At 61.6% G+C, this 138,468-nt stretch overlaps 4 protein-coding genes across 4 annotated transcripts; 1 reads left to right on the top strand and 3 right to left on the bottom strand.

Moving 5' to 3' along the window:
* Positions 1–20,219: 20,219 nt before the first annotated feature.
* OAT (ornithine aminotransferase) lies at positions 20,220–33,652 on the bottom strand. The gene is made up of 11 exons (XM_081104483.1): positions 33,564–33,652; positions 29,598–29,682; positions 28,577–28,804; positions 27,116–27,340; positions 26,711–26,806; positions 25,536–25,663; positions 24,608–24,730; positions 23,797–23,925; positions 22,866–22,979; positions 22,119–22,263; positions 20,220–20,918 (listed from the first exon to the last, which is right to left on the bottom strand). Exons 3-11 carry the CDS (start codon positions 28,773–28,775, stop codon positions 20,758–20,760), a joined length of 1,320 nt encoding a protein of 439 aa, XP_080960609.1. The 5' UTR covers positions 28,776–28,804; positions 29,598–29,682; positions 33,564–33,652; the 3' UTR covers positions 20,220–20,757.
* A 7,416-nt stretch (positions 33,653–41,068) lies between these two features.
* Positions 41,069–43,674, bottom strand: NKX1-2 (NK1 homeobox 2; the record flags this gene model as incomplete). The annotated part of the gene is made up of 2 exons (XM_081104782.1): positions 41,069–41,781; positions 43,461–43,674. 2 exons carry the CDS (start codon positions 43,672–43,674, stop codon positions 41,069–41,071), a joined length of 927 nt encoding a protein of 308 aa, XP_080960908.1.
* Positions 43,675–49,869: 6,195 nt separating this feature from the next.
* On the top strand, positions 49,870–89,100 carry LHPP (phospholysine phosphohistidine inorganic pyrophosphate phosphatase). The gene is made up of 7 exons (XM_081105063.1): positions 49,870–50,016; positions 61,496–61,683; positions 61,924–62,077; positions 67,305–67,368; positions 68,189–68,281; positions 73,007–73,098; positions 88,261–89,100. Exons 1-7 carry the CDS (start codon positions 49,892–49,894, stop codon positions 88,355–88,357), a joined length of 813 nt encoding a protein of 270 aa, XP_080961189.1. The 5' UTR covers positions 49,870–49,891; the 3' UTR covers positions 88,358–89,100.
* Positions 89,101–93,077: 3,977 nt separating this feature from the next.
* FAM53B (family with sequence similarity 53 member B) lies at positions 93,078–138,193 on the bottom strand (the record flags this gene model as incomplete). Its single annotated transcript, XM_081105426.1, has 4 exons — positions 137,986–138,193; positions 129,756–129,810; positions 117,593–118,368; positions 93,078–93,440 (listed from the first exon to the last, which is right to left on the bottom strand). The coding sequence occupies exons 1-4, from the start codon at positions 138,061–138,063 to the stop codon at positions 93,078–93,080; spliced, it is 1,272 nt and encodes a 423-aa protein (XP_080961552.1). The 5' UTR covers positions 138,064–138,193.
* Between the last annotated feature and the right edge of the window lie 275 nt (positions 138,194–138,468).

The following is a 138,468-nucleotide window of genomic DNA, read 5'->3' as shown; positions in this document are numbered from 1 at the left end:
CCTGCTCCCCTTCGGTCCATCAGAGGAGCAGCCGGGTTCCGAGGGGAAAGCTCCGAGGGGGGCTGGTAGCGAGCGGGCAGAGCAGTGGCCGGAATGTTTAATCTTCCGGGCGGCTGACGGGCTGCTGGTCACCAGTCTCCGCGGGTAATTACGGGGTAATCACGGAAAGCTGCCCCGAAACGGGAGGCCCCCCACCGGCCTCGCCAGGCCCAGGGACGGGTCCCTTCCAGGGAGAAGTGCTCACAGCTTTCTGGGAAGGACGCCGCGCCAGTGTCCACTGCGCTCCCCTCTCTTTTCTGTTCCTTTTTAAAATATGTTTGTATTGATTTCAGAGAGAGGAAGGGAGAGGGAGAGAGAGAGATAGAAGCATCAGTGATGAGAGAGAATCACAGATCGGCTGCCTCCTGCACGCCCCCCACTGGGGACGGAGCCTGCAACCCGGGCCTGTGCCCTGACCGGGAATCGAACCCTGACCTCCTGGTTCATAGGTCGACGCTCAACCTCTGAGCCCCGCCAGCCGGGCACGGACTCATTTTCTAGACAGCTGTGCCCGCCACGCCCTGCGCCCCTCACCTGCGTGCCTGTCCCGGCTTCGGAGCGTGTCCCAGCTTGGGAGCGTGGCTGTCTGTCCACAGGACTCGGACTCCGCCCCGGCCTGGCGGCCTCTCCCCCCTCCCCTCCTCCCCCGGAGGCCAGGCGAGAGCGGGGAGGCCAGGCGAGAGCGGGCCCGGCCGCGGGGCAGCTGCTGGGCCTCGCGCCCCCGTATTCGCTGCAGCTGCCGCGTTTCCCAGCCTCACTCAGCAGGTGCCGCGGCCCTGACCTGGATGAGGATCCCGTGGCTCCAGAAAGGCAATGGGTTGTGGGGGGCCACAGCCCTGGAGGGGAGAGCTGGGGCTGAGCCCCGGCCGTGTGAGCCATGGTGCCTCTTCACGTTTGTTCACAGGGGAAGGGGGGGAGCAACAGGCTGCGTGTTAGAAACTGCACACTTGGCCCAGGGGCTGAGCATCGACCTCGGAACCAGGAGGTCAGGGTTCGATTCCCGGTCAGGGCACAGGCCCGGATTGTGGGCTCGGTCCCCAGTGGGGGGCGTGCAGGAGGCAGCCGATCCGTGATTCTCTCTCATCATGGATGTCTCTCCCTCTCCCTTCCTCTCTGAAATCAGTAAAGATATATGTTTAAATAAATTAATTTTAAAAGCTGATGTCTAATAACAGCTCATATTCATTGCACACGCGCTGCACTGAGCCCTCCCTGTGCGGGTTCCCTTCCTCTTCCCCGAGAGGAGGGACGCTCTCCTGCTCTCCTTTCGCTGCTGCTGCTGTTCATCCTCACCTGCCGGCATTTCCCATTGAGTTATAGAGAGAGCGGGAGGGAGGGGAGAGAGCGGGAGGGAGGGGAGAGGGCGGGAGGGAGGGGAGAGGGCGGGAGGGAGGGGAGAGGGCGGGAGGGAGGGGAGAGGGCGGGAGGGAGGGGAGAGAGCGGGAGGGAGCGGAGAGAGCGGGAGGGAGGGGAGAGGGCGGGAGGGAGGGGAGAGGGCGGGAGGGAGGGAAGAGGGCGGGAGGGAGGGGAGAGAGCGGGAGGGAGCGGAGAGGGCGGGAGGGAGGGGAGAGAGCGGGAGGGAGGGGAGAGAGCGGGAGGGAGGGGGAGAGAGCGGGAGGGAGGGGGAGAGAGCGGGAGGGAGGGGGAGAGAGCGGGAGGGAGGGGAGAGACCAAGAGAAGCCTCCATGAGGAGACACACCACCTGGCTGCCTCCTGCAGGCGTCCCGTCCCGACGGGGCTGGCATGGAGCCCGCCACCCGGGCGCGTGCCCTGGACCAGAGCGGCCTGAGGCCCTCAGTGCTCGAGGCCCGCTCTGTGCGCTGAGCCGAGCGGCCGGGCAGCCCACCGTTTCAGATCTCTCCGACCCAGCGCCCTTGGCTGGGCTCGCCTGGCGGGGAGCTCCCCAGGGCGCAGGGGTCCCGCTCGGCCGTCCCTGCCCGTGGGTGCCCGTCCCTGTGACCACCTCATGGGCAGTTCCCAAAGCGGGCGCCACGGGACCCGCAGCAGAGACCTCGGGGGGGCTAACAGGTGTGCGGGGCGTTCCGGGTGAATCCACAGGAAACCTGGCATCAGAATGTGAAAAACTCCCCTGGTGCCGAACTTAATATAATGCAAACCTCTGCTCTCAGACGTTCAGCACATGGCGAGGATGGCGCGGAGACAGGGCTGCTGGCTGGACGAGTGCCAATGGGCAGCGCCAGCACCGCCACAGCCGCCGTCGCACCCTGCCCTCTGCCCGCGGCCGAGGCCCTGAATTATTCATGTCGCCGTGACACAGCAGCTCAGGGACAGATCCGCGCAAGAGACATAAACAGCCCGACTGGAAAACAAGAGGCTGTGTGCGCACCCTCAGCTCATAGCGGCCTCCATAAACCATCCGGGAGGGAGGGGAGGGGAGGGGAGGGGAGGGGAGGGGAGGGGAGGGACGGAGGGAGACGGCAGCTTAAATCAGAGATCAGTAAACTATAGCTCCCAGCCCAGTGCCGCCCGCCTCTGTCTGTGGATGAAGCGCAATTATAACATTGATTAGGCATCGGCTGCTCTGACAGGACAGATACTCGGGGACATGGCCTCACGCACGCGGGGCGGGGAGGGGAGGGGGTGGGCCTTGTCCCCGCGGAAAAGGACCTGCAGGTTCTGATGGACACAACAGCTTCATTCACTCAAAACCAGGCACGTGCGCCTGTGGGCTATGTTGGCCCGGATATGCTGTCTGGCCTTTTATTGTCTCTTTTTTTTTAATCCTCACCCAAGGAGTGAAGATATTTTTTCCATTGATTTTTAGAGAGAGTGGAAGGGAGGAGGGAAGGAAGAGGGAGAAAGAGGAGAGAGAGACACATTGATTGGCTGCCTCCCGCAGGAGCCCCAACCGGGGCCCGGGATTGAACCTGCAACCGAGGCCTGTGCCCTTGACTGGAATCCAACCCGTGACCCCTTGGCCCACAGGCTGACGCTCTAACCACTGAGCCAGTCCAGCCCGGCGGGACCTGGTCCTTCTGAGGAGCGTTCAGGCAGCCTGGTCACAGAGACAGGCCAGTTTCTCTACCGTGCGACCCTCAGGGCCTTTATTTTCCTTTCTTTCTTTTATTCTTTTCTCTTTTTTTCTCCTCAGGGGCCTGTAAGTGTTCTTATGGGACAGTGGGGATCTTATTGGCCATCAGGGGCTCCCCAAACTCCTTCCATGGCCCGTCCTCCCACCCTGGGGCGCTGGGTCCAACAGGGCGCCCCGGCAGAGGGGACGGTGCGATGAGCCCTAAGTCTGGGGATGGAAAGGGCGGTTCTGAGGGTCCCGAACTGCACATCCCTCCTGCTCCCCCACCTACTCCCCCTCCTGCTCTCCCACCTGCTCCCCCTCCTGCTCCCCCACCTGCTCCCCCTCCTGCTCCCAAGATTTTTTTTTTTAATGTTTTTATTGATGTCAGAGAGGAAGGGAGAGGGAGAGGGAGGGAGAAACATCAATGATGAGAGTCATGGACCAGCTGCCTCCTCCACGCCCCGCACTGGGGATTGAGCCCACAACCCTGGCCTGTGCCCTGACCAGGAATGGAACCGTGACCTCCTGGTTCATAGGTCAATACTCAATCACTGGGCAACCCAGGCCGGGCTGAATCCAGGCTTTTGGTCGCGATTTCTTAACCTCTTCCTGGGGGAGAGAGGAGACCCAGCCTGGGGCTGAGCTCTGAGCCTGAGTTACTTCCTCAGGAGGCCCCCATCTCCAACTGCATCAGAGCACCAGAGAGCAGCCCTGGCGTGGCCCTAGCCGTGGCCCTAGCCGTGGCTGTGGCGTGGCCGTGGGGCTCTTCCCAGCGATGCGCCTTGACTGGACCCGAGGCCTCGGGGAGGCACCTGTCAGCCCGTCTGTCCCAGGGCCTGGCCCAGTCACTGGGCCGAGGGAACACATGGCTGCCGGCTGCTGTCAGCGGCTGAGACACACTCCCTGGCGACCAGCTTCCCTCTTTAATCCCCGATAAAAGGCAAAACAAAGCTCTCCCATCATTAGCACGATCGCAATCCACCTGGACGTTGAAATACGTTCCCCCAGTTACCCACCGTGTCTGGCTGCAAAGAATGGCTGTTCCTGTGGATTTCAGCGTCGGGATGGAGCGTGTCCGATTCTGACAGGAGAGGAGCGGCCGACCCGACAGCTCCGGCCCAGGGAGAGGCGGCCCCGGGACCGAGCCTTTGGTCTGGGCTGGAGGAGCTGGCATTGTGCCACCACCTGCCTGGGCACCCCACCCAGGGCCGGATGCGCTAAACCCCAGGATCACCCAGGCTCCGCTGCGGGTGGCTGACTGGCGGGGATCAAGCAGCTTCCTCCAGGTGCTCTGGCTGCATCGTGGGGAGACAGGCCGGGACGGAGAGCAGGAGGCAGGGCACCCCCCAGAGTTCAGTTCCTGTGCCCACCACCCACCACCAATGGCTCTGGTTGCACCCATCTCCCTCCTAGTCTACAGGCCTCTCCCTCCCCTCCCTCCCTCCCCCTCTCCCTCCCCTTTTCTCCCTCCCCCCTCTCCCCCCTCCCTCCCCTTCTCTCCCCCCCTCTCTCTCCCTTTCCCTTTCCCTCCCCCTCTCCCTCCCTCCTTCTCCATCTCTCTCAGAAAAGCCAGAAAGTCTCTCTTTCTCCTCTCAACTCCTAGCACCCATCCTCTCTGTCTTCATCAGACACACGCCCGGGAAGGCCTCGGGTCACACTCACATCTTCGTCTCCCTCTGAAATAACGATAAAGCGTGAACAGTGTGCCCACAGAGGTGTAAACACAGGATGAGCCAGGGGCCATCGCAGATGGTGGTAGGTCTCCAGGTCTGCTCTTCTTGCCGGCCGCTCACTACACCAGCCCGGGTGCTGGGGCCATGCCACAGCCTTTGCCAGGCACAAAGCCACCAGGCAAGCCCCCCCAACCCCCCCCAACCCCGTCCAGGGGGTCAGGGTTATGCGAGAGATAATAGGTAACATGTATGTGACGTATGTTCACCAAATGATACAGCTCCGAAAACTCTGTCCTCTTTGTTTATTATGTTTTCTCTCTGCTTCTGCCGGGACCTTTTTCTGCTGACTGTGCTTGAGTTTGCGAATCCTTTATTCTGCCCTGTCAAGTCTATTACGGCCAAGCACTTTTTTTTATTTCACACATTGTGTTGTTGTTTTTCCCAGTTCTACAATTTCCATGTGATTGTATTTTAGAGTTTCCACTTCTCTAACAAAATTCTCCATCTGTTCAACCACATTGCCCATTTTTCCCCCTCTATTTTTTAAAACGTTGATAGTAGGTATTCATTTGAAAGGCCTCGTCTGTTAATTCCAACATCTGGATCATTTGTGGGTCTGCTTCTATTTACTATTTTTTCTCTTGATTCTGAGTCTTGTTTTCCTGCTTCGTTCCATGTTCTGTATTTTCAAATTCAATTCTGGACGCTGCGTATTAAAGAAAGGTAGAGATGAGGTCCGATAACTGATGTTCTTTCCTCTGTTAAGGACCTAAGACAGAGCTGATTACTCGGATGCAGTTAGGAATTGAGTTGGGTTTGCGCTGACGTGTAATTCGTTCCTGTTTACTTCTGGTTTCAAAGTGAACAAGATTGAAATCAGGCCTCGCCTGCCAGCACAGCTCTGGGGCCAGGCATCAGGCGGCCATGAATCTGCTCCCCAGCCGCACCCTCAGCTGTCGCCTCCTCAGCTCATTAGGAGGCAGAGGAGATTCATCTGGCGCTCTCAACATTCCACCCTCAAGCCGGCCCACACAGTAGTGAAAGTTTGGCTATTTTAACTTATGGTCAATTTGTAAGTTATAGAAGTGTCTAACCACTATGCCGTACGCCTGAAACTAACGTTGAATGTCAACTGTAATTTACATTTTGTTACATTATTCGGCAAAAAGCCTTTCTCTATGGCAAACTAACTCCTCTGCCCACCCATATGCTATTTGAACATCTCACAGGTATAAAATCAGCCATTGACCTTGCTCATCTACGAAGGCGTGGTCTCTCTCCTTGGAATATAATTTTTTTTTTTTTGCATCCACAGCTCTTCAATGGCTTTTTAAAAATATTTATAAATATTATATTAAAAACCCATTTTTGCCCAGCTGGTTTAACTCAATGGATTGAGCCTCATCCCATAGACCAAGAAGTCCCAGGTTCGATTCCCAGTCAGGCACACACCCAGGTTGCAGGCTCGATCCCCAGTAAGGGGTGTGCAGGAGGCAGCTGATCATTGTGTCTCTCTGTGTTTCTATCTCTCTCTCCCTCTCCCTTCCTCTCGATATAAAAATCAATAACAACATGTTTTTTAAAAAGTCATTTTTATCCAGTGTATTCTTAGTATTTCCTCAGGAAAGACAGTCTTTTATCACTTTCTACATCCTAATTACAAGTGAGACTCGCATTTTATTCATTTTCAATTCCAAACTGTCATGTTCATGCACAAATAATGACGCTATTTCTGCTCACATGTTGGCTCCGCTAGAAAACTATACAATTAATTAAAAATGTGTTTTATTTCGGTGTCATCAGATTCTTCAAAGAGAAAGTCAGTTCATTCCAAAGATTTCCATCATTGCAAGCCAAGCCATTGGCCGGGAATAGAGCTCTGGGGGGCTTTCTCCTTCGCTGTGCGTTGCCTGAGAGCGGCCTGACTTCTCCTGTGAAGTGACATTGAAGCGAAACCGAACGCAAACACAGCGTCCCGGGCGGACAGTGCCCTTCCTGAGCGAAGAAGCCTCTGACGCGTCAGGGTACTTGGGACGGTGATGGTGCGCGTGGAGTTCATGACCACGCCCTGCAAAGCTGCCAGCCTCTACCAGCTAAGGCAGCGGTTCTCAACCTGTGGGCCGCGACCCCTTTGGCGGTCGAACGACCCATTCACAGGAGTCGCCTAAGACCATCCTGCAGATCAGATATTTACATGACGATTCATCACAGTAGCAACATGACAGTTATGAAGTAGCAACGAAAATAATGTTATGGTTGGGTCACAACATGAGGAACTGTATTAAAGGGTCGCAGCCTTAGGAAGGTTGAGAACCACTGAAAGCTGTCGTTGCCAACATTTTGTGGCAGAGCTGACGAAAAACGGAAACAAAAAACAAGAAGCACGCTTAGCTTCCTCCCTGCTGCCCGGCCTCTGCCAGGTTTCAGCAGAGGCTGAGCTTTTGAAGTCAGAGTCCCACCACGACGACACTGAGCTTCTTTGTAGACGAGTCCTCTACATTTCGCATGGATGTTGTTCAAAATATTGGCGATCCTTGAGCAACCTGTCCAACAGCCGGCTTTCCGGTTTGAAGCTTTGAAAGAATCACAGTCATTGAAAAGAAAGCTGCCGATTACAGACTGGAATTTACCCCTAAAGGATAAGGAGGAGCAGAGCACCTTATATAACAAAGCTCGCTACTGAAAGCCTCCAGGGGCTTCCGAATGTCTTGATGGGTGAGAATCTTCCGATGGAGCTCCTATTTTTTTTAATGTATCTTTTCATTGCTTGTGGAGGGCGGAGGGGGGAGCTACTGGCCCAATGCCCGCGGCCAGGCTGGCTCCTCCCCAGGCAGGAGCGTGGGCCCCCCTCCCTCCGGGCATGTGGGTCAGGTGTGCCGCCGCCCCTGTGGTCCCGCCTCCCCGCAGGTGCCCAGCCTTCCTGGGACCTTGGAGCCGCCTCACTTCGGGTTCTCGGTCTCTAGACTCGCGCTCCCTCAGCCCTGATCCAGGCGCCTCTCTCAACTGAGCCTGGCGTCCGCCTGCTTCTCCTCAAGGGAGCCCCACGGGCCCCACCGAACCACTGAGCCTCCATCCCTGCACCACGGGCGTGGGCCACGCGCCAGGCACCCGGGGAAATGCAGCCGCACGGGAGACACGCGCCCAGACCCGGCCCCCGGCCCCGGCTGTGCTCACGGTCACCACACGGTCCTCCAGAAACCACTGTCCCCATCACACTTTCCTCCAGAAACCGCTGTTCCCATCAGACTTTCCTCCAGAAACCGCCGTTCCCATCACACTTTCCTCCAGAAACCGCCGTTCCCATCACACTTTCCTCCAGAAACCGCCGTTCCCATCACACTTTCCTCCAGAAACCGCCGTTCCCATCAGACTTTCCTCCAGAAACCGCTGTTCCCATCAGACTTTCCTCCAGAAACCGCTGTTCCCATCAGACTTTCTTCGCTTCAAAATCCTTCAAGTGTCACCTTCTGCCTGGAGTCGTTCTCTCCTCCCATGAAATCCCACCCAAAGCAGCTCTCAGCACTAAATTAATTATAAAAGCAAATTAACGAACGTCATCTGCATAGCAATCAAATTAATATATTCGCTGCATCCGAGAGAGAGGAAGTCATCAATTACGCCTGGGACCGCAGCGCTCTGTGTGGCGGCACTGACGATGCCAGCGCCTTTTCTCGGCTCCTCCAGCGGGAACTGCCGAACACGGCATCAGCGCGCAGCCTTCGTTTCCGAGTTCAGCGCACGTTCGCAACGCCACGGGGTCCAAGCAGAGAACACCCCGTTCTCCTCAGTTGTGTGTTCTGGGGGATTCCTCCCTCGATGAGAAATAAGGCTCTGTTCTCGTAGGGATGACTCTGCCCTCGGTGTGCCATCGCCAGACAGAGTCTGTGCGGGAACATTTGCAAATTCCTTGAAAGTGCTTCCCACCTTCCGGGGCTAAATTCCCACGGCCCATGATAAACTCCACACAGGGACATCCACCTGCAGCCTCATGGCCAGGTCAGAATTCACCGAAGGCCCCAAGTGGCCCGTCTCAGGACGAGTGAGACATTCAGAAAAGCCCAGTCTGGTCTTCCCCTGGGCCCTCCAAGGCCTTTTGGGAAATCCAGTGCCCTATCCAAGCAGTTCTCACTAACTCCTCCTCCACCCACTCCTACGTCGCCGCAAGACCCACACCAGCCAGAACGCCTCTCAGCTGCTCCCCAAAACTCCCTGGACGACAGCTGACATGTATCCAACACATCACTTGTGTCCCAACCGTATGAGAAGTGCCTGCTGTGTGATAAGGAAGGGCAGACACCCCAACTTCACAGAGGGCGACAGGCGAGAACAGGCAACTCCAAGGCGGAGACAGGACAGGTGCCGTGCAGGCGAGAAGGTGCCTAGCTTCACGGGTCCTCGGGGATTTGTAACTTAAAACCACAGTGAGACTACCTGGCTGGTGTGCTCAGTGGATAGAGCGTCAGCCTGCCAACTGAAAGGTCCCAGGTTCGATTCCAGTCAAGGGCACAGGCCCGTGTTGTGGGCTCGATCCCCAGTGGGGGACATGCAGGAGGCAGCTGATCCATGACTCCCTCTCATCATGGATGCTTCTATCTCTCTCCCCCTCTCCCATTCTCTCTCTGAAATCAATTAAAATATATTTTAAAAAACAAAACCAAAAACACAGTGAGACTGAAGCACAACACGCCCACTCGGATGCCTGCAGTGGGAAAGGCAGGGCATTCCCGGCACCGGGCGTGCAGCGACTGTTTGGAGGGGAGATGGGCACCTGTTGGAGCGCCGTTTGGCAGACAGACCACCCGGAACACACCACTTCCTCTGACCCAGAAACCCCACTGCCAGGTAAATGCCCAAAAGAAATTAGTCCATATGTCCACCAGAGGATACTCACCCCAATATTCACAGCAGCTTCACTGTCATCACCCCACGAGGAACACTACAAATGCCACTAGCAGGAGAAGGCAATGGGGCTGCCAGATACAATACGGGACATCCCGGGGGGACTGGGATTTCAAGTAAACAACCAATAATTTTTTAGGACAGGCGTGTCCTGAACCGTAGCAAGGTTAGCCATAAAGCACGATTGCTGAGCACAGCCGCGGGGGTGATCTCGCCGAGGTGCGGTGAGCAGAAGTCAGGAGAGAATGCACGCGGGGTGGTCCACGGATATGATATTGGAAAACAGGCCAAGCGCTTCCTGCAATTAGAAGTCGGGAGCGTGAGGGCTCCCACAGGAACGGGGCAGAGGCTGAACGTGGGGAGGAGGGGGATCGTGGCCGCTCCTGTCCTCTGCCCACAGGGCAGGGGGCCAGGCAACAGGCATTGCCCTGCGCTCCCGGGGCCTCAGCGCTGCACCCGGAGCCCAGGTGTGCGAGGAGCGGCTGCCTGAGGCTGCGGGAGAGGCGGGGGCTGGTGTGAAGGGCTTTCACCCCTGATTCCTTGGGGTCACAGGGTTTGCCAGCGGGACGCCCGGGTTTCGCTCCTGCCGGGTCCTGGGAGGCCTCCTGCTCATCTTTCACAGGAGAGCGGACGTCCACCTGTTAGGGCCGCAGGAGGAGGAGACATGGCAGTGCCTGGCTCGCTGCATGCGGCCCCCGGAAGCTGGCGAGGGTTCCCCAGTGCCGGCTGAGTGATGGCGGCTGGAGAGACAGGCCAGCTGGGAAGCTCCCAGCCAGAGCCTTCGCAGCTGCTGGGGCCCCAGACGCCCTGTTATCACCCACACAGGCCGGGCAGCTGCTCCCGGGACGTGATGGGCCCCGGCTTGTCCGAGCGGCAACCTGTGCAAACTGCCATCGCTCACGGTCCCGCACGTGACCGGCCAGCAGCGGTGCCCGCGGGTGTGACTAGAGGTCGTGCTGCCCCCCAGGCAGAGCCAGGCGCGGGGCGGGGCCAGGCGCGGGGCGGGGCTAGGCGTGAGTGGGGTCAGAGCCCTGCTTGCAATGTTGGGAAGGCATTGGGGTGCAGGGGGCGATGAAACGCCTGCATTCTGATCAAGGTGCTGGTTGCACAGATCTGTCCCCGCGTTAAATTCCTACACTGTACACCACACAATCGTTTATCTCGCTGCACATTCATTTTAAAATAAGATTTTAAAAAAACTGTTATAAATATGCTTGGTGTACTTGAGTATGTAAAGGAAAATAAGAACATGACAAAGAGAGAAATGGAAGATGTAAAAAGGAAACAAACAAACTCCCAGACACACACACACACACACACACACACACACACACACGAGTGGAAATAAGTGGGAAAGAGCGGCACCGACTAAACACTGCAGGGAAAACCAATTCATCCCCTTAAAGACACAACCGGAGAAACGATCTAAAATGAAGCACCGAGAGAAAAGGGTGGGAAATCAGACCCAGGAGCCTAACGCGTGTGACCGGAGTCGCAGGGAGAGGAAACAGGACCGTTTAGAGAAGTAATGGCTGAATTTCCCAAGTCGGATGGAAATTACAAACTCACAGGCCCAACATGCCTAGCTGACTCCGAGCAGGATAAATGTGAAGCCACCAAACCCAGACAAAACAATCAAACTGCCAGAACCAAGATGAAGAGAAACATCTTAAAAGCCTCCAGTCCCAACGCCGGGGCCTGGGGACCGAAGGCAGCGCTCTCTGCAGTGTCATTCCTGCCCCCGCCACGAATCCACGTCTCCGCGACCACACGCCGCTGTTCCCGTGGGAGCGCGGGTCGAGGCTGTGCCTACAGCTCGCTCGGCATTTACATGTGGCCCTGACCTTGGACGGCCTCCAGATGCCGACATTCCTGGGCCGGGAAGGCCGCTCTCCCAGGCTTGGCGGGGGTTCCGTCCCCATCGAATTGTTTACTTTCCCAACATGTATGTTTCTCTGGGCACGCTCAGCCAGCACCTCTGGGCGGCAGGTTCCCGAGAGCGGCGTGCTGCAGGCCACAGCTGCTGCAGGCGCCCCCGGCGCCTCAGGCCACACACACGTGCCCACATGCATCCCCGAAGGCCCCCTCGCCCTCGAGGCTCAGGCGGCAGGGGGGTCGCTGGCAGCTGCGTGCAGCCAGGCCACGGTAAAATGGCCCTGGGCCCCGGCGACCCAGGGCAGGGAGGAGGCCCAGGTGATGACCCGGGTCACCGGCAAGGACACCACCACCTCGGCAAGGAAAGAGGGCAGGCCATGCACAGCTGGCCCCGTGTCCCAGCCCGTCGGCCTGTGGCCAGTGCAGCCCACACAGCTGTCAGCAGCTGTGGCCAAGCTGACTGCACCCCACAGCCCCGCCCACCAGCTCCCCCTGCTCTGTCATTACCTGCCACCCCGCCCCAGCTGACCCCGCCACTCTCCCGCCCTCCTCTTGACCCTAAGTGTCCCCCAAAATATCAAGAAAGCCTGCCCGCCCCAGGGTCCCTACAGGCGATGCATGTGGGGGAGACAAATGCATCGTCGTCGCCTGTCCGTTCTGGCTGCTCAGAGCCACGCGGGACGGGAGAGACGGGAGACCTGTGCTCGGGCCTGGGCCTCTGGGGCTGAGCAGAGAGGCGAGGGCTCAGGGCTCAGGGCGGCTGCAGAGCCCAGAGGTGGGGAGCACGCACCTCCTTGAAAGGGGGTCAGAGCCCTGGCGCTCACCCTGAGCTGGGAGCTCGCCCGCAAGGCCCCCAGGGCCTGCACCTCCTGCATCTCCTTCCCCCACCAGCTGCTCCTCCCCATCCTTCTCAGCCTCCCCCGCGCGTGCGCCCTTAAATGTCGGGGCTCCCTCAAGATCTGTCCTTGACCTTCTTCCCCGTCTGCCCCCCACCCCGCTGCCGGTCTGCCCCGTCAGGCCGGCCCTGGCGTCTCATCGCAGCCCCAGCCTCTGAGGTGCTGTCCAGGGTCCCAGGCAGAGAGCCGCTCAGCGACCCGGAGTTCCCCTGGGGGGGGGGGGGGAGCAGTGGAGAGAGCCGGGTCTACGTGCCACACAGGTCCTGAGCCCGGCCGGGTGGCTCAGTGGCCGACCTATGCACCAGGAGGTCAGGGTTCGATTCCTGATCAGGGCACAGGCCCGGTTGCAGGCTCTACCCCCAGCAGGGAGCGTGCAGGAGGCAGCCGGTCCATGATTCTCTCTCATCGTTGATGTTTCTCTCCCCCATCTCCCTGCCTCTCTGAAATCAATAAAAATATAGAGAGAAAATAAAAAGAAAGTTAAAAAAAACAGGCTTCTGAAATCCTAACACTGAGCTCCTCCAGCCGAGGACAGGCTGCTCCCGAGGGGAGGGGAGCCCCGAGGGGAGGGGAGCCCGGAGCGTCAGGCCTCTCCCCGCACAGACGGGAGCTGCCAGGCGGCAGCACCTCCAGGCCACGCGTCACCTGGAGAGGAAGGAACAAGGCGAAGGGGAAGGCAAGCACGTGCCCTGGATTTTCACTTCCTTTCACAACAAAAGCAATGCAGGCTCTCAGTCCAGGTTGTGAAGACAGCAAGCAGAAACAGGGAAAGCCGGGGCTGGCTGGCGTGGCTCCGTGGGGGGGCATCACCCCTCGCACCCGAAGGTTGCTGGTTTGATTCTGGTCAAGCACAGGCCTGGGTTTCCGGCTCAGTCCCCGGTAGGGGAGCCAATCTATGTTACACTCTTTAAATGCAACTATCAATGGTATTTGAAAAGTCTTCATATTGTCCATAAAGATAACACGAAAATGAAAAATAATGTATATGCTATCACATGATATATACTATATATACTATATATGATATATAAAATACAATATAATGTGATATAATCCTATATAATAAAGAGCTAATATGCAAATGGTCGTCACAGCCTCACGCCCTCACACCCTCACACCCTCGCACCCTCGCACCGGGGCCGGGGGACCTGAGGCTGGGCCGGGGGACCTGAGGCTGGGCTGGGGGACCTGAGGCCGGGTCGGGGGACCTGAGGCTGTGTCCCCCACCCGGCGGGGCTTGATGGGGGTGGGGCCGGCTGGGTCTGGGTCTCGTACGATTTTGAGGCGCATGCGGGTGGGCGGGGACTTGACTCTGGGTCCCACGGCATGCCCCAGATTCTGACAGGAGGAAGATTTTCATATACATTTTTACTAATTTTCTTTCATTTCTGACACTTCTATTATAGAGAAAGGGCAAATAACAATATTAAAATATTTCCTCTAATTAATTCCCTTTTAATGTGCATGAATTTCGTGGACTGGGCCACTAGTATAATATAATATCTATAATAATAAAAGGGTAATATGCTAATTAGACCAGACGTCCTTCCGGACGAAGCCAGGGCCGAGGGAAGCCCGGGTCCCGGGTGCCAGAGGAAAGTTGGTGCCGGCAGCCGGGGGAAGGAAGGCCTACTCTTGCACGAATTCCGTGCACTGGGCCTCTAGTAATCTAATGACACAATATACAAACCCAGACATATCCCAAGCAGTTCACGGAACGGAGAGAAAAGCAGGCCCCGTGGGAGAAGGTCACTCCAAACACCAGCACGAAGAGGCACAGGGGAACGTGGGAAAGGGCAGCAGGTAGTAAACAGCGCACAGCGGAGAGCCCAGCCCAGCCTCGGGAGCTCAGTCCTGCCGGACCTCAGGGCGCAGCCCGCAGGGCTGGCCGAGGGGACCCTAAGTGGGGACTTGCACAAAGCCTGTGAGCTCAGCCACCCGGCCCCACCTCTGTCGGGACAGACTTAATGGCCTGGGCTGGAGTCGCCACCAACATAAAGTCCTCTTGTTCCCCAGCGAGTTTACAAGTGTTCATGGGCCGGGCCAACCCCCGGACAGCACTCAGCTTCGGGGGACGGCTGCCCAGACAATGGGGCAAAGAGGCGGGCAGTTAGGACAAGGGCCCCGTGATGACGGGCACAGGGCGGGCAGAACTGAGGGCCGCACTCCCCCCTCCCCCCGGTGCCGAGCTGGGCCCTCCCCCACCTCCTTACCATGCAGCTCAGCCCAGGAAGGACCTCCCCGCCACCCCCATGGACCCGGTGGGCCACACAGCATCGCGACAAGCATCCTGGGCCCGCAGGCTCCTCAGCATCAGCGTCTGCATGGAGCCCAGTGGGCACAGAACCATGGGCCAGGCCTCTGAGGACTGCCCCAGCAGCAAAGGACCCTGGGAATATCTCTGGCTCCCACAGGCCACCCAGTTGTCTCCAACGGCCTGTGTGCTTCCTGGCGATGGGCTGGAGGTGCGGCTCCTGCCCACGAGGATGGCCACGCGGGTCCACGGGGCATGAGCCAAGCACACGCGGGAGCGATCCTGGCCGGGCAGACACGTGGTGCTTTGTTCCGTCTCACGAAGCTGAGAGGTTCCTGTTTCATTTGTACGCAGCCACCGTCCACTAGGAGCATAACCTGTCCCAGGGCTTTGTGGGGTCTCATGAGGCCGCCCCACACCCTGGGCTGCTTCTCACCCTCAACCTCCCCCCGGGTCACAGGAACTGGGCCAGGTCCCCCACAGCCCAGGCCCCATGCTGGCGAGTGCGGGGCGCGGGGTGCTACACACTCTGCGGGAATTGGCCGTGCTGGTCAGTTTCTGAAATGGACCCTCACCTTTCCTTGCAGGGGCCTGTGGATGGTCCAAGATGTGGCGGGAGGGGCCGGGGTGCTGAGGAAATGAGGGAGCCGCAGCTGATCCATGATTCTCTCTCATCATTGATGTGTCTATCCCTCTCTCCCTCTCCTTTCTTCTCTCTGAAATCAGTAAAACATATTTGTTCACTATTTTTATTATTATCTTTTTTTGTTAACCCCCACCTGAGGATATATTTTATTGCTTTTTAGAGAAAGTGGAAGTGAGGGGGGGAGAGAGAGAGACATCGATGTGAGAGGGACATGGACAGGTTGCCTCCCACACGAGCCCCAACCATGGCCGGAATCGAGCCTGCAACCCGGTGCCCGCAGCTCACCCCCAGCCAGCCCAGGGGTCTCTGAGACCCCGCAAGCCTGATGAGGGGCGACACAGCTCAAGGTCGCGGCCCTGCTGCTCTTCAGTCTCCCAGCTCTGAAATGCAGCCTGGTTTCCAGGGTAAGGGCTCCGAGGGTGAGGCCGTCACCTTCCTCTCCACGGCCTCTCACCTGACTCCACCGCCCCGGCCCCTCGGACACCCGGCCACCCGGGGCCCTCCTGGCTCAGCCGCCTCACCCCAGCCAGCTTCTCTGTCCACAGCCGGAGCGGAGAAGCCTGCCGGCCTCCAGGGACACACAGCCCGCTTTCCCTCCAAACGGACTTGCTCGGGGACCCTCCCCTCGCTAAGCAGGCCTCTCGCTCTCCGCTGTCCCCGCACATGCTTCCCGGTCCCTGGGAGAGACAATGGGCTCCCTTCCTCCGCGGTGATTCCCCAGGAGTCCCTGTGCGGGGGAGGGGAGCCTCCCTGAGGGACCCGCAATGGGCAGTGCAGCAGGGGGCAGGGGGGCTGGGCTGCACCGGGGCCGTGGTCGGCCCATCACTGCCAGGGACAGTCCCCCAGAGGTGCTGATGGACAGGCCCTGGGAGGGCCCGGCACTTCCGGGAACAGGGCCCCCTCTGTGCGGGGACACTGGCCTGGGGCTGGAACAGGGACACGCCATCGAACCCCTGGGAGGTTCCCACAGCATCGCGTGCCCAGGGCCGACCACCCCGCGGGCAGAATCGTGGGGTGAGTGTGGCCTCCGCTGAGCCAGGTACCCTCAAGGAGCCTCGTTTCTCTCACCTGCGAATGGGGACAATGAGAGCGGTGAGGGGAAATGACAGATCCGCCTTTTCACGCCCTTTCTCACCACGGGGCCCAGCGCCCTGAGGAAAGGCACAGCCTGCTTGTGGGGTGTGCCCCGCCCCTGGGCCCCCAGCCACCCCAGAGCCGAGGGGTCCCCTTCTCAGTGCCGGCACCCCAATCCCGGGCAGCAGGACGCGGAGGGGCAGCCAGCTGGAGGCACAGGCAGGGTCTGGCAGAGGCAAAGCCCCGCCCAGTGCCGGGCTCTGTCCACTCAGGGGGCGCCCAGGAGGGACAGGCCGTCCTCACCGGCTCCCTCACGGTCTGGAGCAGCTAGCGGGTCGGCGGGGCTGGCCTTGGGCCCTGGGTCTAGCTGGTCAGACCAGCGGCTCCTCCCCACGGGGCACAGCGCCCCTGGCCAACCCGCCCCCCTGCAGCCCACCCATAGGGCCCTCCCCACCTAATTAGCAGGCGGGTCCGCCCGGGAGAGCTGAATGGTCCCTCTGCTGGGACCTCACAGTGTGCCTTTGTAGCGCCAGCCTCCCGCCCGCCCGCCCGGCAGAGCTGGGTCCTCAGCTGTTTACTCGCGGGCAGTTCTGACTCGGCCCCAGCGCCCACCTTCAAAGCCGCCATCAGAGCCCAGGGGGGTGTGGGCCTGCGTTTTCCTGGGAAAAGTGGCTGGAAAAGGGCGGGGCCGCAGACGGGGCCGGGCTGGCTGCCCGCAGGGGGTGTGCCCACCAAACCGCCTGCTCTGGAGGTGGGAGGGCAGCCAGCCAGCCGGGCCGGAGGGAGCCTGCTGGCCAATGGGCCTGGCTCCTGCAGCCCAGCGCTGCCCACACCCCAGTGCTCCCCAAGGACCCAGTGCTCCCCAGCCTGAGACAGAGCAGCTAAAGAAGGCTCCAGGGCTGCTCCGCCAGACCCGGCCGGCCAAGGCCCTTCCCACCGCCAGCGCCCAGGCTGTGCCAAAGGGCAAGCCAGCTGGTGCTCTCCGGAGAGGGCGACCCCCGGGTGGGCTGGGGCTGGGGCACAGGCAGGGCACGGGCCAGGGGGACACCACCTCCCCCGCCCCGGAACGGGCTGGGGGTCTGCTTACCACCCCAGCGACCACTCGGGCTGGAGGCCTCCGGTCACTGCTGTTGCCTCCACCCCACAGACTGGGCTGTCTGGGCAGCGGGCTCCGCGGGCCAACCTCAGCTCCCACCTGGAGACAGAGCGCTCTGTCTGCCCTGCGGGGCCTGGGTCTGCCAGCACCGGCTCTGTGGGCTGCAGGCGGGTGCTGGGCTGCAGGGCCTGGGTCTGCCAGCACCGGCTCTGTGGGCTGCAGGCGGGTGCTGGGCTGCAGGGTCTGGGTCTGCCAGCACCGGCTCTGTGGGCTGCAGGCGGGTGCTGGGCTGCAGGGTCTGGGTCTGCCAGCACCGGCTCTGTGGGCTGCAGGCGGGTGCGGGGCTGCAGGAGAGGCCATGGGCGTTTGCTTTGACATTTTCCAATTTCCTACAAGGAGCACATTTAAGAGTTGTTTATTATCATCAGCAGCAGCACCTTGTACAAAACACAGTCCCGGGGCAGTGCCAGGCTGGGCGGGCCGCCGGGACCCTGCACCTCCTGCACCGACAGCCCTGGCGCAGGCGCTGCCGCTGCCGCTCTGGGTCCCGGAGCAAAGCTTTGCGGACAGCGCCCCCTGCTGTCCCAAAGTGCTGGGCTCTGCGCCTGCCCGGGGTTCTGGCCCAGGGTTGGCTGGGTTACCCCGGGTGCTGGATCTTAGGGGTGAGGGACAACTGGCCACAGCCCTGCCATTCACCCAGAGCCCCTCCACAGAAATGGGGCCTCCCAGTTGTGAGGAACTGATTTTAGGGGAAATTGAGTCACAAGAGGATCTGAAAGCCCGAGTGGGGAAGGGGAACCTCCGGCACCGATGGCGGCTTTCCCGCTGTCTCTCTGGGAAGCCTCCTCGGGGCCCTGGGCCGCTCCTCTAAGGGCTCCCAGGATGCTGAGCCCCCGCAGCTCCGTGCTCCCTGCCTGGGGCCAGGCTCACCGAAGTCAGACAGAGACCCCCCCTCCCACCCCTCCAGAGACCAAATCAGTCGCTGGGGCCACTCTTTAAGAGATAGTGGCCAGCGTGGCTCAGGGGTTGAGCATCAACCTATGAACCAGGAGGTCAGGGTTCCATTCCCAGTCAGGGCACAGGCCCGGGTTGTGGGCTCCGTGCAGGAAGGGGGGGGCAGGCGGTGCAGGAGGCAGCTGATCAGTGATTCTCTCTCATCATTGAGGTTTCTGTCTCCCTCTCCCTTCCTCTCTGAAATTAATAATTTAAATATTGAATCAATAATTCCAATATCTTAAAATAATTTTTTAAGGAGGTAGAAGAGATTGGGGGCTCCCTTTCCATCTCAGGGAGGAAGGTCTTCCCCACCCGCCTTGGGAAAGGCCAAGACCAGGAGCCACCAGGGCCTCCACTGCATTTACGCAGGAGCCGGAGCTGGGGTCCCACCGAGCAGGCGGCTTTGCCCAGCTCGGCCTTGCCCCCACCTCTGCTCTGCGCCCAGTATCGTGATGCAAATCATAAAGCCCAGCTGTTTCGTGGACGATTTGAGGGACTGGACCAGGCACAGGGGGTTGCGGGGGAGAAATCTTATTTGCAAGTTAATCAAAGGAAGGCTGGGAGCTAGTACAACTCCCGAGCCATTGCACCTGCCTCAGACGGCCAAGCACTGAAATACATTGTAAAGTTCCCCTGAACCGACTAAGCGGCTCCTACGCGTGTCACATCCTTCATGTGAATGGCTCCTGGTGGTGTCGTCAAGAATCCAGGCCCAAGTTAGAACAGAACTGGAAAGCTTTACACACCCGAGCTTCTCAGCCAAGTTCAAGACCAAGGAGCAGCTCCCCAGCCCCACCCCTGGGCTGCCTCCGGCCTCCCTCTCCACCCCCCCCCCCCCCGCCAAGCCTTGTCCAGCCCACTGCGGCCCAGGCCCCCACCACTTTCTAGTTCACCAGACCAGCTGCCTCCTGCATGCCTCTTACTGGGGATCCAGCCCACAATCCGGGCATGTGCCCTGACTGGGAATAAAACCCTAACCTCCTGGTTCATGGGATGATGCTCAACCACTGAGCCACGCCAAACCGGCTCACTACTTACCGTTTCATTGACCTAAGGCAAGTTTCTCTCTGAGCCTCGGTTTCCTCATCTGTGAAATGGTACCTGACATTCCGTGTCATGTTCTTATAAAATGTCTAGCCCCTGCAGACATCCAACCAGAAACCCCCACCCAGACCCTCCTGCCACCACCGGCTCACACATTTAGCCAGGAGCTCCGTGCTGCTGAGGTGACTCAGGACCCAAGGGTGGCAGGGAGCAAGTCCCCCTGACACAGCAGCCCACCGCGAGGACCCTGTCCACAGAAACACCCAACCGCGGCACAGACGCAGAGAACAGCGGCCACAGCTTTATTCAAGAGTGAAAAGCTGGGCCTGGTCCCAATGTGCCCCCATACGCAGTCATAGCACCCCCGTGGGCGCACCCACAGAAAAGGCGATGGCCGCGAGGGGCGGGGGTCACGAGAGACGCTTTTCAGTGTCTGTTCTTGCAGAGACCACAGAAACGGAACTGCTTAGAGACAGGAAGTTACAGCAAGCAGAGCACGTTTCCAAAGGACCCGAGTGCAGGTGGTCACACACCGTACGCTGCACGCTGCCCACAAAACGGACACTTTAAATATCAGCTTTATTTTAAATTTAAAGAAAAACTGAAAGAGCATTTTTTACAAATTATACCAACACTGAAAATGTAATTTGGGAATGTTGAATATTAATTCTCAATTTAAAATAATGACACGTCTTGGTGTTGGCTAATGTGAAGTTTATTTAAACCTAGTACTTTATATAAGCTTAACCATTTCATCCTTCCTAAAATTCAGTGATTATGATTCAACTTTACAAGGTTAAAGCAGTCTTCTATGGAAAACCCCATATAACTTTTTGAACTATAATACATTTACACCAGCGAGGAAATGATAAAAACCTGTAAAAACCACACGGGACTTGCCAAAGAGGCTGCCTACATACAGAGGGAGCATTTCACCTCAGCACACACACATGATCAAACAGACGGCCGCACCTTCTCTTACACAGAACCTGCGTGATTATAAATGCCGCTCTAGCACGTACGAACTGAAAAGAACATATTTAAAAAGGTCCTTGAAGACACAGGGGAGTGGAATGTGCCCGCACTGAGAGCAGCAACACAGGGGCTGTGATGAGGATGTGGCCGAGCTGCCAGCCCAGCTGGCCCCGCCCCCAGGGAAGCAGGCCCCGCCCCCAGGGAAGCAGGCCCCGCCCCCAGGGAAGCAGGCCCCGCCCCCAGGGAAGCAGGCCCCTCAGAAAGACAGGATGGTCTTGTTGATGATCTCCACGGCCTCCTGGACCTCGTCCTCCGTGATGACCAGCGGAGGCGCGAACCTGATGATGTCGCCGTGGGTGGGCTTGGCCAGAAGTCCATTATCTCGAAGGCGCAGGCACACCTTCCAAGCATCGTAATCTAAGGAGAAAGGCCCACAGCGTCCGGTCAGAGGGAAAGGCTTCAGCCCTCCTGCAGGTGCCTGGGCAAGTGCGGCGCAAACGGCTCCCGTCCCCTCCAGCAAGACGGCGCGGCTGCACGCGCGGTCCTGCTCTTAAAAGAGCTACCTGTCGGCCAGCGCAGAACTAGGCTTGAGTGGCCGAACCAGACATACGGTTCTTGTTGGTTTTTCATGAAGAAAAAGAAAAAAAAACCCTGTGCGGGGACGGCTGTACTAATTACACGAGGAGCCAGCACAGAAAGAACGAGGTGAGACACCGACTGTAACGGGCACAGGGTGAGCAAAGCCCCAAACCAGCGACCACCACGCCCTAAAGGCTTGTGGGCGAGGCTCATCATCCGAGAGCCTGGCATCAACCCCCTCGCTCAGGCCTGGGACCCAGACCCATCACCTCAGCCTGCGGGCGGGGGCGCGGCTCGGACTGACGTTTATAAAGCCCCAGGTGGTTCTGAAAGGCAGGCAAGGCTGAGAGCACTGAAAGCGTTATCACGAGGAAACCCAGCCAGGAGCTCCGGGGCCACAGGCTTTATCAGACAAACAGCAGTCAGGGGCAGCCGGCTGCTTCATCCTCCTCCTCGCTCATGTCACCCACAGCCCGTCCCTGCAGCCGCTGCGGGGAGGTCACAGCGGACAGGAAAGGACGGCAAGAGGCAGCTTAGGGAAAGTGCGCCAGGAAGACCTAACAGAAAAGAGCGCCAGTCCCCCAGCACCGCCCCACTGGCCGAGGGCAGGATAACCAGCGTCTTAAAGCACAAAAGCAGGTCAGGTGACAGCAATGTGCCTTCGCGCAGGAAAGACCTGTGCATGAATCAGGTGACCCTCAGCCTAAAAGAGCCGGGCGCCAGGCGGCCAGGCAGCCGTCTCAGAGGAACCCAGACGCCAGATAAAATGCCGTGTTGGCTCTTCCTGTGAAGACAGTGCCTTCCGTCCAGCCGCGTGCTCAGCGGCTAGAGCGTTGGCCCTCGCACCGCAGGGTCCTGGGTCTGACCTGGTCAAGGGCACGTCCCTGGGCTGCAGCCAGGAGACGTCTCTCACAGATGTCTCTCCCTCCCTTTCCCGCCTCCTCCCACCTCCCTCCCACTCTAGTACCCTGGGTGAGGATTCACGAAAACTAAAGGGGAAGAGCGCCCGCCCGGGCCAGTGCCGCCCTGCACGCCCACCTTTGGTTTCCCGGATGACGATGGCGTTGAGCAGCCCCTTCCCGCGCACGGCGGTCACGATGTCCGAGGGCAGCTTCATGAGCTCGTTCCGCAGGAGGGCGCCCATGCGGTCCGCGTTCTCCACGAGGTTCTCTTCTTCCAGAACCTGCGGGGAAATCCCCCCAGTGGCGTCAGCCGCTCCGCGGAGGGCACGGGGCACACGCAGGAGGCGGTAAAGGCTGACATTCCCCAGTCCAGCCCAGCTGCCTCCTAACTGAGCATGTGCGGCAGACAGGACCCGGCCTTCGTCACACACCCATCACCGACCTGATATTATGGCAAAACACGGGTTAAAACGTGTTGAATACAACTAACGTAGTTTCTTATTCGTTGAATAAACCAATGGACTAAACATAGTTTAGTTTTTTAACTGCAATAGAGTTTCATTTTTTTTCTCTAAAAAGCCCACCTTAGGGATTATATAATTTTATGTAATAAATCTGAGTGTTCAAATACACACTTACAAGCGCGAGGCGCACAAAGCCAGAGGCCTGGCGGGCTCCGGGAGGGCCCCCCACTGCCCACAGGACACCGCCCGGGCACTGCGGGCGGCGATGCCCACGGGAGGCCGTCTCTGAGCCTGGCCCCGAAAGCTCCCCGCTCCCGGGCTGTGACACGCGTCAACTTCCTACATTTCTCATGACACCAACAGCTCACAGTCACCGCGACCTGACCCAAGGGCTGGGCGTGCGCTGCGTCAGGCTTTACCTCGAGGGCGGCGATGGCCACGCGGCTGCCCAGGGGGTTGCCCCCGTACGTGGAGCCGTGCTCCCCGGGCTTGATGGTCAGCATGATCTCGTCGTCACACAGCACCGCCGACACCTGGGAGAGAGAACCAGTGCTGCCCAACCGCTCCCCACGCACACTCGGGGGCCTGCACGCCGGGAACAGGCGTTCCCGAGCCCACAAGGAAGCGGACGTGAACTTCAGCAACAGGACTGCCCGTCCGCCACCTTCACTGCGGACAAGCCCGCACGCCCTCGGCGCCACCCAGCACCTGGCACACGTCACCCAGCACCTGGCACACGTCACCCAGCACCTGGCACACGTCACCCAGCACCTGGCACACGTCACCCTGCACCTGGCACACGTCACCCAGCACCTGGCACACGTCACCCTGCACCTGGCACACGTCCACAGCACAAAACAGCAGCATTGGGACCAAGACGCCAGCTGCTTCTGCAGTGACTGAGTGAGAGTCTTTCCACTCTGGGGGGCGGGGGGGGGGGGCGCTCTCTCACTGCTTAGGAAGCAGTGCTCCCACCACCCTGCGCGCCTTCGCGCCCTCCCACCCAGAGACTGCGGGCTGTGAGGGACAGACACCCAGGAGCAGGCCTCTCTCCTCTCTACATGACGCGGTCGTGGCGTTCAACAACCGGTAACGCTGTTTCTGACCATGAGGAGCACGGGGCCAGGGACGCTTCTGCAGCACCATGTCCATCCAAAGCCGACGCCGGAGCCAAGCTCAGGCCGCCGGTTCTGCAGTTAAATTAACCGGGGGCCGCCCATGGAGCTGACCGGATTCTAGGGGACCGACGGCTCCACGTGAACCCAACCACAGGGAGACAGCACCGTCGTCACCATCGGCTGCTGTCATGGCATCCGGGAGCCGAGGGAGCAGAGGGGTTCGCGCACTTACGGGGTACAGGCCACCGGAAAGGGCTTTGCCCAGGAGGACGAGGTCAGGCCTGACGTTTTCATGGTCGACCGCCAGCCATCGACCAGTCCTGGCCAGTCCCGTCTGGATCTCATCCGCAATAAACAGCACCTATCGGAAAACCATACACTGACGTTAATCATCAATTTCATTTCCCTTTTCCCCACACAGATGAGCTTTGTGAAAATGCTGTCATCAGCCATGCAATGTCAACAGTGTGCTATGAGCCCTGGCCAGTGTGGCTCAGTGGGCTGGGCACTGTCGTGTGTGCGGAAAGGTTGCCGGTTCCATTCCCAGTCAGGACACAAGCCCAGAGGCCGGTCTGCTCGGTCCCACAGGCAGGAGAGGAACTAACGCCAGGTAAGGCCTTTGCGGGGGTTTCTGAATAGAACTAATCTCTAGAAACAATTAATTCACTTGTTTATTCCACCAGCATTTATTAAACATCAACTTCCTATTAAATATTTACTAGTTTGGGGGGAGAGGCGGAGAGGACGTGAATGCTGGCACAGAGGACAAAGGTTGGGAGGAAGCGGGGGCAAGTGCTGGAAGGGGGAGGGCGGGGGGGGGGGGGGAGGCTGCAGCTCCGCGGCCCAGGGTCCGCCGGTTCCCACAGCCAGTACCAGTGGCTCATGCAGCCGCTCAGAGCTCTGAGGCTCCAGAAAGGACGTCTCCCACTAGCGGGAAAGTCAGGCAATCCCTGCACGTATCCCCCGTCAGCTGAACCCTTCGATGCAGGCAGGTGAGGTGAGAAAGGGGGAGGTGGGGAAGGGGGTGAGGCAGGGGCGCCCACCTGGTGCCTGGTGCAGAGCTCGCGCACACCCATCAGGTAGCCTGGGTCGGGGACAATGACGCCCGCCTCGCCCTGAATGGGTTCGACCATGAACGCAGCAACGTTTGGATCCTGAAGAGCACGCTGCAAACATGTAAGCACGCGTTAGCCACCTCCTTTCCTCCCATTTCAACATCGGAAATCACACAGCACACACGTACACTTTCCTGTAGAGAGTAAGTAGGCCAGGGGTCCTCAAACTCTTTAAACTGGGGGCCAGGTCACCGTCCCTCAGACCGCTGGAGGGCCGGACTATAGTTTAAAAAAAAACTATGAACAAATTCCCATGCACACTGCACATATCTTATTTTGAAGTAAAAGAACAAAACGGGAACAAATACAATATTTGTATTTGCATGTGGCCCGCGGGCCGTAGTTTGAGGACCCCTGAAGTATACAAATTACGTTTTCGCACTAAATTATATTCTGACTTCAGACTATAATGTTTCTGATATTCAATTACCAAAAACTCGAATACTTCAGCTTTAAACTATTCTATCCTACATTTTCTAATATATAGTAAAATGTAACTAAAATTAGAGAAAATGGCCTTTTTAAAAGCCATTTTCAGTGCATCTTTTCATTTCACAAGTCCTCCACTCGTCATTTTAAAACGCTGGCTGGAAACTGGGTGGTTTTACCTAGTAACTGAGCGGATCCTCTCCAGGCTGCGCTCACACAGGACACACCTAAAGCGGGTGGCTGGCTGTCGGTTAGACCCCGGACCTCGGAGTCCCCACACTGGACACTACGGACCATCACAGAGAGTCCGAGTCCTGGCCTGGCCTAATGAGACGGGTTTCCTTAGTCACGTGTCCATGTGTCACTCACACACTCCCCGAGTCTAAGCCCATTTACTGTGCGCGACAGCACGGACGCCGGCCGGTACCTCGAGAGCAGGCAGGTCATTGTAGGGAATGATCTCGAACCCCGGCATGAAGGGGCCAAAGCCGTCGTAGCTGCTGGGGTCCGTGGAGCTGGAGATGGCACACATAGTCCTGCCCCAAAAGTTTCCAGCTAGAGGAGAAACAGTGATTACGTCAATCACCCAATTTAAAGAGCAGCCCCCCCAAAATGCCTTAGGAAGTTGGAGTTTTGAAAACCAAGGCTTTCCTTTGAGAGCTTCCACCTGTTACCAAACCTGGTATGGAGCCCCATGGCTCACGGGACACCAGGGTCCCTGCCAATGCCCTGTGGGCACTTCTCTGACTCCCAGCGCAATGCAGCCGCGGGCCTCCTCTCCTCAACTACCCCGCCCCACGGAGGCCTTCGGCGACTTCCCAGCCCCCGCGCGTCTGTGGGAACGGTGTGTGAGAACAGCCTCCACGAGGTTCCCAGTGCCACAGGCTGGCTGTTCTGCAGGATGGACGGCACACGCCCCAGGCGGTGCACCGTCACCGTGCCTTCCTGGTAGAACCTGTGCCCGGCAACAGCCACCTGCCCTGCACAGGGACATCCCGCCCTCACGCAGCTCATGGGGAAGGGAGAGGGGCCGCCTGCGTGGCTGCTCTGGGGGTTTAGAGAGACAGACTGGAGACCGTGACTCACGTCGGCCCCGGGGCTCACGCTCTAGCGGCGAGAAACACCGCAACATACAGCGCGTGCGTGAGCTCCCCGACTGGGGAAATGCAAGGAAGGAAGAAAACAACGCAGAGTGAGAGAGAGCCTTGGAGGGTCTCCCACTTTGTTTAAATGGTGATGTGTCACTTTCTATTTTTTATTGATTTCAAAGAGGAAGAGAGAGGGAGAGAGAGAGAACCATCAATGAGGAGAGAGAATCATTGATTGGCTGCCTCCAGCAGCCCCCTACAGGGGATCGAGCCCGCAGATGAGAAATCAATCATAAGTCCCTCACCCAAGGGAGAGAGGAGTAGGAAGTTATTTAGGAAAGAAAAATCGCATATGAACAACTATTTGGAAATAAACCCAAGAAAAGAACATTTTTATGAAACAGTCAACAAACACTGTATCCTGTCCTGTATGAACACATCACAGCCTCTCACCAGTGAGTCCAATGGCAAACAGCAGTGTGTGTGCGAAGCGCAGAACGCGGAAGGAACGCACCTGCGAACACGATCTTGGCCTTGTACTTGGGGATGCCCTTCACGGTGTAGCCCCACCGCCGCGCGAGCTTGCAAGCGGTCTCTCCGGCCTCCACTCCTACGAGAGAAAGCGTCCCGTTAGTAAATGCTTTAGACCAGCGGTTCTCAACCTGTGGGTCGCGACCCCTTTGGAGGTTGAAGGACCCTTTCACAGGGGTCGCCTAAGACCATCCTGCAGATCAGATATTTACATGATGATTCATCACAGTAGCAACATGACAGTTATGAAGTAGCAACGAAAATAATGTTATGGTTGGGTCACAACATGAGGAGCTGTATTTAAAGGGCCAGAAGGTTGAGAACCACTGGTTTAGATGATCAGAACATACGACTGTCTTCTTGGCTAACACAGAACACGAGCCCTCACCTGTGTTCATGGGGAGAACCTTGTGGTAGTTGAAGAGCTTCGTGACGTACTCCTCGTACTCGCCCAGCACGTTGTTGTAGAAGGCACGCGAGGTCAGCGTCAGCTTCTCCGCCTGGCTCTTCAGGGCATCCACGATCTTGGGGTGGCAGTGCCCTTGGTTGACGGCGCTGTACGCGCTCAGGAAATCAAAGTACTTCCTGCCTTCCACATCCCACAGGTAGATGCCTGAGGTGACAGGGACATCACTTTAGAGAAACCACAAAACGCAGAATATAAAACACGAAAGATTTTAGAAAATCACACAGAGGCGGGAAATTAAAACTGCCAGCGCTGTGGCTAAGGCATGTTTAGTTCAAGTGTAACAGACGCTGCTTTATAAAAAATCCTATTTTATCTGTCCAGCTTCAAGTTGGCATTGAACAAGAACAGCGTAACATAAAGACGTTTCATAAACGCAACGCTTTACTCCTACAAAACGGGAGCTTGCAGCTTAAAGTGAGAATTTCAAGGCGGAAGATAACAAACAGTCTTGATTAGCTGACTGTACCAAAAGGATGGGGAAAGTATTTCCAAATCATTTCTCTTACGAGGAGCTAGTACCCAGCACGCTTATAACTCAACAAAAAGACATACAACCCAATGAAAACATGGGCAGGGAACCTGGACATTTCTCCAGAGTCAACGACACACACACACACAAGCGACCAAGAGCTCATGACAGATGCTCAACTTCGAAATCGCTAGAGAGGCGGGACCAAACCACAGCAGCGGCCCGGCCGGCAGGCTCAGGGCTTGAGCATCAGCCCATGAACCAGGAGGTCGCTGGTTCGATTCCCAGTCACGGCACCTGCTGGGGTTGCGGGCTCAATCCCCAGTAGGGGGCGTGCAGGAGGCAGCCAGTCAATGATTCTCTCATCACTGATGTTTCTCTCTCTCTCCCTCTCCCTCTCTCTCTCTAACAATCAATAAAAACATATTTTTTAAGCAAGCACAACAGTAGTATTTCACACCAGTGAGACGGTTATAATTTTTAAAAAGGGGGAACCAGTGTTGGCAAGGACGGAGAGAAACCAGAACTCCCAGGTACTCTGCGGGGAGGGCAGCAGTGACAGAAAGCTTGGCAGGAGAAAATTCTTCCTCCGACTGTGGCAACTTTCCTTCCATTAAGTGTAAACTCATGCCCAGCAACAGGGGAAAGGGACAGCGGCAGCCGTCCTAGTGCTTTACTTAGTACCTTCCCTTCTGCTGGCCAGAGCATCCCACAAAGACGACCGAGTTCATCTTTGTGTCCCACAGCACCTAGCCCAGCGAGCGCCGAGACACCCAATAAACCTTTAACCTCATCTGCAATCGAGAAGTTAAAGGACTCTGGGAAGATGCACACTGAGAAAATGTAAGAACAATTTCTACACAAGATTTCACAGCGAAAAAGGAGCGATTCTGGATGAATTCAAAACGTGCCTTTCCCTCTCTCCAGGGCGACCGGTAAGGGGTGGTAGTTGTGAGCGCCATACTTGGACTCCCGTTCAAAAACGTAATCAGAGGATAGAGGGCCTTGGACCATCTTCTTAGCCGCCACCGATGTAGCAGAAGCCACTGACGTGTGGGCGCCCCGACAAAGCCCCGCCACCGTCTGCAGACGAGCTAGTTTGGAAAGCATCGTGTCCGTGGAGCAGGAATCCCACCGACCTGCCGAAGGAAAGAGAAGGCATGAGGTAAGAGTCTCCCCGAGTCGGGTGTGCTGACTCACCAAGTGTTACTGAGCATCTGCCAGTCTACCAAGAAACCAAGAAGTGAGCGAGCCCTGGCCGTGGCTCAATGGTTAGAGCGCCGGCCTGAGCACCAAAGGGTCGAGGTTGGGATTCCCAGTCAAGGGCACGTACCTGGGTGGCAGGTTCCATGCCCGGCTGGTCAGGGAGTGTGCGGGGGGCAACTGATCGATGTGTCTCTCTCACATCAATGTTTCTCTCTCTCTCCCCCCCTCCCCACTCCCCCCACCCCACCAACTCCCTCCCTTCTACTCTCTCTAAAACTCAGTGGCGGGAAGCCTGAAGGTAAACAAGGGAGCAGGATATAAATATTGAGTCACACCTGACAGGCGCCAGGGGTGGGATGGACACGCTGTGCTACGGGCTGGAGTGCAAGAGAGAGAGAAGCAATGCGGGGCCGGTACTGCTCAATCACGCCCTCTGAGCCGCCTGGCAGTCCTGTGATAAACACGCACCCGCTTTAAGTCGTCGGTGCTGAGAGGACATCAGGGACAAGCACCCACTCTGCAGGGTCAGCCACATGGAAGCACCAGCAGACGAAAGGGTTGGTGCCGGCCTCGCAGGCTGAGCAGCCTTTCAGAGGCGCTTATGTGGGGGCACGACCGTCCAGCCCTCAGTGAGCGGCCAAACTTACCCGTGGACCCTGACTCGCTCCCCTCTCACTGGGCACACCCCGTAACCCAGCGTGGTCAGGAATTAGCCGCCACACTCACCAGCTACCCTTTCTTCCCGCGGTTCAGATGGAAATGCAGATTGTTAACCCTGGATCCAGGAACGGTCTGCTGGGTCCAATAATCCCTGAAATAAAATGCAGAATTATAAGCGTGACTGAGGAGAAGGTCCCCCCCTTATATTAGCCTGCTCCGGCCGGTGGCTCAGGTGGCTGAGCACGTCCCATGCACCCACAGGTCATCAGATCCCTTCCCAGTCAGGGCACGGAAACCAGCTGTGGGCTGCATCCCCAGTAGGGGGCGCGCAGGAAGCAGCTGGATCAAAGTTTCCCTCTCACCAACGTTCTCTCTCTCTCTAAAATCAATAAAAATATATTTTTTTAAAAAAACATTATAACAGAATTGAGATGGACTTAAAATAGTCAGCATCGCCGAAACCGGTTTGGCTCAGTGGATAGAGCGTCGGCCTGCGGACTGAAAGGTCCCAGGTTCGATTCCAGTCAAGGGCATGTACCTGGGTTGCGGGCACATCCCCAGTAGGAGATGTGCAGGAGGCAGCTGATCGATGTTTCTCTTTCATCGATGTTTCTAACTCTCTATCTCTTTCCCTTCCTCTCTGTAAAAAATCAATAAAATATATTTTAAAAAAATATTTAAAAAAAAAAATAGTCAGCATCAATAATCTCCTCTTCCAGGAAGCCCTGTAGAGAGCCTGCGCCTTCCCTGTCCTCAGGGGTAGAAGGAGGCTGAAGCCTCAGGTCATTGCTGAGGATTAAATGAGATAACGATCAAGTGCCAAACCCAGCACAACCTCCACAATATAAGTATCAACAGTGCCTTGGCTTCTATTTTTAAACTAGAGATTTTTTTTAAATAAGAGTATGATGTTTCTACTGATTAAAAAATTAGAAACACAATTACCAGCAATTCCATTCTTTGGAGATAACCCTTAGTTTTATCTACGCAGAAATACTACCCAGATGAGTTTTTTCACCCTCCTCCACAGAACTCACCACCTAAACCCTCCTGGAGACTCCCAGGTCGCCTGGCACAAACTTCTGTCACAGGCCCTGCCCGCTCCCCCCCTCGAATGAATCCTATGAGGCTCCTTAAAAGGACAATAACCTTGCCGAACATCCTCTCTGCAGCCCCAGAAGCAGCCTGGTTTGGGCATTCCGTGAGCATTGCCTGTCAAACGGTGTATCAACGACAGAAACAGTTACACAAAATATAACTGTCAGTCCAAGCACACGCAGGCGTGGGGCTCCCGAGGAGTGCGGGAGCAGCAGGAAGCGAGATCGGCCCTGGAGAGACTAGGCCAGCGGTCGGCAAACTCATTATCAACAGAGCCAAATATCAACAGGACGACGATGGAAATTTCTTTCGAGCGCCCAATTTTTTAAACTTAAACTATATAGGCAGGTACATTGTTATTAACTTAATTAGGGTCCTCCTAAGGCTTAGGAAGAGCCACACTCAAGGGGCCAAAGAGCCGCATGTGGCTCGCGAGCCGCAGTTTGCCGACCACGGGACTAAGCCATCCCTGAGCACGCTGGGGCAGCTCTAAGGGGAGGCTAGCATCCTACTCTTTCCATCAAGAGTTCACTTAAAAAAAAAGAAGACAAAAAAATAAAATTTAAAGAGTTCACTTCAGCCCTAGCGGGTGTGGCTCAGTTGGCTGGGTGTCATCCTATGCACTGAAAGGTCACCAGTTCGGTCCGGCAGGGCACGCGCTGGAGCTGCGGGCTGGATCCCTGGGAGCGTGCAGGAGGCAGCTGATCCATGCCTTTCTCCGTCTCCCTCTCCCCCTTTCCCTTCCTCTCTCTAAAAAAATATTTTTATTGCCGAAACCGGTTTGGCTCAGTGGATAGAGCGTCGGCCTGTGGACTGAAGGGTCCCAGGTTCGATTCCGGTCAAGGGCATGTACCTGGGTTGCGGGCATATCCCCAGTGGGAGGTGTGCAGGAGGCAGCTGATCGATGTTTCTCTCTCATCGATGTTTCTAATTCTCTATCTCTCTCCCTTCCTCTCTGTAAAATATCAATAAAATATATATAAAAAAAATATTTTTATTAATATATATATATATTTTTTTTTAATTCACTCCATTAGCTTTAAGGACCTTCATGTGTATACGTGTGAACATGCCAGGCTATTGTCCTGCATTTAACCACACTCAGGTCCTGAAGAAGAGAAAAAAATTGCTCTTGACAGCAAATGTTAACATCGAATGTTTTCAGCAATCCACATAATTAACAAAACCTTCTTCAAGCTACTAAATTACTCTCTCCTGTCTAATCCATCCTATTCACATTAGAACATACCTAAAATAGAACTTCCATTAACGGCTGCATTTTGAAGTTAATGTAGCATACACTAGGAAATATTTTTTAAAATTCACTCAGGAAAAAAACAGTGTAAATTCAAAAAAAAAAAAAACCCTCAAAATATCCGACTTGAATAAATTTGGTTTACTCCACTTGTCAAATATTTACTTTTCTTGAGGTGACCATTCACAACAAACACAGTCCTTCTCCAGCTCTGCCAAGTGGGAGTGCTGGGTTTTTACATAATCTGGCGGCCGTTCAACTCAAGTGCGTCACTGGCCAGCAGCCGAAGCAGAAACGATTGGAAAAGACTGGCTCGGGCAGACAACTCCCTCCGCACACCCCCCAACCCAGCCCTTCATCACCATCCCGAGTGGATGGGATCCAGCCAGCCTGTGTGGCTCAGTGGTGGAGTGTGGGCCCAGGAACCGTGAGGTCACAGGTTCAATGCCCAGGCACAGGCCCGGGTTGCTCACTGGATCCCCTGTAGGGGGCGTGCAGGAGGCAGCAGATCGATGATGTTTCTCATGGATGTTTCTATCTCTGCCTACCTCTCTAAAAAAATCAATAAAAAATATATATATTTTTGTAATGTATGAGATTCAGCCCATCCTCACGAACTCAGTCAAGGGTTTGTGCACACAAGTAGCTGTAAAAAAGGCAAAGTACGGGGGAAATGCCTTATTAAGAATTTTTATTTAAAGATCACTGGGTTTTGGACGGTAGAGGATGCATCATTCATCTCAAACATCATGAAAAACGGTAAATCCCAAACAAGAAACTTTTTTTATTGAAGTCTTGTTTTTCACCAAAAACACTTGGATCTTGTCAGGCACTGGCTCCTCGGCAGGGCCTGGGGGTTCGGATGAAGGAAGTCTTTCATTCCCTTCTAACGGTCACTCCCAGCGGATAAGATAAGGAGCCGCCCCCGCGCCTGCAGAGCCTGGAGGGGAGGAGTGTCTCCAACTAAAGCCACTTCGCCCCAAAGTCACTCCTTCTTAACCCCCTAACTTATCACACTTCCCCAACAGGTAAACGGAACCCCACGATGGTCAGCGATGCCGGAGGAAGGGGGGAGGGCAGGTCGCCGGGCGCGGCGGGGAAGGGCCAGGGAAGGCGCCCTCGATGGAGCCCTTTGGGCACCGGCCCACCCAGCCCACCTGCAGGCGCCTCCACTCCCGCTGGGTCTGATCCCCACAAAGGTGGAGGGAGGGCGAGGGCGCCCGCAACGAAAGCCACGGCCACCAGCACTTCCCCGCCGCGTCCAGACGCACCCCCAGGCCGACCTCCGGAGCCCAGGGTGCCCGCGGCCCAGGGTGCCCGCCGCCCAGGGTGCCCGCGGCCCAGGGTGCCCGCGGCCCAAGGTGCCCGCGGCGCCCCAACGCCTCCTTTCCGGGAACCCGGGCGCGCAGACACGTCGGGGCTCGGTGCCGCCGGCTCCGCCCGCCCTGGAAGGCGAAAGTGCCACATCCACAGCCTCCCCGCCTCCGGCCTCCCCCTCGCCCGCGGCCGCCGGGCCCGTGACGCCGCGCCGGGTGCAGAGGCGGAGCCTGCCGCCCGCGGAGGCCCAGCGCGCCCTCCGCTCCCAGGACCCGGCCCGGAGCCGCCCGCGCCCCTCGGCCTCGCCCGCCGCCGCGGGGACCCAGACCCGCCGCCCCCGGCCCCCCCGCCCGCGCGGATACCTGGCGGCTCCTCCGGCTCCGGAACCAGCGGCTACGTCTCGGCGGCAGCGCTCGGCGCTGCGCGTCACGAACTTTAAGGTGCGGCGTCCGCCCCGCCCCCGGGACGCCCTCGCTTCCTATTGGCTGACGTGGAGGGCTGAGCACCAATTGCCGTGGGCCCCGTAGCCCCGCCCGCCCCGCCAGCCCCGCGAGCGCGCGCCGCGGACCCGGCCTGGAAGCGCGGGTTGGAGCCGCGCTCGCGCCTCCCGCGCCCCGCGCCCCGCGCCCCCCGCGCCCCGCGCCCCGCGCCCCCCGCGCCCCGCGCCCCGCGCCCCCCGCGCCCGCTGGCGGTGCCTCTCCCTCGGCCCCGGCCCTGCGGACCCCGCGACTGTGCGCGCGGTCCCTGGCCTCGCCGGGCCTCAGGGCGCCAACGTCAGCCCCACCCAGACGCTGCTGCGGCCCCCTCGCCCTGGAACCCCGTGGCTGCGGCTCTACACCCACTCCCAGCAGCCACCGCGGCGGCCGGAGAACCCCGCCGCCCCATCGCTGCGTAGGTGACCTAAAGGGTTGCAATGCTACGTCGGTTCATCTGCCGCGCCCTCCACACCTGCCATGTGCCCTCCTACCCGGTCTTCTCCCTGCCCTTCCCCACCCTGTCTGTGTCCCCGCAGGCTCACCCGCAAGGACTGCCTTCCAGGGCTGGCACCCGGCCGCTCATGCGAAACTAGGAAGGGACTGGACACCATGTTGTCTCTCTCTGCGGGATGTTGGGTAACAGACGGGAGAGGGCCAGCCACCTACGCAGGTTGTCCCACAGGGGAGGGTCCGCCCAGCCCTGTGTGCGGCCGCGCATCTCCAGGGGCGGCCGCAGGCAGGAACAGAGACCCAGCTGGGCACCGCGGTCCACTAGGCCCACGTGATCAGGGACAGAGACCCAACTGGGCACCACGGTCCACTAGGCCCACGTGATCAGGGACAGAGACCCAACTGGGCACCGCGGTCCACTAGGCCCACGTGATCAGGGACAGAGACCCAACTGGGCACCGCGGTCCACTAGGCCCACGTGATCAGGGACAGAGGACCCAACTGGGCACAACGGTCCACTAGGCCCACATGATCAGGGACAGAGGACCCAACTGGGCACCGCGGTCCACTAGGCCCACGTGATCAGTCCAGCTCCCAGCGGGAACAGGTAGCAGCTCCCAATTGTAACCTTGAGGTCTGCTTGTTCATCATTCGCTGAGGACAGGTCAACCAGAGGGTGACATGAGCTGGGCCAGTGCACCTGGGGGGCCTTTGTCAGTCCCAGGCCTAAAGGGAGAGGTTTCCAGAACCCACACCTGCCTGGGCCAGGGCCACGGGTGACCCCACAGGGATCAAGATTCCAACCCCTCCTCTCCAGCCAGGGTGGTCCCAGGCTGAGCTGCCCGGAAGCCTGAGCGGCCGGGTGCCAGCCCTGGAAGGCAGTACTTGCGGGTGAGCCTGCGGGGACACAGACAGGGTGGGGAAGGACAGGGAGAAGACCGGGTAGGAGGGCACATGGCAGACATTGGACATACACAAGCCGCTGAGCAGGGAGGAAAGTCACAGCTGCAGGGCAGGGGCCGGAAAACGGTGCAGGCACAGAGGCAGGGCCCAGGTTTGCAGCTGCCCAGAGCAAGACCCCAAAAGGGATTGTCCTCCTGGGCCCCACCTGCCCTAGATGAAGGCCACTTACTCCCGTTGTTGGGGCCACTGGAACTCCCTGAGAGCAGGCCTGTGCCTTTTTCTTTTCTTTTCTTTTCCTTTCTTTTTTTTCTTGTTTCCCCTCTCCCTCCACTACCCTAAACAGTGTGATTAATTACTGGTAGTTAGCTGGTTCTGCCCCAGGGGTCAGAGAGAAATCATCTCCCCACGTTTCTGCTCTTCCAACCTGGGCAGGTGTGTGAGCCAAGCCCAGCTCTTGGAATGATTACACAGCCAGGGGCCCAGGCTATGAGTTCACGCCAGGAGCCGGCCAACCAACGTGTGAGTGGCACAGGCTGGGACGCTCGGGGACGCACAGATAAGGGACTCTTTCACAAAAGTGCTTCCGTAGGCAAGAAACTGCTGAGAATGTCTGGGTTTTATCTCTTCTTTCTTATCGGAAAAATGCAATAGGTACAGAGAGCATGGTAATCTTTTATAGCCTCTCTCCTAACCGTTCGTTTTCAGCCTAACTCGGCCTTGGAGACGTGGACTTGAAAGCAGCTTGTTTTCAGCCAAGAAGCAGAATGAACGGCCCCATTGGCAGGTACTTGTGCAGCCTGGACACGGGGAAGGACAGAGAGTACATGGCAAAGGTTTCCGAGCCCCTAAAACGATTCACAGCTCCCAATATCCAACCACCCGGGAGCCATGCGGCTGAAAGAGAGAGACTGACCCCGCGGCACACACCCCGCCTAAATCAGCTTCCTCAGTCCCGTCAGCACATGACCCCTGAGTGCCCAGTGCCCGAAGCTGCAACGGTTTCGCACCAGGCGAGAGCGTACGGGCCCCTAGCAAGGAGGGGACGTCGGGAAACGCACCTGCAACGGGTGTGCACGCAAACCTGCACCTCTGACCGTGGGAAGAAGCAGCCGCTACATTTAAAAGGAAAGAATTCTTTTTTTTTTTTAATGTTTTCATTGATTTCTTTTAGAGAGAGAGGTGGCCAGTTCTTAGCATGAGGCCTGAGCTCTACAACAGAGCTGCGTCCAGAGGGGCGCCTCTGAGAGGGCCTCAGACGGAGCCGCTGTGTGCCCAGAAGGCTGAGTGGGGAGAGAACAGGAAATACCAGCAGAGGGATGGCGGCCAGCCTGACCTGTGAGGCTCACCCAGCTAGGGGTGAAGTCTATTGAAGTCAACTCAGTAGCAAATGATTACAAAGGGACTTGGCTGTGAAGCTGAAAAGTCAGCTAGTTCTTGATATGGAACCATAATAACTATGTTATTTTGAACAGGTGACTTACAGATTCGAGTGCATAATCGATTTTAAAGCTGAAAAGCTTTAAAGACCTAACCTAACACTTTTTACGATAGGGAAATCCAAGGTCCCAGGCGAAGGGCCCCAGCCGGTCTTACGAAATAGGACATAGGGTGGCCGAGAAGCCAGGTGGTCTACCCATCATGCTCCCTGCTCGGGATATTTAATCAGCAGAAAGAACGTCAACTCGGAACAAAGAAATGGTGGAAGTAAACATTTTTTGACATAAAGTTAAGTAGTGAGTCAATAGCAACATTTACTTGGAAAATATTTACATTGCTCATTGACTTCAAAATAAAATAAGAGAAACCTCAAATACTAGTTGAATATTCACACCCTTATCTATCCGGGTACTAGGAAGCCCAGTGTATTTCGCAAGGATGTTTTATTGACTGCATGAAGGCTAACCCGGAGTTGGATAACGTTGGTTACTTTTCTTTGGCGAACTTGAATTCTGACTCTTTTTTTGTTGAACTATCGTAAAAAATAATAAATAATTAACGTAAAATAATTCAAAGTTTTCTCCTAAAATTGTTAAGTAAGTAGGGTTTTAAGGTGTTTTTTAACTTCAAAATTAAATGCTATTAAATAGATAGAATGTGGCATCACACAGCATTTCACCTTTGGTGAAGACACATAAGGTTTAGTTTGCTCAGAATGTTGCCACGAGTAGCTCAGCATTTCGGACCGTCGAGGCACAGACAGCAAACAGTGCCAGCCCCGGGGTTCAGTCACGGCGCTCTGCATGCATGGCTGTCACACCCTCAACAGAGGCATCCGGGTTTTCTCTTTCCTTTTGGCACAGATTCTCTCCCGGAAGGATTTGAGTAATAACCATTAATTCAATCCTTAAATTCGGGCTGAGAAATTACACGCTTCCCTGCCACCTCAGGTGTGATTTGTTGCATTGATTAAACTAACTGACTTTTGTTTCTGAGTCCGAATCCCTTTCAATCTAGACCAGTGGTTCTCAACCTTGGCTGCACATTAGAATCACCTGGGAATCTTTTTAAAATCCTGATTTCTGGGCCTCATCCTCCGGAAATTCTGTTTCTATGTTACGGGGTGAGGCGGAGAAGACAGAAGATGTCTTCTCTGACATTTTCTCCCCCCAGCAACTTCTCGTTGTTTTGTAAACAGTTAGTGCAGCGGTTTCATTTTCAAATCAAGGCAGATTAAAAAGCCCACCCGAGAAGACTTCCTCCAGCCCACACCTCCCAGCCACGCCCACGTGGACAGCCCTGTGTGTTGGCTTCCTGCGTGTCCGTGCAAACAGAAGCCAGCACCAGCACGCCGGTCTCCTCCCGCTCGCTAACCCGCACCTGCAGGTCCTGCGGGCTCTGCACCTGCCGCTGCCGTGCCCCGCGCTCTCCCAGGCCCTGGGGAGGCGGCCCTCTGCCCTCTGTTCACAGCCGCCTTAACAGCCCGTATTGCAGACAGCTGGGCTGGTTCCAGTCTTGCTGAGCAGTGTCTCCACAGATAACCTTGTCTGCGACCCTTCACGAAGGCTTAGCTGTAGGTTAAAGTCCTAGCAGTGCCATTGCTGGGTCAGAAGACTGGCCTACATGTTCCATGTCAGGCCGTCTCAGGCAGGGCTGCAGGAGAGGGAAGCTGGTCGCTCAGTGTGCGGAGCGGGGCCTGGGCTGGGCTCTGCCCGGAGACCGAGCGGAGGGAGACAGAGGGTTAGACATGAGGAAGCCCAGAGCCGCCTGCCATGGTGGGGCATCGAGGCATCACTGTCCCCTGAGGAGTTGATTCCTATCGATTCCCTCCATCTGAGGGCGGGAAAGCAAACACATGCTTCCACGGCAACGCAGAGCTGGGAGCCACTCTTACCCATGTGGCATTTCCTTCCACGTCATTTCCAACTCAGTCAAGTTTTGTGGATGAAGAAGGGGCCACACACTAAAGCCTGACAAGCTCAGGGGAGGCCTGGGCGGCGGCCTTACAAACTCAGAGCTGACGTCCCCACCGAGGCCGGGCTGAAATGGAGCCTTAACTAAAAGCGCGTCATGGCAGGTGGTCCTGTCCGAGGCCGGCACCTTCCTTGCCAAAGGTCAACCTTGACCGGAACTGAGCCATCTGTTGTCTTTTTGCACCTGAGATAACAAACCTTTGGAAGGTCGGAGCAGTCTCCTTTCCCAGATTCCTCAGGGCACAACCTCCCCCCAGAGCAGCGACCACTGAGCCCCTCACTGTCATCTGGTCTCCAGAATACCATCTCCTTGTGCTGCAAATGTTAGCTCTCCTGCACCTACCAATGTGAAGGAAGCATGTGTCTATCATTTTACTCATTAGCCAATCCCAGAGGTTTCCCACTTGCTTCCTCCCGCCTCCCTAGTCTACCACCAATGGATTTCATGGAGCCCCCTGATGCGTCCTTTGATTCTAAGGTATAACTGCCCTTCTCTGGAGCAGTTTCTCAGTCTTTTGAGAATCTGCTTCCCTGCAATTGTTGTCTCCCTCCTCAAATCAATACAAATTTTAACAGAAATAAATAAATCAACAAATAAACTCCCATCACCCAAAACAGTGTTGGCACAGAATAGGGACTCACTTTGGGCAGGGGGCAAGGGGAGGGGGGAGGAGCTATAGAATCTCCTTTATTTCCAGGGCTGACACTTTACAGGGAACTACAAAAGGCCCAAACAGCTCTCAGATCGTTTTTAAAGATTTTAATCAAATATTTCACATGATTGGCAGCCCCATGTACACTTTCAATCACTCTGGAGTTACCAGGCCCACGGCTCCGGCTCTGGTCTATTCTTAGCTGCGTGACCCTGGGCGCCTCCCGGCCTCACTGAGTCTGTCTCTTAGGTAATGTCCCTAGGACTCAGTTTACCTACCAGTAAAGGAGGGGGTAACCTGTGGGCAGAAGATCTGACGAAACACTTAAGGAAGACAGAGACAGAAGTGTCCAGTAGGCATATGGAGAAGCAGCAATGTCATCACTATCAGGAAGTGGACAGTGAAACCACAATGCGGGACTGCCCGTTCCTTCCAGTCAGCGGGAGGAAAAGGTCGCCAATCTCAGTGCTGGCCGCTTGCTCTCCTCGTCCCCACAGCAGGCTCTGGGTTTCCTCCCTCTTCGGGGGTGGGGGGAGGGAGGCGGGCTGCTTTCTGCTTCTCTTTCCCGAAGTCTGTGTCTTCCCACTTCTTAGACTGTTAGATGTTTCCCTTCAACTGGCCTTAAGGTGGAATTGTGTGTGTGTGTGTGTGTGTGTGTCTTTAAAATTATTGATTGATTAGCCCTGGCCAGTTTGGCTCAGTGGTTGAGCATCGACCTATGAACCAGGAGGTCACTGTTCAATTACTGGTCAGGGCATATGCCCGGGTTACAGCCTCAATCCCCAGTAGAGGGTGAGCAGAAGGCAGCCCATCAATGATTCTCTGTCATCATTGATGTGTCTCTCTCTCTCCCTCTCCCTTCCTCTCTGAAATTAAAAAAAAAAAAAAGACGGCAATAGTTCATATTACCAGCAGCGTGCTTTTACTTTATAGGAAGTCATTGACGGTTAAATGTAATTATTAATGGCACAGGCTACCGAGAAGTAACAAGGAAGGTGGTATTCCTGTCGATGTCAGTGGGCCTCCATCAAACAAAGGTGAGAATGAAACATACATGACGTCGTTGCTGGGGGGCGTCTGGGTTTCTGAGCTATGGGCTGGCTACAGACCACACCACACAGAAAACCAGAGGCAGAGAATTCCAAACGACACGGAGGAATGAGCCGTGTCGGCAGGTGACAGCAGCAGCAGCTGGGGTGGCGGCCCTGGTTAAGCGCCTGCGGGGGATCCCTTAGGAATATGCATGCGTCCCCAGGAGCTCCGCGCACCCGGGAAGCGTTTCTTTCACGCCCCGGACACCCTTGTGCGTGTTCACCAGCCTCCATGGAGAGTCTGTTTGGAACAAGAATTGTGCTCAAGTCCGGATCCTAAAGGAAGGTGTAAACACCTTGGGTTTTACGCTTTGAAAAAAGCATCCGTTTCCCAGCGCGGTGCGCGTGTAGGGACGCAGCTCCCCCAGCTTCGGCGAGTCCCAGGGAGAAGCCCCCGGGGTTTGGGCCAGCGCCCCAGTGTGAACAGGGGAGCAGTCAGCTACGAAACGGGAGCGCCTTACCCTGCGGGTGAACTAACATCCGTGAGGACGCCGTCCCTGGTCCGGGTGTCCGCAGCATCTAGGGTCGCGGCTCCCTCGCGCCCGCATCCCCGGCGCCCAGCACCCAGACCCCCCAGGGGAACCCTGGGGCGAGGAGGCCGGACCGAACAGGAGAGCCGGGTCCACACACGGGACATCTGAGGACGCTGCTAACCCCGCGGACTCCGTGGATTCCGGGGGTCAGCGCCGCCCACCCGCGCGGCTGGGAGCGGCCTCTCCCCGCGCCCTGGCGGCGCCTCGGGCCACAGGCCGGGAAGGGCGCGCAGACACCCGCGCACAGGGAGGGGCGCCCCTGCGCCTCGGTGCCCCGCGGCGGAGCGGGGCCTCTCGGCGACGCCACTCACTCGCGAGTCCCGTGAAGCGGCGGCCCGCGGGGCTGCGAGCTCACAGATGAGGGGCGTAGAAAGGGGTCAGGTAGGGGGGCCCGAGGAAGGGCGCAAAGGGGCCCCCGGCGGCGGCGACGGCCGTCAGCGGGAAGGAGGCGGCGGCGGGGAAGAGCACGTTGGCCGCGGAGTAGGAGGGAAAAGTCTGGAAGGGCGGCGCGCCTGGGCCTGGGGGACCCGGGCTGCCCCCCGAGCCGCCGCCGCCGCTCCCCGCTGCAGCCCCGGGAGCCCCGGCCTGGGCCGCGCCGCCCCCCGCCTGCGCCGCGCCGTCGGCGCCGGGGTTCTGCTTCTTCCACTTGGTCCTGCGGTTCTGGAACCAGATTTTGACCTGCGTCTCGGTGAGGCTGAGCGACAGCGCCAGGTTCAGGCGCTCGCACACCGACAGGTAGCGCGTGGCGCGGAACTTGCTCTCCAGGGCCACCAGCTGCTCGTAGGTGAAGGCGGTGCGCGCGCGCCTCGGCCGGGCACAGCTGGGCTCCGTGCGTCGGCGCCGCGGCCGCGGGGAGCCCGGGGAGCCCGGGGAGCCCGCCTGGCCGCCCGCGCCGCCCTCCCCGGCCGCCAACGCCGCGGTCCGCGCCTCCGGGGAGCTCGGCGGGCCCGCCTGCAGGCGCGCTGCCCGGTCCCGCCGCCCGCCGGCATCCTCGGGGTCCTCCTCCTCCGCGTCCTCCGCGCACTCCAGGGGCGACGCCGCCTCCGCGCCCGGGTCCGCAGCATCTAGGGGAGCAGGGGGCGGTTACCGAAGCCCGGAGCCGCGTCCGCCCGGCCGGTCCGGACCCCCAGACCTCCTTGGGGTCCCCAACCCATCCCAGCTCATCTTAGCCGGCCCTCCTCGGAGTCGCAGTTTAGGGGTGCAGAACCCCTTGCCTTTCACTCTGTGACGCAGTAGGCGTCCACGACGTGTATCTTGAAGGAATGACACCCCGCATTAAGAAAAAATGGCCTTATTGGACAACCTGGGGGGGGGGGGGCTTGCACATTAAGACGTTGGGACGCCCAGAGCGTTTGGGTCGCGTCCCCGTCATTCGGAGCTGTTTCAGTCTGGACTCCTGGCAATTAAAACAGCCACCCTTAGGCCCCTCCTTCAGGAGAAAGCCCTTCCCATCTCCTCTCTCCGCGGCTAATAGAGTTTCAGATTTGTGCGGGGTGGATCGATAGATGTCATCTATTAAAGGTAAGTTTTAATCGAGCAATATTAGGATCAGACAGGGGAAGGGGGTTGGAAGCCGGTACCTGCAAGCTGTAGGCAGGAGATACGCGGAGGCCAGTAATAGAATATCGATCATGGGGGGGCGGGCGGGGAGCTCACCCCTCGGAGGGGCGATCCTGACAATTACCAGGCTGACCGCCCGGCCCCAGCGCGGCCACCAGAGGCGCCCCGAGCCCCAGACAATCAGCACCCAACTTGGGGAGGGGGACGGGGAGGATGCGCGCATCCAGCTCCCCCCACCCCACCCCCAGCCTGCGCCTCTGACCCAAGGCGCCTCTCCAGGGAGCCTCCCACTCACTCCCCAACCCCACCCACCCACCCAGAGGGTCCCGGTGCCCTTTGTCCTTCCTTCCAGACACACACGTCCCTGGACCCTCATCAGGTGTCCACCAGGTTAGGAGCAAGCCCAAGGGGTTTGGAGCCCTGGCCAGTGTGGCTCAGTGGACAGAGCGTCAGCCCGAGGACTAAAGGGTCTCGGGTTTGATTCCAGTCAAGGGCAGGTACCTCGGTTGCAGGCTCAATACCCGGCCCTGACCTGCGGGAGGCAACCAATCATGTGTTTGTGTCTCTCTCCTTCCCTTCCACTTTCTCTTAAATAAGGGGAGGGGGGAGGAGAAAAGACTAAAAGCCCCCCATCATCCCACCCCCCACTGTGAGCGTGGGGTGGGGGGCAGCGGGGTCTGCAGGCGTCTCTGGGTGGTTGGCAGTGGGCACCAGGTGGTAAACCTGACCGCCATCCTCACTAGGACCTCGAGGCCTGGTGAACCTCAGCTCCCCATCCATAAAATGGGGCGATGTTCACGACGCTGTCTCGCAGGTTCTGACGTTTTTCTGACTTTTATCCCAGCCGCTAGCAGGTCCTGGCACGCGGCGGGAGCAGGAAACGCCGGATAAAGGAATGAGTCTGGGCCAGGTGGGCGCTGCGTGTTCGTTTCCACCGCGAGCAAATCAGAGCTGGGTGAGCGGGGATGGGGCTCCGGGGGCCAGTCCCTCCCCTGGAGGCCTCCTGCCTCCTTCAGCGCCAGGGCGGGCTCCCCTCGCCGGGCGCCTTCCCCTTGCGGAGCCGCCTCTGGGGCCATTCCCGCGTCCCCGGCCGCCCCCTCCTCCGCACCCCACGCACACGCACCTCTCCATCGCGTCACTGAGCCGGGGCCTCCCCGAGCCCGGGGCCTCCTCGCATCCTTACCAGGGGTCTCGCGCGGGCCGGCCTGGTCCCCGGAGCCCGCATCCTCCCCCGCTCCGGCCTCCGCCAAACTTTTCTTGGCTTCCCGGGGAGCAGGGCGCAGAGCCGGGAGCGCCGCGCCGGTGAATTTCTGCGGGTCCAGGATGTCCAGGACGGAGAAGGAGAGCTTGGGGGCGGAGGGAGCCTCCTTGGCCCCGCCGTCCTGCCAGGCCAGCATGCCGGCCAGCCACGCTCTGGCTCGTCTTCTCCGGTGGCTCGTCCGCGGTCTCCAGCCGGTGGGAGGGTCGGGGCGGCCGAGGGAAGCTGGGGAGGGGGCGGGAAGGCGGGGCGGGGAGAGCCGCGGGGGGCTGCGCGCGGATTGGCACTGGCTCGGCCGGGGCCCCCACCACCTGCAGGGCGCGCGCCCGGCATCCTGGACCGCCCGCGCCTCCCGGGCGCTAGCCTCGGCCAGGGCGCCTCGGTGCGCGCGCCCGCTCCGCGCGCCTCCGCCCAACCGCAGGGACTACCGGAGGGCGGGAGAGAGGTAGGGAGGGCGGGAGGGCTGGGGCTTTCATCCCCGGCCCCAACAGACACACACGGACGGCTTGTGCCCTTTCCCCAAGCACCCGCCTTGGCACGGGGGATGCGGTTCCAGGACTGATTACTTCAAGGCAACGCTCAGCTCACCTGCTGCCTCGCTAGCGAAGCTCAGTGATGGCCTGAGACCTGCTCGCCTCGGATCCGGGCCCTCGTGTCCTCCCAGTTTACAAAGCCGTGGGGTTTGCGCCATCTCACTGGATCCTCAGGATTCTCAGAGCATCCCTGGGAGGTGGGCGTGGCCTGGCTAGACTATGATCCCCATTTTAAGGATGAGAAAATTGAGGCTCAAAGATGAGAAGGGAGTTGCCCAGGGACACTGCTGGCTGGTGACAGAGTCTGGACTCAAGCCCAGTCTTCTCCTCCTGGGCAGCCCCTTTTCAGTCCCTCCTGCTGTCCCGGAAGTGGAGGAAGAAAACCCTGTCCTGGGCCAGCTTTCCCTTCCACCTCAGGGCAGGGGCTTGGAGGGATATCCCAGTCCCCCAAAGGTCGCCGTGGCTTCGGAGACTTTGGCAGGTCTCAGGTTCAAAGCCAGGTGGGCCAGGTAGGTGGGCCAGGTGAGGGTGGCCACCTGGCTGGCTGAGACCTCAAGCACAACCCTGGTGCCCTGCAGGCCTCCCAGCCCCGGATTTGGTCACTTACAACAGAAATTGGGCCTCTGGGGAGCAGGGTTATTGACCTCCACCAAGAAGATAAAGGTTGAAAGATGTTTGTCTGGTTTGAGTTTGAGGTCAGGGGGCAGAGACCATTGAAACGGCCCACTGGCCCCACCGAGACCTGTGGGATAGTGGACATCAGTCCCGGGGGCAGCGCAGCCGCCGCGCTGTCTTACATGCCTTTTTCTCCCGTCACTGGGGCACCACCTCTGAGCCCAAGCATTGATCCCATTCCCTGAGCTTCTCCCAACCACTCGGCCCAGAAGCACCCCTAACAGGCGGCCCTTTCTTCCCACCCCCTGGGGTGTCAAACAGTGGCTTGGCAATTACCATTGTCCAAGCAGGTAGGTGGGCAGGGGAGGGGAAACCCATCAAAGTGCTGGGCTGCTGATCCTTCTGTTGTTGGAGTCGGCCTCCCTCAGGCCCCTTGTAGCTTTTCTCATTCAAACCTCGGGGCTCCTCCCAGGGGCGGCCACGGTGTCCCCTGGGGACTTGAAAGCCCAGCCGAAATGCCAGCCCGCTGGTCCTCAAGCCCAGATGGATTGTGCTTGAAAAGGAAATCGGAAGGAAGTGCAGTGCGCGCCCAAGCCCACTGGCCCGCCTCCTGCCAGAGGGGGGGCCCACCTGTGAGAACCAGAGAAAAGTCCGCCTGCCCTGCCAGAAACCCCACAGCGGGGCCAGGGCCCAGGGTGCGGACCGCAGACCATTCCCGAAACAGAGAGGGACTTGGCTTTCTGTGTTGACAGCTCTTCTCACTCAGTTCTCACTTTTTTTGTTTTTCTTTCATCTTCCTTTTCTTCCTCCCTCCCTCCCCGTACTGACCTCAGCCCCCTCTTACTCTTTAACAACCCGCTCACATTCTCTGCCAGGCTAGGTCCTCAGGCTGCCAGAAGTCACCTCCTGAGGTCGCTCAGAATGGGCATCTCATATGTCCACCTGTGAGAGGCGGTGAGGCCATTTTCACGGAAAGGTAGGGTGGCCTTCTGGAGCCCCCCCCCACCCCGGTACCCCCAACCAGAGGGACAGGGGAGGTTAGGACAGCCAAGGCCCCAGCTGAGTCATTTTCACTTCACTTTATAAACGCTCGACATTTTTTGTTTAGATGATATGAACCTTTCTCCTTGGATGGGCAACATTTTCCCCTGGAGCCCACAGGTGCTAAACATAGGAAAGGAGCCGAAGGGGAGAAGCGAGGCGTTGGAAAGTCAGGAACACGTCAAGGCCGCGTGCTTTAAGACAGCGGGTCTTTAAGAGCTTCCTTTAGCTGTTAACTTTTTCTTGCCCTTTATTGTGCCTGTCTCTCTGACACGTGTGTTCAGGGCAGCGTAAGGGTATGTGAACCCTCACGCTCAGAACTTGGCTTCTGGAAATAGCTGACACAGTGAGAAACCGTGATGTGTCTCCCACTCACCCCCAGAGCACGCTGAACGCTCCAGTTTGGTGCTGGAGAGCGGGCCTTGGGGAATTGTTTTCCTGGCCACCTGCTCTGTCAGTGACCCAGAGGCAGCGAGACCTCCTGGAGGCACAATTTGGCGATGTGCTGACTCACTCACATCCTCACACCTGTATTTATACCCAGGGTATCTTCTCTAATAAAGAGGGAATATGCAAGTTGACCATCACACCATAAAGGTCAAGATGGCTGCACCCACAGCAGAGGCCGAGTTCCTGTAATGAGCCTGAATGAGCAATCAGCAGGGACATGTGGCGCTGGGCTGGGGCAGGGGACGTGAGGCTGTGCCCGCCCCCCCCCCCCCTCGCCTGGCAGGGCTTGACAGAGGACCTCAGGCTGTGCCCCCGCCTGGTGCTGGGCTGGGGGACTCAGGCCACACCCCGTGCCCCGGTGGGGCTTTACGGGGGTGGGGCCGGCTGGGTCTGGTTCTAGCCCAATGCGGGTGGGGCCGGCCAGGTCTGGGTCTTGTGCGATTTCGAGGCACATGTGGGTGGGCGGGGACTTGACTTTGGTTCCTGTGGTGCACCCCAGACTCTGACAGGAGGAAGATTTTCATATACATTTTACTAATTTTCTTTCACCTCTGACACTTCTATTATAGAGAAAGGGCAAATAGCAATATTAAAATGTTTCCTCTAATTAATTCTCTTTTAATGTGCACAAATTTCATGCACTGGGTCACTAGTTCTTCAACAATAAACGTATATACGTATCCAGCCAGCTCCCCCCGCCCCGCCCCACTCCGCCCCGTGTGTGCAGGTGGTTTGTTTTTCCAGCTGGATGTTAGCATTCCGCCTGAGCCCTGTCTTTAAATTGCTTGGAGGGTCCGCGGGCTCCACCCTGATGGGTCCTGATGGCAAGTGATGGTTGCAACGAGCTGGGGATCAATATCCATGGCGGGTGTCCCGAGCTGATAACGCCATCAAGACAATGCGCCCCATCCACACGCGGCAGCTGAGAGGGGCAGCATCAGGGATGTTGTGCTAAATGACCCGGTCGTTTCTGGGGCTATTTAGTGAATTCCAGTCGAGAGTATCTTTGCGGAGAAGGCGAGGCTGTTCGGGAGGCGCTGATGCAAATCGATGGTGCTCCGCGCCCTGAGCTATTCCACAGCCCAGGGGCCAGGACTCCAGCCCCGCCTTCGGCCTTCGGGCGGGCGCGCTGCCTGCCACGCAAGCTGCTAACAATGGAGAGAATTTGCGGGGGATGCGGAGGGATGGCAATGTGACAAGCCCCATTAAAGCCCCTTAGATACCATCTCATGTTCCTGAAAGAAAATACAACTGAGATTCTGGAGGTGAAACGGGGGGTTGGGCCAGCCCTCGGGGTAGGACATATACGCCAAGGAGACAGCTTCATAGGGCACAGCGTGGTGACAAAGGGTCTACCCGCCACGCCGTGAGCTGCGCCCTGGGACTTCCTCCGCGCAGAGGGTCTGCGGGACGGGAGGGAGAGCGCTGGCTTTTCAAAGAAAACCCGCAGCAGCGGGACCTGCTGGTAAATGTTCGCCTGCCTCTCTCCCCTTTGCTGCCCAGGAGTCACAACTGACGGCTAGCGTTTCCCCTTCCCCACCAGGGCCTGGCGCTCTGGCTGCCCAGCAGAGCAAGCTTCCCTTTGCAAAACCCACCTGGGAGACTTGGGTTGGCGGCCGCTCCAAGTGGAGCCTCCCCCCACCCCCCACCCCCACCCCCGTGGTCCCCAGACTGCGACCAAAATGGAAATGTTTAGTCAATGTATTTTGCTTTATTTTTAAAAAAATGTATTTTATTGATTTTTTACAGAGAGGAAGGGAGAGGGATAGAGAATTAGAAACATCGATGAGAGAGAAACATCGATCAGCTGCCTCCTGCACACCCCCTACTGGGGATGTGCCCGCAACCCAGGTACATGCCCTTGACCGGAATCGAACCTGGGACCCTTCAGTCCGCAGGTCGACGCTCTATCCACTGAGCCAAACCGGTTAGGGCAACGTATTTTGCTTTAAGAAGTTAGCATTTCTTCTTGGAAAGCAGCAGCTTTTTAAAAAATCAACTTCTTTGTCCTAGAAACGTCCAGGAAACATCAAAGAAGGGGGGTAAAGCAATGAGGGGTGGCTCTAGCCGGCTTGGCACCCTCCTGCAGGCTGAAGGGTCCTGGGTTCAATTCTAGTCAGGGGCGCGGACCTTGATTACAGGTTCCCCGGCCCTGGTCGGGGTGTGTGGAGGAAGCAACCAATTCATGTGTCTCTCTCACATCGATGTTTCTCTCTGTCTCTTCCTCTCCCTTCCACTCTCTCTAAAAAAATGAGTGGAACCATATCCTCGGGTGAGGATTAACAGAAAACTTAACCAGGAAACCAAGGAGGGTGACGCTGGCAGGTGGAATACGTGTCAGTCGCTCCTGGTGGTGACGTGTGGACGATACCAGCTTTGTTCCCGGGTCCTCTGGACTCCGTGCCAGGCTTTTCGCCTTTGGGTTATTCACTCTAACCCTCCGCGCGGCGCCACAAGCAGGCCCTGTTACTGTCACCCGTTTGCAGTTGACAAAGCGGAGCTGGGGTGACTGTCCGGTGACCCTGCGGCCAGGAAGTGGCCAAACCAAGCTCTGAACCAGGAAGCGAGAGAGCAGAGCCCGTTCAGTCGCGTTCTCGTTCCTGCTCCAGGCGAACGCCACACGCAGGGGCCTTCCCTCCCGGCGCGGGCACACGGAATGGCCGAGAAGCAAGATCTGAAAAACTCTGCAGGTTGCACGTGCTCATCCCCCCATTTCAAGACCCCAAGCTTACTCACACCCGCAAAGTCCCGTTCGCCAGGTCAGGGAACGAACACACAGGTTCTGGGGGTTAGGACGTGGCCATCTGCCCGCGGCCGTTCTGTCCGCCACAGTTCTAGATGCAGAAAGCGATTTGCTGGGTGCCACACAGCCGGCGGAAGAGGGGGCCTGTGCTCAGGCTCACCCCCACCAGCACAGGTGACCTTCTCCCCCTCCTCCTCCTCCTCCTCCTCCTCCTCCCCCTCCTAGCCAGACGCTAGGGCCCAGCCATCCTGCAAGGTCCTTTCAGGCTGCCCCTCTGCTCAGAGCCATCCTCCACTGCCGCCCTCCACGGCCCCAGAGCCATCCTGTGGCTGTGACTACTGGCTCATTTGGCCGGTGATCCCAAGGTGTCCGCCTTGTCCTCTGCCCACTCTGGAGCCCGAGCAATGATCACCCCGACACCTTTCTGCACCCCCAGAGCCCACTGAGCCCAGCGGGTAGGCGTTCAGTCCGTGTGTAGGAGCCACAGTTTCTGGCAGGTCCCCCGTTCAGTGCTGCGTCATTTTGGCGGGATTGTGTGGCCAATGGTCCCCCCTCCACTGCTCTAAGGCTGCCACTCGCGCCAGTGTAACCCTCGTTGCTGTCATTGTTAAGTTTTTTGGTTAACCCTCACCCGAGGGTATCGTTCCCCTGATTTTTTTAGAGAGAGTGGAAGGGAGAGGAAGAGAGAAGCCCTGGGACTGCCCGTCCTGACTTCGCTGCCTTTGCAGGTGGCTGTGTCCTTGCGCGCATCGGATGTGGTCTGACTTTTATCCCCTGATCTGCGGAGAAGACACCCATTGGGGAGCCCGTGACCCCCAAGTCCAAAGGCAGCGCCCGCCCCGCCCCTTCCCCTTCGGCCCCGCCCCCGGCCCCGCCCCGCGTCACTACACTTCCCAGGCGCCCCTGCGCGGCGAGCGCAGCCGCAGCCTCCCGCCCGGGGCGGGGCACGCAGTCGCAGTGGCACGGCGGGCGCGATGGCCGCGTGGGGCGAGCGGCTGGCCGGCGTGCGCGGGGTGCTGCTCGACATCTCGGGCGTCCTGTACGACAGCGGCGAGGGCGGCGGCAGGCCGATCGCCGGCTCCGTGGAGGCCGTGGCGAGGTGAGTGGGCCGCGCTGGCCGCCGTGGGCGCCGGGCCTCCCGCCGCTCTGAGCGCTGCGGGGGCGGGGCCTGGAGGGGCGGGGCCTGGGGCAGGGCTGCTGTCTTGGCCCCGCCCCGCCCCGGAGCCCGGAGCACCCGACTCGGGAGGATCCGGACCGGCGCCCCGGGGCGCGCACAGGCCCTGGGGTTAGAGCTGCGCCATCCAGGGGCGGCCACTCGCTCCTCGCGGTGCTGAGCGCTGGGCCGTGGTCAGTCTGTAGAGATGAGCCGTCAGTGTCAAACCCACGCTGGGCTGATAGCCCATATTGATTACATGTTGATATGATAATCATTTGCATACATTAGGTTTAAATAAAATCTATCAAATTAATCCCATCTGTTTCTTTTGACTTTTGTTAAGGTGGTTACCAGGAAACTTTGAATTACGTGTGACTGGCATTGTAATTCAGTGGGACTGTGTTTTTCTTTTTGTTTTTTTAAAATATATTTTATTTATTTTTTACAGAGAGGAAGGGAGAAGGATAGAGAGTTAGAAACATTGATGAGAGAGAAACATCAATCAGCTGCCTTCTGCACACCCCCACTGGGGATGTGCCCGCAACCAAGGTACATGCCCTTGACCGGAATCGAACCTGGGACCCTTCAGTCTGCAGGTCAACGCTCTATCCACTGAGCCAAACCGGTTAGGGCATGGACTGTGTTTTTTTAAAAAATATGTTTTTATTGGTTTCAGAGAGAGGAAGGGAGAGGGAGAGAGAAACATCAATGATGAAAGAGAATCATGGATCTGCTGCCTCCTGCACGCCCCTACGGGGATCGAGCCCGCAACCCCAGGCATGACCAGGAATCGAACCCTGACCTGGTTCAGAAGTCCATGCTCCCCCAGCTGCGTGGCTCAGTGGGTTGAGCGTCGACCTATGAACCAGGAGGTCGCGGTTCGATTCCTGGTCAGGGCACGTGCCTGGGTAGCAGGCTCAGATTCCTACTGTGATCCCCAGTGTGGGGCGTGCAGAAGCAGCCAATCGATGATTCTTTTCATTGATGTTTCTCTCTCTCTCTCTCTCTCTCTCTCTCTCTCTCTCCCTCCCCCTTCCTCTCTGAAATCAATACAAATTTTATGTATTTTTAAAAAGAGTCAATGCTCCACCACTGAGCCATACCAGCCGGGCAGCTGGACTGTATTTGATCATCTGTTTAGACAGTAGGAGGGGGACATGCAGGGACCACGGGTGGCACCGCTGGACCTGGGCTTTGTCATTGCCAGGGCATCGCAGGCCAGTGCTGCCATGATGTTGACGGGCAGCTGGGAAGGGCTAATTGCACAGGACTTGGCCTCCCATAGCCACTCCCTGGGGGACCTGTGCCTGGAGCCTGACTTGGTTGGGACTGTTTGCCTACCTGTAGATGGCGGTTGAGAGAGCCCACCTCACCTGTCCGTACAGTGACCACATGGTCCTGCATGGCAAGGCCCGGCTGCGGTGTCTGAGAGGCCAGGAACTCGAAACAGGGAGACGTGGCGCCCAGGAGAGAACCAGGCCTGGGTGCCTCCCTGGGCCCAGCGGGCACAGGTCCTCAGGGCCAGGTCCGTGCCTGCATGGCCTCCGCCTCCGTCTCCGTCTTCCCCGGGGTCAGCTTCAGGCTGGCCCTGCCACAGGCAGGAGCACGAGGTGGTGGCACCTGTGGGGACGGGCCAGAGGGCACTGAGCTGCCTGCTGGGGGGACCGGACCTCGGGGCCGTGACTGAGGCGGACAGGGCCTCGTGGGCTCATGTCGGGAGGGGGAGTGGGCAGTAAACCTGGACACAAACGAGTAACCAAGTCGCCAGGTTGGCATAGTGACGGGAAGAAAAGGGTGCTGAGGAGGGTGGCAGAGTGCGGCTGGGCGGGGCGGGGCTGGCGGGGAGGGGGCACCAGCAGACCGCAGGGGCCGCGGGGCCTCCTGGGTGAGGGAGCAGGGACCCTCACTGAGATTGAGTGGCGTGGGAGTTAAGCTTCGAATACATTTCAATGTAGAAGCAAGAACAGAGCCCTGAGTCCCCCAGAACCCACATAACTCGGACCACTCTGCACTGTGGTGTCCCCCGGGTCCCCCGACATTCCTTCCCTCCCCCGCCCCCCCAGCTCCCGCCAGCTGTGAAGACGAGGCCCTGCCCGCGGCCCATCCTGGCTGGTTGTGCCCAGGCTCAGGCGCCCCACAGGCTGATGGGTCCCCACAGGCTGGTGGGTCGCCTGGGCCTGGGTGGAGCCCAGCCTGGGAGGTGGAGTGAGGCTTTGGGGTTTTCCTTGGGATGTTTCAGGTATGGGGGGCCACGGTATTTCCTTTCGTGGTGGCTGAGCCCAGAAAGGACTCTACCAGGGATTTTCTGGAACAGGCCCTGTTTGCGAGGCGAATAGTGCTGGGCATTGGGCGCTTGGTGTAAGTTTCTGCAGCCCCCGCCCCCCCCCCCCCCAGGTCCCTTTGCACCTCCGCTCTGTGGCCTTGATGTGTGCGGCTGGCTTTGAAGTCATGGAACTGGAGGAAGTGCCTGGGGGACAAGTGTGATTGGGGGGGGGCGGGTCTTGGGGGAGAGCTCGCCTCCACCCCAGCTCCCAGCACCAGACCACAGGCTCCCAAATAGCACCTTCGGTCAGGGCACCCCCCAGGCGGAGGGGCACCCCCAGCCTCTCCCTAGGTTTCTGTGGCGACATCCTCTGACTTCCTGAGAAGTTCCACCTTTTTGGGGACAGAGCCATGGGGAGGATAAACGCTGCTCTTTAAAACCTTGTCGACCATACAGCAGTCGCCGTTGACTGAGGGAGGCTGCCCGTCCCACGCAGGTGCTGGACCCCACACCCACCCTCTCAGCCAGCCCCGACGTGGGTGTCCACCTCTTTCCAAAGCGGGGCCGAGGTTCAGAGATTCGGAACCGCCAGGATTCGCCCACATCCGCCCGACTGCAGAGCCCGGCTCTCCCTGCCAACCACACCCAGCAAGTGCCTACTGAGGGCTCTGCATCCGACAGACACCGCAGCGGGCACGGCAGGGCGTCCCTACCCCCGAAGCTGCCTGTCCCGGTGGGGCGACCAGTGTAAAGAGCACCCAGAAAGGCTGGTGTTAGGGGGAGAGGCCGGGGGATGGGGAGTCAGGGGGTGTGGCCTCGCAGATCCAGGGTCTGAAGAGGGCTCTGGGCCAGCAGGGCCCCAGATGGGAGGACAGGAGGCCAGGCTTCCAGGCCACGGTGACTCTGCCCCTTGTCATTCCCGGGCAGCGTGGTCCCTTCTTGGAGCTGCTGGGGATGGTGATTCCTCTGCCCTGGGATGCAGGGGGGGCGTGGTCCTGGGACATCTGTAACCGGCCTGGGTCCCCCCAGCAGGCGCTTTATTGGAGAGCCATTCAGAGGCAGGGCCGATCTGGCGGCATTGCCGGAGCACAAAGCACCCCCAGCATCTGCATGTGAAAGGCCCGGGCATTTCCTGCCTCCTGGCGCGGCCACTAAAGCACATCTGCTGGCCCTGCCCGCGGCCGGAAGGTGGAGGCTCTGCTGGGCCCAGGCAGCCTCATAAAGCAATTCCCTGGCACCACCCCAACTGCAGCCCCTCCTTCCAAGGGGGGCCCCCTCACAGCCCAGGGTGCACCCGAAGCCGGGGACCCCAGTAAACTCAGGCCCCTCCCAGCAGGTCTGGGACCCTGTCTGAAGCCTGGCAGGCGCAGGCGCAGGCCTAACCTCCCCGGGTGCTGGCCACGCGGGCACCATCAGCCCTGGGGCACGGGTCCCAGGAGGAACCCCTGCTGGGGACCGTGGGCGGCCAGGAGCCTCGCCCGCCTGCCCCATCCGTCCCCCCACCACGGGGCCCAGCACCTGCCAGCCGGGCCTGAGGCTCTCGGAGGGGCGGGCCTTGGGCTGAGTTTGTTTAGGCAGCGGGCACCTCCCTGACTCAGCCTGGACCTTGGACAAGGGGCGTTGGGGAGAATGTCCTGTCCTGTCTCCCTCGCTGCCGGCTCCTGTGGGGGTGAAGTGCCGATGGGACGGGCAGCCGGGGCAGGCCCTCACCCCCGGGCTGTGTTCTCATCTCACTGCTGTGGCTCCTCCCCGTAAACATCCCACTCGTGGGCGGATATCGGAATCCCACATCCCGATCCCCGCGGCTCCCGTCTCAGGCATGTCCTCACGGGGGCACGGTGGGTCCTCCCAGGCCTGGCCCCCCCATTTCCTTGCGAGTGAAGAGGGAGTAAGAGGTGCCCCTCCTTTCCTGAGTCCCGTGGTCCCATCACCCCTCACTGCCCCGCCCTGATGCTCAAGGGTCACAGGTCACAGGAGCCCGGAGTCCCCCGCAGATCCCCCGCAGATCCCAATCCAGGGGGTTCACACTCTTATCCCCAAATGAAATCGGGGTGGGAACCCCAAATTAACAAACAAAGGAGCAATGTTTAAATAGTGTTATTTTTTTTAAATATGTTTTTATTGATTTTTAGAGAGGAAGGGAGAGGGAGAAGGAAGAGATGGAAACATCGATGAGAGAGAAACATCGATAGGCTGCCTCCTGCACACCCCCTGCTGGGGATCCAGCCTGCAACCTGGGCCTGTGCCCTGGCCGGGAACCGAACCCTGACCTCCTGGTTCACAGGTCAGTGCGCAACCCCTGAGCCCCGCCGGCCGGGCTGAGCAGTGATATTCTGATGTTCACATCTGTAACATTGGTTCTGAGCCAGTCGGTGAAAGGCTGAAGGTGTGTTGATGAATGCACTAGTGAAGCCGGCCGCACCCCTGGTGCAGATGTTTACGGCTGAGGGGTGTGTGTGGGGGGTGGGGGGCAGCCACGTGTCCCTCGGGAGGCGACGAGGGGATGGGGTGTGCGGCTGTGAGGAGTGAGGTCTCTCCGTTTGCTGTTGACTTTGGTTCCTATGACATGAGTGTTGCCGCAGCAAGTGAAGAAGCCGTAGAATCGTGTGTGTGAAATCACTTCTGTTCAGAAAGATAAAGTGAACAACAGCGAAGAAGAGAAAGAAAGATGCGGCCCGCCTGCCTCTGGAGTGGGGTGATGGCAGAGCCCACCTGCCTGGGGGGACGCAGGGACATCCTGGGGGAGAGGCCCTTTCAGTCCCCACCTCGGTGGCCAGGGAGGGCCGCCCTGTGGAAACGGGGGGCAGCCAGGGTGGGGCTGGGGCACAAGGAAGGTTTACCCGACGCTGCTGCCTCTGGGAGGAAGCCAGCCCTCGGGGCCGGTTACTCACGCAGCTCACAGATCAGCTGCCACAGCCTCACACCCCACTCCCCCAGGGATGCTTCGCGAAGCCGTCATGGCAAAGCCGAGCTCCATGCCGGCGCAGGGCCATTTCCCGTGGCCCCGGGGCCAGCAGGGAGCTGCCGCACTCACAGAGAAGGGACCTGTGAACCAGGAGGTCACGGTTTGATTCCCAGTCAGGGCCCCGGCCCAGGTTGTGGGCTCGATCCCCAGTAGGGGGCCTGCAAGTGGCAGCTGATCAATGATTCTCTTTCATCATTGATGTTGCTCTCTCTCTCTCCTCCTCTCCCTTCCTCTCTGAAATCCATAAAAATGTATTTTTTTAAAAGAGAGGAGAAAAGGGTGGAAAAAGAAGGAACCTGAGGCTCAGAGATGCCCCGGAGGCAGGAGGGTGGGTGCCCTCCCCAGGGCCGGCTGCTCCCCTAGAGAAGGGTGGGTCACCCCGGGCCTGGGTTCTGCATCTAGCAAGGCCTCTGGAGGCGTCCACGCTCCCTGCCGGGGATTCCGACTTGTGTTTGTGAATAAACATACGTTGAGGTTTGCGGGCTCAGCGGGTCTCTCTGCCCTGCCTCCCAGGCTCACAGGGCAGCGCGGGCCGGCCAGCGCGGGCAGGTCAGGGCGGAGGCACGGGGGCGGCCACGGCCGGGGAGGTGAGCCACATGTTCCCTGAGGCCCTGGCCCTGGGCCTGCCCGTGTCTGTGTGACCTCATCACTGCCCCGAGGTCACTGGCCGGCCAGGGCTCCACCGTGTTCTCACCACCTCCTGTTCCCTCCTCTCTCTGTCCAGACTCTGAACTCTGCCCACCGTGCCAGCTGGAGGGGGCGGCGCCTGCAGGGAAAGGGGAGGCACAGCTGGTTCAGCAGAGACCCTGGCATCCAGGGTCCCACAGTGACGCCAGGGAGGGCGGGCCCACGTGTGTCTGCAGTGCCCAGCCCTGGAGAGCCGCCAGCGGGGGGGCCAGGTGCTGCCGTGACCACATGTCATGGCTGAGACTCAAGGACTCCAGGAGCCCAGCCCACGGTGCCCAGCCCAGGGCATGTGCAAGGTGCCAACCCCAGTCCCGGGGCGGTTAAGCCTGGCCCCCCTGGCCCTGAGCTGCGGCCTGGAGCTGGGCCGGACCCTCTGGAATCTACATGGGTGCCCCTGTGTGCGTGGATGACGGTGTTTTTCTAGTGCAAAACCAGCCTTGTCTGACCATGGGCTCTAGTCCGGGTCAGGGCACAGGTCCGGGGTGCGGGCTTGATCCCCAGTAGGAGGTCTGCAGGAAGCAGCCGGCCCATGATTCTCTCATCATTGATGCTTCTATCTCTGTCTCTCTCCCCCTTACTCTCTGACATCAATAAAGACATATTAAAGCAACAACAACAACAAAGCAGGCAGAGCAGCCTCCCCTGTGAGAGCGAGAAGCCATCTCCCCTCTGGACGCTGTTCTCATTTGTCGCCTCAAGTTTGATCTGCCAGCTGGGGCTCGCCCCTCCACCCAGGAACCCACGCAGCCAAGGTCTCTCCCTCCACCAACTTGCGGGGTCTCTTTTCCTGGGTGGGAGGTGGGGGTTTGGAGTCTCAGTTGGCCTGGTCTCCCAGACCCTCTGCCCCGTCCCCTTGGCAGTGGGGTGGCTGCCTGGGGTGAGGTGGGCAAGCGCTCCCACCCACCGTGAGAGGTTCGGGCGGGGAGAGTGGACTCCTCCCTGCCCCCTGCCCACGGGCAGATGTTCTCAATACTCAGTGGGCACCTCCTGTGGGCCAGGCCCGTGCAGGCCCCTGCAGGCCTCCCTGGATCCTCACAACGTGAAGTAGGTGCTATTATCATGCCCATTTTACAGATGAGCAAACTGAGCCCCAGAGAAGAAATAGCTTGCGGAGGCTCCATAGCCAGCAAGTGGCGGAGCCCAGATGCAGCCCAGGGCATCACTCTGAAGTGCCTCCTGTCGCCACCCACCACCTGGCCTCCGGCTCCACAGTGGAGCGTTTCCCTGGCACATCTGTTCCCATCTGCAGCCCCCAGTGCCCAGGCCCACCCTCCATCCCCTGGCTGGAGCCATCCCTGGGAAACCTTGCGCCAGGGAGGCCTAGAGACGGAGCCTGGGCAGTGGGGGAGCCGGGGCAGTGGGGGAGCCGGGGCAGTGGGGGAGCCGGGGCAGTGGGGGAGCCGGGGCAGTGGAGGAGCTGGGGCAGTGGGGGGCACAGTGTGTGGTAGGCTGAGAGCGTGGGGCTCCTTCCCCAGGTTCCCTGGGTGCCCGGGAGGTTCTCGGATTTTCTCGTGGGCCCCTCTCCTTTGGAATTTGAATCAGTTCGGAGCGTCTCTCTCACAGTAAAGCATCGCCGTGCTGGGTGCTGGCTACCGTGCCTAATGAATTTGGGGGGGGAGGTCTGGGGCATCCAGGCCACATGGATGCAGGAAAGGGCAGGCGCTCCCCGGCAGCCTCAGGCCCTGTGGGCCCTCGAAACGCTCTGAGCCCGCCGTGGTCCTGCCCCTGAGGGGCCCCTGGACCGCTCACTTGACAGCCCCTCGTATCCATCCCTGCAGCCCCTGACCCCCTGGCAGGAGCCTCCTTTGGCCTCTGTGGCGATGCCAGGGTGGCGTGCACATTGGAGAACTGACTGGCTGGTGGGCGAGGGCTGCCTAGGGGCGGTCCTGGCTCTGACGCTCGCCCAGCGCCTGTGCCCGGGCACCGGGATGGGCGGTGCTTCAGGAAACACGGAGGGAGCCCTGAGCGGTGGGGGCAGAGGAAGGACCAAGCGCTGCTGATGCCAAGCGCAGAGGCTGACAGCCGCGCAGAGGACCATGGCTCTGCCCAGGCAGGGTGGGGTCGGGGTCCTTCCTGGAGGAAGGGGCTCGTGAGCCAGGCCCTGCAGGATGAGAGGGACTCGGCCCTCGGTGAGGAGAGGGCCTCGGGTCAGCGGGTGACAGATCCCGTAGGCGCCGAGGGAGGGCCTGGTCGGGGCCCCTCCTGCCCCGGCCAGCTCCCCCGCGGCCTGTGGCCAGCGGAGAGGGCAGCAGCCACGCCAAGGTCAGCCAGGAGCCCGGTGGCCGCCGGCCTCTCCTGCGCCCCACACTAACCAGAGGCTCCATCGTTTCCGGGTGAGCGCCCGGCAGATGCCGACTGCCAGCAGATGGGCGAGGCCCGGGGTGATTTGCAAGGGACCCGCTCTGTGATGCACGTAATTGCACAGGCGACGACGTTGTCGCTCAGAGTGTGTCCCTGCCCGCCAGGACGAGGTAAAGGTCAGTTCACAGATGCGGTGCGGCCGCAGGAGTCGGGGCGTGTCCACGGGCTCCTGAGGGGCAGCGGCGAGGCCTCAGCAGGCCCTGCAGGAGGCCCCTGTCCCCCAGGTTTGGGGCGATGGGGGAGGGGTGATAACCTGGCCTATCCCAGAGCTCGCCTGTCCCTGGTGCTGAAATCCCTTGGAGTCACTCCCCTGGGGGCCCTCGCTGGCCCGGCTCGGGCTTTCCTGACCTCCCGGATTCTCACGTCGAGGCCCCCCAGGCCAGCGTGCGCCCTGGGGCAGCAGACCCGCCGGGGCTGAGGGGCTGGTTCTCTGGTTGGGCACCGTAGCCGAACACCGAACACCGCAGACAGAATTCCGTTTCCCCGGAGTCCGGAGGGCGGGACGTCCAAGATCAAGGTGCTGGCAGGTGGTTTCCGGTGGGAGTTCTCTTCCTGGCTTGTAGGCACCACCTTCTCCTCCTCCTCCTCCTCCCTCTTCTCCTTCTCCTCCTCCCCACCTCCTCCTCCTCTTCCTCCTCCTCCTCCTCCTCCTCCCTCTTCTCCTTCTCCTCCTTCTCTTTAATTTCAGAGAGGAAGGGAGAGGGAGAGCGGGAGAGAGACATTAATGATAGTAAGTCACGGATCGGCTCCCTCCTGCACGCCCCACACTGGGGATGGAGCCCGCAACCCGGGCCTGTGCCCTGACTAGGAATCGAACCCTAACTGGGAATCGAACCCTGACCTCCGGGTTCATAGGTCGATGCTCAACCACTGAGCCCCGCCGGCCGGCTGTTCCTCGGGCTTTAAAGCAGAGGTTTTGGGTGGACGCAGGTTGGTATTTCGAAGGGACCAGAGGCTGCAGTGTCCCGACGTGGGTTCTGTCATCTCGTCGTCTCACCGGCTCCTGAAGTCGCGTTGGGAGCAGATGTGCGGCTCTGTCACCTCAGTCACACGATGCTCACTGTTCTGAGAAGGTCGCATCGTAACTCATCAGCAATAATTAGTCCCCCGGCACCCCCTCTCGTCCCCTCAACGGCTCCATTAACTTGGGTGTGAATCACACTTTCCGGGCGCCAATCAGTGAGGCTCTGTCTGTGAGGTACAAGGTGATGCTATTAGTTACAATAATTAACTGCCTAATTAAAAACACAAAAGCTGTCTTTATGAAGGGCAATTAACCGCGCGCATGATGGGCCATCCATAGCCCTATGATTAGGAAAGACAAATACCAAGAACGGGCTGAATCACAGGCCGTTGATGAAGGCCCTGTCCGCTCCCAGCCTGCGTCCGCACTCTAGTCAGCAGCTCTACGATTTCCTCCCAAATCTCGTGTGTCAGCCACAGAGCCCGTGACCCATGTGGCCCGGAACCGTGCCAGGGTGTGTCTTCACACTGAGGCTCGCGTGGCCCGGGCCCGTGGCAGGTGTGTCTTCACACTGAGGCTCGCGTGGCCCGGGACCATGGCAGGTGTGCCTTCACGCTGAGGCCCACATGAACTGGGACCGTGGCAGGTGTGCCTTCACACTGAGGCCCGTGTGGTCCAGGACCGTGGCAATGTGTCTTCACGCTGAGGCCCGCGTGGCCCGGGTCAGTGGCAGGTGTGCCTTCACAGTGAGGCCCGTGTGGCCCGGGACCATGGCAGGTGTGCCTTCACGCTGAGGCCCACGTGGCCCGGGACCTTGGCAGGTGTGCCTTCACGCTGAGGCCCACGTGGCCCGGGACCTTGGCAGGTGTGCCCGTGGCCCGGGACCATGGCAGGTGTGCCTTCACGCTGACGCCCACGTAGCCCGGGACCGTGGCAGGTGTGCCTTCACGCTGAGGCCCGTGTGGTCCAGGACCGTGGCAATGTGTCTTCACGCTGAGGCCCGCGTGGCCCGGGTCAGTGGCAGGTGTGCTTTCACAGTGAGGCCCGTGTGGCCCGGGACCATGGCAGGTGTGCCTTCACGCTGACGCCCACGTAGCCTGGGACCGTGGCAGGTGTGCCTTCATGCTGAGGCCCACGTAACCCGGGACCGTGGCAGGTGTGCCTTCACGCTGAGGCCCACGTGGCCTGGGACCGTGGCAGGCGTGCCTTCACGCTGAGGCCCCTCTGTGCCTCCAGAGCAGAGTGGCTCGGGGAGGCAGCAGTGTGGGCAGGGTGGCCTGGAGGTCCCCTCACTGGCTGTCGTTGGGACTTGGCATCAGCCAGTCGCTCAGCCAACGCCAGGGCCGCTGTGCGTCAGGCCTGAGCAGGAGGCCGGGTGCTGAGGCCTGAGCAGACCCTTCTTGACGCCCCAGAGCACCTGGGTGACAACCAGGGACACCTCAGCCGGCCCCTCAGCAAGGGCCTCCGCTCGGTCCTGGGCCCCTGCCCTTTTGGGGAAACGGATCCAGAGTCCACGTGGCGTCTGTAGTTCAGATGCGCAGGGCGAGTGCCCGGCGTTGGGGAGGCACAGGGGCTGCCGGCCACAACCAGCAGTGACCTCCAGCCCGGTCAGCCTGTGACCCAGGAGGTCCCGGGTTCGATGCCCGGTCAGGGCGCAGGCCCGGGGTGTGGACTCCATCCCCAGTGTGGGGCGTGCAGGAGGCAGCCGATCCATGGTTCTCTCTCATCATTGATGTTTCTCTCTCTCTCCCTCTCCCTTCCTCTCTGAAATCAATAAAACTATATTAAAAAAAATGAACTGACCTCCAGCTGGGCCGGGTGGGGTGGGGGTGGGGGAGGTGTCGGTGGGTCTCCGAGGCAGGAGGGGTGTGGAGAGGCAGCGTGTGGAGGCAGGTGGCAGGGATGTGTCTCGGGCACAGAGAGGTGTCCCAGGAGGAGAGGGAGCCGTGGGCAGGGCAGGTGGGACCTTGGGGAGCCTCAGGGGCGCCCCTCAGGACGAGAGGAGGGATGTGGGGGGAGGTCCTGTCCCCCGGGAAGGGTCTGCTCCCCTCGGAATCACCAGCCTGAGCCCTGGGGTCTCTCGGGGCCCCAGGAGCAGCCTGCCCTGGCTGTCTCACTTGCCCGCGTCGGGCCGCTCCTGGGAGGCCGCCTGCCCGGTAACAGCATCCTCCGTCCCCCACAGGCTGAAGCGCTCGGGGCTGAAGGTGAGGTTCTGCACCAACGAGTCGCAGAAGTCCCGCGGGCGCCTGGTGGGCGAGCTGCGCCGCCTGGGCTTTGACGTCTCCGAGGCCGAGGTGACCGCCCCGCCCCCCGCCGCCTGCCGCCTCCTCCAGGAGCGAGGCCTCCGGCCACACCTGCTGGTCCACGACGGTAGGCCTGCGGGTACCGGCCGGGGGTGCAGGCGCCCCATCCAGGGTGGGGCTGGGTCGGCATCCCTCTCCCCTGGGCCCCAGCACAGGGAGGGGCTCGGGGTGGCACCTGCCCCAGCAGAGGGAGGGGCACGGGGTGGCACCTGCCCCAGCACAGGGAGGGGCTCGGGGTGGCACCTGCCCCAGCACAGGGAGGGGCCCGGGGTGGCACTGAACTGTATCCCTCCCTCTTTCTTTCCAGAAGTCCGATTGGAATTCGATCAGATCGACACGTCCAACCCAAACTGTGTGGTCATCGCGGACGCGGGAGAACACTTTTCCTACCGGAACATGAACAGGGCCTTCCAGGTGCTCATGGGGCTGGCGGACCCCGTGCTCATCTCCCTGGGGAAGGGGTAAGTCGGCGTGAGACTCGCTCTGGGTCTGACTCACAAAGCCACATGGAGAAGGAGGCGGGAACGGGGACGCGGTGGGCGCGGGGCGACGACCTTCTCTCTCCCTCCCTCTTCTTTTTCTTTTCTTTAATCTTCAGCTGAGGAGTGAGGATATTTTTTTCCATTGATTTTTAGAGAGAGCGGAAGGGAGGGGGGGGGAAGAGAGAGAGAAACATTGACGTGAGAGAGGCACATTGATTGGTTGCCCCCCACACGGACCCCGACCAGGCTGGGGTTTGAACCCGCAGCACAAGTATTCCCTTGACTGGGAATCGAACCCAAGACCCTTGGGCCGACGCTCTAACCACTGAGCAACCAGCCAGGTCCCTCCCTCCGTTTTCTTGCTTTTTCTCTTCATTTCTTCCTTCTTTCCTTTTGTAACCCTGCAACCTCCTGCAATTCAGGTCACTGCAAACCACAGAACCTGGCCTGCTTAGCTCATTGACGGCCCGGCGGGGTCCTGGGCCTCCCTAACGTCCTGACTCATCACTAGAGAACATGTAGTTAAGAAATTCTGTTATAACCTGTTTGTGTTAACATTTTTAATCGTCTCTAATATATATATACACACTCACACTAGAGGCCCAGTGCATATTATGCATATATATACATATTGATTTCAGAGGGGAAGGGAGAGAGAGAGAGAAACATCAATGATGAGAGAGGTCATGGATCCGCTGCCTCCTGCAGGCTCCACACTGGGGGTCGAGCCCGCATCCCCAGCATGTGCCTGACTGGGAATCGAACCGTGACCTCCTGGTTCATAGGTCGACGCTCAACCGCTGAGCCACGCCGGCCGGCTTGTCTCTAGTTATTAAGTGATTCCAGGTCACGGGCAGTAGGCAAAGCAGGCATGTTGCTGACACAGGGAGAGCGGTGGAGTCCGTGGCGTTGGCCTGCGATCCCGTGGCGGCCTCGAGCGGCTGGTTTTACAGACGAGCGGTGATGGGGTCTCTCGCTGGCCGGGTCTGACTGGCGTGAGGGATTCGCTGCTCAGAAACGAGAGAAGGAACCCACAGCTTCAGGCCCATGTCCGCGTCCCAGGACAGCCCAGGGCCCCCGGAGGCTGCTGTCACGTGGAGTGGGTCACAGATGGGGAGAGCCGTCCCCCTGGGCGCAGGGCCGAGCGGTGGCCACGTGGGGCCGAGCAGTGGCCACGTGGGGCCGAGCGCCCTGCTCTGGACACGGGTGATTTGCAGGGGCATCTGCTTGGACCGGGAGCGGGAACTGCCTCTGTAATTCCTCTGTCACGCGGCCGGCGGGACGTTAGGCTGTTGACGCGCAGACGGTGGGAGGTTCATGGCTCTGGCGGGAAAGGTCAAGCGATCGCTGTGCAGGGAGGCCGTGCCGACTGAGGGGAAGGGCAGAGGCAGAGCGAGAGGCCTCTCCGGCCGCGCCTCCCGCTTTCCCCGCCTGCCCAGCTCCCGGTGACCGCTGTGCTGCACACTCGGACCAGCCTGGCCTGCGGGGTCTGTGTTCACCAGGAGCACCAGGTAAATGCTTCCGGCCTCTTGTGTTTGGGGACTAACCTAGGCGCATGCAGATATATATATATATATATATATGTATATATATATATATATATACACACACACACGCACACGCACACCTCTGTACATATGTATGTATTAATATATATTTTTACGGATGTCAGAGAGGAAGGGAGAGGGAGAGAGAGAGAGAAGCATCAGTGATGAAAGAGAATCATGGATCGACTGCCTCTTGCACACCCCACACTGGGGATCGAATCTGAAACCCCGGCCTGTGCCCTGACCGGGAATCAAACCGTGACCTTCTGGTTTATAGGTTGATGCTCAACCACTGAGCCAAACGGGCCAGGGCCTGGGCTTTTATAGTTTTTAGAAGTTAGGTTAGGTACTTGTACTGACTGTATCTCTAAAAATGCTAGTAGCTGACAGATGGCCTGCAAGACGCCTTCGTGCTTTCCTGAATGAATGAGAAATGAGGAAAAGCCCTGAGAGCGATCAAAGCACCAGGTTCCGTTAAAAAGGAAATGTTAAGGTTTCCAAGTTGGATTTTGGAAGTCAGTTTTTTCTTTAAACTCTAAAAATGCCTGTAAGAAAGACAAGGTTTTTATTTAAATTTTATCTTTTAACGACAGCTTACATTCAGTAGTTATTATATTATCGTTACTGTTTTTATCTTCACCCGAGGATATTTTTCCCATTGATTTTTAGAGAGAGTGGAAGGGAGGGAGGAGGGGGAGGAGAGAAACACTGATGTGAGAGACACACTGATTGGCTGCCTCCCGCACATGCCCCGACGGGACGAGGTACGTGCCCTTGGCTGGGAATCGCATCCGTGACCCTTCAGTCTGCGGGGCAACACTCTAACCACTGAGCAGACCAGCCAGGGCTCACTGTTATTGTGTATAGTTTTGGGTGTAAAAGACAAGGTTTCACTTGTGTATTTTAAGCTGCAATTTTGATTTTTTCCTCCCATCAGGACTAAATTTAAACAAGAAAGTCCAGGTTCCTGTCACTTCGGGAGAAGGATGTGGGAGTGTGAGATGGCAGTGGTGCCGTGCGACTGCCGGGGAAGGTTTTCCCAAAGCGGGGGCACGGCGTGTGGCCCCCAGCCAGGCCGGGGCACGGGGCCTGGCCCCAGAAGCCTCTGCTCCAACACAGCCGCAGGGGCTCCCAGCTTTGCTCCTCCTCCTCTGGGGTGCCCTCCTGTGTCCCTGTCCCCAGCATGTCGGCCTCCGCCGTGCCCAGAGCCCGCAGCCCTCTCATCGCCGCCCTTTCCTGCCCTTTCCTGTTTGTCTGTGGACTTGTCTGGTTCCCCACAGGCCAGGAGTCCCGCGGGGGCGGGTGGCGGGGGGGCGCGCAGGGGGCCTGGGAGTGTCCCCGAGTCCTTCAAGGGCTGTGAGGTGGCCGTGTCCTCAACGTCTGGGGACAAGGAACGGAGCCTCCACAGCCCCAGGGATCGCAGGCCCAGCACCCAGCATCTCCCCTTAGCCGTGCCTTGCAGCTCTGACCCGGCTCAGGAAATGTCTGCTGAGCCGTCTGTGGTAGACATGGAGGAAGAAGAGGGAGCTTTCTAAAGGCTGTGTCAGGCAGAGTGCATGTCCGCATCCCGGGCTTAAGGCAGATGCAGTGATGGACCCCTAAGCCTGTGTTTTGGGGTCACCCTTCAAAAGGGGAGCACTTGCAGGCCCCGACTCTGTAAGCAGGTGGCAGTTCCCTCTGGCTACCAGGCACCCTCCCGAACCTGCACAGCGTCCCCTGGTCCGCAGCCCTGATGGGGAGGCCTGGGGCGCACGGAGGCCGGGGCGCACGGAGGCCGGGGGCACGGAGGCCTGGGGCGCACGGAGGCAGGGGGCGCACGGAGGCCGGGGCGCACGGAGGCCTGGGGCGCACGGAGGCCGGGGGCGCACGGAGGCCTGGGGCGCACGGAGGCCTGGGGCGCACGGAGGCCGGGGGCGCACGGAGGCCGGGGGCGCACGGAGTCCGGGGGCGCACGGAGGCCTGGGGCGCACGGAGGCCTGGGGCGCACGGAGGCCGGGGGCACGGAGGCCTGGGGCGCACGGAGGCCTGGGGCGCACGGAGGCCGGGGGCACGGAGACCTGGGGCACGGGGGCCTGGGGTGCACGGAGGCCTGGGGCGCACGGAGGCCTGGGGCGCACGGAGGCCGGGGGCACGGAGGCCTGGGGCACGGGGGCCTGGGGTGCACGGAGGCCTGGGGCGCACGGAGCACAGAGGCCTGGGGTGCACGGAGGCCTGGGGCGCACGGAGGCCTGGGGTGCACGGAGGCCTGCAGGGCCTGTCATTCAGGAGGAATCCTCGTGGCTTTAGCAAATGGGCTCCGAACCCCGCCCCCTGGCAGGGTGAGTGTCAGGGAGCTAGTCCTCAGAAGGCCCAGGGTTTGGCTGCGGGGGGTCCAGGCGGGTCAGACGGAGGGCAGCTGGGGCCTGGGCTGGGGGAGGGCACAGCCGGGCAGCTGCTGGGGAGTCGGATCAGCTCTCACTGGTCACACAGGCACAGAAGCCCGGCCAGCGTGACTCAGGGCTGAGCAGCGACCTGGGAACCAGGAGGTCACGTTCGGCTCCCAGTCAGGGCACACGCTTGGAAATAGTCCCAGGACAGGTTCCAGCCGCATCTGGAAGACCCGCATCTGTCTTTCCTCCCAGCTCCTCCTCATCAGCTGCTTCTCCTTCTCAGTCTGGGAGACCAGTGGTTTGCAATGACATCCTCTACGTTTTGTCCAGCAGTTTCTGCATGCTAGCCCCGTGGTTGGCAAACCACGGCTCACGAGCCACATGCGGCTCTTTGGCCCCTTGAGTGTGGCTCTTCCACAAAATACCACGTGCGGGCGCGCACGTACAGTGCGATTGAAGCTTCGTGGCCCATGCACAGAAGTCGGCATTTTGTGGAAGAGCCACACTCAAGGGGCCAAAGAGCCGCATGTGGCTCGCAAGCCGCGGTTTGCCGACCACTGTGCTAGGCCTGTGGTGAGAACTTGGCATGCCTTACTTTGTTCAAGCCTCAGTCCCATCCATAAAGTAGGTACTGGGGGAGGGGGTTTGGCCATTTTACAGATTAGGAAACAGGCCCAGAGGGCTTAAGCACCCCAAGCCCCACAGTTAGAGGAAGTGGAGAGGCTTTCAACGCCAAGGGCAGCACGCCTGCCCGCTCTCGCCCCTGTGCGCACACGCAGTAAATGTCTCCCGATTTTGAGGAGCGTTGGGAAGGGGAGGGGAGCTGGTGAGGGGCTCCCCGAGAGCCCAGCCGTCTCGGTCCCCGTTGTCTTCTCCTCAAGCTTCTGACGCCCACGGACCCGCACGCCTCCTGACCTCTGGCTCACGGGACACGCGGCCGGGAGCTGGCGGGGTTTTCTCCTTCAGGCAGCAATTAGGGTTAATTATTAGCAATTAGGGGCTCGCCGCATGCTTTGTGGCCCTGCTGTCCTTTCCCAGGTCCCCTGTCTTCCTCTGTGTCAGCAGCTGGGCCCGTCTGCCCCTCGGGTCCCCCATCGATCACCCTGGCCGAGTCCCCACAAAGCTGGCAGCGGGCTGTTCTGACCGAGGGCTGCTGGCCGGTGCGGTGACCACCACGGGCCACTCTCGGCTCGGCACCTGCACGGACCCTCACCCGCTGGCCCTCCGGACGGGACGGCATCTCTCTGGGCTCCCGGAGCTCCGCCGGCTCACCTGTCCCTCTCCTCCCAGGCGCTACTACAAGGAGACCTCGGGCCTGATGCTGGACGTCGGCGGCTACATGAAGGCGCTCGAGGTACCTGCCCGGAGCCCTCCTCGCTCCAGGCTTCCTGGAGGAGGGGGCGTGCTCAGTGGCCCTCCTAGTGGGGCTGCCCCTGCCCCCGCCCCCGTGTGCCCCCACCCTCCACGCCCCTGTGCTGGCCGCCGGCCCTCCCAGCATGCCCTCTGCCGCCCTCCTCCTGGCTTTGTCTGTGGGGACCATGCTCACTCCCCACCCTGGGCACCTGCAGCCTGACGAGTCCTGACTGGACCTGTTCCCGCCCCCCCACTCCGAAGGCCAGGCCCCGGCGGGGCTCCCAGCGTCCTCTGACCAATGCTTAGCCCGCTGTCCTGGCCTCGGCTCCGGTCCCGGCCAGCTCCTCTCACCGCCCGCCTGCACTGGGCACCAGCCCTGCCTGCCTGCACCCGTGCGGGGAGGGACGGATGGGACGTGGAGCCCTGGACGCATCCTGGGGGAGCCGTGACCAGCGGGGAGGGTGGGGGAGGGGAGAAGCAGAAATATGGGTGAGAACGCGGTCGGGTGCCCGAGACTGCCACCTCCGGGCCACCTCCCCCACAGCTGGGGGTTTGAGCAGGTGGCGGGCCTGGAGGTGCGGCTCTGAGCATCCCAGGCAGCCCGACGTGGTGTGTCTGTCCCAGGCAGCCTGACGTGGCGTGTCTATCCCAGGCAGCCCGACGTGGCGTGTCTGTTCCAGGCAGCCCGTCCGCTCGTGTCAATCACGCGTCTCGGGCTCACATGTCCTGCCCCCGAGGCCCCGGGTTCCTGGAGGGAGGCCTTCCCTGCAGTCGGGGTCCCGTTGCTTCGCCCCACGCCCACGCTTGCCCTCTCTCTGCAGTACGCCTGCGGCGTCGAGGCCGAGGTGGTGGGCAAGCCCTCCCCGGAGTTCTTCAGGTCGGCCCTGCGGGAGCTGGGCGTGGAGGCCCACCAGGTAGGTTGCCTTGCGGATGCGGATGCGGATTGCGTGGAGGCAGCTGTGTCGGGAGGGGACCTCACACGGCCGCCTGGGGGCCTGGGGGCTCAGGCAGCCTCGTGGGCTGGGCAGCCACGTGCAGACCCCCCACCACGAGAGCTGATTTGGCTGGAAACGGGGGAAAGGCAGCAAAGGAAGTCCACTGAGTGTTTTATTTTATTTATTGTTTGTTTGTTTTTTAAATATATTTTTATTGATGTTAGAGAGGAAGGGAGAGGGAGGGAGAGATAGAAGCATCAATGATGAGAGAGAATCATGGACCGGCCGCCTCCTGCACGCTCCCCACTGGGGATCGAGCCTGCAACCCGGACTGTTCCCTGACCAGGATTTGAACCCTGACCTCCTGGTTCCTAGGTCGATGCTCCATCACTGAGCCACGCTGGCCGCGCTTCCTCTTGTTTTTTAAAGCAAATCCAGCCTTACCGTTGTGCCCTTTCCTAGTCTAGGATGCCTTTCAAAGAACATTTATTTTAGACACAACTGGACGATGCTCTAAAACACCCCACAGGGGCCCAGTGACACAGAAAGATGCTCAGCCCCTCGCACCCTCCGCCGGCCGTGCCAATTCAAACAAGCAAGCGAGGGCTCCCCCCTGTAGGAAGCCAGTGGGAATGTGAGACGGGGCGGCCCTCTGGGGACAGCTCCTCTGGGGACAGCTCCTCAGCGTCCAGCAGAGAATTGCCACGCGACCCAGCAGTCCCGCTCCGAGGACTGAAAACATGTTCCAACAAAACGCACGCGTGACGCTTCCTAGCAGCACGACTCACAGTAGCAGACGAGAAAAGCAGTGCGTGTTCACCGGCAGGTGGAGGGACCTCAGCACGTGGCGCGCTCACACACGGGGTGTTTCAGCGGGAGAGGAATGAGATGCGGGCAAATGCTGCACTGTGGGTGGGAACATGCGAGGGGAAGAAGCCAGGCACACAGGCCCGCTTTTATATGCCCCGTGATATTTGTAGGCAGGGCCCCGAAGAGTCCGGTCCACAGAAACCAAACAGGCCAGGGCTGTGGAGGGCGGGGCTCGGGGTGGCCGGCGGCCTCAGGGGCCTGGGCCTCCTGTCGGGGTGATGAAATGTCCGGAACTAAATGGCGGTGATGGCCACGCAACATGGCGAATGCACTGAATGCCACTGATTTGAAGCTTTGAAATGGTTCCATTGGTGAACCTGAGGTGTATTTTATCACAATGAAACAAAAAATCTAACCCCAGATCGATAGTAAATCCTTAGCATTCTCTAATATCAGTCCACTTTAAAAAATATATATATTTTTATTGATTTCAGAGATGAAGGGGGAGAGAGAGAGAGAAACATCAATGATGAGAGAGAATCATGGATCAGCTGCCTCAAGCCCGCAACCCGGGCACGTGCCCCGACTAGGAATAGAACCGTGACCTGGTTCATAGGCCGACGCCCCACCACTGAGCCACACCAGCCGAGCAGCAATGCACCTTTTTACGATACCAGTCCACACCAAGCCTCCTGGCGCCTCAGACACGTGCTCTTACGTCCATTTGTTTTTGCATCAAATCCAGACAAGGTCTGTGCCTTTCTTGCCTGTGGCTTTCGTCTCTTAAATCTTTTTAACTTTTCTCATGAATCGTTTCAGCTGTCGGTGCAAGGAGAGAGACTCGCATAATGAACCCTATGTCCCCATCACTGGGCTCCAGTAAGGACCAACTACTAGAGCACTTTTTAAAATGGTTTTTAACTGTCCATTGTGAAATAATTTCACATTTTACAAGGGAGTTGCAAAAACAGTACAGGGAATGCCCGTATGCCTGACACCAGCTCCCAGCGCTGACGTCTGATAGGACAGCCATAAAGCGATTGACATGCGCACTGACTCACGACGGGTAGTTAACCCAGAGACCTTCTGCAGCCGCTGCCAGCCGTCCCACCAATAGCTTTTTTTTTTAAAAAAAATGTTTGTATTGATTTTTAGAGAGAGGAAGGGAGAGAGAGAGAGCGAGAGATAGAAACATCAATGATGAGAGAGAATCATGGATCGGCTGCCTCCTGCACACCCCACACTGGGGATCAAGCCCACAACCTGGGCCTGTGCCCCGACCGGGAATCGAACTGGACCTTCTGGTTCCTGGGTTAACTAACACTCAGCCACTGAGCCACACTGGCTGGGCGGCTGTGGCATTTTTGAACAGCACTGGCCAGTTACTGTGTAAACTCGTGGGAGTTTGACATGCGTGGTGTAGACTGTCCCTCCGTTTGGTTTGTCCTGATGTCTCCTCGGGGTTTAGGCGACGCGTTTTGGGCAGGAATCTCGCAGAAGCACTGCCCTCTGGGACGTCCCGTCGGGAGACCCGTTATTGGTGATGTTCTCTTGGGTCCTCACTGGAGGTGGTGTCGCCAGGTTCTCCACCGAAAAGCCGCCGTGTGTCTCTTTGTCCCTCGTCAGTACCTTGTGGGGACGTGCTTGACCCTGTAAACGTCCTCTTCCTCTCCTCCTCCTCCCGCCTGACGCGAGCATCCACGGCCCCCTTGCCTGACGCAGCTGCCCCTGGGCGTCCGCCCGGCGACGCGCTCCGTCTGTGAGCGCCTGGACTTTGCTGCAAGGAGGAGTCTTCCTCTTCCTCCCGTTCACGTATCTGTTCCAACGTGGACTCGGAATGTTGTTGTATTTCACGAGTAACCGGCCGTTTCTCCCGTTACGGAGTCTGTTGCTCGGCTTGTCCTGCGTTTGGCTGTCAGACCCCTTTCAAGCTGAACAGCCTCGGGGCTCATCTGTACCCCACCCTCTCCTCCCCCCGACATTATTTTGAATCAAATCCCGGAAATCGTGTCACTTCATCTGTAAATACTTCCGTGGCTCCAAAAGGCAGGGATTCTTTTTCTAGAAACACAGATAATGCCACCGCCACCGCCAGTGGTGCCGACGATCCTTCCTGAATGCCATCCGATACCCGCCACTGTGCCCATTTCCCCGCGGTCTGAGGGGTGTGTGGCTTACAGGTTGTTTGAATCAGGAGTCAAAGGAGGGCCTTGCATTGTGATTGGTCAGTGTGATTCTTTTTGTTTGTTGTTTTTTTGTTTTCCTAATCCTCACCCGAGGATATTTTTTTTTTCATTGATTTTTAAAGAGTGGAAGGGACGGGGAGAGACAGGGAGAGAGAGACATCCACGTGAAAGAGGCACATCCACGGGCTGCCTCCCGCACGCACCCTGACCAGGGCCGGGACCTGGCCTGCAAGTGAGATACGTGCCCTTGACCGGAATTGAACCCGGGACCCTTCGGTCCACAGGCCCCAGGCACGGCGCTCTGTCCACTGCGCCACACCGGCTCGGGCTGGTCAGCGGGATCCCCAGTGATTTTTGAATCCGTCACTTCCTGTGTTTTCCTCCTGAGGGTGTGGAGAGAAGCTGGCGTGTCGACGCCCTCGGGGAGTCCTCCCGCGTGCCCTCCGCCCCGTCTTCTGGGTGGTGGTGGGTCTTGACGCCTGGTCAGGGGCCGGTTCAGTTTTGCGACGACGGCTCTCCATGCGGGGGCTTCCGGAAGCTCGTCAGCGCTGGGCGGCCACCTGCCGGCACCAGGAGGGCAAGGCCCCGGGTGGCGCGCACACAGGAGGGACGAGGGAACCTGCTTTTAGAGCCCAAACCAGACAGGCCACTGCCGGGCGTGGCGCCCGCTGCCCGCGGCTCCTGGAACCATCGGGGGCCGCGTCCTCCCTCCCGCACTGAGGCCGGGGGGCGGCGCTGACAGGTGCGGCTTCATTTCCCCCGACGGCGCACCTCCTGACCTCCATCTTCTCACCAATGATTTTCTAAATCCTCAGCGATTGGGCAGTAATTGCTGCTCCGCGTGCGATGATTGCCCTTCACCGCCAGGAACGCTGTGAAATCCCCAGGGCCGCGCGCTTGCTATTCGGGCCGCACGCTGTCCAGACAGACATCGCTGCCCGTGGCTGCGCCCCGCAGGCCCCGCACCCGGCAGGCCCCGCACCCGCAGGCCCCGCACCCAACAGACCCCACACCCAACAGGCCCCGCACCCGGCAGGCCCCCCACCCGGCAGGCCCCGCACCCAACAGGCCCTGCACCCGCAGGCCCCGCACCCAACAGGCCCCGCACCCAACAGGCCCCGCACCCAACAGGCCCCGCACCCAACAGGCCCCGCACCCGGCAGGCCCCGCATCCAACAGGCCCCGCACCCGGCAGGCCCCGCACCCGGCAGGCCCCGCACCCGGCAGGCCCCAAACCCGGCAGGCCCCAAACCCAGGCTCCTCCAGCCTCACTTGGGCGCCAGGCTTGGCCTGGGCCTGGGCATCGGACCATCAGGCAGAATGCCAGCTGCGGCTCCTCCACCAGAGTCCTCCCTCCCGGGCCCAGGTCCCGGTGTCACTGCCTGGGCCACGCCCACCGGTGTCCTTGTAAGGGGGAGAAGTTCTGTTTTTCTCTTTTTAAAATTTATTTCAGAAAGCAAGGGAGAGGGAGACAGAAACATGACTGATGAAACTCATGGATCGGCTGCCTCCTGCACGCCCCACACTGGGGATGGAGCCCACAACCCGGGCCTGTGCCCTGACCGGGAATTGAACCCTGACCTCCTGGCTCATAGGTCGGCGCTCAACCCCTGAGCCACGCCGGCCGGGCTAGGATGGTGGTTTTAAACATCAAGCAGTTTCTGATGTCAAACAAGGACTGACACCTGGCGTGGCTTCTGTGTGACAGGCCGTCATGATCGGAGACGACATTGTGGGCGACGTCGGCGGGGCGCAGCGGTGCGGGATGCGAGCGCTGCAGGTGCGGACCGGGAAGTTCAGGTGAGCGCCTCCGTGGCCGGCACCTGCCGCCCTCCCCGCGATTCCTGTGGGTCGTCCAAGATAAAGGGGGCTGCTCTTCCCACGTGGGGGCGCACCGCTGGGTCCTCCGAGGCCGGCCGGGCTGCCTTCCCAGCAGACCGTGGCTTTGGCACCGGGTTCGAGCCCCAGGACGGATTTGAGTGGGTGCGTCACGCGGAGAGAAAAGGCGAAGGCTCCGGCGTCTCACCCAGCAGGTTGGGTGACTGGTGAGAGCGGTCACGGCTGGGCATTGGCCCCCCCCTCCCCCCCCCCCGCCAGCCTCCCACTCCTCCTGCCCCGCCCTCTTCATCACGTGGGAGTCAGAGAGCCCTCCCTCCGCTGCCCACTCGGGGCCATGGGCTGCGGGGGCTGCTGAGCCCGAGTGCGGCTGGTCCACGCTGACGCGTGGAGGGCACGGCGCACACGAGTGCACACGTGGGACCACAGAGTGTGAGAGCCTCGATGGTAGCGTTTCATATGACGACACATGGCCCTCCCTGATGTTGCTCTCACCTGCTGGTTTGCATGTTGAGCAGCTCCCAGAAAGTTCGGTCTGGCCTCTTGTTTTCCTGCTGGGCAGTGGGGCCTGCACTGTCCCCTACCCCCAGCAGAGGGCACTGTGGGCGCACAGACTGTGCCTTGGCTGGGCCGGGCCGGCTGGACAGTCCTAGGAGCCACGTGCTCTGTGGCCCCTCCCGCCCCCCACCTCCCAGGGCCGGAAATCCATGGGGGCTCTGCAGGTGCGTGGCCGGCTCAGGCCAATGACCAGCCCAGGAGTCAGCTGTGCCCTGGGGACTAGGCCTGGGTCCTTCCCTGCAGCCATCCACCCCTGACACCGGCTTCCTCCAGGGCCGCCCATCACCTCCAGGGCTCTGCCCACCGCTCGCACCGCCATCTATGTGAGCGAGAAGCCAGAGGTTTGATGGTCAGCATGTCCCATGTCAGCGCCAGACGTGAGCCGGGCAGGGGCCAGGGCCTCCCGTCCGAACGCCCTGCGTGGTCCCTGGATGGTCAAGAGCCGAGGCCCCTGGATGGTCAGCAGGCATCGGAGGGCCCCGTGGACCCTGTCCTCTGTTGGTGGCCTTGGTCGGGCCTTGGCTGACCCGGGAGAGCCAGGCGAGTGGAGTGGCCTTGTCGCAGGCCCAGGTGGCGGGCAGCCATGCGGGAGGGAGCCTGGTGCTCACGCCCAGCCTCGGGGCCTCTCCATTGGCTGGAGGCCACGGGCGGGGGGGGGGGGTGGCCGAGCTGAGTGCAGTGTGGACGGGGTCCTGCCACTCTCTGAAAGGGAGGGAGGCCTGAGGGGCGACAGGGCCTCCGGGGGCCCTGCTGCAGGAGGCCCCCTCGGACCCACATCTTTGAGGTGGACACACACACACACACACACACACACACACACTCGTGTGTGCACACACATGCACACACATGTGCATACACATATGCACACACGTGCGGGTCAGGTTGCGTGGCCGAGGCCTGGTGCTGGGTGTGTAGGATCTGGGCTCGCCCAGGGTGTGAGATGTGCCTGGGACCTGTGATGTCTCGCTTCCTCCTGCCATTTCATTAACGGCCCAGAACAGAGGATGAGGCTCCCGAGGTGGGAAAGGCCCCAGGGAGGCCTGAACTCGGGGAGCCCAGCAGGAAAGCTCAGTCCCGCCCGGCCGGGTGGCTCAGTGGTTGAGCATCGACCTATGAACCAGGAGGTCACAGTTCAATTCCCGTTCAGGGCACATGCCTGGGTTTCGGGCTCAATCCCCAGTAGGGGGTGTGCATGAGGCAGCAGGTTAAAGATTCTCTCATTGTTTCTATCTCTCACTCCCTTTCTCTCTGAAATCAATAAAAATATTTTTAAAAGAAAAAGCTCAGCCCCCTCCGAGGAAGGGCCCAGAGCTTGGCCCAGGCGGGGCCCCTCCGGCAGCACCATTTGGGGGGCGGCTCCCTGGCAGCCCCGGCACGGACGGAGCCACAGAGCTTCCCTTCCGCGCCTGCTGTGTGGACCGGCCCCCGGGCGCGGCCTCGCTGGCTGCAGGGAAGGCCTGTGGCTCTCCGCCTGCCTGGTTCCTGGGAGCCTGGGCGCATGGGCCGCTGGCAGACCAACCCGCCCGAACCCAGAGGCTGCTGCTCCTCCGGACGCCGCTCGGTGCTCCCGTGACCGCGGGCCCCGGGGACGATGGCGCTTCCTCCCTCGGGGGTCTGCCCACCGACGGCAGGTCCTGTGGTCCAGCGAGTCCCGGGGACCCAGAGGGCGCGTCGCGGGGCCTGTTCAGAGGAGACGGCTAAGCCCTGCGAGGCCACCTGAGGCCAGAGCTGCAGAGGCCGGGCCCCAGCTCGGTGCTGCCACCTTCCTCCTGGGAACGCCCTGCCCTGTGGTCAGATCCTGCAGGGAGAGCCCTGGGCCCTCCTGCCTCCCCGTGACAGGCCTCGTCCCCGTGGGGCCGGCACAGGCCTTGTCCCCGAGGGGCCGGCTGTTCTTTGTTCCTTATTAATCCGTACCCAACGAGTGAGGACATTTTTTCATTGATTTCTGCAACCCAGGCACCTGCTGTTGACCAGGAATCAAACCGAGACCTTCCAGTGCGCAGGCTGGTGCTCTAACCACTGAGCATGCCGGCCAGGGTGGGGCCAGCACGTTCTTGACCAGCAGCCTGCCCTTTGGGGGAGTCTTCTCGGACTGGATTCCAGGTGTCCCCCCAGGCCCCTCCCGGGAGACTCAGTGCGCCATCTGCTCCCAAGCTCCGCTGGGCCCCACCATGGGGGCCTTCCCCCCGCAGGGCGGCCGGTGGGCTGGCTCCGGTTCCAGCGCCTGAGCCAGGCTGGGAGGTGAGGGTGCGGAGAGCTCGACAGCGGGCACCCTGCCGGGCTGCCCCGACAGCGGCTGCCCCAGCCTCAGCCCGGACTGGGCTCCGTGACTTTGCCGCCACTGACTTCTCTTCCGGGAAGAGGCTCTGGGTTCTGTTTGGAACGAAGTAGAACTTCCTTCCAGTGCCGGGTGCCGCTTGGGGACGAGAGCGCACCGGGTGTTCCCTTCCCGCCGTCCCGTGGTCAGTGAGGCAGCGGAGTCCGGCCGGGCAGCGCTCCTCAGGCCAGAGTGCCCCCTGGGGCTCGCAGACGGCACGGCCCCCCCACCCCCACGCCCCACGCCCCACGCCCAGGAGAGCAGCCCGGGGAGGCAGCGGGTCCAGCCCAGGCAGGCCCTGCCGGTCACCTGACTCCACCCAGGGCCGAGAGGCGGTGACAGGTGCAGCCCCGGAAGTCACGGCTCTGCTGCCTGTGCGGTCACAGCCGCTAAAGCCGGGCTCCCTCCGCCTCCCGTGTGGGCGCAGCAGGTCTGGGCAGCGCCGGCCACAGCAGGTCCGAGGGGTAAAGGGACACCTCACTCGCCGAGTGCACAGCGGGGACTGTGGCTGCCCGGACGGCCTCCACCCGCCACGGCCCTGACCCTGACCTGACCCTGACCACTGGGCTCTGCCAAGGCCCCGAGGGCATCAGGGCCGCCTGCTGGGAGCCCCTCTGAGATCTGGGACAGTGTTGGCTCAGGGGGGCCAGGGCTCTGGGCACAAGCCAGTCCCGCTGGCCAGGCAGGAGCACAGTGACGGGCATGTGACCGAGCCGGCCAGGGAGCCCGCCCGGGACTTCCCAGAAGCCGAGGCCGGCGGCCAGCGACACCTGAGCTGAGAAGCACCAGTGGTGTCCCCATGACCCCCCCATCCCCCCAGGAAAACCTGCCGAGGGAAGCAGCCAGCAGGGGGGCAGAGCCTGGAGCAGAGACATCTCCCCCCCCCCCCCGTCGGTCCTGGGGCAGAGACCACCCCCCCCCGTCGGTCCTGGAGCAGAGACCACCCCCCCCCCTCCCGTCGGTCCTGGGGCACCGTGAGGCCGGCGCCACCTCTGCCCTCCCGCAGAGCGGGCCGCTCACTTGCGTCCTGTGAGCCGTGTGGCAGGATGACTGCAGGACGGGGCCAGACTCTGCGGGCTCCCTGTGCCATGCGCCTGCCAGGAGCCGCCCAGGGGCCGCTTTCCTTACACACGTGACTTGTGGCACATGAGGCCCGTCCCTGTGCCAGGGCCAGAGGCCTCCGCGTGGCCTTTGGCCGGCGTCCCTGCGGCTGTCTCCGGGCCCGGCAGGTGCCCGAGGGACCTCATCTAACCTCGGAGGACACTGTGCCATGAGGGTGTGTCTGAGCTGTTCCCACATCGACCAGGCTGCCCGGAGAGGGCGAGTCCCGTCTCTAGAGATGACCCGCAGGGGCTGGCCGACTCCTGCTGGGAGTCGGGGAGGGGCTCGGGGGCCGGAGGCAGGGCCCAGCGAGGCCTTGGCCCATGGAGAGCTGGGGACTGAGCGGCATCTGTGGGTGCCCGTCATTTCTGGCTCCCAGGACCGCCTGGGGGGCTGGGCCTGTCCCCCGCCCCCCCCCGTCCCTGGTAGACGCTGAGATTTCAGTGTCGCCAGCTGCCACTTCCAGATGTGGAACCCACGCCCAGGCGGGCAGGGGGTGGGCACTGGCATCCAAGCCTCGGCTCCACCCGCTCTCTGACCTGCCCCGAGTCCTGGGCTGTTGGCGGCAGAGCTGGGCCGGCGGTGAGACCCCGGGGCGCAGGGAGGCGGCGGCCGAGGCTGGAGGAACGCCCTTTACCGACCGACCGTGTGGCGATGTCTGCACCTTCGGGTGTCGTCTAAGTATTTATGACGAGAGTGTAACCCTCCTATCAGAGCAAGAGGTTTTCCTTAAAAGTACACTTGCATCCCCACCCCGTAGGTTTGTGAATTTGGGGGGTTCTTGAAAAGGAAAGCCACCAAAACAGAAGCCCCCCCGAGCACCCCTACTGCTGGGCCTGTGCACAGCCAGGTCCCTCCTCACAGACCAGGCCAGCGATGGTGAACCTTCTGAGCTCGGTGTGTCAGCATTTTGAAAAACCCTAACTTAACTCTGGTGTTGTGTCACATATAGAAATTTTTTGATATTTGCAACCATAGTAAAACAAAGACTTATATTTTTGATATTTATTTTATCCATTTAAATGCCATTTAACAAAGAAAAATCAACCAAAAAAAAATGAGTTCGCGCGTCATAGGTTCGCCATCACTGGACTAGACTGTAAGCGGGTACAGACCTCGCTATGGAAACGGCGCCGCCTCACCTGCAGGCACGCGGCTGGGGCTGCCCCGCTGTGGCGTTCTGTCCAGGAGGGATGGGGCGGGGCTCTGGTCCTGGTGACTGTCACCCCCATGCCTTCTCTCTGAGCCCCCACAGCGTTCCCTCTCCCGGGGGGCAGAGCTGTGGCCTCATGCCGTCCCACACGCACACACCCAGGCCCCACGGCCTTGCACACGTGTGCTCGCACCCTCACGTGCACGTGTAGGCCTGTGGCCGCCTAAGGAGGGAGTGGGTGCCCGGGTCGTGGCCTCTGGACCTGCAGCCTGCGGAGCCCGGGGCGGGTCAGGCTGTCTCGGGCCGAACCTGGAGAGAGGCTCCCTGGCTGGAGCGCCAGGCGGCCGGGACCTGTCGCAGGAGCCAGTCCAGCCCCTCTGCCTCTGACGCAGGGGAGGGGGCCTGGGAGGAGAGGCTGGTGAAGACGAGAGGGTGGTCAGGGGTCGGAGTCAGCCGTAGGCCCCCGCTCTGGAGGGGGGCCCCGGGGGCCCCAGCTCTGCTTCTCCTCCACATCCCCCTCTGCCCGCTCCCTGCCCTTCTTCTCTGCCCTCGGCTTCCTGCCTCTTTCAGACCTTTAGGGTCAGCTGCCCGTTCCCTCCCCTCACGCTGCTCTCTGCTGGGGCCGCTAGAGGGCGCCCCGCTGCCACGCCCCAGACAGGCCCCATGGGCGGGACGCACAGGCCCACACGCTCCCTCTTTCCCGGGGACTGGCCGGTGGGTTGGCCTCTGAGCCGCCGGGCGGCCTCGCCCGGCTCGCCCACCCGGCTCCCTCCCGGCCACCTCCCGTGGGTGCGGTCAGGGAGGCGTGGGGAGCACCAGGTGCTGGGCCTCGGGCCTCCCGCGGGTGCCGTGGGCGTCAGGCTGCTGGACCTAAAGCCGGTGGACGGCCCGAGTCAGCCTCGCCTGAGCCTCTTCCTTCTCCAGCCGGCCCCCGGCACCTCTCAGGGAGGAGCCTGCCCCCCAGTGCCCTTGGCTTGGGGGCTCCCCACTCCCTCTGCTGGGAGAGGCCGTCTCCACTCGGCGATCAGCCCTCGGCCTCTCCTGCCCTCGCCCCGGGCTCTGCTGGGCTGTCCCCTCATCCCGCCTCATCCGTCCTGTAGGCATCCGGGGTTCCCAGCTCCCCTCGCCACCCCCACCCGCTGGCCCCGCAGCCCCCCACCTGGAAAGTGGGTCCATATTCACCACCTCCCTCTGGAGACCAGGAGAGAGGCTGGGTCTGCCTGGAGCCGGGTCAGAGGAGGGCGATGAGTCCTGATGTCTGTGAGGGAGCCGGGCTCAGGGCTGCTCACAGGGCAGCGCGGACGGACGGACAGACAGACGGACGCAGCCTTAGCCCTGCAGGCGCTGCTCCCCTCCCGCCTCCCTCCTCCCTCCTCCCTCCTTGCCACACCAGGCCTGGCAGAGAGGGCGGGACGCGTGGCCTCGTCCTCTGAACCGGGAGGCCGTGTGCCCCCCACCCCTGCGCCCTCCCCACCCCAGGTGCCCGGGGCCTGCAGGGGGCCGGCCCGGAGCAGGAGGGGCCGAGGCTGATGAAAATGCTATACGCCCGGTTTAATTGGAGCATAATTGTAATCCATATGCCCGTTAAGGTAATTACACTTATAACCCTAATATAATCCATAGCTCATTAAGGCGCCGTAATTAACATTCACAGAAACCTGGCAATTACTGGAGTATCCTCTACGCTGGCCTTCGGGGCCCCCGGCCTCTGACTCTGCACCTCGGGGCTCCAGCACGAGAGCGCCCCTCCCTCGCCGGGTGGGGTCAGTGCCCCCCGTCTCCACTCGGCCGATGACAGGGCAGCAGCGGAGCAGAGCCTGTGACTCGGCTGCCCCCGCTCGGCTGGGTTCTGGCTCCACAGACTCAGCCTGACAGGCGGGTGTTGAAGAAGGAGAATGAGAAACGCATGTGGAACGAGAGGCAAAGCCAAACTCGGGGCGCGGGCGCTTCCTCCCCGCCTTGGAGGTCGGGGTGGGGGGGTGGTCTCCCTGGGGCTCCCCTGCCCCTGCGGGCGCACCTGTGCCTGCCTCCCTGCCCTGGGGTGGGGCCGGGGGAGCTGTGTCCACACTGTCCCCGGGTCCACCCCCCGGGAGGGCAGCCTGGGCCTGGGCAGGGGACTCAGCAGCTGCCCGGCTCCCACCGCGGCCGAACACTCGGGACCCCCTTTTATTGCGGCGGAGCCTCGGGCCCCGGCACATGCTCTGTGTTTCCGCCGCCGTCCGAGTGTGGGCCGCGAGCAGATGTCTCCCCGACAGAAAGGGAGACGTGCTCAGGCTCCGGCGAAGCCGCTCCTGCCAAGAGCTCTCAGGAGGATGTTTGGGGAAAACGTCAAGGCGTTCATTTTTCTCTCGACCTTCCCGGGGCCTGGACGCCGGAAGTAAGAGAAGTTATAAATAAAGACGCGGCCGGGGCCAGGCCTGGCCCTGCCCTCCCCCGTCCCTCTGTGGTTCCCCGCAGATGGTACGGGCACAGGGGCCCCCCATGGCCCCGCCTCTGCGAGGAGGTAACAGTGTTTCCAGATAAAAGAGGGACAGACGGACGGACAGCCAGGGTTCCAGCCCCAGAGAGCAGAGAAGAGAGACGGGAAGAGGGGAGTGGCGAGAACACGGGGCGGGGGGGGGGGGGAGGAGGTGCCTAGCCAGGGGGTTCCAGCAAGAACCCATCGGAAGAGGGGTGTGAGCTCCAAGTGTCGCCCGTCTGTCCTGGAGTTGGGAGGCGTCGGTTCTTTGGTTCTTTACTGCTCGCTGGCAGCACTGCCCGTCCGCCCGCTGCAGGCATCTGGCTGGGTCTTCCTGCACCCTCTCTCCCGCACCCCCTCTCCTGCACCCCCTCACCATGGGTCCCAGGCTCCCAGCCAGGGGACTGGCTGGCTTCCCCGGGGCCCGCACTCGCCAGGGCTGCTGCTGACATGGAGGCCACCCACTGAGGCCGCCCAGGGGGTACGCGGGTGGGCCAGGGATGCCACGCCAGGAGCTGCCGCATGTGGGCCGCGTCTGCCTGGGCTGGAGGACTCACGCAGGGCGATGGGCGGGGCTTGGTCTGCATCTTGGAGGGCTTCCTCCGCGAGGCTGGGGTAGGTTGGGGAGTGGCGGGTGGAGGGGGCACGCTTCTGGGAAGGGCTGGGTTTTCCTGCGCTTCGGTGCCTGCCCAGGTGTGTATCCCGGCCCCGTGACCAGCGGCCAGAAGGGTCACGGGGTCAGGAGCATCTTTGATTGGAGTTGCGTGGTGCTGCCGCCTGAGGGGCCTGGGCGGCCTGGGACTGGGCAAGGCTGCAGCTCCTGTGCCCGGGAGGGGCGTGGCACCCCGTCCAGGCCCTGAGCCCCTGACCACAGAGCCCCGACCACCGTGTCCGATCTGAAGGACCGAGCCGGTCCAGGCGGTGGGCAGTCTGACAGCTCCCTGTGGTCACTAGTTCGTTTCTGGAGGGGAGAGACTTGTTTTTTTGTTTAACTGTTTGGTTTGTAATTTTATAAACATAACTAGAAGCCCAGTGCACAAATTTGTGCACAGGTGGGGTCCGGCTGGCCTGGCCCCAATCAGGACCGAACAGGGCCAGGCCTGTCAGGAGGAGGAGACGGCGGGACCCGCACGATCAGGCCCAATCAGGGCTGGGCTGGCTGGGGGGAGGGGCTGCAGGCGAAGGGGCTGCAGGAGGTTGGCCAGCTGGCCCTGCCCTCGATCAGGCGGGGAGAGGCCTATCAGGGGCGGGGCTGGCTAGGGGGAGTTGGCTGATGGCCCACCCCACCCCACATGGGGCCAGTTCGCTGGCCACATCGGGCAACATAGCAACTGGTCGCTCCAGTCGTTACCGCGATCCGGTCGCTGGCTTTATAGATAGATAGATAGATGGATACAGTCACGTGGAGAAGCTGGGGCTAATGAACAGTCTGGAAGGAGCAGCTAGAGCAGTGGTGGCGAACCTATGACACGTGTGTCAGAGGTGACACGCGAACTCATTTTTTTGGTTGCTTTTTCTTTGTTAAATGGCATTTAAATAGATAAAATAAACACCAAAAATATAAGTCTTTGTGTTACTATGGTTGCAAATATCAAAAATTTCTGTATGTGACACGGCACCAGAGTTAAGTTAGGGTTTTTCCAAATGCTGACACGCGGAGCTCAAAAGGTTCGCCATCACTGAGCTAGAGAAACCCCTTTGTGATCCATGGCAACATCGAATAGCATTTGGGCGTTTTTCCCCCCAGGCTCCTGCCCCGCCCGCCGTGCTTTGGGGTGCTATGTAAACACGATGGGGGTTGTGTGTTATGTAGCTGTACGGCGCGTGCTTGTCCGCGTTGGAATAGACTGTGCGTGCGAGGCTGTGGGGGCGGGTTCTGAAAACACCCCTCTCCGGGGCTTTGCACGAGGAGCGCCGGGGCTTCAGGTTTCCCGCCATAAGAGGGAGACCGCGTCCCCCCAGCCCGAGCGAGGGCCTGCCCTGGGGGCCTGGGGTGTGCACTCGGTGCGCCCGCCGCACGGCCCATTGAGCCCGAAGCCGGGCGGTCCCAGCGCCTGCGGCCTGGCTGCAGGGGACATTTTCCCATTATTTTTAGAGAGAGTGGGAAGGAAGGGGAGAAAGAGAGAGAGAGAGAGAGAGAGGCATCGATGTGAGAGACACACATCAATTGGCTGCCTCCTGCACAGCCTACAACTCAGCTACATGCCCTTGACCAGAATCGAACCCGGGATCCTTCAGTCTGCAGGCGGATGCTCTATCCACTGAGCCAAACCGGCTAAGGCAGGGCTCTAGCTTTTATTCTGCCACTTTTGTTCAGCCAGGATGGTCCATCGTGGGCTTTTGCACAGACAGACGTGATGGCACTCCCGGCTTGAGGGGTCTCCCCGGCCGCGGAGCGGGGAGGTCACGGGGCGGGCGTCTCTGCGCCCCGCGCGGCCACGGTGGTCTGAGTTTGCCGGGGGCCCTCCGGTTCCCGTGTGAATACAAACACGTCCCCGTTTACGTGACTGAATCCTACGCGGCTGTGAAGCTGAAGGATCGCGTTCCTCCCCCTGATACACGCGGGGTCTGTGCGCCGTGGGGAGCTGCCTCCTTTCCCCAGGCCGGGCCGTGGAACACTTTGCAACATTGTGCGTTTAAGGGTTCCCGGGCTGGAGACGTTTCCACGATTCCGCTATTGCAGACAGTGTCTCAGGGAGACTCCCCACAGGACATCGGTGTTTGTGGGAAGAATCCTCTTATCGTGGAGGAATTTCATAGCACAGAGCAGCGGGGGGGGGGGGGGGGCCGCGCTCCCACCCACCCGCCCCCTCGCCGCTCCCTCCTGCTGGGACGTTCCCGCAGCTCCCTGGTCGTGGCCCAGGCACACGCCGTCGGCACCCACAGGGTCACCTCCAGGCTGTGTTCGGATTTCATCACACACAGGTTTTTGTCTGCGTTTGATGATTTCTTGAAAATAAGTTCCCCAGAGTGGAACTGCGGGTCAGAGGGAGGAAATGGAGGGTACACCCTGGTCCCCGCCCCCATAAATCACCGGGAAGCCTCAGACGCAACTGACGTGAGAAGGAATTGAAAATATCCTTGTCCCCCTGACTGCTGTGGCTCAGTGGATGGAGCGTCGGACTGCAGACAGAAGGGTCCCAGGTTCCATTCCGGTCAAGGGCACAGGCCCGGGTTGCAGGCTCAATCTCCAGTGGGGGGCGTGCAGGAGGCAGCCAATCAGTGACTCTCTCTCCTCATTGATGTTTCTCTCTCTCCCTCTCCCTTCCTCTCTGAAATCAATCAAATATATTTTAAAAAGAAAAAATATCCTTGTTCTCCACTGTTCGTGGTGTGTTCTCCATGACAGCCGCGGGGCGGAAACAGCCCAGGTGTCCGTCGGCTGTGGACGGGGAGACACACGTGGTCCACCCACGGGGAGAATATTACTCAGCCGTGGAAAGGACCGCCGTTCTGCCCCGGCTAAGCGTGGGCGAGCCTCACAGACATTCGCTAAAGGCAATGAGCAGACCCCAGGGACGGGTGCTGTGACTCCGCTCCTGTGAGGCCTCCAGGCCTGGCAGACGCCGCGAGGCGGGGAGTAGACTGGAGGTTGCAGGGGCCAGGGGAGGGGAGCGGGAGTCATTGCTTCATGGTGTGGGGTTTCTGTTTGGGTGATGAAAAGATTCTGGGACTGGATTGCGGTGATGGTTGCTCAACATTGTAATTAATGCCATTGAGAGACGTGCCCTTAAAAATGACTCCAATGGCAGATTTTTGTGTTCTATATATCTTACCACAATTTAGAAAAGTTAGTAATGTAATATTCCCAAAACTATTGATTTGTCTACTTTCTTTTTTTAAAAAAGTATTTTATTGATTTCAGAGAGGAAGGGAGAGGGAGAGAGAGATAGAAACATCAATGATGAGAGAAAATCATTGATCCGCTGCCTCCTGCACGCCCCCTACTGGGGATGGAGCCCACAACCCGGGCCTGTGCCCTGACAGGGAATTGAACCCTGACCTCCTGGTTCATACCACTGAGCCACACCCCCCAATCCGCAGCCCCCTTGGTCCACAGCCCCCCCCCAATCTGCAGCCCCCCTGATCTGCAGTCCCCCCAACTAAAGCCCCCCCTGATCTGCAGCTCCCTGATCCGCAGCCCCCTGTGCAGCGACTCCGGGCTCGGCGTGAATGCGTCATTATTCCAGGCCCGACGGTGTGCTGGCCGCTCGGGGGCTGGCGGTGCTGGGAGCCGGCCGCTGCCAACGCCAGTTGTTTGACTTAATGTTTCCAGGCCAAGTCCTTTCAGGAAAGCCCTCTCCACCCCGGCGCCCCGGCTTCTCACCGTCACTCTTTCCAAATAATTGTGTGCACAGCTCACTCCTCCAATCACACAGCCTTCTCTCCCTCTCCCCGCCCCCCCCTCCTACCAACACAGAGGAAATGGAGGTGGGTGAGGGTAGGCGAGCATTTCGGGGCTGGGGCTGGGGCTGCAGAGCCAGCCGTGGCTGAGGCCTGGGCAGGGAGGTGCCATGGGCGCCCGCCCACGGGAAATGCTGGGGCATCCACACGGTGTCCCTGTTGGCGCCCCTCATTATGCCTGAGATTTTTTTTTTTAAATATACTTTTATTGACTCAGAGATGACGAGTGGGGGGAGAGAGGGGAACATCAATGATGAGAGAATCATGGATCGGCTGCCTCCTGCACACCCCACACTGGGGATGGAGCCCGCAACCCGGGCCTGTGCCCTGCCTGGGAATTGAACGAATCCTGACCTCCTGGTCCATAGGTCGATGCTCAACCACTGAGCCACGCGGCCGGGTTTGCCTGTGAGGTTTGACAAGGCCTGGCTGGTTAGTAATCGTCTCTGTATCATGCGCCCCAGCCTTGCCTTCCGTGGGCCGAGGGGCTGCTCCGGGGCTTTCTGAAGGCCGCAGGCCTGTGTGTGGGGCGGTGGAGGGTCCCCAGAACCGAGGAAGGACCAGCTGTGAGATCAAAGCCGCCGAGCGAGGCTCGGACTGGCCCGTCCTCCCGAGCGGAGATGAAACAGGGAAACAAGATTCCCCTCGGGCGGTCCCAGGCGCCGCGGGCCACCGCGGGCAGCGGGGCTCCGAGCACAGGCGGCCCGTGTGGGCGCCGGCTCCCCCGAGGGCCGGGCTGAGGGCCCCTCGCCGGGCGGCTCTGCCGTTTACGGGGTGCCAGCAGGACTGTGATGAATGAGGTGCGTCCGGCAGCTTTTCGCGGTGGAGGGTGCTCTGCCAAGCCCGGGGGGGGGGGGGCACCCCTGCCGCTTCCCTCCAGGCCCTGGTTTCTGGGCCTCAGTTTCCCCCTCTGATGGATGGGCGGACGGAGGAGTGCCCTCCCCCACCCCACCCCCAGGCGGTAAGCGCGGGGGGGCGGGGCGGGGCGCCCTCCCAGACAGCCTCCTCCCCACTCGGCGGCCTCGCTGGGCTGCCCCGGCAGTGCCTGTCCCTTCCGGTCCTGAGCCCCGGGTCGTCTGTCTAAGGGGACACTGGTGCCACCCCCAGGACAGCTGAGGAGGTGCCGGCACGGTGCCCGGCTTAGAGTAAACATGCCATCCACAAAGCGGCCTGGCCCAGCCCCCAGGTCCCCGCAGGGCGGCGAGGACCCAGGCCTCCAGGAGGGGCCTGTTCAGCGACGGGGAGCCGCTGCCTGTGCCGCTCGCTTGGCCTGGGGAGTAAGTGCTGGCACCTTCTCAGAGCACCGAGTTCCAGCTTCTGTTTCGGAAAGTCACTCTGTGGGCCCAGCACCCGCCGGGGCCTCCAGTCTGTGCCCGGCCTCTCCTGCCTGTGAACTGGGTAAAGGCTGGGGCAGGGGCTGCATCCAGGGCTGGGGCCTCGGGGAACCTCTTCATCAGCGTGAGGGAGTCTCCTGAGACCGCCACACACCGGTGGGCAGCGCGTGGCACACCCACCGCCCCAGGTGCCCGCGGGGAGTGCGCAGCGAGAACCGCACAGGAAGCAGCTGGCGCTCTGGGTCAGTTCAGGCTGACAAGGCACCACCGGCTGGAACCTGCGGTAAACAGCCAGTTCCTCCCTCCGGGCAGAGCGCCCCGGGCGGGTGCCAGGGTCCACAGGAAGTCCCTCCTCGGCCGGCCCGGCTCCCCTGACCGGGCCCTGCTCAGGCCTGGCCCGGGCGCTGCCACCGTGAGGCCCAGACCAGGAGTCCGGTGTCTCCAGGTTCTGCCCGGGCAGCCCTCAGCGCCTCGTGGGGTCCGTGTGGACCGTGCCTTTCCTTTCATTTATTTCCTCGTGGGTTTTCCACAAACACCGGGCGTCCTCACTGCACTGGCCAGCACCCCGGGCCACCTCCGTCCTGGAGCCTGCAGGGTGAGGGGCGCCCGGCCCACAGGCGCTCGGTCTGGCCGAGGTCACCAGCACCTCGGTGGCGTCCAGGCGTAGACCGTGTCCCAGGCGCCACGGGAAGGACGCTAAAATGAGCGCAAATCCGGCCACGCAGGATGGAGCCCCAGCTCCGCGCTCCCTGCCGTGGCTCTGGGCAGGTTCCGGCCCTCTGTGTCCGTGTCCTCATCTCGCGTGGATGCGTCGGATGCCCCGCCACGGGGCAGTGAGCACACGTGGGGCCAGGCGCAGCTGTCCCTTGTCCTGGGGGTGCGTGTGTGGCCCACCCACCCCCGAGCCAGGGACCTTCACCTGCACCCCAGGCCCCCACAGCCCACACGTGCACCCTCTGCTCTGCGCCCACTGCCAGGGGCACAGCTTTGCTGGGTTTTGTGGTTCAGCCCCCACAGTGTGCGGGACGGAGGCCCCATGAGACACAGGCCGCTGGCCAGCATGGAGGGGGCGCTGGGCCTTCGGGGCGGGCGGGCGGGGCCAAGCGAGTACCTCCATGCACCCGGTCCCCCGCGCCCTCAGCAACGTCGTGTAGTGAAGACATAAAAGTCCGCATTTCCTCTGTGTCGGCAAACACCGCCGGCTGCTAATGCAGCCTTTCTTTTAATGGATCTTGAATTTAAATGATATATAATTAAACATAATTAGCCACGTATGCCGTTCGGCTAGTATCGTGTGCAGAGGGGGCTGGCCAGAATCTCATCACAATATGGCTTCTTTTTTTTTTAATATATTTTTATTGATTTCAGAGAGATGAAGGGAGAGAAACATCAATGATGAGAGAAAACCACTGATCGGCTGCCTCCTGCATGCCCCCTACTGGGGATCTAGCCTGCAACCCAGGCCTGTGGCCCTGACTGGAATCGAACCCAGGACCCTTCAGTCTGCAGGCTGACACTCTATCCACTGAGCAACACCGGCCAGGGCCACAGGGGTCCTCTTTTCTGGGCAGATTCTCGTGCCCTCTTGGGGTTGCGTTCCTTTGATGGACAGTAACGCCGGCCTGAGGCCCTGGAGGGGCCCAAGGAGGGGATCCTGGGGCAGGTGCCAGGGACGTGACGACGAACCGGGTGGGGTATTTGCTGGGGGAGGTTCTGACCTCTGACCCGCCAGAGAGCTTGCCCTGCCTCACTGCCAGCTGGGCCCCCGTGTGGCCTGACCGACGGCCTCTACCCTCCCCAGGCCCAGCGACGAGCACCATCCCGAAGTGAAGGCTGACGGGTACGTGGACAACCTCGCGGAGGCCGTGGACCTGCTGCTGCTGCACGCGGACAAGTGACGGGCCTTCGGGGACGGTCCCCAGCTCCCTGGCACCACCCACCCACGCACCCAGTGCCCAGACCAACCCAGGCTCTGCCCTCACCCTCCACAGCAGGCGAGAGGCCCAGCCAGACGGTGTGGGCGACCAGCCCTTCCTCTCTCCCTCCCCGGTGGCCTGCCTCCTGCCCACACAGCCCTGTGAAGCCAGGAGAGTGGGCTAGGCCTCCAGAGGAGAAAAACCCCTGGGCATGGGCTGGGGTACCCCGGGAATACAGGAACCCCCAAGTGCACGTGCTCTCCAGGGGCCCCACCTGGGCCCCAGGCAGGTCCCGGCCTCGTGATCCAACCTCCTTGGCCTTTCAGCGTGGAGCCTGGAGGACACGGGCCTTCCCTCAGGCCACGCAGCCCCAGCTGAACCAGCCCCCGCCCAGACTCAGAGTGGCCACTCAGCACCCCCCTCCCCCCCCACACACCCCTAACGCAGCACACTGTCCTGTCCCTACAAGTCACCTGTGGAGCCCAAAGCTGGGGCAGCTCCCAGGGGCCTTTGGAGCAGCGCTCGCCAACCGGTGGGCCGTGGACCCCTGAGGTCCGAAAGGTTGGCGACCGCTTAGGAGGCCCACGTGCTACAGAGCGAGAATGGTCACCACTGGGATGGGCTGCAGGCAGAGGGCACTTCCTGGAGCCATAACTCCATAGACGCGAGCGTCACGCCCACTGTGTGCAGGACACTAACCATGAAATAAACCACCCGGCCTGTGGCGACTTGGGCTTTGGCTGCTGAGGGCGGGGCGGGGGGGGGGGGAGAGGGGGCAGGGGGGGCTTGAACCACTGAACAGCAGAGGGCCAGGCCCTGGACTCCTCCCCTGCCCAACCCTTTCATTTAACAGACTGAGGGGAAATTGAGGCCCCCCAGGACCTTCCATGTTCTAGGCACAGCCCTGTGGTCAGATGGGTGGCAAACGGGTTGTGCAATGAAGCGAGCCTCTCCACGGGCCTGCCTCCCCCTCGGGGTCCCTCACAAAGCCCCATATTCCAGCTCCCAACAGTGTCCCCATTTTACAGACGGGCCCCGAGGCTCAGAGGTGACCGAGGGTCCAGGCCCTGCCCCTGCCGGGGGGACCCTCCGGTTAGCCACGCCCAACAGAAACCAGACAGACAGCTCCTGGCGGTTAGACATTAAACCAGGAAGCTTTATTTACACAGTAAAAGTAACAAGCGAATTCCTGAGACTAGAGGGCTCTAGTGCAAGACAGCGTGGCCCGTGGGGAGGGGGGGACAGCCGCGGGGGCGGAGGTGGCCAGACCCCACCCACCCGGGCCGCCGCCCTGCCTGGAGTTTCTCGAAAGGACACCCCAGCCCCAGACACAGGCTCACTGTCCCCGAGCCCCCAGGACACCCCCACACACCGACAACACAATTTGCCAGAGAGACGGTGCTAGGTCAGTCTGTGGCCTGGGACTTCTTTCTTTCGTCTTGTTTTTTAAAGCGGCCTGGTTTTCTGCGCTGGCGCCAGTGGGAGGGGTTTGAGCAACTGTGTGACTGGCAAGAGGCAGCCCATGGGCCGCACCCACGGGCCAGGCAGGGCCGCCACAGCCGGTGTCTGCAGGGACTGCTCACGCCCGGGCACACAGCCCGAGCGGCCATCCCTGAGGTGACCGCCCCAAGGCCAGAGGGCACGCCGTTAGCCTGAGCGGAGGCGGAGGCGCAGGGCACGGGCCGCCCGGGAGGGGGCTGCGGGGGTCGATGCCGGGAGGCTGCTGCGACAGGCAGTGCCCGAAGGCCCCTGGGCAGCACCGGCGGGTGGGAAGCCACACGCTCTCCGCACAGGGACACCCATTCAGACGTTAGGTTTGGTTTGATCACGTGGCTTCTCCTTTATTGACATTTTCTTCCGGCAAACAAACTCACAAAACTTTCCTGCTACAAAAATCTCGTTGAAAAGTAAGGCTTTCTGAGAATGGGAATCTGCGTTTTGTCAGGACACGCCCTGTGGCCGGGAGGCCGTGGGCCCGGCCACGGGAGTAAGGCAAGCGGTTGTGGCACGTAAACGCTGAGGCCGGCAGCACCCCGCCCCACGCCCTGGGGCGGGCGGGGTTCACCACCATCGGGGCCTGGGAGCCCGGCGGCTGGGGAGGGTGCTCCTTTGGGGTGAGGGGGCCTCTCCTCCCCACCCATCGCCCAGAGCCACGCCCCGGCCCTTGTTCTGCAGGACCTGGCAGCCCTGCCCTCCCTCCTGGCTGTGATGTCCTCCCGCCCCCTCAGAGCAGTTCATGGGCAGCGGCCATGAGGCAGGACCCTAACTAGTGAGGCTCCGGCAGGCGAGCCGCCAGCCTGCCCCCGGCCCCTGGGGACAGTCAACACAGGTCAGAGGGAGCCTCCCTCCAAAACCAGAGGGGCTGGGGGTGGAGCAGATGGGCCTCTCCGGGCAGGGCAGCATGGCAGAACCTTCTAGAAGAAGGCTGCCCTCTCCAACCAAAAGATAACCATAACCATACAACCAGCCCCAGGCTGTCCCCTCCCCTCACTGCTGCAGTGTGGGCTGTGGGCGTGGCCAAGGAGCTTCCGGGGCAGCACAGCCCAGAGGGGCCTGGAGACAGGAGAGGGCCAAGCCCTGCGGGGCTGGGGTCCCCCTTCCTGACAGTGCCCGGGGTGGGGGTGGGGGGCTGGTGGGGAGGATGGGTCTGAGGTCACCTGCACCGCAGCCCTGGGCCACCCCCCCCCCACATGGCTCCCTCCTTGGCCGGAGGAAAGGCATGTGGGGCCGCTGCCCAGGCCGTCCTGGCTCAGCCCCCCTCGCTGTGGGCACCTGCGCTGTGGACCGGGAGGCGGGCCCTGCTCCTTCCCAGGAGGGCCTGCCGTAGAGGCCGTGGTCTCTCTTCTTGGCGGCAGCCGAATCCCAGTGCCTCCCACCGGGCTGCTGAGCACAGGGAGCCTCTGAATGCAGCTCCTCTCACCGCTAAGAACACGTGCCCTCCACAAGCCGCCCAGTGGGGATGGGCGAGATGTGCTCGATGGCCCCGAGGGGATGTGCCTTGGGTGGGAGCCACTCGGGCAAAACTGGTTGGCGCCCAGGGCCCCGCCCAGTGCCCACACGCCCATCAACGGGGATCTCAACACCATCCCCACGGCCACGGCCACGGCTGGGTTTTCTGCAAGCCACCCCTTTTGATGTAAAAAGTGCAGGTTTAAGGAGAGCTTCCGTGGGACCTGTCCTCGGGAAGGTGCGAGCCTTTGGTGTGAACGGCAGGAGGGAGGCAGGGCTGCTGGCAGAGAGCGAACAGTGACCGAACGGGCCTGACCCCGTCAGGACTCCAGGGCACACCGGCTGTTACTAGCTGTCTGGGAGGAGCCACAGCTCATAAGCGCCCCCAATGGCTATTGTTTGCGGAAGGTGCCGAGGTCACCAAGGCCCAATTCCAACAGCCACGCGGTCGTCTGCAGCTGGGCCGAGCCGGGGCGGCGGAGTGAAAACTCAGGGGCAGGCTCCTCGCCGCTGCCACCAGGGCTGCCAGGGTGCGAGGAGCAGGGCCGATGGAGCGCGGGGGAATGGGGGAGGTTGCGTGTGCGCCTTGAGCTCCGTGCCTACGGTGGGGCTGGGCAAGGAGGCGGCAATGAACACACTCCACTCCCACCGCTGAGCACGGGGGGCCCTGATTAAAGCCCCCAGGGAATGCCCACCACCACCGGGCATGCACCTGGAATTCCACAGGGGGCTGTGCAGGCCCTCGACCAGGCCCCGGAGCGGCCAGCGGCACCCGCACCCTGACCTGGGCACAGGCCTGGCGTGTGCACCTGCTCACCCTCCTGCCTCCTGAGGACGTTTTCAAGAGGTTGCCCTTCCATGGTGCCATCTCTCCGCTCCCGGAATCAACTAAGCCCATCCCTCAGTGACGGGGTGGCACGGGGAACGGCTGCCCCCTGCCAACCCTGCAGAGTGGCCCCCGGAGTGGCCGGGAGCCACGGGGCCGGGCTGGCCACACACGGGGGTGGTAAGTGGGTCTGTCTCCCCACCCCATGTCTGCCCCACATAGATGGCCTCTGACAAGCACCCCAAGCTGTTTCCTGGCCCCGAGAGTTCAGACGCGGAGGCCCCCCGGCCCCGGGCCTCGGTCTCTCACTCGGAATTAAGGCCACTCGGGTCTGGTGCTGCTGCAAAAGGAAGCGCCTCCGGAACCTTCCAGCCTGAGGCGGGGCCCGGAGGCAAGGCACAGAGTAAGACTGAGCTAAAGAAGCTGGGGCGACCCCCCATGGAACCTGAGCAGGAGGCCTAGAAGGACCCGACACCCCGGGATGGGCCTGAGGCCGCAACCAGCCCCGGAGGGTCAAACCCCAGCCAGGGCAGCAGGCAGAGCGGGGATGAGTGCGCGGCAGGTGCCTGGGATGCGTGGGGCCCACGTCCCACAAGGAAAAGGCGGGGAGACCCAAACCCACAGCAGTTCTGTGGCCTGTGGCCCGTGGCCGCGCTGGGCAGGGCCGGGCTCCGTTCCACTGTGCGGCGTGGCTGGATGGGCGCCCTGGGCCGGGAGCTCTGCGAGCAGGAGCGCCTCTGTGGGAGGAGGGGGCGCGCTCCCGGGGACCCGACTCCTTCCGGACGCTTTCTCAGGCCCCGGAGTGGGGCTCCCGCTTCAAGCGCCTGCCCGTGCCCAGAGCGAGGCCGTGGATCCTGGTGCCCAGAGGAAGGCCGTGCCCAGAGCGAGGCCGTGGATCCTGGTGCGCCACCTGCCCGGGGCCGGGTCTCAGTTATTCTCTATTTGTTCAATATCCAACTCGCCGTCCAGGGAGCAGGGGCTGCTCTCGGCCACCCGGTCCCGCCAGGCAGGGGCAGGCTCCCCCCGCCGGCCACAGCCCCCGTCCGGGGCGCGGCCCTCCGCCTCCTCCCAGCACAGCTCCTCCTTGCAGGCCAGGTCATCGAAGGAGGGGGCGAGAGGCTCGGGCACCGGGGTCCCGGCCGGGGTCCTGCCCCCGGGCCCGGAGGCAGCGGCGGAGAACAGGGCGGCCCAGGACCTGGTGCTGCCGACGTGGAGGGCGAAGGGGCTGCGGGGGCCGCGGTCCTCCATCCCGGAGCTCAGGCAGCTCAGGCTGCTGAAGGTCTGGCAGTTCTGTGGGCGAAACACACACAGGTTACCAAGGGTCATGCCCCCCAAGCCAGGCCCATGCCCGCCAGGCGGGGGCAGACCACCCAAATCCTGGGCTCCTCCATCGTCTGGAAGGAGAAGGGGCCGCCGGCCACTCACTCGGGAAGACAGGCCTGGGCCCACAGTGCATGCTGAGATGCGAGAGCCCAGCCGCGGGCGCAGGGGCCGAGCGTGGACCTGTGACCCAGGAGGTCCGGCTTCGATTCCCGGTCAGGGCACAGGCCCGGGTGTGGGCTCCATCCCCAGTAAGGAGTGTGCAGGAGGCAGTCTATCTGTGATTCTCTCTCATCATGGATGTTTCTCTCTCTCTCCCTCTCCCTTCCTCTCTGAAATAATTAAAAACACTTTTTAAAAAAAAAAAAATACAAAATTCAGTGAGTCCCCTACAAAGTGGCAAAGGGCACTGGCTTGGCAGCACCCACTTCTGGGGAGGCCACAGGGGCAGGCTCCAGGCCCTCGGGCACCTTTCCGAAGGGTGACCTGATCAAAAGGAACCCGATGCCTTTGGGCAATCCCACGTCTGGGGTTTATCTGAAGAAGACTCTTTCGGGTGCGTGCACACTCCAGCCCCAGGACTGACTGTGCCTCCCACACGGTTCAGCTGAGAGGAGAGTCACCCAAACCCTCCACCGCGGCTCCAAGCAGGCCTTGCAGACAAGGGAGGCTCTTGAGCCACTGGAAGAACATTCCGCAGTGAATCTACTGACGCAAATGGAAACGCGCCAGCTGCGCTGCTGCACAAAGGGGCACAATGCCCACCCCACCCACTGGCCCAGATCGGGGGGGGGTGGGGGGGTGGAGGGCTGAGCTGATGCCTGGCCTCGGCTGGGTGACACCAGCCAGCAGCGAGCTGGTTTCCACGGGAACCAGCCCCGCCCGAGATGCTGAGATGCTGGCGCTCCGGGAGGAGGCTCCAGGCCTCTGACAGCACTCAGGGGTGCCGCAGGGCTCAGCAGGAGGGCCTCGGGCAGACCCCTTAGCACCCCCAGGCCGGCTGCCTCCTCTATCAGAGGCCCCAGCAAGAGGGCGCGGCTGACGAGAGCTCCTGGTCCAGGGCTGGCCTCATGGGTCGGCTCAGAGGGACCCCAGGCGTGGAGAATGCTCTGCTTTTGCCATCTTGAAATCCAGAAGTCTTTAAAAAGGGCCCCGCATTTTCACAGCTCATTATCTTTGCTCCCTGAGTTTAAAAAGAACCCCGTTCCCCCACCCACTGCTGCCTCTGTGTGGGACCTGCCTGTGCAGCGGGCACAGCCTGAATGCCACCCCAGGGTGCTGGGCCCACTTGCTCACGACAGGGGGCAGGGCCGCATGGCGCACACGTGGCTGAGTCAGACGTCGGTTTTCCCAGCAGAGGGCTGCCAGCCAGGGGCGCGCGCCCAGCCCGGCCGGAGGTCCTCCCAGGACCAGAGCAGGGGAGGCCTTCCAGGGACCACGGGAGAGGGGTGCGGGCGGGACCTGCGCACCGCACGCCGCCCAGGCCGAGGCCACAGGCTCCCGAGGGCCAGTCCTCTCCCAGCCCACGTCTGTGTCCCTCGAACGGAAGCTGACCACCGCTGTCCCGGCCAGCTGGCTGCCTCAGGGAACAGGTTCGGGGACCGGGAAATAAAAGCCTCTCCCGGGAGGTGCCTTGTTTCTGAGCGCCACGGAGGATGCTGTTCTGGTGGCCTGGCTTTGCTCGGAATCTTCTGATTAACCAGAAAGGTGAAGCCTGGGTTGGGGGGCGGGGTGCCCCGGGAAAAGCACTGGGATTGAGAAGGGCTGGGCCCCCGATTAGACCTCCAAGACCCCAGAGGCCGAGGCCAGCCCAGGCGAGACAGGAGCCCGGCTGCAGCCCCGACCTGGGCCATGGGGGGTTCAACGAGCCCCCACCCCTTCCGCTGAGTCCACACAGAGTCTATGCCCTCCCCCCACATGGCAGAAGGCCGCTGGCGGCTTCTCATGCAAAACAGAGGATCCCAGGTCAGAACACGATCTGAGGCTGGGTGGGCGGAAGCCCCAGAGGCCTGCGATGGGGAGCGGGGGAGGGGGGGTGTCTTGGAGGCCCCTTCTGCCTCCCAGCCACTGTCCCGACTGGCCCAGACCTGAGCCAGGACAGAATTGGGTCCGACGCAGGAAAGAGGGCCCAGCTCAGACAGGGAACTCACCCCCACGCTGGCCTATGTCCCGGCCACCGCCCCAGCCGCCCAGGCAGCAAGGCCCTGAGCAAGCGTAGCCAGGAGGAGCGTGGCACTCAGAAACACCCGAGTGGTCTGTGTCGCCCGCAGAAGTGGGGGGGAACCCCACAGATGGCGATGGGACTCTGCTATAAATCACACCATCCAACCTCAGCCCTCTCCAGGAACCTCAGCTCAAAGGGCTGCAAATGGTCATGGGGACATGGGACCTCACGCCTGCACCCCACAGGCTGATGCTGAGGTGACAAAGGGCCTCATGCCTGCACCCCACAGGCTGACCCTGAGCAGGTGACACAGGACCTCACGCCTGCACCCCACAGGCTGACGCTGAGGTGACAAAGGACCTCACGCCTGCACCCCACAGGCTGATGCTGAGGTGACAAAGGACCTCACGCCTGCACTCCACAGGCTGATGCTGAGGTGACAAAGGACCTCACGCCTGCACCCCACAGGCTGATGCTGAGGTGACACGGGGCCTCACGCCTGCACCCCACAGGCTGATGCTGAGGTGACACGGGGCCTCACGCCTGCACCCCACAGGCTGACCCTGAGCAGGCGCCACTGTCTCCGGAGCTGGAGCTGGAGGATGGTGGGAGCACAGGTGCAAACAGGACAGAAAGCTCCTGGGTCTGCGTGGGCATTCCCTGCTGCCCGGATGGTCCTGTCTGACTTCATGGCACATGGGACAGTGTCCGGGCCATTGCAGACCCAGCTTGGCCTGGAAGGGGCACCAGGGCTTCAGATGAGCCCCCCTGACCTGCCCAATGAGGGGGCTGAGGGTACCAGGGCCACTGCTCTGCGCTCTGGACCCATTGGGTCCCTGCTCGGCAGCAGGCGAGAAGCTGTGAGGTTCAGCTGGTACATGAGTCAGCCCCAGGCCGCCAGGGGGCTCCCCCACCCCCACCCCACCAGTCCTCAGGCACCTGCGCCTGGGCTGCAAAGCCGAGGTCACCTTGAAACCTTGTTGACTCAAAACTCAGCCGCAGTAAACACCCAGGTCCGCCTCCTCCAATTATGCTTGGGCGGTGGCACGCCCCTGCCCCACCTCCTCCGAGGAATGCCCGGGCGGTGGCACGCCCCTCCGGCCGGCCAGGAGTGTGACGGCCACAATGGGGCAGTGTGTGTCCCCCACACTGACCTCCAGAGTGCATACCACGCCAGCCCTGCGGCTGCCCTGTGCCCACCACGCCCTGGCAGAGGCCAGCCCAGCCGCTCCTGGAAGCTGACGCAGCCCGGAAACCCAGCTCCCAGCTCCCCAGGAGGAAGGCTGCAGGGCTGCTGGAGGCCTGTGTGCCCTGCCCTCAAGGATGTCTGGGGCCCCACCGACCTGGCTCAGTGGTTTAGCATCGACTTATGAAACAGGAGGTCACAGTTCAATTCCGTCAGGGCACAGGCCCGGGTTGCAGGCTCATCCCCAGTGTGGGGCGTGCAGGAGGCAGCTGATGCATGACTTTCTCATCATGGATGTTTCTATCCCTCTCCCTCTCTCTCCCTCTCCCTCTCTGAGATCAATAAAAATACTTAATTTTAAAAAATGTCTGGGGACCAGCAAAGCTTCAGCACCACATGAGCACATCCTCTGGGTGAAATGGCAGCATTGGGACCAGTCCCGCTCCCAGCACCGCCCGGGGGAAGGGCCGCCCACGTGGGTGGACACAGGCCGGCCCAGCCAACTCAGCTCGGACTGTCCCTGGGGCCTCAGGCTAGTGGCTGAAGACATGGTCAGCACCCAGTCCTACAGTCTGGGGCGACTTAGGAATGGAGCCCCCAAAAGTCAGATCTTTCCCATGAGACCAGCCAGGCCTCAGCTGCAGCCACGTGTCAGCCCACCCCACCTGCCCCCGGGTCTTCCCAGCCGGGTCGGGGGGGGGGGGTGCGGGGGGGATCGTGACCCCCTTCCCCACCCGGCCGCTCTGCGCCAATATTTGTCCTGCGCTCTCCTCTGGTGGGTGGTCCCTGTGCCGGGCCTTGAAGTCAAAGCCGGGTGCGGGGGCAGCTGTCCTGGGCCTTAGGGGGACCACATCTAAGGGGCTCTTCACACGGCTCGCTGTGAGGCTGACCCTGTCCACTCCCCTCTCCCCCTCCAGTGTCTGAGAGCCTCCCCATTCAGCCCTGAACCCCCCTCAGGCTCTGCCTCCAGGAACCAACGACCTGCCGGGAGCATCTCCCTCTTTGCAAGTCCAATTTGACGGCCCGGCCAGAGCGGCTCAGAGGGTTGGGCGTCGCGCTGTGCACCCAAAGGTGGCCGGTGGGCTCCCGGTCAGGGCACAGGCCAGGATGAGAGCTCGATGCCCAGCAGGGGGCGTGCAGGAGGCAACGGATATTGTTCTCTCACATCATTGATGTTTCTCTCTCTCTCCTCCCCCTTCCCCCACATGTCCCCAGGTGAGGACAAATAAATAAAATCCAACTGGCCGATCTCTGTGTTACAGATTTGGGATATAACGACCCCAACCTAAAGACAGGGGATCAGATCAGCCACCAGCCTGGCCTTCGCTTCCTGGAGCCACAGCCGCTGTGCCGGGAGCCGCGGCCCAGCGCAGGCATTTCCTCCCCACACAGACGCCTAGAGTCCTCCCAGCATCAGGGAACCAGGCCCGAGAACGCCGCCTGGAAGGTTCCTAATTACGCTGGAAGCTGGCAGAGACCAGGATGGCAAGGCCTGTGGCTTCCTGGGTGGTTTCTTTCTACCTCAGAAAAGAGCGAGAAAAACTAGAATATGGGGCCTCTTTGATCTCGCTTAGATAAACCTGAACTTTGCATGGAGGCTGGACACTCGGGTGCGGGGTGACCCGGCATCTCTGTGAAATGCTTCATTAACGGTTACCCTCGGGAGTGAGGCAGCAGCAGCCAGGGGGCTGAGGTCTGAGAGCAGAAGAGAAAGCTGCCTCGGGGAGCTTTGGGGCCCCGTGAGCACCCCGACTTGGCAATGGAGACTCGAGGTTCCCCAAGGTCACGGGTTTTAGGTGCACACGGCGGGGAGGGGCGGGGGCGGAGCAGGAAGTGTCTGTGGGGGGGGAAGGGCGGCGCTGGCGCCACGAGGAAGTCCCGCTCCCCCCACCGTGCCCAGCCGCTCCTGCAGAGGCACGGTCACGGGGCGCCTGCTCCATGGCCGGCTCTCCTTGTCCAGCACACCCAGCTCTGCACCCGCCTCTGGAGCCAGCCCCACCCGAGCCCCCATGCGCCCTGCTGGCTGCAGCCTGACCCTGCGCCCACCACCTGGCCCAGCGGCCTGCGCACAGTAGGTGCTCAGTCAGCCGACAGGAAGGAAGGACCCCCCCTGTCAGCCCCGCCTGGCTGAGCTTGTGTGGCACAGTCCCTGGGTGTCCGGGGTGCCATGGGCAGGACAGGCCACTGCGGCTCCCGCTGCCTCTGCCCCGGCCCCAGAAGGTGCGGAGGCCGCCGCCAAGGGCTCCTGGCGACTCTTGCCTCTGCGGTGTGCGGCCAGCACACACTCCCCACGGGGCTGTGCTGCCCCCCTCAGCCCGGCCTGGACAGGGTTCCCCTACCGAAGTCCGGGGACCTTGCAGAGCACAAAGGGGCTGGCGGGGCGCCGAGGCGCTGCTCCGGGTGGGCACTGGCCTTTGTTCCGCTGCCTGGCACCGCATCAGGGCACTGGGCCTCCTTTACGATGGCATTTCCTTGTTCCCCCAGAAACCTTCTGGGCCTCAGTTTCTCATCTGCGCCCCGGCTAATAAAAGCCCCAAGTCCACCGTGCAGAAGATTAACTGCGCCGAGATCCCTTCCATCTCCACGTGGGGTTCTTTTTGACTTTCCTTCTCTCCTTATTGGCAAGAACAAGGTTTATGTTTTTAAAAGGGCACTTGGCAAAACGCAGACAACATACCCCGCCAGCCCCGAGTTCCGGCACCTACTCCCCCAGCTGCCTCCGAGTTCTGTGAGCCCAGGGCCTGAGAACAGAGGGGCCAACGCTGAGCGGCAAAGGGGCTGCACAGGCGCCCACAGGAGCCTGCAGCGGTCAGCGGCGGGCCCTGCTGGCGGCCGCAAGGGGAGGCCCCGAGGCCGTCCTGCTGGGCAGGGTGTGCGAGGCCTGGGCCGCCTGGCGCCTGCCTGGGGCCGGTCTGGGCTTCAGCTCCTGGGGGAACACTATGGGCTTCATGAGCGCCCCAAGGCAGGGGCTGCTCTGTGCCCCAAACACTGGTTTCCCCCAAATAAGGCCCATCTCCAGGTCCAGCCATGCAAACAGGCTGCGCCCACCACTCGGAGCAGCTGCCAGCCCCGCCCAGGCCCATCTCCAACAGGAGAGCCATCCACGTGAGCCCTGGGGTCCGTCCGCCCTGGGAGGCTGCTGTCCAGGCAGCTCTGGCATGACCTGAGGCCTGGCGCCCACTCCGACCAGAACCCTACCTCCACCCCATCGCCCCGAAAGGCCCCTTCAGGCCACCCGTCCTGAGCTCCAGGCCCAACGGGCCCTCCGAGCACCTCACGTGCCTCACACCTGCCCAGCACCCCCTCCAGGGCCAGGCCGGGCAGCCCCCTCCTGCCACTCGGGCTCCACTGGACCCGCCGCGCTCCCCTGGAGGTGTCCTCTGCCTGCGGGGTCACCCCTTCAGGAACCTCTCTCCCCTTGGCCCAGCTAGAACGCCCCCCCGCCCCCACCGTGTGTGCTGGGCCCCTGGGCTCAGACACAGAGCAGCTCGCTGCATCCCTGACGCCTGGAGACACGAACGGAGGGCCCGAAATGTGCCGAGCCGGCACGGCCATGGGTGAGCCGAGAGGGGGCGGTGAAGGATGGAGAAGACGGACGAGAGAAGAAAGCTGGGGCTGGGTGGGACGCTGCTCTCTGATGGAGACAGCGCCACGGCCTGCGAGCCGAGTCTTTATTTTATAGCAGATTCCACGCGGCAAAGTAAAGGCGTGGTCAAGATGTTTACAGCGTTCTCGCGGTTTCGAATCCACTCAGTTACATGCACCTGGTCAAGCTTTGTTTACTGCAGCCCCTCCCGCAGTCCACATCACTCAGCCACGTGGACCACAGGTGCGGACCATAAGGTCACGCTCACAGCCATAGCCTTTGGCTGTAACTGTGCTGGGACTTGCACGTGGCTTTGCCACGAGAGGACCGTGCCCTCTCATTAGTCTCAGGCTTGAACCTGTCCGAACGCTGTGGCCGCTCTCCACACCAAAATGGTCCCTTTGGGTAGATTCCCTGCCCCCGGGACCGGCGTTTCCCCTTCCCCGTCCGTGAAGTGGGGACTAGAACCGCCGCCAGGGCTGCGATGGGGCTGAAATGAGGTTGTAAACAGGGCCTGCCCTGATGGGGTGTCAACACCATTTTCTGGTGCCCAGCTGTGCCCCCCGAGTGGCCCCAGGTGGAAACCGCCTAAGCAGGGCTGCTGACCCCGTCCGGGTCCCACCTGGAAGCGGGCATGAGAGCAGCAACGCAGGCACGTGGGGGCCAGAGGCTGCACTGGCCTCGCTGGCCCCAGCGTCCCGCGAGGGCGGGGGAGGCGGCACCAGCCCAGCTCGGCAGCGTGTCCCGGCGTGTCCCAGCGTGCCTGGGGGGCGGGCGCCATGGACATGCCCGAGGGCGACGGGCGAGATGGGACATTCCTGGGCACATTCCGACTCTCTGGGCTCGGCTGTCCTCCCCGAAGAGCCTCAGGGAGTGGCAGGGACTGTGTGGGTTCTGTGCCCTGGGCCTGGGGGACTCGTTAGAGGACTGCCTCTCCCGACAGCTCTGTCTCACCCCGAGGCAGGCAAAGCCCCAGGGGGCACCCAGCTCTGACTCACAGCCCGAGGCTCACCCATGTGCCCCCCTTGCTGCTGCAAAAACGCCAGGATGGCCCTGGCCGGTGTGGCTCAGTGGACAGAGCACCAGCCCTTGGATTTGGTTCCGGTCAAGGGCGTGTACCTCAGTTGCAGGCTCGATCCCCTGCATATGCAGGAGGCAACCAATTGATGTGTCTCTCCCTCTCTCTTCCACTCTCTCTGAAAATCAATGGAAAAATATACTTGGGTGAGGAGTAACAAACACGCCAGTATTCAGGATGGAAACCCAACCGAATTTCTACCCTCAAGAGCCCCCAGCAGCCCTCGCCTGCTCCCTGGTAAAAATCCCACCACAAAGGCCGAGGCCTGGGGCCCCCTGGCTCCTGGACGGCTCCCGGGAAAGTGAGGGCCAGTGTGGCCCTAAATCACTTTCAACCCTGACATCTCTGACCTGAGCTGCCGTAAATCCCGCCGCCGCCCCGGAACCTCGGCTGCCCCGGGAAGAGCCGGGCATTGCTGGGGGCTCGCTCCTGTGTCCTGGCAGCCGGGAGCCTCTGCCGACAGCAGGCAACGCTCACCGAGCACCTCCCGGAGCTGCGGGGGCTTCCCACGGAACCTCACAACACCGGGGGGGGGGGGCACACCAGGCTGGGGGTTCTGACATTCACGGGGCCACAGGGAGGGAGTGGGGGACTGGGGTCTGAGTGCAGAGAGGAGAAGACGCCAGCCAGGCAGCGCCAGGCCAGAGGCGGGAGGGGTGCGTGCCCGGCTGACCCCACTCGGCCCCAGCCCTCAGCCAGATGGGAGCAAGGGGCAAAGGCCAGGATCCATGGCTTTTCCCTGGCGCCCACCCCCAGGTGATGAATGGTGTGTCAGGGGAAAGGCCAAAGGGCCGAGCAGGAGGCAAAGCAACGAGAGCAGTGGTTCTCAGCCTCGGCTGCACATCAGAGTCACCTGGGAATCTTTTTAAAATGCTGATTTCTGGGCCCCATCCTCTGGAAATTCTGTGTCTTTGTTACTAATGTGGTGGCCCCACCCCATAACAAAGAAACAGAATTTCTGGAGGATGAGGCCCAGAAATCAGGATTTTAAAAAGATTCCCAGGTGATTCTAACGTGCAGCCAAGGTTGAGAACCCCTGAACTAGAGGAACAAAGAGCCGCCCAGAGCCCGACCCAGGACCCGCGGTGCAGGCAGCGTCAGGCGTCTTCCCAAGGCCCTCATGCCTTCTTCCCCTTGGATGTAAGTGCCTGCGCATGTCTGTGTGCATGCCCCACACACACACACGTGCCCATGTACACATAAACACACACGTGTGCACACGCGTACATAGCTCTGCCACCTGCAATCTCTCTGAGACGCTGCCATTCCCGCAGCGACTGATGACGACTCAGACCCCACGGTCCTCCTGGTCCCGACGGGGAGGGTGCGGGAGGGCAGTGCCTGGGGCCCAGGCCAGGAGGGAGCCGGCTTCCTCCTGCAGAAATCTGATGAGCTGGAAAGGCACCGCGCCCGGGGGAGCCCTCACTGTCGGCAAGCGGCTGGCGCGGGAGGAAGCTGCGGACACCGTGTCAGGGGCGGAGGCCCGGGCTCGCTGGGAAAGGGAATCCGGAGCCACGGGCCACGGGGAACCAGGCTCTCACCCCCCGGGAGCCGCCTCCACCACCGGGGAGACCACAGACCTGACCGGCCGCCCACTGCCCGGGCTCCTCCTAGCACCCGGGAGCGTGTGGTGTCGCGGGACAGACCGGCGAGGGGGGAGCGCCTGTCACAACAAGGGGGTCGGGAGCCAGGATGGAGCCCGTGGGAGCTGAGGGCCGTGTCCCACCCACCCGCAGGGACAGCTGCAGGTCGCTGGGACGGGGCCAGTGTGGGCAGGGCAGGCGCAGAGGCAATGGAGGGCCAGGGACTAGCCGCCGTCATCACCAGCGGCCTCACTACTTCACCCTGGGCAAGGGCCTCGCCTCTGTGGGCTTCAGTTTCCCCGGATGCACAGTGACAGGACTGGACTGAGATTCCTTCAAGTTCTGAGACTTGCGGGTTCCAGGTAGAACCTTCTACACCTCTTCGTCCTCAAAAGCGGGAGCCAGAGCCTGGCTGGCGTGGCTCAGGGGCTGAGCGTCGACCTGTGAACCAGGAGGTCAGGGCTCCATTTCTGGTCAGGGCACAGGCCCGGGTTGTGGGCTCCATCCCCAGTGGGGGGCGTGCAGGAGGCAGCCGATCAGTGATCCTCTCTCATCACTGATGTTTCTGTGTCTCTCTCCCTCTCCCTTCCTCTCTGGAATCAATAAAAATATATCTTTTTAAAAAGTGGGAGCAGAAGCCAAGCCCTGAGGAAGACACGGCCATCTCAGCGGACACCGGCACACGGATCTTGGCCGAGGCCCCTGCATTGTTCTTGTGGCCTCTGACCACCCACCCGACCACCCAGGAGGGGGCGCGGGGAGAGACGGTGACGGGCACAGGGTCCCGGCCTCGAAGGCAGCAGGCGGGAAGCCGGAAGCACCGTCCTGGCCGGCCCCGCCGCCACGTGAGTGAGTCAGCAGCTGTTTCTCCCAAAATACTTTTCCTCCACCACATACCAAGGCCTGCCAACAGCCCAGCAACGGCAGGGACTCACTCGGACACGCCAGCCCAGACGCACTGCCAGAGTCCACGCTGCCACAGCTGTCGGAGGGCCGGCCACGCACAGTGCCCGCCTGGGAGGTGGCAGGATTCATGGCCCACAGCTGCCCTCCCGGAGCCGGTGTGACTGTGGCAGGCCCCTTCCCAGGCCGCACGCCGCCTCACACCTATGCCTTCGGCCCGGAAAGGAACGGCATCTGCTGCCACCTGTCTTCCCAGGAGCCACGCTGTACACCTTTCCGCTCAGGACGCCTCCGGAGGCGGGCATTCCCGGGCCCATTTCTCAGGGAACAACAAGCTGAGCTCGGGGAGGCCACCGCCCAGGACCCTGCAGCTGCGAGCAGCAGAGAGGGCGCGGGCTCGGGCTCCGCCGCGCTCAGCGCCCCGGCACCCACGCAGGTATTTATAGCCCCGAGAGCGAGCGCCTCGGCCAGATGATCAGCCGCAGGTACAGACGGCACCATGAGCTGCCAGACGCCTTCTCCCTGCTGAGCCAGACCGCGCTATTCTTAGTCACATCGTCAAGGAGAGGATCATGTTAAGACACCGGAGGCTCTGCCTAGGCCCCAGAATAAACACTAAGGAGGCAGCAACGAACACGGCACCGCCCCCCAGGAAGAGCCTGTGCCCGCGGGAGGAGGCCACAGTGAAAGGCCCGGGCGGGCGAAGCCCAGGTGCCTGCAGGGCCGTAAGATGAAGGGGCCTCACTGTGAGCCAGAGCCGGGCACGAGGCTGCGTCTTCAACGGCTCTGCTTGGGCTCTCCCATGCTCAATGATGATGATGATGGTGATAACAGCGATGATGGTGATGGTGATGGTGGTGGTGGTGGTGATGATGGTAATAACAGTGATGGTGGTGATGGCGGTGGTGATGAAGGTGGTGATGGTGTTGGTGGTGATGATGGTGGTGATGGTGTTGGTAGTGATGATGAAGATGGTGATGGTGATAATAGTGAGGATGATGAAATGATAAAGATGAAGGTGATGGTGGTGATAGCATTGATGGTGGTGATGATGAAGGTGGTGATGGTGTTCAAGGTGTTTGTGATGGTGATGAAGGTGATGATGGTTTTGGTGGTGATGGTGGTGATGATGAAGGCAGTGATAGTGTTGGTGGTGGTGATGATGAAGGTGGTGATGGTGTTCAAGGTGTTTGTGATGGTGATGAAGGTGATGATGGTTTTGGTGGTGATGGTGGTGATGGCGGTGATGATGAAGGCAGTGATAGTGGTGGTGGTGATGATGAAGGTGGTGATGGTGTTCAAGGTGTTTGTGATGGTGATGAAGGTGATGATGGTTTTGGTGGTGATGGTGGTGATGGCGGTGATGATGAAGGCAGTGATAGTGTTGGTGGTGGTGGTGATGAAAGTGGTGATGGTGTTCATGGTGTCTGTGATGGTGGATGGCAGTGGTGATGAAGGTAATGATGGTGGTGGTGATGAAGGTGGTGATGGTGTTGGTGGTGATGATGGTGGTGATGATGTTGGTAGTGATGATGAAGATGGTGATGGTGATAATAGTGAGGATGATGAAATGATAAAGATGAAGGTGATGGTGGTGATAGCATTGATGGTGGTGATGATGAAGATGGTGATGGTGTTCAAGGTGTTTGTGATGGTGATGATGGTGATGATGGTTTTGGTGGTGATGATGAAGGCAGTGATAGTGTTGGTGGTGGTGGTGATGAAAGTGGTGATGGTGTTCATGGTGTCTGTGATGGTGGATGGCAGTGGTGATGAAGGTAATGATGGTGGTGGTGATGGTGGTGGTGACGGTGGCAGCTGCCATGTGCTGAGCACCCACCGTGTGACCCGATGTGCTAGATGCTTTACACCCTCTGGTTTATGTGATCTGCACAACAGCTCTCTCAGGTGAGTTATTCCCTGAGCCGTCGGCATTGAAGAGGCGGAGGCGTATCTGAAAGGGAAGAGCTCATTCTACCATGGACCTTGTCGCTCCAACTGCAACCCCTCTCCTGCCCTCGCCAATGAGAGTGAAAGCAAACTTCTTTGTACAACAGGGAAGGAACAATGGGGGTGCTGAGGGGCGGTGGGGGCACAGAGGGGTACTGCTGGGCTTCACGCACCTCCCTGCGCCGAGGGCTCCCCAAACTCTCGGCAGAGGCTACGTCCTGCCCAAGCCCCCCCCCAAAGCCCAAGCCACAGCAGCGAGGTGGCAGGCAGGCCGAGGCAGAAGGCCAGCTGCACTCAGCACGGTGGCCAGTGCTTGCCACCTGGGCTCTGTCCCTGCACCACGGAGGGGCGAGGTCACTCCCAACCCTCCCGTCGGAGGCTCTCAGGGCCCTGTACCAGGGGTCGAGGCCGTGCGTGCCCTAACTACACTCTGTGCTCGGGGAGGGCGGGGGGCCGGAGGGCAGAGCTGAGCGGGGCTGCTGCCTGGCGTCCTCCTGGGCCGTTCCGACCTCTGGCCGCACAGGATGGGCAGGGGCAGTGAGGGGCATTGGGAGGAGGGGCACAGGGCGTGGCTGTGGCCTCGTCTCTTCCTGACCCACCCGCACCATGACTGGGTGCCCAGCTGCTGGGCCAGAGCATGAGCCCACAAACACCCAGGGGTGCAGACCAAGCACCCACTCTCCCGCCTCCTCCCCACGGCCGCCTTCCTTCCTCCTCAGGGCAGGGCTCGCAGACAGTCAGCTGACTTCCTGCCTCGGGGCCTGGCTGCTCTGGAGGGTGAGGCCGCAGAACCGGCTGGGAACCCGCCCTGCAGACACCTGGGCCCCGCAGACACCCCGCACTGGCCCGCGGCACGTGGGGGCAGACCCTGCTGAGCGCTGACCCACCTCAGCGCAGCGCCACCCGAGTGAGGGCTGTTCTCAACGCAGGGACCTTCGCTCACCGGCTCCTTTATGCGTCCTCGTCCCTGAAGCACCCATCTCAGGAGAAAGGCACGAGGGGCCATGGTCCTGGGAGCGGCCAGTGCGGACCACCTGCCCTCCCACCCCCCACCCCCCCCCCCCCAAAGCCGGAGGCGGGGCTTCCAGGCCAGGAGGTGAGGGCGCTGCAGGGCTGCGATCCTCCCCTTCTCCACCTATGAAACCCGCTCCCCACGCAGGGGCTCAGCCACCCCGCCCAGGTCCGATTCCACACCTGCCAGGGACCGGCTGTGGCCCTGAGAAGGTCATCAATAAAGCCTGCTTCTGTGCGTGCGTGTGACAATCACAGCATCCGCCTCAGGGTACCGAGTGTCCCAGAGCAGGGCCCGGAGCGCGGGGAGCGGGAGCGGGAAGTGCCCGCAGCTCCCCCCCCCCAGCCCCCCCCCTGCCGCCACCAGTGCTCCCCAGGGGCCCCGGGTGCTCCTGGGGCCTCTGCCTGCCACGTGCCTCAGCCAGCCCACCGCTATGCGTCTGTCTCTCTCGGGGGGGCTGTGGCTGATGCACGCCCACCCAGCATCGTGCACACAGTAGGAGCTTCGCTGCAGTGGACAGGACTTGCAGAATTTGGATAGCCTGTGTGGCTAAACACGGATTTTCCTTGGAAATCGTCTCTCTCTCACACACACACACACACATGCACACACACACATCCCGTCTTCCTGCTTTTTGGCCACAGAGCGCCTCGGTCCCAGCACAGCTGCCCGTGCGGAAGCAGAAGGCGGGAGCAGAGGGCTCGCGTGGGAACAGCTTTCCCTAAAAGGGAGAGCACCCCTCCCTCCTCGCTCCGTTTCTCATCTCAGCTTCCCAGCAGGGCCCGCGCCAACGGCACTGGTGACAGTGGTTCTTGGTTGTGCTAAGAACTTTCCAACCACATTCCTGGGTCCCCACAGGCCTCCAGCCCAGGCCGCAGCCTCCAGGCGCTGGGGGCGCCGGGTTCCCAGGCGCAGGGCGGCTTGGCCGGGACAGGCCGGCCTCTGCTGACTCGTCTGAGGCGGAGAGCAGGGTAGAAACCACGCTGTCTGAGACTCTTCAGTGTCAGAGCCAAGCCTGCCCCCATCTCACAAAGCGGCTCCAAACCACCGCCCGGCCAAGTGACCGCCACGCTAACATCCTCCGCGACTTCCGACGGGCTGTCGGCCGCGGCGGAGCACATCTGGCAGCAGAGGGATCCCCGGGCCCCCCGCCAGGGCGCACTTTCCGGGCGTTTGTCCGAAGGACCGCGAGCCCAGGGCCGGCCCTGCCGGGGCGTCTGGTTTGGTTCCACACTGAGCAGAGCGGCCTCAGCAAATCCTTCGAGGGACAGGACAGAGGCAGGGAGTGGGCGCAGAAGGAAATGGACGCTCCTCTCTGCGGCCCACGCTTCGCAGGCACAGGGCGGCGTCCCCGGGACCTGGACGGGCCGCCCGGCAGAAGCTTCCAGCGAGCGCCCCGGGGAGGACGCAGTTCTCATTACACAACAAAGCTCCATGCTTTTGTGCACCGAACGCGTGGAGCATCGCTCTGATGCCAGGCCGGTCGGCCAAGACGCACAGGCGCTGGCCGCTCCCTTTCCGCAGCCCCCCCCCCGCCCCGCCCCCCACCGCTAGCAGCACAGGATGAGGCCCACGTGGGGGGCAGGGGGGCCAGACTTGGGCTGGGGGGGGGGGCCTGAGAGGGTTGGGCGGGCCGTGTTACATCACCCCGCATTCCTGACGGCCAGAGAACAGGCGGCCCTTTCTAGGACTGGCTTCCAGGGAGCAACTGCCAGGTTCAGGTCGCTTTCCAAACGAGGAAACTGAGGCACACGGCCGCGTTGAGCAGGGCCGGTAAACTGCTCTTAAAGGGCCAGGCACTAAATAGCTCAGGCGTTGCTGGCCCTCTGGTCCCTGTTGTAACAGTAGACAGGTGGCTGTGTGCCAATAAAACTTTATTTGCAACACAGGCGACGGCCTGTGTGCTGTGGTCTGCCAGCCCCTGGCCTAGGCAGCGGTTCTCAACCTGTGGGTCGCGACCATCGGAAAACACATACAGCATATCAGATATTTACATGACGATTCATAACAGTAGCAAAATGACAGTGATGAAGTAGCAACGAAAATAATGTTATGGTTGGGGGTCACCACAACATGAACTGTATTAAAGGGTCGCGGCATGAGGAAGGTTGAGAACCACTGGTAGAGGTTTGAGGGGCCAAAGACACGGGGGCCCTAACTGGAGAGGAGACCCCTTGGGGAAGCTCCAGTTCGAAAATTAAATCTGTTCTTAGAAAACACTGTCACCCACACAGACCCGCCTCGGCCCTCCAAGGTCCTCTGTGATGAGGGTGGTCCCCGCGCCCCTCCCAGCCCAGGCTCCAGGGTTGAGGGCCGGGGAGGCCCCAGTGGACAGGGGGTCAGGGCCCCCCTCCGTCCCACCTAAATCCCAGAGGAAGAGAAGGCTCTAGCAGACTGAACAAAGGCAGGTCCAGGTGCCCCAGACACCAGACCTCCGAAGACGCCCAACACAGATTCCGATCCCTGGGATGGGGACCCACGCTGCCCCACACCCTCCTCCTGGCTCTGGGACCAGCCTACGGCCCCACCCTGCCCGGGGAGGGGGGTCTCTCGGGGGCCCAGGGCTGGGCAGTTGGGATGGTCCATGGAGCAGAGGGCAGGGGCCTTCATTCCCCCACCCCCACCCCCCGCACGCTGGGCCGCAGGTGCCGCTTGGGATCACGGCTCTTCACGGGTCCCGGCTCCCTGGAGGCCACTGTTAGCGTCCCCACCCCGGCCTGCGCAGTGTCGCCACTTCCAACTGGACTTTCGGGCCTTGGAAATAATCCAAGGTTAGCCGACTTCATCCAGAACAGTGACAGCTGTCACCTCAGACCGTCTAGACGGCTCGGACAGTGGCCACAGCAGAGCCAGATGGTCACGTGAGATCCCAGCTGCTGTCCTGGGGTGCGCACTGACCGAGCCACCTCCCTGTCCTCACACCAGAGAGCCCATGTCCAGGGCCGGTCTGTCCCACCACGGCCACCACAGCCCACGGGAAGACTGCTTCCGGCCAGCCCTCAGCCCCGGGAAGCCAGCCCCACTCCCCACAAGCCGAAGGGGACACCGAGATGGGATGGGCCTGGACCCTCAGCCCCGCCCAAGTGGAAAAAGCACGGACCTCGCAGCAACGCCTGGGCTGGCCATGCCGGCCTGTGAGCTCGGCACTGCACACAGCGGCCTCAGTCAGGGCACACGGCCTGAACGCTCTCAGGGCTGCTGCTCCTGGCGTCGCTGGCTGCACAGGCTGCGGGCCCCGCATTCCTATACGGCAGGGGCGCAACCTAGAGCCACGAATGCCATTTGCCAGGAAACCGGGAGGAGGCTGCCAAGCCCCGAGGACCGGACTTCTCTGGAACGTGCTGCCTGGCCCGGGGCCTCCCTGGGCCGTCCCACACCGTCCTGGCGCCCTCTGGGCTGGCGCTCACTGCTGGAGCGCTGGGGGGTGGGCACCCAGGCCTGGGGCGGGGGGTCAGCCGCACAGACCTGGCTCGGAGCCTGGGTGGGACGGACGCACAGCCCAGTCATCAGGGACCACGGCTGCAGGACAGAGGAGGGCCCTGCACTGTGGCTCACTGTCCCCGGCCACGCGTCTTCCCCCGGCAGGCGCAGTGTGGCCACTGGCGGCGGGGCTACCAGCTCGCAGCTTTTCCAGCACGCACAGCACCCGGGTCAGCGCCCTCCTCAGCGCCGTCCCGAGGGGCCCGGGGCCCGGCTCGGAGGATTTCAGCGGCACCGTGTCCGTCGCCGTGGCGGGGCGCAGCAGCTTCTCCGTCGCTCCCTCCACGGCGCCCCATGTTCCCGGCCTGGCTCTCAGTTCTCAGAAACCTGGTAACAACCGCTCACGGTGAATTCTCCGCGGACGTGCGGGTGCGTCTGTCCCCAGACAGGGCCCTGGTGGGTCCAGGGGACCGTCCACACGCCCTCTGTGCACAGAGCCCAGCAAGGGGCCTGCTGCACCCCCCCCACCCACCCCCGCTCCACCAGGTAAACGCATCCCAGGGCCCGGCGGGTCCAGAGGAGGGCGGACTGCGTGACACGTGGTGTCTCTACCCAGTGGCCATGCCACGGCTCACGAAGGAGCTTCTGGTGGCTGCGTCGTATTCTGGAACCAACCATTTCTTTTGTTTTGCAGGACAGGAAAGAAGCACACCCCGCCCTCCCCAAAAGGGATCACCCAGGGTTTACTATGTCTAACCTTCAAAGGGGGCTCTGTTCATCTTTTGGCCGTAAATAGGCAATTAACACCCACCCGGCACCCAGTCGCACAGAGCTCCTGCCAGTGGGGGCCAGCCTGAGGGGGCAGCCTGGGGGACCAGCCTGGGACCAACCTGGGGACCCAGCACTGGCCCCGCTGGCCCCCAGCGCCTGCTCTCCTTGGCTCCCCACTGTGACCTGAAGCGGCAAGAAGGGGCAGGAATCCAGGGCCCTGATCCCGCCAAAACCTTACAGATAAAGGGCTCGTGTTGATGGAGATTCTCGTGGGTGCGGCTCCGGAGAGCGGAGGCTGTGATGCAAAAGGCCAGGCCCCACGGGAGCCCATGGCGGACAGGGGACGGGCCCAGGCAGGCGGCCGGCGTGCGGCTCTGGCCTGGCTCCTAGTTAGTCACACGTCCACCTCGGAGGACCTCTGCCTGCCCATCTCCGGCCCTCCCCGCTCTCGGGCCCGCAGGCTCACCGCTCCTGCCAGGGGGCGCCATCTGACATCCCGGTAAGGAGGCGGCCTCTCCACCCGAGTCCAGAGCAGGGAGCCAGTGCCCAGCGGGGCAGGCAGTGTCGGCCCTGAGCTGCAGGGCAGGGTCCCAACCCGAGGGCAGTAACGCAGCTCAGTTACTCGGCTCGAGCCCTCGGACCAGCCACGCGAGCCCCAGCCCCGGGCGTGGGGGCGGCCGAGACCCCAAAGCTGCACCTGGACCCTCCTGAGAGGCCCTCCCGGCAGCGCCCATGGAGCCGACTCAGGAGCGCCGACCCTGGGCCGACGCGGCTCTGGGCTTGAGTGCTCACACGAATGACCTTTCTTTTTAATCCTCACCGGAGGGTCATTTCCCGTTGAGTTTTAGGGAGATGCAAGAGAGAGGGAAACACATCGACTGGTTGCCTCCTGCACACGCCCCGACCGGGGCCCAGGCCGGGGAGGAGCCTGCAACCGAGGTCTGTGCCCTTGACCAGAATCAAACCCAGGACCCTTCAGTCTGCAGGCGACGCTCTATCCACTGAGCCACACCTGCTAGAGCTGCACACAAATGATCTTTAGCGCTGCCAGCGACAGGATGAGAGAAGGCGTCGGCACCCTTGTGGACAGCGGCTACAGCGTTCAGACAGGTTCAAGCCTGGGGCTAATGAGAGGGCACGATCCTCACGTGGCAAAGCCACGTGCAAGTCCCAGCACAATCATAGCCAAAGGCTAAAGTTGTAATCTTGACCTTATGGTCCGCACCTGTGGGCCCACGTGGCTGAGTGATGTGGGCTGCGGGAGGGGCAGCAAGTAAACAGAGCTGGATCAGGTGCATGTAACTGAGTGGATTCGAAACCCGCGAGAACATGTGACCACGCCCTTACTTTGCCGCGTGGAATCTGCTATAAAATAAAGACTCGGCTCGCAGGCCCTGGCACTGTCTCTCCATCAGAGAGCAGCGTCCCACCCAGGCCCAGCTCTCTTCTCTTGTCCGTCTTCTCCATCCTTCACCGCCCCCTCTCGGGCTCACCCGTGGCCGTGCCGGCGCCGCACACACCCTACCTGTGGATGGGGAAACTGAGGTGCAGAGAGGTCACATGAGTTGCCCAGGATGAGGGTCGAGCCCGTCCCACTGGCACAAGGCCCCGCTCTCCACCAGCCCCGCTGCGTGTCTGGCCCACACGCTGCCTCTGCCCTGGCAGCTGCAGCAACGGGGCACCCTCTCCCCTCCTCTGTGGGCCCCAGGGGTCCAGCTGATCAGAGGCAAAGGCCAGCGGGTCCCCAGGCCCCTCCCACGGCGGCTTCCACGGAGCGAGGCTGCAGATGCTCAGACGCTGCCTGGGGGTCACAGGTCACAGTCTCCTGCGGGCTGGCCCGTCTCCCAAGGCCCGTGCCGCCCCAGAGCGTGACCCGAAGCCAAGGCTGCCCCCAGCACGTCTGGGCAACTGGCTTAGGAAGCAAAGCCCACCCCCTCCAGAGAGTCCTGGGCACCCCCAAGCTCCACGGCCTCCCATCGCAAACACCCGGGCTCAGAAAGGCCCTCCCGCGTGGAAAATCACCACGTGGCTAACCCTGCCCCGGCATGTCCCTGTGAACTATATCCTCTCCCGGGAGATCAAAGCGACGGTCAGCACTCGGCCCGATCCGACCCGAGTGGCCGATCCGAGTGACGGCGAGCAGAGAGCTTACGCAGCCTGGTGCGGGGCCCGGGGCAGCGGGGTGACCCAGGTGGGAACGGGGTCTCCACGGGGCCACCGTGAGGAGTGCTCCCGCCTATTTCTGAGAGAAGAGAGATTGGAACGGGCAGAAACGGGGGTCCCAGCTCCACGCGGGCAGGACCCGTCGGCACCGACACCCTCCCCACCCGGCAGCGAGCCCGTTGGGTGTCCGGATGGGGACACAGGCCAGGGAGCAGCTTGGTTGTTAATCAGTGTCACCCACTGACCCCCCCCCCCTTCCCGGGTCACGAACAAGCAAGTGGAAGCTGACGGGCGACCTGCCCACGGGCACACGGCTCAGAAGTGGCAGAATGTGACTGGGCCCCACCTGCCTCCAGAGCACACAGTTCCCGCCTCGCCCTCCGTGTCCTCGCAGCCCGAGGGGCCCGCACCTGCAGGCAGGCCCAGGGCCGCCCTCCCAGCCTCCTAACTCACCACGGGGCTTGGGGCAAGTTCACGGTCCCCGTGCGGGCGCCTCAGCCTCCAGGGCCACAGCAGGTGCCGGAGCCCTGGCTGCCAGCCGCTGGGGGCAGGCTTCCGCTTTCCCCCGTTCTTCCGGAAAGACGGCCGGAAGGATAGCGATGCCCGTCACACGGGGAGGAGGCCGCTGGACGGCAGTAGGGCCGCCCGCACCCACAGGCTCGGCCAGTGCGGTTCTCGGCCTCTCCCTTTCCAGCCGATCGGGACTGTTTCCTCATCAGGAGGCCGACGCCCAGGCACCCACGGGCTCTCTGCCTTTACTTGTTTAGCGCTGATTTCATTCCGAGCGGAATCCCGGGGCTTTCCGTGCTGTCGCCAACCTCCAGGCCCATCTGCCGTCCGTGCTGCAAGGGGAACTCCTCTGCCTGCAGTCAGGAGGGGTGCTCCGTGGGCGAGGCAGTGGGCAACTGGACCCAGCAAGGTGGCTGGCCCCTGGCAGAGAAAGGCTCGGGCGGGCCAGGCCTGAGCCCGGGGCCCCCTCCTGGCAGTCCCCACGGGCACACAGGTGGAAAGCAGAGAGCGACGGAGTGCGCCTCCCCCAGGGACGACCCCGCCAGCGACGAGCCAGCAGTTATTGCCGGACATCTGGGACCACTCCTCCGATGCCGTCCCGCCCTTGGCCCACGGGAGCCGCCAAGACCAGCCCGCTGTCCCGGACGTGTCCACGGGACCAGCGCTCTCAGCATAGCTTCCACTTCGTGCCTCTCTCCTGCCCCTCACTGCCCCCGGCCAGCCTTCTCCGCCACCAACATCTGCTAACACAACAGTTGCTGCCTGTTCTGAGGCCGCTCCGGGAGGTGGGGGGCTCGGTGTGTGGCAGCGGCAATCAATCAAACCTCTGTTCCAGCATCCGACCCTCCCCACAAACGCCGCGCTTCTGCTGGGAGCACCGTCGAGAAATACAATGTGCTGCTCTTTCAAGCTGACCAGCCTGGAGCTGAGAAAACAGCGAGGGGCACGCCATTCAGCAGGTCATCTCGAACGGCTGCTTTTCTGAACTCTCTGCTCACACGCAGGCACAACCCGGCCCAGAGGGCCTCGCAGAGCTCAGGTCTCAACCAACGGTCGACTGGTGCTTCGGTCGTCAAACCAGGTCTCAGAAAGGCGGCAACTGATCATGCCGGCCAAAGCCCGGCTAACAAACACTCCTGCGCAGGCTGGGCCCGCCCTCGGCGGCACACATGGCTCCATATACAGTGGGGCCTTGACTTACAAGTGTTCCGACTAACGAGTTTTTCGAGATACGAGCTGTCTCTCGGCCGATTTTTTGCTTTGAGTTGCGAGCTAAAATTCAGGTTACGAGCCAGCTTCAGATACCCCACCGCTAGCTGGCGCAGCGAACGTCACAGTGAACGCCACAACATCAGCCCAGCATCACGTGTCTCACTCATTCACTTTAAGATTTGACATACGAGTAATTTGAGTTACGAGCTCTGTCACGGAACGAATTAAACTCGTAAGTCAAGGCCCCACTGTACAGTGATTCGCGCAGGGCTGCCTGCCTCCTGCCCCAGCGCCGGCGGCTCCTGGTCTGTCAATGTCCTTACAAACGGGCATCTAAAGCTGAGCCCCATGTTCCAGAGGGCCGCCTCCCCTGGAGGGCTTGGACTGGGCAAGGCCTGCGGTCACATCTGCCGGCTGGGGGCAGCGCCCTCCCCGGGCCACCTGCTCACTCACGTGGGTGCACGGGGCCTGGCCTGGGGCCTCAGAGCCACCCGCCTTCCCTGCTGGTCTGACTCTGGGTTCACCCTGCTCCCTTTTCTGTTGACACCTGGAGGGGCTCTGGCTACATCCTCACTCTGGGCCTTCGCCCCTGGTGCTCACACAGACACACGGGGGGAGGGGGGATCCTCTGGGCCCCCGAAGGCCCCAGCCCAGCAGCCCCTCCAGGGAGCAGGGGTTTGTCAGAACTCCCAGTCGCTCCAAAGGTCGAACCAAAAAGGCACTTGGCACCTTCTCCCTGAGCCTCCCGTGCACCTGGTCCCGGGACCCACGCACAAAGGGCCCCTTGGTAGGAACGCACAGTTGGAACCCCTCCCCCCAAACACCCGATGTGTAAACCAAGGTCCAAGGCCCAGGAAGGAGCCCATGACCCAGCGAGAAGACAGGCGGCGGGGAGCACGGAGCAGCACCCACCCTCAGCACAGCCTACCACCCACGGAGCGTGCCGCTGCCCGACAGCCACAGCCTGAGGGGGCGAGGGCCCAGGGGCAGCAGTCCACGGGCCAGGAGTGGGTCCCTGCCCACACACTGGTGCACACCCACCAGCTCCCGGGGACCAACACAGGCCCACAGGTGCCAGGCTGCAGCCGGGCCTCTTTTCAGATGCCGCCCTGGGCCTGGCTGCCAAGGCTCCTGGGAAGGCAGGGCCCGCCTCCTGGAGCCATTGATCACCGCGGGAGGCGACGCAGGCAGAGCCGCCTGGGGCAAGGGCTGGCAGGGTCACGGGCCTGGTGGGGGCTCTGAGTCCGTCCCCAGGGTGCTGGCCCCGGCCCGTGGCACACACTTCCCAGAGGTCCCCCTGCTCTCTCCCTGGACTCTGCCCCCAGGGACTGGGCCAGAAGAAGGCGGGCGGGCGGGACGGGGCGGCCTCCTCGGGACCCGGGGACTCGGCCCCTGCGTCTGGGCACAGCCCCAGCGAGCGATGTTTTTAGACGCGCTCTGCCCGGTGAGGACGGGGACACCTCGGCGGGCGCGGGGGTGACTCCGTCGCGGGGGTGACTCCGTCGCGGGGGTGACTCCGTCGCGGGGCCAGTAAACGGCGTAACACGTGTATGCGGTTTTTATTACCCATCTGGCTTGTTAGGTCATAAAACACGCTCAGCGTCACACATGCAGCCGGAGCCACTGATCACACCTAGGACTCGGGGTTCCCCTCAGAAGTCGCCCAAGCCCGTCACCTTGCCAGCCCGTCACCGATTTAAATTTCTCCCGAGGAGGAAAATTCCACGTGGCTCCAAGGTAAATGCATGTGCCGATCGAGGTCCAGCTGCCGAGTCCTCGGAGACAGGGGCATGGCTGGAGCGGCCGTGGAGAAAGGGAAACGAGAGCCAGGGGCGGCGGGCTCTGCCTGGCCCTCCAGAGAACCCCCCCACGACTCCACGGGCTTCGGGGGCACACCACCAGCTTGTCCCCCAGGTGGGGGTGGGCTCTGGGCCAGGGGTGGGCTCTGGACTTGAGATCCTGTACCTCTTCTTTTGTGGGGGGACCGCCAGGCTGGGAGGGGGAACCAAGAGAGGGAGAGGAAAAGCTCCGGAAACGGAAGCTGCATGTTCCTTCTGAAACGAATCAGGCCGGGCCGGCAGGGCAGCCCGGGCACCACAGGGAGCGTGGGGCGTGCAGGAGGCAGCCGGTCCATGATTCTCTCTCATTGATGTTTCTCTCTCTCCCTCTCCCTTCCTCTCTGAAATCAATAAAAACATATATATTTTAAAATCTCATCTTTCTTTGGATAGGATTTAAAGTACGCCACAACTGGTTTGGCTCAGTGGATAGAGCGTCGGCCTGCGGACTCAAAGGTCCCAGGTTCGATTCCGGTCGAGGGCATGTACCTTGGTTGCGGGCACATCCCCAGTAGGAGATGTGCAGGAGGCAGCTGATCGATGTTTCTCTCTCATCAATGTTTCTAACTCTCTGTCCCTCTCCTTTCCTCTCTGTAGGAAACCAATAAAATATATTAAATAAAAAATAAAATAAAATACAAGGTGAGGCCCCGAATCCTGAGTGCCTGTGAAACGTGCCCGCACCCGCCCGCGGGCTCCCAGAGCGTCCAGCGGCTCCTGCGGCCCCTCCCGTGCCAGGGCCTTACCTGTGCCATCTTGGCCAGGTCCAGGGAAGGCCGCTGCTCGGGCCCGTCCTCGGGGCGCCGCCGCTTGACGCCCACCTTCTTGTCGTTGAGGACGCAGGGCTGGGAGCGGCTGCGGGACAGCCCACTGGGGCGCCGCGCCAGCTCGGGCGTGGAGGCGGGTGTGCTGCTGGCGGAGGGCGCGCAGAACTCGGCGAAGGAAAACTGCTCGTGGGAGCACGAGAGCGACCGCTGCATGTCCAGCCGGGCGCCCCCTGCGGGGCTCAAGTCTGGGCTCCAGAGGTCAGCCTGTCCGCAGGTAGCCGCGCCGGGCGCCCCCGGGCCGGCCTGGCCCCCGAGGAGGCGGGGAAAGCCCGCGGGGTCGCAGGGCGAGGCGAGCGCGTCGGGGCGGGACGGGAGGCTGAAGCTGGAGCTGCGCTGCATGGTGCCCGGGCCGCCGGCGAGGCGGGGCACGCTGCCCCCGCTGTAGCAACGCCTCTTCTCCACGGGGGTCCAGACCCTGGACCCCAGGGGCCGCCAAGAGGTCCGGCAGCTGGACAGCTCATCCGAGAAGGACAGTGACCGGCACTGGCGCTTGCTGGGGGGCGCGGAGGGGTTCCCGTTGTGGTCGCTGAGGCTGAGGTCTTGGATGAGGCTGGTCACGGTGCAGGCGGTCGCCGCCTCCGGGTGCCACAGGGCGCCGTCCGGGCACCGCTCGGGCAGGTGCTCCCAGAGGCTGGTGCTCGGCGGGTCGATCTGAAGGGGGCACTTCCTGTCCAGGTCTCGCCATCTGTCATTTTCTGGATCAAAAATGACAAAGAGAAGACAGGACGTCAGCAGCCCTCACACCGGCCGGGTCCCTCCTCACCCTCCTCACCCTCCTCACCGGGGCCTGGCTTCTACGGGGAAGGCCCTGAAACCACCTGGCCCCGCCTCACCTCACGGAATTCAGTCTATAGGCCGACGCTCTATCCACTGGGCCAAACCGGCCAGGGCAAGAATCATTTGTTTCCTGCTATGGGATCGGGCACTGTGCTGGGGGACTTAGGAGAGCAAAGGCAAACCTGTCCGCATGTTGTGTCCGAGTTTCCAACACGGAAGCCAAGCTCGGAACTACGCCACGCTGCCGGGGACCGGCCCCTGGCACACTGTGCTTCCTGGTCCATACACTGGTATATGTATGCACTGGTATATGTATGGGCACGGGTGAACGCAGAGGGAACGATGGCTCTAGTCAGTCAGCGGAGGGTGGAAGTACCGGTAAAAGCGGAAATGAACTGCGGTAGGTATTTTAGCCGATTCTCACGGTACTGGCACCCTGCACGCGGCACCACCCTTGCCGACGTGAGGAGACCGAGGCGTGGAGGGAGGTGCTCAGCTAACAAGTGAAAGGATGTAAACCCGGGCTGGCCGGTGTCTGGTTAACACTCTGGGAATTTCATGTTCCATGTAGGTAACAATGTATCAAATTGTCACGTGTAGGTAACAATGTATCAAATTGTCACGTGTAGGTAAAAATGTATCAAATTGTCACTGCAGCACAGAGGGGGCCTGGCCCTGCTGGAGGGATGCCTGAGTCCTGCAAGGTGGCCACATGCAAGGGAGTTGAGGCTTCGGGCAGCGAGGACTCCACATCTGCCTCCACATCTGCCGCAAAGGGCTCTGACCCACGCTCAGTGTCACACTGAGCAACAAGGCCGGAAAGAAGCTTCGCCAGTCAAAGGTGAGACCAAATCGGGGCTCGCTGGGCGACTCCTTCAGGGCACTCTGCTGCGTCCTGAGACACGGAGCCAGACCCGCAGGAGCCTCCCGGAGGCCGTTCCCATGACCAGGCCTCTGGGCTGGAGAGGCCGAGAGAGGTTTTCCTTCGGTCTGGCCAGGCCAGTGGGGACAGAGCAGGACGGTCACCAAATGTCCAGCTCAGCTCATCCTGAACATTCCGGGCCTTGGTGCATGGCAAGGCTCGGTACTGTTCCTTTAACGGAATTTGATACATTGTTACCTACAATCACCTTTCGGCAGGAAGCATTTACGCTGCTCAAGAATGGTCCACCAAGACCCCTCTATTCATCACTTTTAATAAATTTCAATTGAAAGCTGAAATTCAATAAACTAATAATAAAGTGACATTAAAAGAAACTCAAACTAACAGTGACTGGGTCACAACCACCTGGATATCTGATGTAGAAGGACAGTTACGCCCAGAACACACGTGCGCATTTGTGTGATGAGGTTCTGCAAAAGGACAGGAGCAGCCGAAACCGGTTTGGCTCAGTGGATAGAGCGTCGGCCTGCGGACTGAAAGTTCCCGGTTCGATTCTGGTCAAGGGCATGTACCAGGGTTGCGGGCACATCCCCAGTGGGAGATGTGCAGGAGGCAGCTGATCGATGTTTCTCTCTCATCGATGTTTCTAACTCTCTATCTCTCTCCCTTCCTCTCTGTAAAAAATCAATAAAATATATTTAAAAAAAAAAAAAAAAAAAAAAAAAGGACAGGAGCAACAGCAAAGAACTCCACTGCGGGCGGCCGGTGCGGCTGGCGAGTAAACCATCGGCGCGGCACGGAGCCTGAAGGCCCGGCTCCGAGACCGTCCACCGCGTGGGGAGCTGTTCAAGATGCTATGCTGACCTCCCACAGCCGCACAGGAAACGGGAGAGAAAACGCTCTACACAGCGTGACTCCGATTTAGTAAAAGACACAGGTTACACGGGAGGGACCGGCCGACGGGGCTCAGTGGTTGAGCATCGACCTAGGAACCAGGAGGTCACGGTTTGATTTCCAGTCGGGGCACATGGCCAGGTTGTGGGCTGGATCCCCACTAGGGGGCGTGCAGGAGGCAGCCCATCCATGACTCTCATCATTGATGCTTCTCTCTCTCGCCCTCTCCCTTCCTCTCTGACATCAATAAAAATACATATTTTAAAGAAAGTAAACGAGGAGGTCCGCAGTGAGTGGCAGACAGCTGGTTGGTTCCATTTTTTCCTTTTCCTACAGTGTCTGCATTTTCTCTAAGAACACGTGTATTTCCAAATCCACCGGGGGTGGGGGGTGGGGGGGGCGTGGCCAACAAGCCCGCTAGGCTGTGCCAGGGTCAGGGTCAGGGCCCGGGCCTGCGATCCCAGCCTCCTCTGGGTTGGCTGCTGCCTCTCAAGGAAGTTCCCACAGAACAACACTGGCCACCAACTTCTCTTTTGGGACGAGGCACCGAGGAGCCAGATGGTCCAGGCATGCGGCCGACTGAGGAAGGAACCAGCAGGCCTCCCCGCCGAGCGGCGAGGGCCCCGCGGTGGCCCCTGCTTAAGATGCACCCTAAGAATGCGCCTCTCCCGGCCCTGGGAACCAGTGAGACTACAGGGACCGGCCCACCCTCAGACGACTCTGCTTCCTGTCGCATTTCCCTGGCGTTTCCCTGTCTCTAGGGAAATTGTGGGAAGAGGGGAACTGGGAGCCAGGTGAGCATGGCCATGGTACCTCCCGCCAGGCCATCCCATGGGCTTGGGGCCTCTGGGCCTCTCTGGCCTCCTACCTGGTCAGTCCCACGTCCTCGCCGCCTTCGGAGAACCCTCGCGGGCCCACCCCTGCCACGGCCCATCCCCGTCCGCCGCTGCCCAGGGCCCCACAGAGATTGCAAGCGTCTGAGCCCAGCAGCCCAGCCTGCAGACTCGTCTCTCCCCAGCAGGCCCCACGCTCCGGGCACACTTCCTGTGACGTCAGAGGCAGCCAAGGATCAGGCTGATTCAAAATCACCCTTGAAAATAACCCAAAACCCCCTGGAGAGTCATTCCTCGGCACCAGGCATTCTCTATAAAACTGGAGTCTGGCCCAGCCGGTGTCTCGGTGGTTGAGCGTCAGCCCACGAACCAGGAGGTCGCGGTTGGACGCTCGGGTTGCGGACTCCCTCCCCAGCAGGGGGCGGGGCGTGCAGGAGGCAGCCAACTGGTGATTCTCTCTCATCACTGATGTTTCTAGCTCTCTCTCCCTCTCCCTTCCTCTCTCTGAAATTAACAAAAATATATATTTTAAAAAACACAACGAAAAAACCCTCAAGTTTGACGAACTGACTGCAGCCATGAGCACGGGTCCATCTATCGGCAGCAGTGGGCGTTCGATTCATTTCTAGATTAACCACAAACCCGCCCTGGGACGGGCCGCGTGGCTAAGGCGCCCTGCCTGCCTGGAGGATCCGTCCCACTCTTCCCGGTCAGCCTCTCTGGCCTCAACGTATAAAACGTCCTTGTAGCCGGAGAATGAAAGGAGTCAGTTCTCAGCTCAGCCCACTGTTAAAGGCAAGTGCAGGGGGGCCGAGTGAACCTCAGCTCCCCCAAACATCAGCTCTTCTTGGCCTCACACCTTTGTGAAGGGGCAAGGCCTGGAATGATCTCCCGCCTTCATCCTCCCACCAGCAGCCTCGCACCCATCACCGAAGAGCCACCTCAAACATCATTCACCTGCCCATTGCCTTCCCCTATCGGCCCCCGGGCACCACAGCTCTGCCTAGACTTTCAGTCCTGAGGCCCACATGGTCCCTGACCTTAATGATCTGCTTCCGTGTCTGCTGCTGGGCACGAGCTCTGGGGCAACGTCCGGGCGCGGCTCCCCCGTGCCCGCAGGGAGCGGGCACCCAGCAGACCCCGGCGGGGCGGCTGCAGGAAGCAGCGAGTGACAAGTGCAGACAGAAGCTGCAGAGCAGGCCGAGGCTGTGTGCTTGGTCTCACTTGCCTTTTTTTTAAAATTAATATACTGTTATTGATTTCAGAGAGAAAGGAAGAGGAAGAGAGAAACTTCAATGATGAGAGGGAATCATGGATCGGCTGCCTCCTGCACGGCCCCCACTGGGGATTGAGCCCACAACCCAGGCCTGTGCCCTGACCGGGAATCGAACCCTGACCTCCTGGTTCCTAGGTCGACGCTCAGCCGCTGAGCCAGGCCGGCCGGGGATCTCACCTGTCCTTGCCCCCAGCACACGTCCCCCTTCCTGGGCCAGGCAGGCCCAACCTGGGCGGGTCCTCGAACCCCCACCCCACGGGCTGTGGACGGGTGTGTGGAAGCAGCCAGGAGCCTGGCTGAGGGCTGACCCTAAGATGCTGCGAACACGCAGAGCCCTTCCCGGACGCCGAGCACGGCTCGTGTGCGTCGACCCCAGCCAGGTGGCCCTGGCTCTGCCTGCAGCAGATAACACGGATTGTTTCTATCTTTATCGCTCCGAGAAGCGTGTATGAGAAAAGTAAGAACAATGGGCTATGTTTAGCCTCGTGTTTTCCCCCTTCGCCCAGGGACAGAGAGAGACCTGCTGGGTTGGGTCACCAGACAAAAGAAACAGGAATAGGAGGTGGTTTTCGGCGGCCAAGTGCCCTGGGCTGCGGGCTGACGTCAGTGTGCAGAGGAACCGGGCGCCCGAGGAGGGGACACCGGACGCCCGCCCCTCCCTCGTGTCACTTCTGCGCAAACCACCACAGAACTCTGCCAACAGCGACCAAGGCCACCGGCTCACGGGCCGCTGAGCAGGAGGCACTGGGAGGGCGGGAAGGGTGTGGCCCGGGTTCTAGGCTCAGCTCTGCAAGTGCCTTCAGCTCTGGCCCCGGTTTCCTCACGTGCAGACAGGGGTGACACGGTGTGGGAACTCAGGGACTGCGGGGCAGGGCCTGCGAGGGCACCCCTTGGGGCCCGGCTCTGGGGGCTGCGGCCGCACCGGGGCTGCATGCTCCACACCAGGACCCTCAGCGTGGCTTCGGGGCACCGGCGGGAGCTTCCGGGGTATTTGCTAGAATGCAGACCCGACCTCAGTCCCTGACCTGCAGACAAGCTCTGGGCGGGACCTGCCTGTCAGCAGGTTGCCCAAGGCGTTTCCCTGCGAAAGGGTGAGAGCCCCGCCTGAGGCCGCAGCCCACAGCGCGCCGCCCCCAGGAAGCGTCGGGGTGGATGGTCCGGTCCCTGTGCTGCTGGGGGCCGGACCCCACTGCCCGACGTGTGGTGCTGCTTGTTTTGTTGGGCCCATAACAAAGCAGACCATGGAGGAAAGCGACCCACCTTCCATCCCCAGAGTCCCTTTCACAGCGGAGGGCCCCCAGGTGTTCTGGGTGGGGAGCCCACGATCTGCGGTCTCCCAGCTTCCCCCGAGACACCTGTAGCTTCTCAGGGAGGCTTCTGACATCACGCTCGGCAGACGTGGGGTCGGGGTGGCACGAGGCCTGGGAGGTGGGGCACCCCCAGTTCCGTGCCATCTCCACCCTTTTAAGCCCCAGGAGCGTCGGAAGTGTCCCTGCTTCCCTGCTGAGCCCATCTTCAGGGGCTGAGACGCGAAGCAGGACTGTGTGTGGGAGCCATGTACCCACAGGGCCTGCCTACAGACGAGGGAGGGGAGGTGGGGGGCGGGGGGACTGGACAAACACACAGAAAGCCCAGGCGCCATCCGGCTCCCCGACTGTGCACGGACCAGGCGGCCTCAAAGGGCCCTTCAATGCAGGGGCCCCAGACTGAGCCTGGGGTTTCCGGGAAGCTCCCACGAGCTGGGGGCACAGGAGCAGCCCCCCCCCCCCAGCACACAGGGGCCAGGAGTCAGGCCCCCACCACACTCACAGGGCTCGGTCCTGAGGCCCCTGATGAAGGAGGGCGAGGCCTCAGGTGCAGAGATCGAGCTCGAAGGAGGAAGCACTCAGCATCACACACGGCTTTAACCCCAAACGTGCTTGTTTCCATCCCGCCCGGGCCTGGGGGGGGGGGGCGTAATGGGGGGGGTGGCTTCCCAGGGGCCCAGGTTCTCGGGGACGACCAGCCTCCGAGGTTCCCAGGCAGAGCTGCCCACGGCGACACCCACAGCGGAAGCGGCTTCTAGAGAAGGTGAGCACCTGAAGCGCGGCCGAGGCCGGCGGGGGCCTCCCCAGACCGAGGCGGCTGACTCATCCGCGGAGTTCACACCTGTCGCTGTGGCCAGGCCTCCTGCCCGGTCCCGTGGCTGAGCGGTGCTAGCAGCTCTCGGGGCTGCAGGAACCCCCTCTGCTGGCTCTGGGGGTAGAAGCTCACAGCTGCCCTGTGGTGACCTGGGAGGCCCGGCCGGCGTGGCTCCGCTGGTGAGCACTGACCCATGAACCAGGAGGTCACGGTTCGGTCCCCGGTCAGGGCACAGGCCCAGGCTGTAGACTCGATCCCCAGTGTGGGGCGTGCAGGAGGCAGCCGATCCATGATTCTCTCCTACCATTGATATTTCTCTCTCCCTCTCTCTTTTTCTCTCTCTCTCTCCCTTCCTCTCTGAAATCAATAAAATTTTTTTAAAAAGCTACCAGACCTCAAAGAGAAATCTTTCTGTCCAGCACGATTCAACACAGCCAACTGGTTTCCCCTGCAGACACCAACTCCGGGAGCCCCCGGGAGCACCCTTCAGGCACGGAGGAGACGAACGGCCAGGGAATGAAAGACGGCGGCACCGGCTTGTAGTTAAAATGCTGACACACGGAAGGAGCGGCACGGCAGGGCTGCTGTAATATTTTTACGATTCCTGTTTATACACAACGTGTGACCCTTCTGCTCACGCTGCCTCTACGCCCTGCCTGTGCTGTAATTTACATTAATAAGTAATTTATTGCCACAACTCCGACAGTAATTATGGGCTTCCATCCATTGTTGTTTTTTAGCACACGAATGGTTTGCTCTCTGTCCACGGACTCATATCTACGCGACCCTTCCCAGTGGCCTTTTTTGCGGCCATGGGAGTGCGTTCGCGTTCCCACGGACATCGGATCCCCAAGTCTTCCCCTCGCCCGAGAGGTGAAGCGAATGGACCGTGTAGTGTCCATTGTCCCTGCAACTCAGACCTCATTTAACGGGTGCAATTGACCCGGGGGGTGGAGGGGGGGAGAAGGGGGGCAGAGGGGGAGAGGAGAGCCTGCTCTCACCCCACTTGCTATTTCACCAAAAAAGACTCAACGAGTACAGGCATGACCTGTGTCATGTGACCTGGGTCCATGTGAGGAAGTGATGGAGGCGGGAGGGAGCCCTGCACCAGGGGCCGGGCAGCCCCCGCCTCTCCCAGCACATGGATTCCCTCGGCGCAGCCACGCCCCTGCCGCTCCCACTAGAAATCCTGGCCGCAACAGGGGCTGGTCCCCCCTCCCCTCCCGTGGCCAGGCCACACCCAGGAAGTGGCCACTTGACCAAGGTTTCCTGTATCAAAAACACACTAACCAGCCATGCGGTGGCTCTTCCGCCACGAAGGTTTGCAGGGGAAACCTGGCTGCACAGGGTGCTAGGATGGGCTGGGAGGTAACCAAAGAAACCAAGAGGCGAAGGTGGGCTCTGCTGGAAGCAGCCCAGGGGCACAGGCCCTGCCCCCCTCCGCCCTGCCTCCCACCCACACCTCGCCCGGCTCTGCCCTCTCCTCCCTGCGGAAAAGCACAAACCACTTCTTTGTATCAAGTTCCCAAACTGTGGAGGGGGTGGGGGGACACAGAGGTGGGGAGGGCCAGCTCCTGGGGCGGAGAATGGCGTACTTTACAGGGAGGCGGGGTGAGCCCTGGACTGAGTGAGGCATTTCTGTCTGTTTTTTGCTAATCCTCACTCGAGGGTATATTTCCAATGATTTTTTAGAGAGAGTGGAAGGGAGGGGGAGAGCCAGAGAGAGAGAAACATGGATGTGGGAGGCACATCGATGGGTTGCTCCTGCACGAGCCCGGACCAGGGGCAGGGATCGAGCCTGCCACCTAGGCACATGCCCTTGACGGGAATCGAACTCGGGACCCTTCAGTCCACGAGGCGACGCTCTGTCCACGGAGCCAAACCGGCCAGGGCAGTGAGGCATTTTGCATTTCACTGAGTGGGTGCCGAGGAGGCTGAGCTACTGGAAAGGGCAGCTTTTAAAGTGGAAGCGAACAGGCCGCGGCCCTCCCCGCCCAAAGGCGCTCGCCCGGATTTTCCAAAGAACATTTAGGAAACTCGAACGCGTTCGGCTTCAGCTAGGACCCTGTGGGGCTGCGGGGAACGACGGAGTTGCAGGGCCCAGCTCAGCTCTCCCGGGAGATCCCACAGACCAGGCCCAGACCACAAGCCTTTATCTCCAGGAGACAGGCAGGGCAGGGGGTTGGCGATTGTAAAAATGTGACGTTTTATCTCTGCTGAGCACTGTCAGGCTCTGGAAGGGCCCAAAACCCGCTTGAACAGTCTGGCCGGACCACAGAAAGGAGGCACGCCCAAGATGAAATCGCACTGCCCGGGATGCCCTCCCAGCTCCCAACCCGGGGCGAAGCCACACCTCCGTCCGTCCGGCTGCAAGGGGCAGGAGCGGTCACCTGACCTCCAGCAGCGCAGGCACCGGCCGGGGAAGCCTAGGCCTGCTCACGTCCCGCCTCGGCCAGCGAGGGAAAGGCGGGAGGCGGGAGGGCTGAGCGGCACCTGCTGTGGGCTCCGGTCTCGGATTCCTGGGAACACCTGCCATCAGCAAGATGAGGAGACGGAGGCTCAGGCACATTTGTCCCCAGCTCTGAGGGCCGATTCGCTCTCTCCCTGCACCAAGCACCCGCATGTAGTAGTTACTCAATAAACACCTGCGAGAACAGGCCGCCGAGAGGAGCCCAGCTGTGCAACGTGCAGTGTGCTCTCAGGTGGGTCGGGGCCTCTTGGATCAAGGAGGGCTGAGCAACGGGAAGATAAGCATGTGGGAGAGAGAGATGCTGAGGAGACGGGCCAGGGCACCCCACAGATCCCCTGCTTCCGCGCTCCCCTCCTGCCAGGCAGGACCTGGTGTGGGCTGCACAGCAGGCGCAAGGCAGGACCCCTGAGGGGCAGGTCCCCCCGCCACTCTGCAGACAAGCGGGCCCAGGCCTGCCGGGGGCCTGGGCCGGGGAGAGGCCTCTGCAGGAAGCAGGCTCCGCAGGCTCCGCCCGGCTCGCACCTGGAAGGAGCCGTCTCTCCATCTGACTGTCCCCAGGGCCTCTGCCTGGCTCCCTGGGCCTGAGGGTCCTCCCCGCAAGCGGCTGCCTCACCCACACTCGCTCCCCAAGGAGACCCAAGGGGGCCCTCTGTTTGGACTGGCGCCTCCTGCAGGGAGCAGGAGAGCCGCTTTCGTCTCCGCCCTCTTCCTCACCGTCAGTTACAGCGCCATCTCACACAGCCTCCCAGCAAGCCCGCCCGGCAGGTGCTATCACAGTAGCCACTGAAAACATTCTTTTGCTGTTCATCCTCACCCGAGGATATGTTTCCATCGATTCTTAGAGAGTGGAAGAGAGGGGGAGAGACGGAGAGAGAAACATCCATGTGAGAGAGGCACACGGACTGGTTACCTCCTGCACGCACCCGACCAGGGCCAGGGATCGAGCCTGCAACCAAGGTACACGCCTTTGACCAGAATCGAACCCAGGACCCTTCAGTCCGAAGGCCAATGCTCTATCCACTGAGCCGAACCTCCTAAGGCCATCGTAGCCATTTTACTAAAAGGAAACTGAGGCTGAGAAAGCTGAGCAGTTCAGGCCAACTATCTGAGCCCCCGCCGCCCATGACAAACCTGCAGGAGCCCCACCTCCCGTGGCGCACTCGGCTCCAAGGCCAGGGAGGCCGAGGCAGGGACGGCCGCCCCTCCACCACCCGGGGTCCTAGTCCGGCCGCTTCAGAGCTGCAGCCCAGGCCGGGCTGAGGGGCCGGGCGCCCAGGGGCCTCCCTCCCGGCCATGCTCAGCTGGGCGTGTGGCCCTGGTCGGGGGCGTGTGGCCCTGGTCGGGGCCACGTGGCCGGGTCGCTGAGGTCTGTCGAGAGCTGTTAACCCTGGGAGGGTGCACTGGGGCCCTGTGTGGGGTCGGGCCTCAGAAGCGGGTTGAGGGGTGAGCCAGGCCAGGTGATCCTCTGCTGGCCAACGCCCGCCCGGGCTCTCCCTCCGCGGTGGCCTGTGACCGAGAAGAAAGCAATTCCTACTCCCCTGACTGGGCCCAGCTCTGCCCACAGGGACCTGGGAGCACCTCGAGAGGCCCAGGTCTCCCCCTAAGTAAACGCTGCCCCTGACGCCGCTGCAGTCCCGGAGGCCCTGCGGGGAGGAGCGTGGCCTGCCCAGCACCCACCACCCCCAAAGGCCCCCCTCCGGGAAGTGGGGCTCACGGGAACTGCGAGGGGGGCTGAGAAAGGGGCCAGGCGGCGCGAGCCCCAGAAGGCAAACAGCATCGGAGAGCCGCAGTCCCTCCGGGAGCCTGGTGCTGCCTCAGCGCCTCAGAGAAACTCATGGCCAAGGTGCCCCAAAGGCAGGAGCCACGGGGACGGACAGAAAGGAGACCAGCGATGCTCCGAGGAGGAGAAAACCATACAGGCGACTGCCACCTTCCCAGCCCCGTCTTTTTGTCTTTTTGAATCCCCACCCGAGGATATGTTTTCATTGGTTCTTAGAGAGAGCGGAGAGGAGAAGCGGGGAGAGAGAGAGAGAACTGTGGCCCTTCGGAGCGCAGGCCGACGCTCTAACCGCTAGCCACACCGGCCAGGGCCCTCTCGGCCCCTCCTAAAGAACAGCCACGCTAGCGGGGACGGGGCTGCCTTCTGGGGAGCGAGTCGGCCGTCAAAGACAGCGCCTCAGAACCGCGCCTGCCCTCCGGCCCGTCCAGCCCAGCGCTGGGAGGCGTCCTGAAGAATCACCCAGAAGCAGATGCAGCTTCGACGCCGGGTCACCGTTACACCGGCCACCGGACACCCTGCGCCCCACAACCCAGAGGCTGCGCCGCCGGCGCGTCCAAACCCCAGCGATGCAGCGCCGTCCACGCATCGGCTGGGAGCCGGCGTTTCACGCTGATGGTGACTCCGACGGATGAGGAAAGCATCAGAAATGGTTTCTGGACGTAGTTTTACGTATCCCTGTGCTCACCATGGACGCGGCCGGGAGAACAGTGCAAAGGACGTAACAACACCCGACGTGGAGGAGTTCTCACCGGGCAGGGGCGGGGGCTTTGTGCTGTACTTTACCCCGCGGTGCCTTTTCTGAATCAAACATGGGGCACTGTTACTGGGATCGCCAGACAGACCCGGTGCTGTCTGTGGCCGGAGCTGCCTCTGCGAGCCACACTCCAGCCCTGGCCCAGCAGCCCCTGCACCGCTGGGACCCCCATCGCCAGGACCCAGAAAGAGCCCCCGCGGCCGCCTGGGCCTGTGTCCAGCCCTCGGGGCTCCCCGGGCGACTCAGGCGCCGGTGGGAGGAGCGGGAAGGGCTGCCGGCCACGCGGTTACTCACCCATCACTCCACAAGAGAAAAGGGTCGGTCCGTGACTCATCTTCCTCAGCGGGCGCTGCAAACAACCAGAAAAGCCAGTCACTCTCCGAGCCACAGAAGCAGGTCCGCACACCAGCCTGCGCGGAGCCCTCGCTGCCGCCACGCTCGGACCTCGGACGGCTGCCTGGGCCCACGCCGGGGGAGCGCAAGGAGAGAGACGTGTTCATCGGACAACGCCTGCCCGTAATGCGGCCCGAGCCCTTTGTCCGAAGTCTCCAGTGGGTCATGGAGTCTGGGCCTCCAACACCCACGAGAAGGCCCATGACCTCTGACCCTGGGCTTCTCCGTGGAGGGAGGACGGGTGATGGGCGCAGGTGACAGGGTCGGGGTGAGCCGAGGCCCCGCACAGCCCAGCCTAGGAGCGGAGGGGACCTCATGGTAGCAGGAAGGACCCCGAGGGAAGGGCCGAGGCCCGTGCCACCCCAGGGAACCCCTCCCAACGGAAACAGAAGCTGGAAGGTTGTCATCGCTCTCCACGTACAACGTACAGCAGTGGCACCACATCCTACAGTGGCTCCCTTCCCACTGGGGGCTGCTACCTCTCCCCCACCCCACCCCCGGCCGGGGCAGGACACCATGGCCCCCGGTGAAAACAGGCCAGGGAGGCCCAGCAGAGCCCCCTGAGCATGGAACATCCCGGGGCTCCCTGTGCCTGTTCTGACCTCTGGGGGGGAGAAGAGGTGCCCGCCTGGCTCAGGAAAAGTATTCCGGACTCGTTCATCCAGCCCCTCCACCAACCTGCACCAGCAACTGCCCACGGCAGGCTGGGGAGGGGGGGCGGGGGGGCTGATGGTGCAACGGAGAGAGCAGGTCCCAGCCCAGGAGTCGCTGGTCACCGAGGCCCTGACTTCCGAGGGCAGCCCAGGCCCTGGCTCTTTAAGGCCTGGGAGGGTGAGGGTGGGGCCAACAAGGAACACCTGGCCAGCCAGATAAGAGGGGTGGCAAGTGCAGGGCACCCGGTCCCCACCCTGTCCCCAGCGCCCGGTGCAGGGACCTTTGCCCTCGGATATGTGACCAGGGGCGCAGAGGGGGCGGCCGTCTTGGCCCCCAGGAAGCTCACAGTTCGTGGAGGTCACAGTCACGTGGACAAACCTGACCCGACAGGGAGTGGGGCTGGAGGAGAGGGACCCAGACTGCCGGGCTGGGGAGCAGGGCTGGCTTTTGGGGGAAACTGGGAAGTTGGTGCTGAGGGACCAGAGGAGCTTATGAGGGGAAAAGGGGGTGCAGTCCTCCAGCGCCCCCTCCTCTGCGGAAAACAATTCTTATGTCATCAGGATGGCCGCCCTCCTGGACTCCAGGACGCAACCACCCATGCACAGGCCCCGGGACCACAGCCCCCACCCCCGCCCCTGCTCGGTGGGCGGGAGGCAAACCTGCCAGGCGAGGAGCCCACAGAAGCCCAGGCTGGGACGGGCTGCGGACGCAGGAGAGAGAAGTGGGCGGCGGCCTGCGGGCTGTGTGGGTGCAGGGCCGCTGAGGGGGGGCCACGGGCCAGACAAGAGCGAGAAGCAAACAGTGAACCAACCCACTGCCCCTTGCTGCTGCGGGTTCCAGGCAGAGGGGCACCTCGGGGCCCTCCCAGGGAACGTGGGCACATAAGTGGGCACCACAGCGGCAGGGGCTGTGCCCACAGGAGGAAGCCCCAGGCCCCAGAGGGGGCTCCCTGGGCTGCCCCCCCCCCCCCAGCGAGGATGTACTGTTAGCTGGGGGCCCGCCTCCCAGCTTGGAGGACACACCTGGAATGTGAGTGCTCCTCACTCCACTCCTCCCCCCGCCCGCCCTGCTCCATGCCTCCCACTCCCCACTGCGAGACTGAGCCAGCCTCCTCACGGGTCCCCTCTGTGCCCTGGGCCCGTTCTCCATTCCCCCCCAGCCCACACTGTTCCCCTCCAACGACTTCCCACAGCAACCGGAATAAGACCCAGGCTGCCCCCCCGCAGGCCCATGAGCAAGCCCGGCCCTCGGCCCATAGCTCCATCTGTCCCGCACGCAGCTCCGCGGGACGGCCAGCTCGCTGCCACCCTGAGGCCTGGGGGGGTCCGCATGATGGGGTCTGGGCCTTCCTGTCCTGCGGCCTCTTCAGGGCGCCCTCCTCACCATGTGCGCTCGGGGTCTGGGCACCTAACCAGTTCATTTGTTTCTGTGCTGATTCTGCCCCCGCCCCCCACCCCCAGGCCTGAGCTCCTTGAGGCTGCTGCCTCGTCCAGGGCGTTCCCAGCGCACAGCAGGCTCCACGGGACTACCCGCTGTCCGGCCACTGCGGCCACCTGTCAGCCCCGGGGACTTGGGCCAATGGAAACGGACTTTCACTGGGCGGCCCTGCTGCCTCTCCAATCGCTGGGCTCAGGCCAATGGCCCCAGTGGGGAAGGGAGAGCATCGAGCAAGCGGGTAGGGGCGGCCCCAGGCCGGCCGGGTCCTCCCGTGGCCTCCGACTCTAAGGGCCCAGTGGGCCAATGGCTAACACTGACATCTACAACTCGAAGGAGCCCCTTCACCAGGTCCCTGTCCTAGGGGAGCCCCCCTCCTGGTTCCCTTGTCGAACATGTGGAACTGACGGAGGGGTGCAACCCTGCTTCTGCGAGAAGCACCCCGATTCTGCACCAGGCTCCTCCCTCCCTCGCTGCCTAGATCGAGGTGGGACTGGGCCTCCAGCTCCCTGGCATGGGGTGGGGACAGGACACAGGGCGGCTGAGCAGACACTCCTGGCCCAAGGCTCTGACCCGGGACCAGGCCGGGCAGGGGCTGGCCCACCCAGCAGGAAAGCCTGAGCCTGCCAGCAGCACCCGCCTCCAGGACCCTGCGAGCCGCCCTGCCCGCTCCGGGGCGTCATTCACCAGCCCTGCCCGTCCTACCTCCGCCCAGCGCTCCGGGAGGTCGCTGGGCGGGTCTGGCCCTGACCTCGGAGGAGCCTGGCTGGCGGCGTGCGGAGCTTCCCGGGCCGGTGGGCAAGCCTCGGCCCACCTACGGAGGATCTGCTAAGAGTGACGTGTGAGCAGAACCACGAGGAGAGTTTTCTAAGTCAAACCTGCTTAACCAACACAGCATTTCTAGAGCAGTGCTGTTTTTTGTGGGTTTTTCCAATATACTTTTGATTTCAGAGAGGGAGAGGGAGAGAAACATCAATGATGAGAACCACTGATCGGCCGCCTCCTGCACGTCCCCCACTGGGGACTGAGCCCACAGCCCGGGCCTGTGCCCCGACCGGGAATCGAACGGTGACCTCCTGGCTCATAGGTCTACGCTCAGCCCCTGAGCCAGGCCAGCAGGTGAGTTTTTTCTTCGAGACACGTTTTGTTTTTGCTTTTCTACAAAAGGCAGTTTCACCCTCTTTCTTGTTCCTTCTCCACGGCATGATGGTCCAGTCAGTCAAACTGGTGTGTGTGCAGTCCATCGACGTAACGATGGAGAAACGCTGACCGACGGCACAGTGGCCGTTTTAAGGCCACCCACAGGTGTAGCAGAGTCCGGGGCTAATCCCTCCCCTGGAGCAGCAAAGGGGAAATAAAAAGGAATCGGCGCCCCATCGTGCTTCCTGCGCCCCGTCTGAGGCCGGGCCGCGGTGGACAGGCTAGAGCATCACACACCCACTTCCTAGGGAGCAGGCCCAGGCACCCCCGACCCCTGGCCAGTGTCCCGGAACCCAGCACTGAGGTTCCCATGGCTCCAGGCTGCCCAGCGCTGTCTGACTCCCAGCGTCGCCGTATAAGATACAATTCCCACTGTGGGTGCCCCACTGCAGGCGGCCTGCCTCGCCCTCTGCACCCATTGGGGGAGGATGAGCCGGTCGCTGTGAGCTGGGGGGCTCACCAAGGAGTCTCCCAGGACGCTGGGCGTGCGCACAGGTGCACAGATGTGGCCGGGCCTGGCTGGTGCTGGCAGGGCCTGGTGTCTGTGAGGCTCCTTAGCTCACGAGAGAAGGTTCTGGAATCAGAGCCTCCATGGGAAAGGCAAAGGCTGCAAGCCAAATGGAGGCTTCGGGGGCCCTGACTCCAGTGGAGACACAAGTCCGGTCCCTCCTCGGAGAGGAGCTCAGACAGGGCATGGCGGCGCTCCCTCTGCCCACGACCCGCTCCCGCCCCCCTTCCTTCTGCGGATCCTAACGGGGCATCCATGTCACCGCTTCCTCCTGCGGCCGGGCGCCGGGAACCAGCGCTCACAGGTGAGCTCACACTCGGGCAAGTGAGGGGAACCGGCGGGGCGCCCCAGCCTCTGAAGCCGCACGCGGGAGGCCGCGGCCTGGGAAGCAGAGGGAGAGCCGGCCCAGGAGGAGAGAAGCTGGGGCAGGAGAAGCGCCCCGGGGGATGCAGCGGGGCCCGGCTCCCAGGCTGGGGGAGCTCGGGCGTCTTTGCTCGCCCGGGGAAGGCGCCCGACTGCCTGGGACCCGGCACGTCCCAGTTCACGCTTCAGGGATCCTGGCGGGGCTGTGAGCCCTAGGCCAGCGCCGGTCACCGGGAGAAAACGGCCCTCGGAGCCCAGGCCGCTGGGTGCCAGGCCTGACGAGGCCACGAATTCTTCTGAGCAAGGGGCTCAGCCCTGGCCTCCTCAGTGCGGCCGCTGCGGGGCAGACCAGGAGCTGGGGAGGGGTTCCGCCTGCAGACTTCGGAGGGGCTGGAGCCCTGCGGGGAGAGGGCCGGCCTGGCGGCAGATGTCACTCTGGAGCGAGAGCACCCCGGGGGGCAGGAGCTGGGGGAGCTGTCCCCAGGTCAAGCGTCTGGGCGGCCTGCCAGCAGAGCTAATGTTAGAGCAGGAGGAGGAAGAGCCGGCCGCAGGCAGAGGGAAGCCGCGTGCAGTGGGGGAAAGGGGAACCGAGCCGTCGCGCTGCCCATTGTGCAAGCCACAGGGGCCAGGGCAGAGGGCCGGCCCCTCCTCGGACAGGCAGTGTCCGCGCTCCTTCAGTCTCCCGGGAGCAGGGCCAGTCCGCGGTCACCAGCGTTTCGTTTTCAGAAAAAGGAGAATCAGAACCATCCAGTGGGCTCCTGGGAGGCAGGGAGGGGCTGGCCGGGCCCCAGGAGCAGGGTCCGCCCGCAGGCCTCTCCTCAGCCAGCACTTCCAAGGCCCCAGTGACTCCCCTGCAGTTTATTTTTAACATATTTTTTTTAGTCTTCACCCAAGGATATTTTGATCTTTTTCCCACTGATTTCTAGAGAGAATGGAAGGGAAGGAGGAGATGGGGAGAGAGACACAGCAATTGGTTGCCTCCCACATGCACCCCTACTGGGGCTGGGGAACTTGCAACAGAGGTGCGTGCCCTTGACCAGGAATCAAACCGGGAATCAAACCGGGGACCCTTCCGTCCACAGTGACACGCTAACCACTGACCACGCCGCCCAGGGCTCCCCTGCAGTTTTAGACTTTCTCTCCTCACAGCTGAGCCTCTGGCACCTGGTCCCCGAAGGCCAAATGGCCTGAGGTGACTCACATTTTCCTCTTTAACCTTAAGTCCTACTTCTGCTATCTTCTTGGTCTGAGTAGAAAACAAAGAAGAAAGCTGTCCATCTTTCCTGCTGTTATCTTGATGGCATTTACTGAGGAGGATGCTGCCGGCTGAGCAGCCCACGCAAAACCCCCACTAACTTCCTCTCAACCTGGCCAGCCACTCAGCCAGCTCTCCGTCGCGTTATCTCACATTCCGTCTGGGCATGTCATCGCGAGGCTGAGATTATTAGGGTCTTTCTGGGCTATTTGGTCCGAGCACCCCCCCCAGGCCTCGCCAAATCCTGAGGGACCTCGGCTGGGAAGGAGCCGGGCTGGGGCGGCTGGAGGTCTCGGTGCAGGAGACAGGGCTGGGCTGGAAGACAGCAGCTTCCTGGCACCGAGCCATGAGCTGTGACCTGTGCCCCACCCCTCACCCCCAGCCCCTGGGCTCTGCCACTGTTTCCTGTCTGTAACGGAGACAGAGGAGGGCTGCCCCTCAGGGGGTGGGAGGCTCCCGGGCAGGGAGGGGGACGGGACCACGCCTCCTTCCCAGGCGCTGGCCGCAGCTGCTCCCTGCCCCCGCCCTGCCCACTGCGCTGTGCCAGCGGAAGCAGGCCAGGCCTGGGCTGTGGCCAGCAACCTGTGACCCACAACACACAGGCAATGAGACCCCTCTCCAAAGGGGGCGCTCCCCACAGCTGGCCCGCACATCTGGGAGCCCAGGGGCACCGTCCAGCCCGCAGTCCGTGCTGGGTGAGGTGGGCCTGGTGCTCACTCTGGGGACAGGGAGTCTGGGAGGAGAGGAGCTCTGACCCGGCACCAGCAGGGTGCGCACGCACAGCCGCTTTCTCCGCCCCCATCCCCTGGGCTGTCTTTCTTTCTCTCTTCCAGATGAGGCTGCCTTCCCCCGGGCTGGGACCGACTCCTCCTGGCAGGAGCTCAGCCCACGTCCATCCGTCTGAGGAGAGGAGCGGCTCAGCTGACCTCGGCCCACGTGGCCTGGAACCAGCTCCGAGGCCAACCCCAGCCAGGTCTGCCCTGAGACGGAACCTGGGTCAGGGCGCTGAGCCCACAGCGCAGCTGGAAGCCGGCAGGACCCTCACCCTGAAGGCCATCCCCGTCCCAGTCCGGATAGAGCTACGAGATGTGGCTTCCGTCCGGCAGGAGCCGCCGCCAGCAGCAGGCAGAGCAGGCTTGGCCCCGAGCTGAGCAGCCGCCGGGCAGGGGAACCTGCACTCGTTCACCCAACAAACGTCCCCTGGGCCCCGCCCGCACCAGGCCCCGGTCTCGGCCATGCCGGCCCAGCAACAAGCAAGAGAAATACGGCCTGGCCTTCATGAAGCCTGAACTCCGGTGCAGGAGTCACTCAATACACAAGACCCAGACGTGGAGGGTGCCTGGGCCGAGGAGACCGGGAAAGGGGGCAGAGAGCGTGTGTGTTGGGGGAGGGACGGGTAGGAGTGGAACTAAACTGTAGGCCGACTCCTCCAGAGGAGGAAAGGAGGGGGAGAGTCCTGCTAAGGGGAGTCTTCCAGGCAGGAGAGCGTGCAAAGGCCCTGGGGCAGGCTGTGCTTACCAAGGAGCCAGGGCAGATGCATGCGGGGAGCAGCAGAGAGAGCGCAGCGGTCATGGGGCCGGAGCACGTGGGCCTGGTGCATCCCAGGAAGGGCTGCAGGCTCGCTGGGCCTGGGTGGGAAGCCAGGGCCAGCCTCTGAGCGAGGAGGGGCTGAGTGAACTGTGCTCCCTCTGGCTGCGGGTGGGGAACAGGCTGAAGGAGCCAGAAGCAGGGCCGTTCCCACAAGTGTCCTGGCGGGAGAGGGCGGCCGGTGGGGGTGCTGAGAGGCAGCTAATGACAGACACACATGAAATGCCAGCTGGAAGGCAGCGCGGGCAGAGCCCCACCTCATCCCTGTTTGTGCACTTCGTCCACCCCAGTGCCTGGCGCCCGAGGTGCTGTCAGGTGTGGGGAGTGGACACGGGTCCTGGGGTCCTGGGCTCCTGCGAGGGACGGGGCCCCGCCTACCAGCTCTCAGCCTGTCACGGGGGAGCAACACGGGGGGAGCCCACGAGGGTGCTTGTGTGGGAGCTCCCATGGGGCAGTGGGGGCGCCAGGCAGCATGACCACGGACAGTGGGCCCCGCGGACCACAGTGGCTGCAGAGCCCGGGGACAGCCCTGTCCACAGCCCCTCCCCGGAGTGTGTGCCTGATGGGGCTTCCTCGCTCCTTCCGCAGGCGGGCTCCCGCCGGGGGGACCAGCAGGGACAGGAGGCCGTCTGGTTCCCCCTCTCACAGCCGCGTGCCCGTCCCCTGCCCAGCCCGCCAGGCCATTTGTTCAGAGCACAGCTTGGGCGAGGGCAGCTGCCACCACGCCAGCCGCTGCCACCAGCTGCGCCCTCTTTGCCCTGACACTCCCGAGGGGGCGCCCTCGCCCACCGCCTGGCAGAAGTATGGCCTTACCCTGGGCCCCTCGCAGGTGCCACCCCTGCCCGGGAGGAGCCCAGCAGGAATGTGGGTCCCGGTCTGGCAGGGGCGGCACCAGGTCTGGTATTACCCACAGGTGCCGGCTGCCCCACCCCCCTCACCAGAGGGCTCCGGTCCCCGCCGGCTCCCTCCTTCTGGCAAGGACTCAACCAGGCTTGGTCCTCTGCCCACCCACCCCCACCCTGCCCACGGGCACGCCCAGAGCCCTGTGCACGGGGCCCTCTGGGCTCAGCCCACAGTGGCAGGGGCCCTCGGGCCTCTGAGGTCACGGGAAACCAAGGCCAGGCGCTTACCAGCTCCGAGTCGAAGGGCCTGCCGGCCGCGGAGTGGGCGCCCTGCGTGTCGAGGCTCTTCCTCAGGATCGTCACCATGGCAAGGCCTCAGGAGCGGGCTCTGCCCCGGGGCGGGCACCGGCCATCCTCCGCCGGGCAAGCTCGGGTAGGGGTCTCCTGGGCACCTCCCAGGGGGCTGGGTCAGCAGCAGCTCCCCATCGGCCGCTCCCCTCGGTGTGGCCACCTCGCTGGGAAGACAAGAGGCAGGCAGAGGGCTTAGGGCTGGGGAGACCTGGGCCCGAGAGCTGCCCACTCCCCCCACGCCGGACCCGCCTCCCCGCTGAGGGCCATACATGCAGGGAGGGCCTCGAAGGCCAGAGTCCCCTCCTCAGTCCCCCCCCGGACCGTCCAACCCTGAGGGTCCCCAACGCCACTGCCCCCAAGGGTACAACCATGAATTTCAGTTCAGCCACGTGACACCTTCCAGACAGATCTCGGGGTCTC

The sequence above is a fragment of the Myotis nattereri genome (assembly GCF_964212035.1).
Source record: "Myotis nattereri genome assembly, chromosome: 13".
Classification (NCBI taxonomy): domain Eukaryota; kingdom Metazoa; phylum Chordata; class Mammalia; order Chiroptera; family Vespertilionidae; genus Myotis; species Myotis nattereri.
Note: the sequence above shows the minus strand (reverse complement) of the source record. Positions and strands in the feature narration are given on the sequence as shown.

What these genes read in the sequence shown, in the direction of transcription:
- LHPP (XM_081105063.1), top strand. Translation starts at nt 49,892, where the DNA reads ATGGCCGCGTGGGGCGAGCGGCTGGCCGGCGTGCGCGGGGTGCTGCTC. An exon ending in CTCATCTCCCTGGGGAAGGG is followed by an intron (nt 62,078 to 67,304) that starts GTAAGTCGGCGT and finishes CTCTCCTCCCAG; the next exon opens with GCGCTACTACAAGGAGACCT. An exon ending in GTGCGGACCGGGAAGTTCAG is followed by an intron (nt 73,099 to 88,260) that starts GTGAGCGCCTCC and finishes TACCCTCCCCAG; the next exon opens with GCCCAGCGACGAGCACCATC.
- OAT (XM_081104483.1), bottom strand. Translation starts at nt 28,775, where the DNA reads ATGCTTTCCAAACTAGCTCGTCTGCAGACGGTGGCGGGGCTTTGTCGG. An exon ending in AGCTCTGCACCAGGCACCAG is followed by an intron (nt 23,926 to 24,607) that starts GTGGGCGCCCCT and finishes GTTTTCCGATAG; the next exon opens with GTGCTGTTTATTGCGGATGA. An exon ending in CGTCATCCGGGAAACCAAAG is followed by an intron (nt 20,919 to 22,118) that starts GTGGGCGTGCAG and finishes CTTTCTCCTTAG; the next exon opens with ATTACGATGCTTGGAAGGTG.